Source organism: Ictidomys tridecemlineatus, chromosome 7, assembly GCF_052094955.1.
Source record: "Ictidomys tridecemlineatus isolate mIctTri1 chromosome 7, mIctTri1.hap1, whole genome shotgun sequence".
NCBI lineage: Eukaryota > Metazoa > Chordata > Mammalia > Rodentia > Sciuridae > Ictidomys > Ictidomys tridecemlineatus.
Window position 1 is genome coordinate 171,980,220 of NC_135483.1, and position 144,179 is coordinate 172,124,398.

The 144,179-nt window shown below is 36.6% G+C and overlaps 1 protein-coding gene, 1 long non-coding RNA gene and 1 pseudogene across 4 annotated transcripts; 1 reads left to right on the forward strand and 2 right to left on the reverse strand.

The window, feature by feature from the left end:
• The first annotated feature begins 754 nt into the window (after positions 1 to 754).
• Pth2r (parathyroid hormone 2 receptor) lies at positions 755 to 102,640 on the forward strand. 2 transcript variants are annotated; one of them, XM_040294814.2, is made up of 14 exons: positions 755 to 1,736; positions 25,891 to 25,993; positions 31,997 to 32,164; positions 35,194 to 35,304; positions 35,432 to 35,547; positions 52,449 to 52,546; positions 54,562 to 54,751; positions 55,860 to 56,013; positions 62,234 to 62,294; positions 70,504 to 70,567; positions 89,929 to 90,023; positions 97,147 to 97,285; positions 98,825 to 98,866; positions 101,259 to 102,640. In XM_040294814.2, exons 1-14 carry the CDS (start codon positions 1,662 to 1,664, stop codon positions 101,649 to 101,651), a joined length of 1,809 nt encoding a protein of 602 aa, XP_040150748.2. In that variant the 5' UTR covers positions 755 to 1,661; the 3' UTR covers positions 101,652 to 102,640. The 2 variants fall into 2 exon arrangements, with proteins under 2 accessions (XP_040150748.2, XP_021576947.3); XM_021721272.3 differs by lacking the exon at positions 31,997 to 32,164 and having other exon boundaries at positions 1,048 to 1,736.
• Positions 102,641 to 118,698: 16,058 nt separating this feature from the next.
• On the reverse strand, positions 118,699 to 123,974 carry LOC144365617 (thyroid receptor-interacting protein 11 pseudogene; annotated as a pseudogene).
• Positions 123,975 to 132,234: 8,260 nt separating this feature from the next.
• LOC144365618 (uncharacterized) lies at positions 132,235 to 139,127 on the reverse strand. Of its 2 annotated transcripts, none has more exons than XR_013424275.1 (3): positions 138,122 to 139,127; positions 136,442 to 136,549; positions 132,235 to 135,446 (listed from the first exon to the last, which is right to left on the reverse strand). It is a non-coding gene; the product is annotated as an uncharacterized LOC144365618 (long non-coding RNA). The 2 variants fall into 2 exon arrangements; XR_013424276.1 differs by lacking the exon at positions 138,122 to 139,127 and adding an exon at positions 137,178 to 137,324.
• Between the last annotated feature and the right edge of the window lie 5,052 nt (positions 139,128 to 144,179).

Sequence of the window (144,179 nt, forward strand, 5' to 3'; positions counted from 1 at the left end):
GTTAAGACATGATCTCATATAAGACCCTAGGGAGATCCCCTACCTCTTCTGCCACCTGAGGTACTGTGAGAGGATGGTGGCAGTTCAGTGGACCCTCATCAGGCAAGGGCTCTCTTATTTTCCCCATTTTGTAATTATAAATTGGAGATTAAAACAAAAAGAGGTCACCATCTAATTTGCCCAGCATTATGTGGTCAGGAAATGGCAGAGTTAGGATTCAGACTCAGAGTCTCCAGCTTCAGAGGGTGGGCCACTTCATTTCTTCCCTTAAGAGGCAAGAACAGAAGCCTTAAAAAAATAATCAATGGGCTAATAAATGTATAGATGTATGGTCAACCATACTGATAAACTAAAAATTAAAGCAATAATAAGATGTCATCTTTGCTAAATTATCAAGTTTCTGAAAAAAACAAACACACAAACTAGCAAACAAGGCAAGAGTGCAGGGAAATGCTTCACCAGAAATAGAATGGGTTCATGTTTTTAAAAGTTCACAATAAGCCTTCAGTTTAAGCATACCTTTTTTTACAGTTTTAATTTAAAAAATTTACTGCAGACAATATTCAGTGATTTACATAAAACTACATGTTCAAGGATAATCATTACAGCATGCAGTGAGCCTGAGGAAAAGCTCAGGAATATGTTTGATTATTTTTTTATGTGGTGCTGAGGATCAAACCCAGTGCCTCACACAAATGAGGCAAGTGCTCTACCACTGAGCCACAATCCCAGCCCAGGAATATGCATTTTGATATACTTGGCAGCTAACTCTGGTGTTGGAGGTCAGACTGTGACATAGTGGACCTGCAAAAGCCAAAAACAAACAAAAAACCTCCAAACAAAACAAAAACAAAACAAACCTACAAATAACAGCAACAAAACAAAACAAAACTTTGCCAGGCATACCGGATCATGTCCTTGGCATTGTGATGGTCTCAGGATTGAGTTCCTTTATTATCAAAATTCTGTTTCTCGTAGGTACTTGGGGATGATTATATCACGTGCCATACACATACTGTAGTATAGGGGTTAGGAGGAAATCAGAGAACTTTAGAGGGCTGCACATTGTTCAGAGCCAGATCCTGACCCGCCTGGCCTCAGAAGCCTTTAACTACACGGTTGGGAGGTCCCTTGGCTGATAGCTGGTTAGCGCGCGTTTGTGCAGGAGGGAACTTTTCGATCACTCCTCGGGGACCCAGGGCGCCCCTAGAGACGGCTCTAGGACACAGGACCTAGTGGAGGGAAACGGAGACGATGGCAGTGGACGGTGGCGGCAGCAGCATCTCTGGATCTGTCCCTCTCGAGGCTCCTGGGCTGCGGGACTGAGTGATTCGGAGGAGCGCGGGTAGCGGTGGGGCGCTGGGGCCGCCCCTTTCCCGCAGGGGGCGGCGCAGGACTTCGAGTGGAGGCCGGGACGCGAGCGGTTCTGTCTGGAGGACGCGACCTCCCGGAGCCGCGGGGCGGCAGGACCTGGGAAACGGATCTCTGAAACGCTCGGGGCGCTGGCGGTGCGATCCCGGGCATCCTGATCGGTGGCCCCAGGCTCCGCCGCCCCAGCTGCGTCTCTCTCCTGGCCAGAAGTTTGCCACGCGCCGGCCAAGTTGGAGAGTCTGGAAGCTCCAGGAAGAAGCTCCCCTCTTCTGGCTCCTGCGGTTCCAGGCATGGCCGGGCCGAGGGCTTCACCCTACTTGTGCTGGTGGCTGATTCTCAGCAGCTGTCTCCTCGCCCAAGCCCAGGTAAGCGCGGTACCCGCGGCACCTGCTTCCGGAGCCTCCCGCGTTACCAAGACCCAGAAGGCGCACGCGGGCTCCCACGCTCACACATCCACACGCCCGCACCCGGCAGGGTTGACAGGCAGGTTAGTGGAGCTGCAAGGCGAGTGCTGTCCAGGGGCGCGCACTGTTGGGATCAGCATCTTGGCATCTGCAAACTAAGGGGGTATCTTTGAACAGCGGAGTTCTGCATCAGAATGCGCAGCTGGAAGGTGAAGGAACTTTTCTTTCTCCTAGACCATGGTATTCGTTTAAATAATCCAAATGAGTTTTGGCTGCTGGAAATTTACCATCGCTTTTGAGAACTTAAAGCTTCTAGATCCGATTGTGCCACTGTCTGAAAGGATCACTAGCCCTGATACAGGATCACGTACCATTAAAGCAAAGAGACTAGGTAGAATAAAACTATAGTGTTAAATGTTAACAAGCAGCTGGATTTGTTCCTGTTAGGAGTAAGTGGTGGTTGTCATTTTCCTACTGTATTATTGTTTAGGGATTTGCTGAGTGATCTTTCACAACGGAGCCTCTTTAATGCACAAAGCACGATTCATCGGCACTTTTTTTCCCTTTTTGAGTCAAATCCAATGTAAGGTTTACAGCTTTTCAGATGAGCTAGAAAGAAATGCATGTGGTTGTGGGTGTTACGCAGTGTGAGACCTGTGAATTTAAACGGACTCAAGGTTATTTCTGTCCGATTCGGTAGAGGGCGCATTTGACCGTCAAATGAAGTCCCGAATTTTATTTAAAAAAATCTTTCGTTGTTAAAAAAGAAGGCGTTGAGGGGTCAATGTATGTTCTGGTATTTTTTAAACTTAAAACTATATTCTTGAATTTCAAATGACTGGTTTAAATTTTAATTATTCTAAATGGTAGTTAAAAAATCGACCCATCATAGTCAAAATCACATAAAGTAAAACTTAGGAGTTTCTAGGAAATAAATGTCTTGGGATTTACTGGGATTTACCTATCATGAACAGGATATTTCATGTAAATTTAGTTTGTTAAAAATAAAAAAATTTGTGTGTCATACAATGATTAATAATATTAGCAAAGGCTGCTTAAAAGTAGGATACATTCAAAAGTCATCAAGTTAACAGAAGGAATATGAATTATGGAAAAGGTCCCCAAGGATTTGGTGATACATTTTCATTACAGCTATTTAAACTCTGGTGATCTCTAATGTACTACATTTCCTCTCATATTTGGAAAATATGCTTGAAACCACCACCTCTTAGTATAAGGGGAAAATGAATTCTAACCATTTATTTATTTCAGAGTTCTAGATCATTTCTGAGGAAATGGGGAGATATTACAATTAAATATATTAAGACATATTAAAACACTATGGAACCCATATAGAATATTCCCTTTCTTTTTGCTTTCAATAAAACAGACACTGAACATCTTGTAATAACTTTAGATAATTTTCTCAACTTTGATACTATTGACATTTTGGTCCATGCAATTCCTTGTTTTGGGGTTTGGCTTGTATATTGTAGGATATTTAGTAGTATCCTTGTCCTCTATCCACTAAATGCTAGTGGCATCTCTCCCTCACCACCCAGTGACAACCAGAAGTGTTTGTAGATGTTGCCAAATGTCCTTGGGTAGCAAGATCACTCTTGGTTGAGAATCATTACCTTACACTGATTGGTATTTAATTATGTTTATAGGTAAAGAATTGTATAAAATGGCAATTTGTGATAATGTTTCATTCATCAATTTTGGGGGCTTTAAACAAAACTTGCAGACATGTTTATACATTTTCTGAGCTTCAGTTTCTTCATCTTCAAAAGAGTCACATTGGACTAAGATTCTTTTAATTCTATAACTTTTGGTTTATTACATTAAGTTAGTCATTATTTGCTTTGAAATTCAATAGCGACCAAACACATTCTGTGTATTATCTACTCCAAGATTTAGTTGCTGATTTTATTAACCCAAGTATGAGAGACAGGCATTTATGAAAATGTTTCAATTTGTTTTTAAAAGCACCTAGTTATTAATGAATATTCTCCTAGCTTAAATTATAATGATAGAACACCAAAGGGTTCTCACCAAAGCAGAATGAATCTGTGTAGAATAAATACTTAGTATAAGAGACATCAGATCATATAACAAAATAGATGATAGACTAGTGCTCATCAATTGTTTGCAAGACCTCTGTGGGTTTTGGGTGGTAAAGATGCTGCCTTTGCCTCAATGCCCAGTTCAAAACCCAAGTCTTCATTCGTTGTGTGTCAGTACAGAGCCTAGCAATGCATTTCCTGAAGTCAAGTTATCGCATGGGAATGAGGACCATTATATAAATGTGCTTGGTACTTTCATTATTGTGCAAGTGGGTCCCTCTGGTAACAGACATTGAGATGGAGTTGGGTGCAAGAAGTTTCTTGGGGGAGGGGATAATGCCCATGAAAGATAAAAGAGTGAGGAAGCGGGATGAAGCAGGTACAGCTAGCAAACTGGGACAGTTTCAGCCACCAGTGGTGAGTCCTGGGGGTAAAGGTTGCCCATGGGGAGTCCCAGGTTATGAAAAATGGCCAGGTTCTAGTTCTTGTGCTCAGTCATCAGCTGGAGTTTGTTTAAAAGATCAGAGACTTAGCTCAAAAGCTGAGACACATGCTTTAAAGCACCTCAGCTGGAGGCTGTCAGGGAACTGCTCTCTTTACAGATGAATGAGTTGTTCTTTCTGGAAGAACCATCCCTTCTTGACTGCCTCCATTACAAAATTATCAAGAAAAAACCTTGGTTTTGCTGGGTTTGAGAGTGGGATGGTTGCTGCATGACTTGGTTGCCTACTGTGGCTCTGAGACAGCGTGAGTGTTGGGAAATGAATGCAAATCATCACTACGTCTGGAAAAAAGCACCAGAAGCTCATGATGTAGAGTTGAAGTATGTGATTTTCTCATGGTACTTGGTGTGGGCAGATCCCAGTGGGCAGATTTTGGTTCCTAGTTCTTACTAATCTTTCCTGCATGGAGTCCCAGTGCTGCCATGAGCATTCTGGTGCAGGAGAAGGGGCATTGGACTGGAAATCCAGAAAGCTGCATTTAGATTCCTGCCCAGGTGATACCCAGCCTCCTCTTATGTGCAGCAAGGAGGGTGAGCTCTAATGACCTCTAGAAAGAAGATTCAGCATCTACTAGAAAGTTAAAAAAAAAATCTCTTACTGGGTAGAAAAAAAGGGCAATTCTTCATGCCATTTATTTACTTACCAAGTACCAAATGCTATACCAAGTACTTTATTCTCTTACTGGATTCTTGTAGAAGCTTTGTGAGGCATGTACTATAATTACTTATACTTTTAAAAATGAGATTACTGTGCTAAGAGACGTTAGTATACTCAACTCACATGCCTAACAGTAGTGTAGCCATGATTTATGCTCTTGGTTCTGTCTTCAGAGCCTAACCCCCCCCCCCATGTGTGCCCTTGCTGTGAGGTCAGTTTGGCACTGTTTAGCTTAAGTATGTATACACACATTCTATCACAGCAATACCCACCCCTGGGAATCTAGCCTTTGGAATTTCTCACACAGGCAATGATCATTGTGGCAATTCTATGATGTTAGAAAATTGGGCACAGTCTGAGTGTTTTAACAGTTTATTATGCAGCAATAAAAAGCAATGCATTAAATGTATGCAAACCAGCATGTTGAGATTGTAAGAACAAGATTAGATGTGACAGAGAAACAATGACATGTATAACACCATATCTATACCTTAAAATATATGCACACAAAACAGGAATACATGTTGTGTATACCCATATCAAAGATGTGTGTGTCTCACCTAAATGTCTGTAGAGAAGGAGGGGGATAGAGATAAAAGGGGGCAAATCAATCAACCAAATAAGCTTACACTCTGCACCTCTCTGAGTTTCTTGTGTTAATTGGAAAATGTGGTTATAGATGGAATTACCGACAGGTCATGACTGGTAGAATTAAGCATGAGGACAGTCACAGGACATGGGCATGTCCTCCATGGTTAGCTAAGCTGGGAGACCATCCTTAGCACAGTTAAATGGAAACGTGACTGCTGTCACTTTATTGTGCTTATTACTACCAGCACGGCTATAGCTGCACATCCCATACTTGGATTGTTCTTTTTCTTTCCTGTTGACAGCCAGACTGTTTCCATTTGTCCTCTAGTTACACAGCAGCATTCTCTTCCTGAAGGGGTGGACTTCTCAGTAGCTGCACTAATTGCCGGTAGTCTCTTCAGTCCCAGGAGCCCACAGGCAGTGGGATCAAAGGGAGCCAGATGTGGTTTTTTTCTTGGCAGTGCACACAAAGTAGACTTCATTTCTCCAGAATGTCCTCAATTCTTTGTGAGTAAAAATACGACTTTCCAACCAACATCCATGCATTCTGTGTATTTTCCATCTGGCCTCAGTTATCATCTGCCAGAACACATCCGTGTCCTTTTTTCTTCCCTGTGTTTTTTTTTTTTTTGTCTTTCTCTGAGCTATTCTTTAATTTTTTTTATATATACTGGGGATCAAATCCAGGGGTGCCTAACCACTTAGCCACATCTCCAGTCCTTTTTATTTTTTATTTAGAGACAGGGTTGTGCTAAATTGCTAAGGTCCTTGCTAAGTTGCTGAAGCTGGCTTTGAACTTGTGATCCTCTTGCCTCCAGACTGCTGGGATTACAGGCCTGCACCACTGCACCTGGCTTATTCTTTAAAATTTGTAATGCCTGTGTGATTTTAGAAAGTGCATTTCATCTCTTTACTCTTATTTCCTCCACTGTGAAACAGAGGCAATAAAAGCATCTGCCTATAAAATCTAAGAGTCTTGAATTTAAAAATATATACGAACAAGCAGAAGCCTTAAGCTTTTTGAGAATTAATATGCCAGTCCTTTCCTCTTTTCTTCCCCTAGCAGATTAGTCAAGATTTCATTTTAATTAGGTGATTCTTTAGAGAGTATTTCTAAATCTGATTGGGAGCTGCTGAAAGTTTTCAATGGAGGTGTATGTGTGAGAATTTTTTGAGGCTATTTCCTCTGCCCAGCTGTGCACTTTCTTTTATTCCTTATGGTTTCTCCTTCATAACTTCTTTTTGATAGCAATTGTACATTTTATTCATAAAGCAGATGACTTAGAATAGATCCATTAATACGAATACTTGATTGATAGCTCCCTCCCTCTTTCATTCTGAAGGTAGAGTAACTATCAGAAGCTCTTTGCCTTAGTCCTAATAATCCCTGGTGTAACCTTGTAGAAGCTGAGATGCAAGGAAGAAGATTGTTAGTAGATGTCTAGATGTTGGATTATAGAGTTTAAGAAAGAATGCAGAAAAGGTATTCAGCATCATTAGCCTGTAGAAAATCCCTGAGTCCACATGCACAATGACAATATACTGGAATTAAAAGGGCTGGCCAAGTTACTTAAAAGGGACATGTAATTGTTTTTTTTTCTTTTTTAAAAAATAAGATTCTTATTGGATTTGTAAACTCACAAGGGCAAAGGACTATATAATAAACCATTTGGAACTCCTTGTGACAATTACCATAGTGCTTTTGGATTACAGGTTCCCCCATAAGTGTTTGAATATGCTCATTTGTATTTCTTTAATTCCAAGAAAATTTCATCTTCTTTGATCTCATCTTGGAACTCAAATCTCTTAACTATTTGCTCCAGTTTAATTTCAGAAAGGGTCCCTCTCTTCTGGGGCAGAAGTGGGGTACTAATGATGCAACTGAACCTGCATCTGGCCACAATGACATACAGAGAGGTGAGTGCTGCTGGCCTGGTAATGCATGCCTCTTGGAGAGTTTGATGTTTCTGGAATCTTTTGCCTTAGTAACTGATAAGGAGCAGGCTGTCTCTAGCGAGATTGGTATTCTATGGATTGATGGAGTTTTATAGACTTTTGAAGAAAGAAAAGTTGTAGCTCTCTGGGGCGGAAGGGGACTATACAAAATAGAAAAAGTTAGGGACTGTGATATCAGAACTGAATCTGTAGTCTATGTTTTCTCCTCTCTAGCTGGTACTTAATATCTCAAAAAGACTTAGCTTCTTCATTTAAAAGTGGAGATGGCCTAATACCAAATTCATTGCTTCTCAGGATCAGCATTTAACGCACTGCCTATAACTGAGTTTGTTCTCTGTAAGTGCTGGCTATCAGGGTTGTCATTGTTGCCATAATCATTGTTGTCATAAATTCTATTATATTTTCTAGTCAATTATTGCTGGTAAATAAAATCTCTCGTTACTTTTATTGATTGATTTATTATATATGCCAAGTTTATTCCTGTACAGCAACACTTTTCTCCCATATCTGCACCAGTTATTTCTTTTTGTCATTTACCTTATCATATTGCATTAACTAGAACTCTCAGTACAACATTGAATGGTATTAATTACTGTGGGCACCTTATGCTTCCTCCTTCAATGGGATTGCTTCTAGAGATTTATCATTAAGCATGATATTTGCTGTGTTAATCAAAATGACATTAAGCATGTTATTTTTTAAAAAATAGGTCACATTAGCCAGGCATGGTGGTGCACGCCTATAATCCTAGTGACTTGGTTGGCTGAGGCAGAAGGATTACAAGTTTAGACCAGCCTTAGCAACTTAGTGAGGCCCTAAGGATTTAGTAAGACACTGTGTCAAAATAAAACATGAAAAAGGGCTGGGAATGTGGTTCAGGGGTTAAATGCCCCTGGGTTCAATCCCAGGTACCAAAAAACAAAGCACAGGTCATATTAGTTATACTGAGTGTCTGCCATGGATATTGAACTACTTGAGAGAAAACCAGATTCATAATCATTTTTCCACAGTGCATAGTACCCAGAAAATGCTCATTAAATATTGTTAAATATTTGCATGAGCATAGGAAGGTGGCCAATTGTGTATTACTACTTGAATTAGCAAATATGTAAAATACTTTTGTTATATAATAAGATACAGCTTGATAACAAATGAAAATATTCAGTAACCCCCAAATTGCCTAATACTTTCTAGCCAAATATAGGGGTGATAAGATTATACGTGTAATGTCCCTGAAGGTAAATTGATGCCCCTCCTTTATGAAACTGCTTGTATCTGATTGCAAATTGGCTGACATTTCCTGAATGAGAATAATTTATACTACTTGTTACTTTCTTTACTTGTGTAATGAGAATACCTCTGTTTTCTGAGATGACTGTTTTTTAATTTATGTCTTTAAATAGTTCTTTTCCTCTGAGAGCAGTGATTTCATAATGCATTTTAAACAATTTTGTGGGCATGAGCTAGGTCTACGTTTGCATCGCCCCCTGCCTAGACTGCTGGAGAAAATGCTTTCAGGAAGACACCGTGCACATAATGAATATCAAAGTGAACTCCACTCAACGTGTATTCTAGTGTCTTATTTTCTGGATGGATTAGCATGTGTAACATCATATCCAGAGTTTTCAGTAGTTATGTAAACAAAATGTAAGCACAGTTTTCATGTTGATTAATTGAGCTTGGAGTTCTGTAAAGGCTGAAAGAAACTTTGAGTAGACCCATGGGGCTTTTTTGCAGCCCTCAAAAAATATCTTTTAAAAATCAATCTTAGAGACAGCATCCTTCTATTTCCCATTATATTAGGAATATATCAGTAATGACTTTTTGTATGTGAGTATACTGAATTTTTATCACTCATGATAATTGTGTTGTAAAAGTCCAATGTCCATATAGCACTTCCTGGCCTAGTGAGGGCCAAATCCATAGCTTGGATTTCTTTATATCTATCTCCTAACATATGGTCAATAGATAGTGTTTTGCCCATGTTAGGTCTCAACAAATACTTGCAGAATAAATATGCTTACGATGCCTCACTACTAAACCAGACAATCAATGTAGAATAGGAAATGATCAGCTAAAATCGTGTGTGTGTTTGTGTGTGTGTGTGTGTGTGTGTGTAAATAAGGAGGTGCCCTTCAGTTAAAATTCTTCTTTTCTAGGTCTTTAAAATAAAATTGCACTGGACTGCTAAGTATTATATTTACTGTGCAGGCTCTTGGAGTGGGGAAGACATGTATCAATCCTCAAAGAATTTCCACTCCAGAGAAAGAGACAGACTTCCAATACTGTAAAGATGAGCTCTTTGCATCTGCTCTGGACTTCCATCTCCCTTCCTCAGTAGGAGGGAATTTTATTTTCCTGCTGTATTTGTTTGTCCATTACTTTCATATCTGTGCAGTGTGTGCGGTACCACCTCAACTAGAGCAAGAAAAACTGCCTGATCTCTGCCACAGCTTCCTCATGTTCAGCAATTTTTTTTCCATTTTTTCTCCATCATATTTATTTTGGTTAATTATAGTTAGGCAGTGATAAAAGTACAAATCTGATGATAATAGCAATAATAATAGGCCACATTTATGCAGCGTTTGCTATATAAAAAAGTACTTAAATAGGTGTTCTGTATGCCTTATTTTCTGTGACCCTCAAAAACAACCTATGAGGAAGGAAAATGTACCTTTTGATCTTTTTTTTTAAAATTTTTTTTGTATATTGATGGATCTTTATTTTATTCATTTATTTATATGTGGTGCTGAGAATCGAACCCAGTGCCTTGTACATGCTAAGGCAAGCACTCTACCACTGAGCCATGACCCCAGCCCCCCTTTTGATCTTTTGATTACCACATCCCACTACATCCTTCCATTCCTCACCAATTAATTGTTCAGTTAAAAAAAAAAAAGGTCTGGGGTTGTGGCTCAGCAGTAGAGCGCTTGCCTAGCATGTGCAAGGCCCTGGGTTCAATCCTCAGCACCACATGAAAATAAATAAAATAAAGGTAATGTGTTCAACTACAACTAAAATAAATAAATAAATAACAACAACAAAAGATAAGTGATAAAGTAAGGATTTATTGAAAAAACTGCAAAACTGAAAATCCCTGTCCCTCATTAAGTTTGCATTCTTTCCTTTTCTAGAAGCCTGTCCTACCTGTGAATTCAAATACATCTACCAAGAAATTTCTTAATAGATAAATGTATAATAGGGACAACTTTACATCAAAAGCAAATAAGTTTTGCTCTTTGTATGAGTTCTGGAAAACAAAGATCGCTTTCCCCAACAAACATGCAAACAACAACTCTTGGCCCTTCAACTCAGCCCAGGGCCTCTCCTGGGCCAGACGCTCTTGAGAGTCACTGGAAATGACAATACAATGAAACACATGCCTACATTTTCAAAAGCATCATGCAGTCGTTTTAGAAATGCTTCTAAATTGGAATTGATGTTTGAAATAAGCTTTGAGTGATAATGGTTTCTGTAGGAGAGGAAGTCAATCTAATCAGCTACTTCTTGTGTTTCTCCTCCTTGTCTGTCTAAAAGTTTGTCCCCAGATTACACTTAGATCTCATGATCTTGTCATATATAACTTCCCCCCCCCCCTTTCATTGGGTTTTACTTTGCTTCCAGTAACAACACACAAACTCTTAACTCTTTTAGAAACCCTTGATTGTTCCCAGATCTGTTATGTATGTGTGCATCCATGTTTGGTACCAGGGATTGAACCCAAGGATGCTCACCACTGAGCCACATCTCTAGCCCTTTTAATTTTTTTATTTTGAAAAAGGTCTGCCTAAGTGCTTAGGGCCTTGCTAAGTTACTAGGGCTGGTCTCCAATTTGCATTCCTCCTGCCTCAGTCTCCTGAGTTGCTGGAATTACAGGCATGTGCCACTGTTCCCAGATCTGTTATTTAAATTGCCTCAGGACATCTTCTTATTTTTTTTCCCAATATATTCACTCAACTGAGAATAATTTCTCTGGCTGTGGATGTGGCTCAGTGGTTGAGTCAAGTGCTTGCAGAGCACTAGTGCTTCTCCAGGGATGCAAAAAAAAAAATGTGCTTGTCTGTATGTATGTGATTCAATAAAGGTACTTTTAAAAAAATAAAGACATAGTTTCTCCTTGGCTTCCTCCCTTTCACCTGTAAATATGACTGTTGTCTGATGAATAACTATAACTTTACATCAAAATTTAGGGAAACTGAGGCTGAGTTCCAGTATAAGCCTTTTTATTTGAAAGACCACAGAAAATTGTTTAATTGATAAGGCCTCATAGTAAATTTCCTTTATGCTCCTAAGCTGTATGCATAGTTGTTAAAACATGGATGCACAGAGTTTCTACTGTGTATGAATTTATGTTATAGTTTGTTGACTTATTGTGAATGGTGATTTTTACCTCATTGCTTTTGCTCAAATATGGCCTTCTCATTGCTGATGGATATGAACCATATTACTTTTCCCAGTCCCTACTCTTCCCCAGGTTGGCAAAGCTGTGCTGTATGACAGATATGTTGCCTCGGGCGTGATGCTAATTACAAATGGGTATAACTTTGGCCACTGCTACTATTATGTAATGACCTGTAATTGGCTTAAAGCCTGATTTTGTATAATTTTGAATTCTAGTAACCAACTGCCTGAAGGAAATGATCTTCTTGATCATCTGTCATGTCCAAAAGCAGGTCCACACTGTGTGGATAGTGATAATCACTGCCTGCTTTCATTCTCCTTTACGGAACTGTGCTTCTGTAGAATTGTCTTGAATGACAAAAGGAGTGAATGAAAGTTCTACTGGGAGATAGGGAACCTGGCTTTTTGTTCATGTTTTAGTAAAAATTAACTGGACAGCCACAGATAAGGGGCCAAACTCTTCCCTTTTTTATTTTTTATTTTTTTAATGAAGAAAAAAAAACATTTTGAAGTCTAATATACAGAGGATTCAGATTTCTTTAGGTTATCAACACAGCATTAGCTTTAAAGAGAACTTTTCACATTATAATGTAATTATAATACATTATAACATAATTTTTTGCATATGAGATATTTTTTGGCATTATAATATAATATAATTATAAATATAAATATAATGGGAGTTCAAGAAAAAAAACACCCAAATCTCCCTTTAGTTCTTGGCTCTATGCATATTCAACATGCATACTTTTCATTGTATCATAAGTGAAATTTTATACATTACATTTTCCCATGATGCAATCAATTTTTTCATGTTCCTGCAACTACTGTCCTGTTTTATAGATTCATTTTCTTTCCCTCTCTTGCTGTTCCATCACCTCCCAGTTCCACTTAGATTGTAAGGTATGACCTTCTGTCCCTTTCTCTCTAGCTCATTTGAAAACAATATATAAAGTATAAGCCTTATTCTAGTCTTGCTTGTTTAAAAAGTTACCACCAAGCAAACATGTGTGCGCATATGTGTGCATATGTGCACACGCACACATGCACAATGTTTACAAAAATGTAAGACTGGTAATTAGAATTTTAAGTTTTGTTACAAAAGAGCAGAGAGCTGCCCTTTGGGATCTTGGTTGTATCTTCTCACATGCTCTCCTTGTGACACCAACATAACAATTTCAGACCCAGCCACAGAGCCAATGGGCACTATCCAGTGTTGCTGATGTGCAGAAAGAAAAAATTAGGCTTAAAGAAATGAGGGCATCCGAAAGATTCTGAGCTTGGGAATATTAAAGTGAGTCATTTCAGAATGGATTTGAGTTTTGTTATGATTTCAGTGGTGAAAGAAGTATACTTAAATATTCCTGCATTCAGCACATTTGACATGGGGAATGTAAGATATTGATGAAACTGGTCCTGTATTATTTTCACATTTCTAAAATGTTCTATTATTGAATAAAATCTTTTATTGATCAATAAAATCTTTTATTGATCCATATTACCTAATTAGCTACCTTGAGTAATTTCACAATTAAAACCAAAGTAATGTTCACTTCATAACCTACAAGCTTGATGTAGGTGGTGATAGTCATAGTTATTGATTTTTAAATTGAATCTTGTCTATATATAGATAAATATCCTGTATAGATACATCACTCATCAGATTTCTTTAAGTCCTCTGAAGCAACAGCCAGTAGACAGCTTCTTTTTCTGATTATCTTATGAATCTTTTGTCAGCTAATGGGGTGGAGCCTCATGTCTTTCAATTATTCTCATTAGAATAGGTAATTTTGAGTTGGTGCAAATTTTATTCCAGAAGTTTTACCCACTCAAACAAGAATTGGCAAACTATACTCTGTTATTTGAATCTGGCCCATCACCTATTTTTATAAGCCTTGTGAACTAAGAATGGTTCTCACATTTTTAAATGTTTGAATAAAAATCAGAAGAAGCAGGGCTGAAGATGTAGCTCAGTGGTAGAGCACTTGCCCAACAGCATGAGCCCCTGGGTTTCATCCCCAGCACTACCAAAAAAAAAAAAAAAGTAAATAAAAATAAACAAATTAATCAAAATCAAAAGAAGAACCTAGGTTAATATCAACACTGAGGTAATACTAGTTATATGAACTTTTGATATGACTTTTTTATGAGTGCTGCTTTACCTCTATGGTTTTCTTTCCTAAAGCATTACCCCATTTCAATTATAATAAAACCAGTATAATGTCCCGAAGAGGGACATTATAAAAAAATATCTGATAAGTGCTCCTTAGAACTCTCAAGATAATTAAAAACAAGGACATTTGGAGAAACTGTCTCAATCAAGAACTTGGGGACACATGGTGTCTTAACACAGTGGGGTATCCTGGTGGGGTCTCAGAACAAAAAATATTTTGGTTAAAGATAAGGAAATCCCAACAAAGTATAAGCTTTAGTTCACAATAATGTATCAACATTGGCTTATCATTTATAACAAATGTGCCACATTAACATGTTTTTTTTTGGGGGGGGGGATGCTGAGGATTGAACCCACTGAGCTAAATCCCTAACCCTTTTTATTTTCAGACAGGGTCTTGCTTAATTACTGAGGGTTTTGCTAAGTTGCTGAGGCTGGATTGGAACTTACGATCCTTCTGCCTCAGCTTCCTGTGTTGTGGGGATAAAGGTATGTGTACCACGTCCAGCTACATATGATATTAAGAGGGGAATAAGAATGGGGATATACGAGAATTCCCTGTACCATCTCCCATAATTTGCAATTTTTCTGTAAAGCAAAAACTGTTCTAAAATTTAAAAAAATTTAAGTTAAAAGTATATTTTATAGATGTGAAAATTGTATGAAATCAAAATTTCAGTGTTCCTAAAATGTTTTATATGAATACACATTAATTTGCTTACTTATTGTCTATAACTGCTTTAATGTGGCCTGGCAGAGTTGAGAAGTCACGACAGAACATTGTTTTCACGGCTGGTTGGTCCATTATGTTTTGCAGTCATGTGATTTTAAGCCAATATTTTTTCAGTGCTGCTGCATGCATCGCTGTACATTTTTGTTTTACTTTTACTTTTTCAAACATTACCAGTGCAAACCCATTAGGTCAATCAGAGGAGGAAAACAGAATTAATATTTTGCTTCTAAGACATAGTGTAATACAGATGCTTTTGTTATCAAATCAAATAAAAAAGTCTTGTTATTCAATGATACTATAGTTGTGCTAATAGAATGTAATATATGTTACACTAGACTAAGTAGTATTTACAATGTTCCCAACTCATAGTGTAGCACTGAGTCAGAAAAATTTGATGATTTAAGATGGGATATTGAATTGCAAAATTTCTTTAATAAATGAGGCTCCAATTGAAGTAAGCCAATCAAGGAAGGACATTTACCAAAGACGAACTATTTAAATCATGTTTGATTGTAGCAGCTAAAGAAAAGTATCCTGAGAAAGGAGCTGGTTTAAGACTGCTTATCTTTTGGAGAGAATAGTTGCTTAGAGTTGAATATGTTGTAACAATATTAATAGTCAATTAGAAAGCAAAGCAAATGATGTTAAGGGATTTTCCTGGGCTTTTGATGAGTTAACAAATGTTACTGATATTGGTTAGAGGTTTATTTGAGGAGTCAATGCTGAGTTTGGTGTTACTGAAGGATTTGCCTTTATGAATTGTCTCTCTGTGTGAACTTTTCCAAATAAGTTGAGAAAAAAAAACACTAATTTACTTCAATCTGAAGTAGAAGCTCCTAATATGTGTTATAAATGATGGTGTTAATAACTTCTGTGGAGTAGAAAGAAAGTTCTACTTGCTTAACCTCTTTTCTAAAACAAATTAGCTGGACAAATTCAAAGTTTGGGAAAATGTAAAGTGTTATTTGTTGTACGATTTATTGGCAAAGACTTTGTGGAAAGTATTTGAATCTATCATGTCATTGAACCAATAATGTTAATAGACAATTTTGTTCAATCTTGTGGACTTAACTATGGTTAAATTTTTGTCTGAGATAGAAGTTCAATACTTTGACTTCCCTGCCATGTCTTAGTCCTGGTAACATCTTACATTGATTTATCTGAGCTCAGGGTTAAAATGTTGAAAGTAGGTGAATTGCTTTTTCAAGGTATCTGACACATGTACCCCTCAGAACAAAGGTTGAGAAAGAAATAAAAAAAGGATAATGCGAAAAATGTTCAATTTTAACTATCTAACAAGAGATTCTTGAGTTTTTGGCACTTTTTTTTTTTTAAGAAAAGGCTTTTTAGTAATGACAAGTGACTCCCATATAAGTTTCAAGAAAATCGGGGACATTGTTAAAGTCTTTCCTAGATCTTTTTACTTAATTGTAAAATTAGTCCTTTTTTGATCTATCTTGGAAGTTGAGAACTAGGGATGTGCATAAGGAAGGCAGAAAGAGGAGCGTGATATGCCATATCAATCTGAAGTACAAGTTTGAAATTGGAGGGTAGTTATTTGTTTTCTGTCTTAAGTGATGTTGACAAGACACAGATTTATGTATTTAACCAAATTCCAGATCCATTTCTCTCAATAAATTTGTTCATTAAACACAAGTACTTGTTGAGAAAGAAGTACTATTCATGGTAGAAATCTATGGTCTAATAGGAATGGAAGGTTATTAGAATGAGCTGGATAAAGTAAGAGGAGTTGAATAGTAAATCCAGGAGTAACTAGGTAGGTCAGCCATTCTTGAAGGTAGAGAAGTCAAGTATCACAAAGATAGATCAGTCTTACCGTCTTGGCAAACGTGAAAAATCAATCCGAGCTCTATATGAATACACATTCCTAATGAACACTTTGGACTTTCTGTGGGTTCTCTCATTTTTAGACAAAAGCATTTACAGCATTTGGTAATTCTATTATGAAAAAACCATGAGAATTTATTAAAAACCATTGAACCTACAAGTACACCAATATGACCAGGAATGATATAAGAGTATAGTTTGGCTTGTAGTTCCAGAGGTTTAGTCCATGGTTGGCCAAGCCCATTGTTCTGGACCCAGAGTGAGGCAGGACATTATGGTGGAAGGTTCTGGGGGATGAGCACTGCTCCATTCATGGCATCAGGAGGCAGAGGAAAAGAAAGCATGAGAGGAAAGGGCTCATGATGAATCCTTCCAGGGAAGTTTCCTGGTGAGCTGACTCACCTCCTCTAGTCATGTCCCACCTGTCTACAGCTACCACCCAGTCAGTCCATTCAAACTAGGATGAACTAAATAGGCTACAGTTCTCACAATCTAATCATTTCACCTTTGAACATTCCTGAAGTAACACAAGAGCTTTGGGGGGACACCTCAGATCCTAACCATAACACTAGGAGACTACCTTGTGCTTAATTTAAAATGTGGTCCGATGTTTCTCTTGTTTATAGTTAAACTAAACAATTCATTAAAAACTTCATGAGTTTGAAAAAAGCTATTTCAAGAGAATTATAGATTCACATGCAAATAAGAAAGTGTATAGAGGTACTGAATTCATTTCACCTAATTTCTCTCTGTGGTCACCTCTTTCATAAGTGTAGTACAATATCTTATTCAGGAAATTGATATTGATAGGATCTACCTACCTAAATCAGATTCCAAAGGCTATACATGTATGTGTGTGCATGTGTGTGTTTAACTCTATGTAGTTTTATCACACGTGTAGTTGCATGTGATGGCCCATCTTGGTTCCAATACAGAGGCATTCTAGCACAGGAATGTCTACTACTATCTTTTTATAGCCATAACCACTTCCTTTCCCTCTCCCTTCCAACACATGGCAACTGCTGATTTATTCTCCATCTCTATAACCATTATATGACTCTTAGAAAATAACCATGCTTCATCTCTAACTGGTAATTGGAGCTCTACAAATATCTACAATAAATTCACATGTAGTTAAAATGAAAGAGAAAGGAATGAGTAATAGGTTGAAAGGGTGGCAGCTCAATGTGATCTCATATCTAATGTTGTCATTTAAGTCTTTCTGAGACACACTATAGATATCTATTTTAACTGGTTTTCAATTTATTTCTTGCATGAACAAAGCATTGGAATTTTTTGAAAAAACATCCAAGTGTATAAAACAATGTCATTTTGTGAAAGGATTAAAAAATTGGGAGCCCTGATATTTATAATATCTGTATGTGTGCATGTTTGTTTGTGCATTTGTGAACAAATTTATGCTGTATATTTCATCTGTTTGCTTGTTTTATGTTGAATTAAAAAGAAGGAAAAATGGAAATACTTTCATAGTGATTTAGTTAAAGATGGATGATTCAATAACGTCCCCAAAGCTCTCAGTTTATTAGAACATATTATTTTACTCTATTTTAATCCAATATTACAGACAACAAATTCAGAATAATTAAAAACTTATTTTCATTTTCAAATTCCTTTTGTTTGGCTATCCCGAAAGGAATCACATTCTTGACAGTGACATTAGCATTTAGGAAAGTAAAATCAAAATAATCCCAAGTCTATATGAATTCTTGAGGTCTATATGAAAGTGTGGAGTAGAGAGTTAATAAAACTGATTTATGATTTGGCCCATCAATCCTATTATGTATGAAAACCCCTGAATTCCATGCCAAATTTCTTACTATAGACCAGTTTACCTTTCTCATGGACTATGGAAAATAGTATGTCTAACAATATTACTTAGAACTCTTCAGAGTAACAGAACCAGTAGGAGATTAAATATGTGTATGTGTGTGTGTGTGTGTGTGTGTGTGTGTGTGTGTATATGTGTGTGTATATATATAATCACTACCTAACATATAATATGTATTATATGTATCAGCCACTTCCTCATAATATATGTAATATATAATATATATTATGTATAATATACACGGTATAATATATAATATATATTACAGAACATATTACATATATTATGAGGGAGTGACTGACACATTATGGAGGCTAAGTAGTACCAGGATCTGCTATCTGCAAACTCAGGGTATGGTCTCCCTTGGTATATGTTCTACGTGTACTTGGAATGAAAGTGCATTCTCCATTGCTGTGTGTTCTGTAAGTGTTTGTTAAATCCTGTTGGTTGTTCGATCCTATTGGTTGACAGCCTTGCTGAGTTCTGTATCCTTGCTGGTTATCTAAGTTGTTCTATTAACAGTTGAGAGAGGGCTGTTGAAGCTGTAATAGTGGATTTAGCTCTTTTTCAGTTCCATCAGTTTTTGCTTCACCTATTTTGTAGCTTTGTGGTGCATACAGATTTAGTATAGCTACGTCTTCCTGGTGGAGCGACCCCTTTATTATTACATAATGTTCCTCTTGGTCTCTGGTAATTTTGTTTGCTCTGAAGTCTGTCTTATCTGGTATTAAAATAGCTGTTGAAATGGGGGTGCCACATTGTTACTGCTCAATACACATGGACGTTTAGGTCCCCAGGCAGCACTCACTGGTACCAGATGGGTGGGGGAATGAGTTCTGCACCTAAGGTGGTCTCTCCTGACACACAATCAGGGTAGCCTTGTTCCTGCCAGGCTGACTCCCCACTGGGCTTTTTCTGGCCCCACCCTTGTTTCTGGCAGGTGGAGGTGGAAGTCCTGGCTCCCCACATGGTCTCTACCGACATGCAGGCTATGGTGTGGAAAGGCAGTGGGGATGGGGGGTAGGACAGTGTGGGTGAGTGTCCTGGTTTTCTACTTTCTCTCAAACCTTTCTGGGAGGTGGCAGGAGTGCCTCCTTGCAGCCTAACTGGGGTGGAAATCTAGGCTTTCTGCTTGGCCTTTGCCAGTGTGCGTTGTGTATAGGACTATAGTTTTTTTTTTTTTTTGTGTGTGTGTGTGGTATTTGGCTTGGGTCAACTATTAATGTTCAATTTTCTGTGCAGTCAGGCTGCCCTTTCCTTCCTTTCTGTAGAGAACAGGCTTCCCTTGAGGCTGGTTTTTCTGTACCTGTTACTGTTCAGAGTTTCCAATTACTTCAACTCTAGCTTAGTGATATTTGAGTTAAACAACAACAACAACCCAGGGAGCCTACTCCTGGGTCCTTCTTCAGGATCCGAGTTCCCCACCTGGTCTGCTTTCTCCTCTCCCCTTTCAGAATTATCCTGATGTTCATTTTGTATTGAATACCAAGGGCATTTTGCGTTATACTTTCTGGGAAGAATAGGGGAAATATGTCTACTCCATGGTGCCAGAAGTGGAAGTTCAGAATGCTTCCTTTTAAATTCATCTAATTTATGGATTCATGTTTGCTTGAAAATGGAATAAACATTATAATTATGATGATTTTCATATTCTGACATTAACAATTGGTATCTCTAATGACAACTTTAGAGATTTCCAATGACATACACATTATCAAATTAGGGCTTCTTTTAGCCATTAAATGTGTGATGTTGGAACTCAGTGTTTTTTATGTCAAATCATAAATGATCATTGTCCAGGACAAATGACTAACATCTGCTTTTCTAAATGTTGTGTTTTGTTTTGGATGCAGTTGTTGCTTTTGTCTTAATAGACATTGACTTGGAAAACTTCTTTTGTGTTTTAAGTACATTATCATTTTCATGTCACTCCATAGTAAGGAACACTGGTAACAAAGGAAGAAGAGAATACAATACCGAGGACATGAAGTATATTTGTGCTCTCAGTAGAAATGACTAAAGATGAATGTAATAGACTATGAATTAGACAATTCTAATCAAACTTACTACTGACTAAGCTATGGCATTTTTCAGAACAAAGTATCATTAGAAGCTGTATACTACAAAATGTTTATATTACTGAAATGCTTACCCCCACCAGAAAAGGCTGCATCTGCCCAAAGAGAAACAAAAATGAATACGTTCAAGTAAAAATGGTACAAGTGGGTGATCTGAAAGGTTCATGTTTGATAAATAAAGTCACATTTCTCTGAATCAAATTTATAGTTCTGAAACTTGGTTAGGGCTTACCCAATATTTCTAAGATTGAAGGAAAAGACATAATTATTCAACTGGATAAAAGGCAGAAAAACAAAACAAAAACTCAACTTGAATGCTTGAATGGTGCCCGACTATTCCTCAAGAACAAATGGTAAGGAGTCTTTTTTTTTTTCCTGTCATGCCCATTCAGATGACTCATCTGTTGTCATTTCATTCTCTCTTTTCGAAATCTGAGATTTTCTGATTCACTTTAGTGTAGTGACTTAGAAGATGTTGTATTACCCTGACAGCCAAAGACTCTGGTGTGTATTTTAACTCTCCAAATGAATTTTTGCTTATTCTCATCTTTCTGAAAACAATTAACATAAATGTAGATATTGTGCTATGAATATTATTCAGAACTAGATAATCCTCACACTAGATATCTGTTGACTGAGCTTCACTTTGTCCTATAATAGAAAATAACAAACTAATAATGTTCAGAAATAATGATAATTTGTTCATGCTCAAAATAATTCTCACCTTAGATTTTCTTTCTGTATTCTTCATGTTACCAGTATATCATTTTATGTATAATTTAAAATCATGATTATCAATAATCTCTATGTATACTTTGTATGGCCAATGACATGAGCATGTATTTCTGCTGTTCAGCTTATAATGTCTTATTGCACAATGTCAAAAGGCTTGTTTCCTCACTTCCCTTAAAGAATAGTTCTAGAGAATGAGTATATTTGCAGCTGAAATGAAAGATTTGGGATTTGTAAATTATTATGTTATTGCGAGTTGTTATTTAGGTAAATCTATTGGCTTTATAATCTCCTTTGATTCAAGAATCAGTAGACAGAGATGTAAAGCTTTGGATCCTATTTTTATTAATAAATTTAGAGCAAAGACTAACAGCATAAAATTGTGGTTGTTTAAAAATATATTTATGAAATTTTGGATACGTCCCATTAAGAGGTAGAGATAAATTCCCTCCTCTCAAATGAGCATTGATGAGTCACATTTTTTAAAAAAAACTTGTTCTTTTTAGTTGTACATGACAATAGAACATATTTTGACATATCACACATACATGGAGTATAACTTCCCATTTTTGTGGTGTACATGATGTGGAGTTACACTGGTCATTTATTTATATATGAACATAGGAATTTCATGTCTGATTCATTCTACTATCTTTCCCATTCTCATCCTCTCTCTCTTCTCCCAATTCCACTCTGTCCAATTTGGTGAAACTCCCTCCCTTCCCAGCCTATTGTGAGTTGGCATCCACATATCAGAGAGAACACTTAGCATGATAGTCTCCACTTGCATCCATTTACTGGCAAATGCCATAATTTCATTCTTCTTTATGGCTGAGTAATATTCCATGTGTATATATAACACATTTTCTTTACCCATTTGTCTGTTGAAGGGCACCTAGGTTGGTTCTATAGTTTAGCTAATGTAAACTGCACTACTGAAAACATTGATGTGGCTACATCACTGTAGTATGCTGATTTTGAGTCCTTTGAGTATAAACCTAGGAGTGGAATAGCTGGGTCAAATGGTAGTTCCATTCCATGTTTTCTGTGGACTCTCCGTACTGTTTTCCAGAGTGGCTGCACCAATTTGCAGTCCCACTGGCAATGTATGACTTTACCTTTTTCCTCACATCCTCACCAACATTTATTGTTCCTTGTATTCTTCATAATTGCCATTCTGACTGGAGTAAGGTGAAATCTTAGAGTAGTTTTGATTGCATTTCTCTAATTGCTAGAGATGTCAAACATTTTTGCATGTATTTGTTGATTGATTGTATATCTTCTTCTGTGGAGTATCTGTTTAGTTTTTTGGCCTATTTATTGATTGGGCTATTTATTTCTTTGGTGTTTAGTCTTTGGAGTTCTTTATAATCCTGGAGATTAATGCTCTATCTGAGGTACATGTGGTAAAGATTTTCTACCATCAGGTAGGCTCTCTCTTCACCATGTTGATCCTTTTCTTTGCTGTGAAGCTTTTTAATTTGATTCATCCCATTTATTGATTCTTGATTTTACCTCTTGTGCTTTAGGAGTCTTGTTGAGGAATTTGGTTCCTAAGATGACATGATGGAGAGTTGGGCCTACATTGCCTTCTTTTATGTGAAGGGTCTCTGGTCTAAAGCCTAGGTCCTTGATCCACTCTGAGTTGAGTTTTGTGCAGGGTGAGAGATAAAGGTTTAATTTCATTTTGTTACATAAGGATCTCCACTTTTCCCAGCACCATTTGTTAAGAGGCTATCCTTTCTCCAATGTATGTTTAGGGCACCTTTGTCTAGTATGAGATGACTTGTCTCTGTGTCTTCTGATCTGTTTTGTTGGTCTTTGTGTCTGTTTTTGAGCCAATACTATGCTGTTTTTGTTACTATAGCTCTGTAGTGTAATTTAAGGTCTGGTATTGTGATGCCTGCTGCTTCACTTTTCTCGATAAGGATTGTTTTGGTTATTCCGGGCCTCTTATTTTTCTAATTGAATTTCATGATTGCGTTTTCTATTTCTATAAAGAATGTCATTGGAAACTTAATAGAAATTGCATTAAATCTGTATAGCACTTTTAGCAATATGGCCATTTTGACAATATTAATTATGGTTATCTAAAAACTTGAGATATCTTTCCATCCTCTAAGGTCTTCTTCAGTTTCTTTCTTTAGGGTCCTGTAGTTTTTATTGTAGAGGTATTTCACTTCTTTATTAGGTTGATTACTAAATATTTTTTTTTTGAGGCTATTATGAATGGAATAGTTTTTCTAACTTCTCTTTCAACTGATCCCATCACTGATACATAGCAATGCAATTGATTTATTGGTGTTAATTTTATATCCTCCTACTTTGCTGAATCCTAGAAGTTTTCTAGTGGATTTTTTTGGGAGTCTTCTAAATATAGAATCATGTCATCAGCAAATAGGGATAGTTTGAGCTCTTCTTTTCCTATTCCTATCCCTTTAATTTCTTTCTCTAATTTCTGGCTAGAGTTTCCAGGACTATGTTGAATAGAATGGTGAAAGAAGGCATCTCTGTCTTGTTCCTGTTTGGAGAGAATGCTTCCATTTTTTCTTCATTTAGAATGATGTTGGCCTTGGGTTTAGCATGTGTAGCTTTTATAATGTTGAGATATGTACCTACTATCCCTAGTTTTTTTCTAGTGTTTTGAATATAATGGATGCTGAATTTGTTAAATGTTTTTTTCTGAATCTATTGAGATAATCATGTGATTCTTGTCTTTAAGTCTATTGATGTGGTGAATTACATTTATTGACTTCTATTTGTTGAATCAACTTTGTATCCATGGGATGAAATCCACTTGATCATGGTGCACTATCTTTTTAATATGTTTTTGTATGCAATTTGCCAGTATTTTATTATGAATTTTTATGTTTATGTTCATCAGGGACATTGGTCTGAAATTTTCTTTCCTTGATGTGCCTTTTGGTATTAGGGTGATACTAACTTCATAGAATGAGTTTGGAAGGGTTCCCTCCTTTTCTATTTCATGGAATAGCGGAGGATAGGTCTTCTTCTTTGAAGGTCTGGTAGAACTCAGCTGAGAATCTGTCTGGTCCTGGGCTTTTCTTTCTTGGTGGGCTTTTAATTGTGTCTTCAATTTCATTGCTTGAATTTGATCTGGTTAAATTTTCCATGTCCTTCTGATTCAATGTGGGTGGGTCATATGTCTGTAGAAATTTGTCAAAATCTTCAAGATTTTCTATTTTATTAGAATATAAATTTTCAAAATAGTTTCTGATTATTGCTTATATTTCAGTAGTGTCTTTTGTGATATTTCCTTTTTCATAGTGAATTTTATTAATTTGCACATTCTTACTCTATTTTTAGCATGGCTAAGGATTTGTTACTTTTATTTATTTTTTCAAAGAACCAACTTTTTGTTTTGTTGATTTTTTTGGATTATTTCCTTTGTTTCAATTTTTCAATTTCATTGATTTCAGCTCTAATTTTAAATATTTCCTGTCTTTACTTGCTTTTGGCATTGATTTGTTCTTCTTTTTCTGTGGATTTGAGATGTTATGTTATTCATTTGTTAACTATTTATTCTTTTAATGAATGAGCTCAATGCAATGAACTTTTTTTCTCTTAGCACTGCCTTCATGATTTTGATATGTTGTGTTGCTATTCTCCTTTACCTCTAAGTATTTTTTAAAAATTTCATTTCTGATTTCTTCTGGTATCCATTGGTCCATTGGTCATTCAAATTGTGTATTATTTATTCTCCAGATGTTACAGTAGCTTCTGTTTTTTTTTTTAACATTGATTTCTAATTTCATTCCATTAAAGTCTGAGAGAATACAAGGTATTCTCTCTCTCTCTCTCTCTCTCTCTCTCTCTCTCTCTCTCTCTCTCTCCCCCCTTTTTTTTTGTATTTGGTAAGAGTTGCTTTGTGGCCTAAGATGATGACTCACTTTTAACATACAGAATGTGGTGCAACTAACCAAAAGTAACATCTGAGAGTAGGTCATCAAAACATTGTGGCTTCTTCCTTGTCTTCTCTCTAGAACTAAATTCATGGGAAGAGACTCAACATTAAGGCAGAAGGATGACTGGAGGCCTTTTGGACTAACCCATTTAGTAGATAAATAATCCAAAGCTTAAAGATATTGAATGTTTTGTTTATATTTCACTTATGATTTTTTGGTAGAGCTAAATTTGGTCCTTAGTCCATTTCAATTTCTGACATATTGTGAAAAAAACAATAAAATATCAAGTCCCTTCATGACTTTCCAAGAAATTTTCATTTATTATTTTTTTCTAGTTATTTTTTCTGTTATATAATTATCTAATCATATTTAATCCATATTTTCTGTTATGACATTTTTTTCTTTAGGCCAATCAGGTAAAATTATCCTTAAATATTATACACTGATGGATTTTGAATTTTGTCTCTGATAAAGAACTGCTCCAGACAGCTTGATATTAAAATTAATTTCCAATTATATTAGAAGATGGAATAATGAAAGCTTGTATCATGGCTTTTTAAAAAGAGGTGATGGGAATGTTTGCATTTTGTTCATTTCCACAGCTGGATTCTGATGGCACCGTTACCATTGAGGAGCAGATCATCCTGGTTATGAAAGCGAAAGTGCAATGTGAGCTCAACATCACAGCCCAGCTCCAGGAGGGAGGTAAAGACCCTGACAGAACTGCATTCCTCTTGTGCCCCCACCCCAGTCCTCACAAAGATTGCAGGTTTGCCTTGGTATTTGGTGTTGGCAAGATCCTCAGTGTCATTGCCTATTTCCATGTGGCGGAGTTGGTAGCAGACTAACTCTTTTCTCCTTTCCACCCCACTTGCTCTTCATTCCCTGTGGAAGGAGTGGCTTGTCTGATTAGCAGGTTTGGGGAAAGCAGCTGGGCATGCGCACATCACCTCCCTTGGATCTGTCTGCCTGTAGGGAACAGGCACCAGATAGTGAGCTTGGAGGGGGAGGCTCTGTCCCTGGGATATTACCTGAAGTTTTAAAGGGCAAACTCAATTCAGATAAACTCAATTCAATAAACCAGCTCATTTATACACACCAAATCCATGTTCTCCAAAAAGCCTATTTTTGCTAATAAAATACCACTTTTATTTCCATCTGCCTGATTCTTTATTTAGTTCTAAATTCAAGTGAGAAGTGGGATGACATGTACCAAGCTCCCTAAATTAGAGTGTCCTTAAAGTTATGCCTCTCTAATAAAATGTACAGTTCAATATCTGCTTCATATTGGTCTTTAAATGTTTTTTAAAACATTGTGACTGATTTAAAAATTGGTTATGATCAAAGAATGCAGCTTTCAAGATATCTATTTTGAATAATATGTTGAGGCTTAATGGCTTACATTGTAGCCGCTTTTGATGAATGTTTCAAGTGATCTTCAAAAGAATATATGTTCTCAAGTTTTGTTTTAGAGTGTCCACTAGGTTAAGCTTTTTAGTTAATGTGGTTTATGAATTTTGTATCCATAATGATTTTTATATGCTTGATCTATTGTTTATTGAGATATGTATCTTAAATTATACTATTATGGTGAATTTTCAATGAAAAAGTTATTGACTTTTTTCTTTCATATATTTTGAAAGTGTGTTATTGGTATATACAAGTTTAAAAATGTATTTCCTGGTGAATTAAATTTTTTATCAATTTGAAAGTAGTCTTCTTTGTCACTAGGATATTTTTGCTTTAAGTTATTAAAATATAATTTAAATTATTTTATTAAAATAACAATATTAAACAAATGACATAGTTTCTTTGTCTCTTGGTTAGCATTTGCCTAGTATAACTTTACCAAAAAAGAAATGTGCTGTGATAAAATACACACAACTTTAAATTGACCATCTTAACCATTTTTAATGTTCAGCTATGTTAAGCATATTCGCAATATTGGGCAGCCAATCTCCACAAGCTTTTCATCTTACAAAATTGACACTCTAAGTCTACTAAACAGCATCTCCTTATATTTCTCCATTCTTTTATTAGATTTTCCATATACTTATGTTTTGAGAGTATCTTTTTAAAAATTTATTTATTTATTTTAGTTTGGTATATAGGACAGCAGAATGCATTTTGATTCATTGTACACAATTGCAGCACAACTTTTCATTTCTCTGGTTGTACATGATGTAGCAGTGCACCATAAGTGCAGTTACACACATACCTAGGGTAATGATGTCCATCTCATTCCACTATCTTTCCTGCCCCCTGATCGCCACCCAACCCTTCCTCCCCTTTGCCCCGTTAACTTTGATTGGAGTATCTTTTATAAATAGGATACATTTTCTTGTTGTTCTGATAACCTTTGTCTATTAAGTGAAGAGTTCACTCCACTTATATTAATTGTGAGAACTGATGTACAGTATTTGAATTTTACTCTGCCGTCTAATTTGGATTCTTTATTTCATCAGCTCTTCCTATGTATCCCTCCCATTCCCCCATTTTCAATCTGCTTTTGGACTGAAGATTTTTTTGCTTATTTTATTCTACCTTTGCCATAACTAGTTTGGAAGACGTTTATTGTATTTAATTCTCTTAGTGATCACCCTGGAGGCTTTTTCATAAGTTTTAATTGAAGAAAATTTTTTTATTGTTGCATATTTATTATACAGAATAGTGGATTTCATTGAGACATATTTATACAGGCACATAACATAATCTGATCAATTTCTTTCCCAGTACTTCCCCTTGCCTTCCTTCCTCCCTCCCCCGATCTCCTTCCCCTACACTACTGGTCTATTTTCTTTCTTTTCTCTCAAATCACTTAAATATATTTATTTTTTGCCTTTATGCATGTACTTTTTTTTGCATTACAATTCTTAATACACATATATACCACAATTTTTGTATCTCTGTTTTAAAGTATGCTGACACCTAATTCAAGTCTTCATACATGTACTTTGTATAATGATGTCCATCACATTCCACCATCCTTGCTAATCCCCTGCCCCCTTCCTTTCCCTTCCACCCCTCTGCCCTATCTAGAATTCATCTATTCCTCCCATGCTCTCCCTCCCTACCCCACTATGAGTCAACTTCCTTATATCAGAGAAAACATTCGGCACTTGTTTTTTTTGGGATTGGCTGACTTCACTTAGCATTATCTTCTCCAATGTCATCCATTTACCTGCAAATACCATGATTTTTTTTTAATGCTGAGTAGAATTCCATTGTGTATATATGCCACATTTTTTTTATCCATACATACACTGAAGGACATCAAGGTTGTCTCCACAGTTTAGCTATTGTGAACTTCCTTTTAATAAATAATATAAGCAGTTTAGGATATTTTATTTATTTCCAAAGTATATGCTGTTGTCATATAGGATTGTTGTTTTATGTTATTTTAATTTTTCTTCTTCCAGGAAATATCTTTTTTTTATTTCTTTTTTGAATTTTTTTACATGAGAATGTGCTCATTGTGCCTTCAGTCTTTGTCTGAAAATATCTTGAGTTGCAATCCTGAGCAATATTTTTTTCTGAATATGTAACATTTGTTATTGAAAATTATTTATTTTTAGTCCGTGAGGATATTATTTCATTTTCCACCCTAACTTCCATTACTGCTATTGACAGATCAGTTCTCAGTCTTTGTTGGCGATTGGCCTTTTCTCTCTGGCTCTTCTTAAGAGCTTCTCTTTGACTTTGATGTTCTATAGTTTTACTCTGAATTCATTGGATTTCCTGAATCTAAGGATCTGTCTTTATTTAGTTATTTTGTCCTTGAAATTTGCTGTCCTCCATTCTCTCTGTTATCTCCCTCAGGAACTTTTAAGTAGACAAATGTGATACCTTCTCATACTACCCTCAGGGTGTCCATGTCTTATATATTTTCGTTTTTTTTTTTGTTGTTGTTGTTGTTTTTCTACGACTGTTTTGGTAAATTCTTCAAATATGTTTCTAGTTTTTTAACGCTTTGTTCAGCTTTGTCTTACAGCTCTTTAATCTATTCATTAGTTAATTTTGTTTTTTACTTTCTGATATCTTCATTTTTGTTTTTTATGTTTTTGAACTGGAGCTTGAACCCAGAGGTGCTTTACTACTGAGCAACATACCCACCCTTTTTATTTTCATTTTGAAACAGTCTCACTAAATTGTTTAAGGCTTTGCTAAATTGCTGAGGCTGAGTTGGGAGTGTTGTGATTCTTCTGCCTCAGCCTCCTGAGTTGCTAGGATTACAGGTGTGAGCCACAGTGCCTGGGTTTCATATTTAATTTTGATGGTCTTTTGTACCTTCAGCAATCTTTCAATTTCTTTTTATTTTATTAGACATATATTTTATATTCTGCACTTGATAATTCTAATATCCACAGATTTTGCTGGTTCATGATGATTATCACACCTGATAGCTTATTTCCTTATGTGTCTAATGATTTATGATGAGGAACTTTTGGTTTAAAGCATCTTCCTCCAGGGAACACTTGTGTTTGCTTATGGAAGGTGCCTAGAGGATCTATTGATGTAAGTCTATCTTAACTGAGTTTAGATAATGTAGGAGTATGGATTTGATTAGAAGCTTCTAGAGAACAATATTTTTGGGGGGTCACTATTTCCTATTTTACCTCTAAATATAGCCAAAAACGAAATGAGTCAATCTGTTTCTGAAGGATGTGTTTGTCTCTTGTTCACCCACTAAGGAGGGGGGGGTGTCATCTTTGGGGGATACTGATTTTATAGAGGGGTCTCCCATCTAATTTTCCCAAGTTATTAGGGCTCAGGCTCAAATTTCATCACCTGACTTTATCAAAGCACAAGCCCGAAGCCAAAAGATTCGTAGCGATCTGTAAGGTAACCCCTAATTGTAGTACTTGTTGCCCCCATTGAATAATTTCTGGCTTTAGGTTTATTCCTTTACTTTACAACCTGCTAAATCATGTTTTCACAGAAGACTTTTCTATTCATCCAGCCTTAGTAGGTATCTTGTGCCAGGAGAGAGTTTTCTGAATGACCTGTCTAATAGTGTCCAAACAGGAAATCACTCATTTTACCTTTAAATAACACTGACACTCATCCTGGACATGTAAATCTACTGACAAGGATCAGCTTCATCATGAAGGAATTTGATAATTATCTATAAGGGCTGAAAAAACTATTTCCCATGACACCTCATGAACTTTTGAGCTGGAATATACTTGGCAATTACCTGGGCTAACAGTATCTTTGATGTTCCTTAAATAGTCAACACACATGTACCCACCGTGTGTTGCTTCTGTAGTAAGCACTGAAAAGCCTGAATAAGATTCTGTCCTTGCCCCATGGGCTTGATGGCTGCACAGGGAGGGTAGACATGTTTTAGGCTGGTGTGTAATTTTAACAACAAGGGTATTCACAACTATGCAGTCACTGCAAAACATGTAATCTGGGAGGGATTAGCAAAGATTTATTGGAAGAATAATCATCTCTTTACTTGAAGTCTTAAAACTTAGAGTGGCATTTTGAGTTCACTGATTAATTTAAGAAATTTTCATTTTAAAATGCTCTTAAAATTGAGTATTGCATATCAAAATGTTTAAGAATAAGCTCTTGTTCTGCCTATAATTTATTTTAAAATTATACCAAAAATAAATTAGATGAAATAAATATCAGAAACTATTAAAACTGTCAATTCTAAATTATGGGTATGTATTTTCTGTTATATTTCTGAAATTTTTTTGTAATAAACTGATCATAAAATTTTCCTAAAGTTTATGAAAGACAGAAATGGCAATGTAAACACGAATACCTCATTATAAAACTATTCACATATTTAAAAATAAAAAGTGAAATATTATTCATCCTGGTTCTTCTTCCAAGGGTGGTTGTATTTTGTTATGAGTAACTGAAGAACTAAAAAGAGAAAAAGCTAGAGTCTCCAAATTTTAGGCTGTTCTGTGTAAATATCACGGTTGAACAAGCTTCACTAATAATTAGTTTTTCCTGGCACACGCAAAGGATTATAGAGCTATAATTAATGGTGTTAATTTATAAAGAAAGATTGGTGACTCATTAGGCAATTAATTAGTTTCTTGCCAAATAATGAAAGTTATTTACTCACGTGATGATCAAGGAGAAGATGCTAATTACCATCTCTGTATTTTCTATGCTAGGTCATGGCTTTCTCAATCTTTTCATCTTTTTGTGACTATTTATCATTCTTGTTGTCAAAGAACCACAAAAAATTAACCTGATCTGAACATCCATTATTCTGGGGGAGGTTGGTTTTCTGAACTTTGGAGGGTGTATTTGAGTACATGTGTGGGTGGGCTGGTGTCTCACAGGGCACTAGAAAAATCTCCCTTAACGAGCGTGAGGAAAAATATTTTTCCATAGCTGTTTTAAAAACAAGTATTTATAGAATAAACTGGTCATTAGATTTTACTTTTATATGAAGACTGTATTCTATCATGGGACTAACTCTTGGCAGAAAATAATACATGACATCACAGTATGCATTTTAGAGGGACAGTTATAGAAAGGTAAGAACACATGTTAAGCTCCAGTTTATGTAGTTTGTGTAGTAGATATTGGGTACAATCTGTTGCACAGTTGTGAATTTTCCATTTCTGTAACAAATACCTGAGATATATTATCTTAGAGAAAAGATTTATTTTGGCTCACAGTTTTGGAGATTTTAATTTATGACTGATTGGGCCTCTTGCTTTGGGTTCATGGCAGCTCATCATGACAGAAGTATGTGGTGGAGCAAAGCTATTCAACTCACGGCTGGACATGAAAGGAAGAAAGAGGACAGGATGGAGATCCCACTCTCCTTCAAAGGCACATCCCCAATGACCCGAGGACTTCCCACTAGGCCCTGCCTCTTCACATTTCTCCCATTTTCCAGTAATGCCAAGTTGGTGCCTAAAGCTTTAATCCATGAGCCTGGGGCGGGGGGGGGGCATTAATTTCCAAACTAATAATAGTTAATAAGCAGTTGATAGAACAGATACATAAATGACAAAGTAAATGGATGGCAAGGTGCCTGGAATTCTATCCAGATATAGAAGACAATCTTGGGCAAAGTTGATGGATCAGATTGATTCATTCTACCCTGTATTAGCAAGAAGGAAAATCAACCAACAAAAAAGACCTGATAGTGCTGCAAAGAGAGGCAGGTGGTGCTGTGCTCCTGAAGCAGGAGCCTGTGGGATGAGCTCCTGGGTTGCCTGTGATACGCGAAGCCCAGGTTTTCATGGTGTGAACAAAGTGAGGCTGTTTCCAAGAAAATGTTCTTTTCTAACAACAGTGTGGGTGAGGAAGACGTTTTTCTTTTCTCTTCAGCAGTGCACAGAGCAAATAGATATTTGTTTCTGTGTGATAGGTGGACGCTAAGAAGTTAATTTCAGGTTTTTCTTTTTTTTTTTTTCACAGAAATGGGTGTTTGTGTGAGATTGTGTTAGGCTGATGATTCAAAACCCAACAAATAGTGTGATACCATGACACTGGCTAGAACAGAAATCTTCAACGGCAGTTAGTATAACAACACAGTGGTTACAACACATCTGGGAGAGTTAGAATGTATAGCATTTATGGTAGCAGAATAATGAACCCTGAAGACATCCACCACCTAGTACCTGCTGTTAAGCGTGCGTGCTACACACATGACCAACTGGAAGGTTATGGATCTCAAAGTGGGGAGATGATTCTGGATTATCTGGATGGGCCCAATGTAGTCAATCACCTGTGCCCTTAAAAGAGGAAGATAAGGCAAAAGAATGAGCTTGAATTGTGTCAGAAAAGGAGAGCAGAGGAGAGATCCAAAATGTGAGAAGAACTTAGTCTGTCTTGCTGATTTTGAAGATGGAGGAAGGAGTCCATGAGATAAAGGATGCTGACAGCTTCTAGAACTTGGCATGAATCTTTGATGACAGTGAACAATTAACCTCAGTTCTGCAACTTCAAGGAATTGAATTCTACCAACAGCTGACATGAACAAGGAGATGGATTTCCCTCAAGAGCCTCTGGAGAGTAATGCAGCCCTGCTCAGCCCTCGATTTTGGTCTTGCAAATCTATCAGCAGAGGTCCCTCTGAGCCTGCCAGACTTTTGACCTACAAAACTATTTTTAAAATCAAAAAATTTGATTTTAAGCTGCTAAATTTGTGGTAGTAAATTAATCTGGCACTTGTTGAAAGTATGTCTTTTTGCCTTGTTGGGATCTGACATGACTGACAGGCTCTATTCTTGGATGTTCAATATATAACTAGTAGAAAGAAGCCCAGCAGAGCACAGAGTATTGACACTGAATGTTCCTTGGCCCCACCAAGTGCCAGAGGCTATTCCAGGAAGGTAGTTAACACAGGAGACAAAACAGTCAAAAAATCTCCACCCTCACATTTTTTAAATCCTATGACTTTAGAAAGCAATAATTAAGAGAATGATACTGAAGGCAGTGAGAACTCAGGTGTTAGGGAAAGGAGAAAAGGGGATAGGGAGTTTTTTAGAATGCAGTTTTAAGTTGGAGAATTTACTAAGAAGTTGACCTTTGAGCAAAAATCTGGAGGAGGGGGGGCAATGTGGGGAAATGGCCCTGGAATCCAGGAAGAGCAAGTGGCATTGTGGAGGTGAGAGCTGAGGCAGGAGCTAAGGTCAGTGAGAGGGGAGGGCAGAGAGTAGGTCTGCAGGCCCTTCACACATTGCTTAGACCTAGGTTTTGCCTCTGAGTGAGATGGGGAGTTTTTGGAAGACTTGGGGCTATTGTGTTAAAGAGTGTGTGTCATTGGTTACCAACTTTTTTGAGTTGAGTAAGATAGAGCACTCATATGTATGTACAACAAGTTACAGGAAGTGGGTTCATTGCTTATAGACAGGCTGCAAAGATTAACAGCAGCCTAGGATTTATTCTGAGCCAGTTCTCCAGGCTCGGAAACCTGTCCTGGGTGGATGGAATCTCCATTGCTCTTATCCCACTTGCACTGCAGCTGAGTTGCTCAGGAAAACCACCCACAGTGGGTTGTATACCCCAGGGAACATCTGATGCTATTAGGCTCACGTGTTGGAAGACATCTTTTTTTTTTGGCGGGGGTGGGGGGGGTGGGGGGGGTGGGGGGGTGGGGGAGGTGGGGGGTGGGGGGGTGGGGGGGGTGGGGGCGTGGGAGACTGGTCTGTTCTAGCCAGTCCCCCTAGCACATTCTACATAGTTAATCTTGAGAACTGCAAGCAAAAGGGGGGTGGGGAAGGACTGGATGGCTCCAGTCTACCTAAAAGACTCCTGGAGAGAGAGAGAGGGAGGGAGGGAGGGAGGGAGAGAGAGAGAGAGAGAGAGAGAGAGAGAGAGAGAGAGAGAGAGAGAGAGAATATATGAATATCAGGGAGACCTGCCAAAGACTATCTCTGTAATTCTGGCTGGACATATGGTGGCTGTGGACTGTCATGGTGGCAGTGGAGGTTATAAGAAAGACAAGGCTCTGGATTCATCTTGAGAACCACAGAACTTATGAGAATTTTGAGATGAATATTAGACTCAAAGAAATTATAGGTAAAAAAGATAAACCTGAGCCTTAAATTTGTTTTGTGTGTCATTTCTTTAACAGCATTTAAAAAAAAATCTAGAGTAAAAATGTAGCTGGTATATATGACAGGTAGAAGAACTATACTATAGTTGTTCACAGTGGTTTCCAGTGTTTTCTATATACCAATTGCTATAACTACTATAGTGGATATACTGGAATAGTCTGAATATTTTAATTTTGCTAATCAAAGTTTCCTATTAATGGGTCTATGAAGAGACCAGGTAAGTGAATTTTCGGACATTTACATGTTAGTTACTAGTTTGTTTTACTTTTTGCCATAGGCAGTGATCTGAAATTTTGCATTTTGAATGCATTTGTTCTCTAATTTTAATTTATTTGCTTTCTATTTTTTTCCCATCAGAAGGTAATTGTTTCCCAGAATGGGATGGACTCATTTGTTGGCCCAGAGGAACAGTGGGGAAAATATCAGCTGTCCCATGCCCTCCTTATATTTATGACTTCAATCATAAAGGTATTGAGTTTTTCTGAAACTATTAATTTGAAAAAGAAATTTTCTTTCTCCTCCTCTGCCTCCTTTTTGGTAACAGACTCTATGGGAACTGAAACTGAGCATCTCAGTACCCTCCATGTCTTTACAGGAACCGCCTTCCGACACTGCACTCCCAACGGAACATGGGATTTTATTCACAGCTCAAATAAAACATGGGCTAATTATTCAGATTGCTTTCTACAACCAGATATCAGCATAGGAAAGGTAATCATGTTTTTGAATTTGTGAATCCCTAAGGAAAAGCAGAATAATGCTTTTATGTAATTCTTGATTGTCAACCATTACATATAAAAACCATTTTATTCTATGACACACATACCATCAAAGGTAAAAGCAATATTGGAATCCTTTTAGATGCATCTGAACCTTTGTGGTATTTTCCTTAAGTTAGAGGTTTCTAGCTGAGATACATACATATATACTTATAAATAACTGTGTGTATATGTTTTGTCACATTATTTTATATATAATATTATATATACAATATTATGTTGTATATAAAAATCTACATAGGTAGCCAGCAGCATGATTCATGATTTATTCTTAGTTACTTATGGATGACTACATCTCATTCCACTCTCTATATCCTGAAGGACCTTTGCATTTTAGAGAGGTATTTTCTGTCTCATAAGATTTGCCTGAAGGTGACTTCATTAGTAGATGAAAGGTTAGAGCAGTAGCATTCAAGAGGAACAAGAGCATCATCTGAGTTTTGCAGCACAATACCTTTATTTCACAGATGTGAGTCTACTGAGAACCAGAGATGCAGTGTTGGTTAAAGCTTGCTGATGGAAGGGTCTAGAGCAGAGCCCCGGGGTCCTAACTTCACATCAGCATTGTGTGCAGTATAGCAATCATATGTGAACTTCAAAAACTTCTAGAGTTACTTTTAAGTTATGTTAGAGAGTTTAAAAGTCATCCTCAAATTCCTATCCCTTTGACCTGTGAGTAGAGATATGGGATGAAAATGCTTGTGATGCTAGGAATGGATATGATAAACTGATGGATAAGTAATTTTTAAGAGGGCCCTAAGAACTGTCCATTGTACATAAACTCCCTCATATTTTACTTTTTTTTTTTTTTTTTTTTTTAGTGCCTATTGATTTTGGGAGGGAGTGGAGAGAGAACAGTAGAGAGAAGTGATGAGTTGAAGGCTTCTTTGTTCAATTTTACAAATAGGTTGAATTTTCTTAACTTTCTTTTCTGTCATCAAGTACTAATATCTTAATGCGCTCTTTGATAGCTTGTTTAAAGACCTTCAGTTTTGTACTTCAAGGTTTGAAATTTTTTATATAAAAATAGTCAATATGAGGAGATTCTTATACATTCCACGATGCAACTCAGGCTAACTTTGAGTTAATATAAATACTTCAGAATGATTGGAGTTTCACTGACCAAAACAAGCACTCCCCGGTATTTAGTGTACTCCGTGATGATCTTTAGCTGTGTGTTAAATGATGACAAAGATAGTTCTTCAACAGCTTTCAATTGGCTGTTAAATCATTGTTTTATTCACACAGAATTCTAATCTTATTTATTTATTTGTTTAGAACTGAGATTGAACCCAGGGGCACTTTACCACTGAGCTACATCCCCAGTCCTTTTTTTAAATTTTTTTTTTTTTTAATTTTGAAACAGGATCTTGCTAAGTGGTGATACTGGCCTCAACTTGTGATCCTCTTGCCTCAGCCTCTTGAGTTGCTAGGATAACAGGTGTGCACCAACCGCCCAACCAGAACTCGAATCTTACAACCATTTCTTTGTGATTAATGCATATTTTAAGTATCAAAATAATAAAAATGGTTAATAAACCTAAGATATATTCTGTTTCTATAAAAATGACTTAAAGGCTAACTAAAACTTTAAGAATTTTGTTAACATAAATTAATTTTATCTCCTTAGTGAAAACCATATTTTCAATTGTTTACCAACCTTAAGGTATAATTTAAGAAGACTCAAAAAAAGAAAAAAGCCACACCAAATATTCTCTAATAAGAAAACTAGGTGGCTCCCAAAGTTTAATGCTCGGTCAGGCAAAATGATGTTCCTTATTTATGAGATATAAATTATTAATGGTTAATATAAAAATTTTTGTAAGGAAGGAAATGTATAAAACTGAAAAAGTATGTATTGAGAATAAATGACCCATAATTTGATAGAAGAATAAGTGCCACATCACTATTGGGAAAATACTAAACTATTTTTAGCATGAATTTTTTTTTAATTCTAAATAATTTCCATATCACTTGTTGGCCAAATGAGGTAATTATTTTTAATAAAAGAAGAGAAGGAACTCTAATGATAGGCCACAGGTTACTAAATTTTTTAGAGTATGATATTTGAAACAATGGCATACTGTAGAAATTATCATATAATATATCTCATGTCTAAAGGCTGTATGTTCTTTTGAATGCAATTTAGCAATACATATTTAAAAACCTCAAAGGGATCATAACCTTTGATTTTATAATTTCACTTCTACGGTTAAGTATAAAGATTTGGGCTGGAGAAACTGAATGAAAAAAATGTTCATTGAATAATAAGTCATTACAGTGAATATTTTGAAGAACTTAAATTTCAAGAGAGGAACTGGCTAAGTATGCCCAAATATGTATTTTTATAAAGAGTTTGTGGCATTGGAAAATTCTTTTGTCATGTAATTATCTGGAAAAAACTTGAGTATAAGTTTAGGATTCAGATCCTTAAAAGGATAGGATAGGGTATATAGAAAAAGAATAACAAAAATACCTAAGGTGCTAGCAGTGTTTCTTTTATTTGGTGAGAACTTGGAAGGCTTTTTTGTCTTCATTATATATTTTACATATTATCTATAAACATGTTAATGTTTTATTAATAAAAATAATATGCAATGCATAATATTTTTTTTTTAAAAAAGGAATAAGAGGTAAAGTCCTTTGCTTCCAGCCAGAATATAGGCAGGTATAATGATAAGATTAAGTTGTATGAGATGCAAAATTAATAATCTGTAAAAATTCACCAGTAAAATGAGGATTTCAAAAAATCTAAAGGCTGGGTCCATAGCAAAAGAAGAGTAACCAGACCATAGATTGAGAAGACAAGAAAGGAGGAAAGCTTTTTAACCACATTTAACAGACAAGGGCTAGCATAAGGGTGTAGAATTCAAAGCAACAAGCTCTAGTCACAGTGAAGTCCCATGGAGCCTTCACAGAATGGCACTGTGCCTAAGGCTGGGACAACAGAGCAGAGTAAGATAAATCTCTCAAGATGTGCACAGGACCTTCACCGAGTGAAAGAGAGTCTAAGCTGAGGGTATGGCACAGAACAGAGGAGCTGGGAGACATCCCTTGAGGTGCATGGAACCCTCACTGAGTTCAGGACTGCTATACCCCAAGGGCCAGAAGAAGAGAAACCCAATTTTATCCCCCAAAATGTGCAGGTCTACAAGGCAGTAATCTGACAAAGGAACCTGAGGAAGACCCGCTAGGCACATAGGGACTTCATCTCAGGCAGGACAGTGTTGGCTGAAGACTGGCAGGGTGGCAGCTGGAACAAAATCTCCTGGACTCAGAAAACCAGCTGGCATGTTCACTGAAGCCACTTCTGTTTAACATGGTCCTAACCAAAAAGTTAGGTCTCCAAATTGGAAAGGAAGAAGCAAAGTTGCCTGTTTGCAGATGAGATGATCTTATATATAGAAAACCCTAAAGATGCCAACAAAAATTTATTAGAACTAATCAATGAATTCATTAAAGTTGCAGGAACAAAATCTCTATAAAAAAATCAGTTGTGTTTTCATAAACTGACAATAAACTATCAAGAAAAAAATAAATCAAGAAAAAATACTGTTTATAATAGTTAAATAAAATTCTTAAATAAATAAAAAATTTATTATTTAACAAAGCAAGTGAAAGACCTGGATACTGAAAACTATAAAACAATGATGAAAGAAACTGAAGAAACAAATAAGTGGAAATATCTTTTCTGTGTTCCCAGATTGGGAGAATTAATATTGATAAAATGTCTATACTACCTAAAATGATCTACAGATTCAATGAAGCCCTTATCAAAATTCTGATTTTTTTTTTACCAAAATAGAAAAATAATTTTGAAATATGTATTGAATCATGAAAGACCCTGAATAGCCAAAGCTATCTTGAGCAAAAAGCAACAAAGTTGGAGTGTTCATATTATCTGGTTTCAGAATGTGCTACAAAGCTGTAATATTCAAAACAGCATGGTACTAGCATAAAAACATACACATAAACCAATAAACAGTATAGAGAACCCAGAAATAAATCCATACATTAATGGCCAACTGATTTTCAACAAAGACGCCAAGAACACACAGTGAAGAAAGGGTAGTGTTTTCTGTAAAGAGTACTAGGAAAACTGGATATGTACAGATAGAAGAATGAAATTAGGCCCTTACGTACAAAGCTCAACTTGGAGTGGATAAATTTAAGACTTGACATTGTAATACAACAAGAGGAAAGTATAGGAGGAACTCTTGATGAAATTAGTCTGGGCAATGAGTTTTTTGGAAATGGCCTCCCCAAGCTCAGAAAATAAAAACAAATAGACAAATGGAATTTCCTTAAACTAAAGAGCTTCAAGAAAACCAGAAAAGCAATCAACAGAATGAAGAGAAAACCTATAGACTGGGTGCCAAGGCCAATGTCTCGGCTTGGCACCAGAATCACGAGGCACTCACAGCTTTGTAGGTTCAAACAGCAATTCTTTATTCCAGCTCTCACACCACCTCCACACAGGTCCAGGGGCAAACGCGTTCTCCTGTCTCCCGCACCAACCACCTACTCCACGAGGCTCTCTCCAAATCCCATTTTTTTCTCACGAGAACTCAACGGGAAGAAGCAGCAGGAACACCCTAATCCCAGCAATAATCTTCAACTTCCAACTTCCCTAAAACCCATTATCTTAAACTGGCAACGCCTTAAACTCAAGGAGCCGGTTACTTCCTCAAACCTGATCAGCTCTAAACCTGGATCCGCCTTGGTCCTTGAGCAAGGTCACCTTATTAAAGCATGCATGCAATGTTCCATCAAATGTCCTCTAAGCAGCATGGGGTACGCTTGGCAAGGAAATTTCGATGCGTCATTCCTACTTGGTAATGGCCCTCAGCATCTCCCCCCTTCTGATTAATTAAACAACAAGCAATGCGGCTTAGGACCGTGCCTGGTAGGTTGTCCAATTCAACATATGGTTCTTACCCGTCATCGGATGAACTGACCTCTAGGCGTCAGTCCCCTGTCTTAGGTTGAATCCACTGCAATCAGATCAACCCGTCGCTGACTACCGGTCCAGCATTCAGCCATGCTTGTGGATAGGCCTAAGCACCAGTGGGGGGGTGAGGTTCTTGCCTCACCTCTGTTGGCCCCCAAATTTAACCTTGGTGCCAGTGGGGGGGTGAGGTTCTTGCCTCACCTCTGTTGGCCCCCAAATTTTAGACCATCACTAGTAGAAGGGAGGAAGATACAGAAATGCCACGACACCAAGCCAATTGACGGCTCCTTTGGAAAAATTGCATCACTGGTGACACCATCAGCAAAGATGCCAGCATTACCACAATTAACATGGGGTGCGCTGGCAAGGAAATTGCATCACTGGTGACACCATCAGCAAAAATATGCCAGCAGTACCACAATTCGCTGCACCAGACGATAGTTCACAATGCATGCAACTGATATATAGTCCAGGCAAGTTCTGCAGGCAGTTCAAATCGGAGGAGTCTATCAATATGTCCATTTCCTCCCAAAGTAAATCAAGTCCTTGATTGAGCATTACTTGTTGAGTTATATTCATTGATGCATCAGTTTATACAGTTTACTGTGGTAGCTATCATAGAAGCTGTAGTTTGGTTTTCTTTGTCTTCACCGGCACTGGGATGGAGATGGGAATTCTGGCAATGATGTTAAAGAGACATTATCCTGAACAGAATTATTAAATATGATGAAAAGAAAAAGTGAAAGTAAACAAACAGATCTGTTAATCACCTTTAAAAACAATAGTAAGCAAACAGATCTGTTAATCACCTTTGAAAACAATCATTAACAGCTGTTTAACTAATTTAAATTAAACCACTTAAATCACGTGAATAAAAAAAAAATTCGGATCCATTTTTTCATGAGCGCTCCTCATATAAAAATATGGACATACACACATACTGACATGCAACACAAAACAGGGCACACATAACATACAACATATAAGACAATAATAACGGCCTTGTAGCTTTACCTAGGTAAAATCTCCATTGCAATGTTTAAAAACTCCACAGTCAAAAAATAAAAAACAGTCAAAAAATAAAACTGATCAGAAAAACATTAACCTAGGTTTGTATGAGCTCAAAAAATAAAATAGAACTTTATGATGTGGAAAAAATGCAATAATAAAATAGATATTGAAAAAAGCACCGTGGTTAATCACTGTCGCAGATGTAAGAATAGCCAAGCTGGAGCTCTGGATATCAGCTGTTATGGATTTCAGTCAAATCATCTTCTTTTTCTGTAGAAATTGTTTTGGTTAACCTCTCTGGAATCCAAATCGGCTGCTGTTCTCCCTGTGGGAACACACAAACGGAACCCCGACTCCAGACAATAACTGGGTCGGGACCTTTCCATTGTCCTGTTAGAATATCTTTCCAAAGTACCTTAGGCTTATGTACATTTTTCGGATACATATGTCTTTCCGCAGCACTAAGTCCTGATGAATCCAAATTTAGAAAGTTTAGAGTAAAAAGGGTTATTTTAAGTTTATCTTTGGGGGATATATACCCCTTTCCAATTCCCTCTTTTTGCTTTAATAGGTACGTTTTAATAGTTTGATGAGCTCTTTCAACTATGCCTTGTCCCTGTGGATTGTATGGGATTCCTGTTATATGAGTAATACCAAATGATGAGCAAAATTGTTTAAAAGATTTAGACGTATAACCAGGACCGTTATCAGTTTTTAACTGTTTAGGAACACCCACAGTGGCAAAATTTTGTAAGCAATGAGCTATAACATCTTTAGTTTTTTCTCCGGCATGAAGGGAGCCCATCAAAAATCCGGAAGAAGTATCAACTGTAACATGTAAATATTTTAATTTTCCAAATTCTGGCAAGTGTGTGACATCCATCTGCCAAATATGGTTAGGTATCAATCCTCTAGGATTGACTCCAAGATTAACTTGTGGTAAAAAGGTCACACAATTTTGACATTGTTTTATTATATGCCTGGCTTGTTCCTTAGTTATTTTAAAACGCTTTTGTAAAGTATTAGCATTAACATGAAACCTTTTATGAAAATTTGTAGCTTCTTCTACAGTAGAAAAAATATGTATATCATGTGTAGTTTTATCTGCTAAATCATTGCCCAAACTAAGGGCTCCAGGCAATCCTGTATGTGCCCTGATATGTCCTATAAAGAATGGATCTTTTCTATCCCAGATTAGACTTTGTATAGTGGAAAACAAAGAGAAAACAGTAGAGGAAGGGGAAATCCTACCAGCATCTTCAAGGGATATTATAGCATTAACTACATACTGGCTATCAGAGAATAAATTAAATACAGAATCTTTGAACATCACAAAAGCTTGTAGAACTGCATTAAGCTCTACCTTTTGAGCTGACTGTTTGGGAACTAAAAATGTAAAAGTTTGATCAGGGGTAACTACTGCAGCTGTACCATTATTAGACCCATCAGTGAATATATTTGGAGCATTCATGATAGGTGTTTTTCTTGTCATTTTAGGAAAAACTACAGGATGCTTAGACCAAAAAGACAACAAAGGATTAGATGGTAAATGATTATCAAATGAAACATTCGATTTACACATGATTATTGCCCAAGTATTTAATTCATTAGCTAACTCATCAATTTGCTCCATAGTATATGGAGTAATAATTTTATTGGGAGAAATTCCAAACACTGCCTTTGCTGCTCTTATACCTTTCAGTATTAATTGTCCTACAGCCTCAGGATACCTAGTAAGAATAGTGTTAGGAGAATAAGATAAATGTATCCACAATAATGGACCTTCCTGCCAAAATACTCCTGTAGGAATATTTCTTGTTGGTAGTACAATAAATAATAAAGGCAAACTTATATCAATTCTATCTAAATGCATATTTTCCATATATGTCTCAATAATTTTTAATGCCTTTCTAGCTTTAGGAGTTAACATTCGGGGTGAATTCGGATCTGATGGACCTTTTAGAATATCAAATAGAGGTCCCAACTCTCCTGTTGGTATGCCTAGATAAGGCCTTATCCAATTTATATCTCCCAACAACTTTTGAAAGTCATTAAGTGATTTGAGTTGATCTACTCGTATTTGAATTTTAGGTGGACGGACCATGGTTGAGGATAATAGAACTCCTAAATAATTAATTGGAAAATTTAATTGTACTTTGTCTATTCCTATCTCTAGATTATAATTTTTTAATAAGTTTGTAAGTGTGGCATAACATTCCAGCAATATGTTTTTATCTTTATGTGCCAATAATACATCATCCATATAGTGAAATATTTTTAGTTCAGGATTTTGATTTCTAAGTGGCTGGATTGCTTTATTAACATATATTTGACACATAGTTGGACTGTTAGCCATTCCTTGAGGGAGTACTTTCCATTCATATCTTTCATCAGGACCTTCATGATTTAATGCGGGGATAGTAAATGCAAAACGTGGACTATCCTCGGGATGAATTGGAATCGAAAAAAAGCAATCTTTAATGTCTATAGCTAAAACATGCCACGTTTTTGGTAAAGCAGACAATTGAGGAATCCCTGATTGAGCAGGTCCCATAATGACCATTTCATTATTAATTGCTCTTAAATCTTGTAATAATCTCCATTTACCCGATTTCTTTTTGATAACAAAAATGGGAGTATTATGGGGAGATACGGAAGGTTGTAAATGTCCTTCCGCTAATTGTTGTTTGACCAGATCATGGGCTACTTGTATCTTTTCTTTAGTCAGGGGCCACTGAGGAACCCACACTGGTCTTTCTGATTTCCAAGTAATTTTGATTGTCTCAGTGGCCCTTTCTGAAAATCCAACCCATGTCTGTCTGTTCCTTGATCTATTTGAATTGGCGCTGCTATACCTTGTTCTTGTTTTCCTAATCTTTTTTCTTTCCTGATACCTTGTCTAGCCCTAGTAGTGGGCACATTAGGATTGATGTTATTTGTTAACATCAAACCTAGTTGATCTAGGACATCTCGTCCCCATAAATTAATAGGAAGGTGATCCAAAACATATGGCTGTATAGTTCCTCACATCCTTCAGGATCCTTCCAATCTAATACCATAGCACTTCTATGGGGATTAGTCGCCACTCCTAGGCCTCGAAGCGTTTGAGTGGCTTGTTGTAATGGCCAATGTTTTGGCCATTCTTGAAGAGATATGATGCTAAGGTCAGCACCTGTGTCCAGCAGTCCATTAAAGTCACGACCCTGAATATTTAGTTTTAACATTGGGCGAGAATCTAAATTTAAAGACAACATAGCCCAATCTACACCTGTGGAGCCTAATCCCTTGGAACCTCTTTCTACATTAAGACTAGAGAACTTATTATGTAGGCTGGGTAGTATTAACAACTGTGCTATTCTATCTCCAGGTGAAATTACTGATATACCTCCTGGAGAACTAGCTATAATTTTTATTTCACCTACATAATCGGGATCAATTACCCCAGGACTTATCATAAGTCCTTTTAATGTAGATGAACTACGTCCCAACAATAAGCCTACTGTTCCTTGGGGAAGAGGTCCTTTTACTCCTGTAGGAATGATTTGAACTCCCATCTCTGGAGTTAATACTGCTCTGGCAGAGGCGCAGATGTCCAACCCTGCGCTCCCTCGGGTTTGTCTGATGAGGGATTTAATGGACAATGTGTCCTGGGCACCACCCTGATGGGGTTTCTGGGTTCCTCCACTGCCCCGTATATTTGTGGTTGTGGGCCCCGGAGCATTGGGCCCCCCGGTCCGTTTTTTGGCAATGAAGCCTGATGCCTTTCTCCACGATATCGTGGGTAAATACCTGATCCTTGTCCGTTTTTTGATAAGGGAGTACCTTCTATGGTGGTTTGAGAACGGCATTCATTAGCCCAATGTCTCCCTTTACGGCATCGTGGGCAAATACCCGGTATTCTATTCCTTTGATTTCTAGTTTTGTTAAACCCTCCTCTTATGGGGCAACTCCTTTTAAAATGTCCTGTTTGTTCACAATTATAGCATGTTTCTAGCCTGGCATCTAAAGCCTGTTGTACTGCAGCTGCCAAGACTTGCCCTTGTTCATTAACATCTCTACATAATTTAATATATGTGTTTAAATCTTCATGTCTCCATGGTCTAATAACCTCTCTGCAGCAACGATTTGCTTGGTCATAAGCCAGTTGTTTTATTAATGGCATTGCTTGTTCTGTGTCACCAAAAATTTTGGCAGCCGTTTGAATAAGCCTATCTACAAAGTCAGCGTAAGGTTCATTAGGTCTCTGTATTACCTTAGATAGCTGACCTTGTAAATCTCCATGTCCTTGTAAAGTCTTCCATGCCCTAACTGCGTCTGCAGCAATCTGTACATATACAGCAGGATCATATTCCATTTGTTGCCGCTGACCCTCATAAGGTCCCTTTCCTAATAACATTTCAAGACTTCTTTGAGGGTAACCGGCTGCTGCATTTCGCCTAGCTGTCTCCATGCAAAATTCCTCATTGGCAACCTTCCATAACAAATATTGTCCTCCATTTAGCACAGATTTACACATGCTAGCCCAATCTGCTGGCGTCATGTCCAAGTTAGTAATGGACTCCACCATGCTTACCGTGAAGGGGGCTTGAGGACCATAGGTTGTTACAGCCTCCTTTAACTGCTTCACTGTGTTAAATTCTAAAATACGGTGAATTCGCCGCCCTCCTGCCTGTTCAAATACAGGGCATGCTAATCTTTGAGGTCCTGTCTCAGGATCCCATCTATCAACTACGGGGTTTGAGGGCCACTCAGCTGTCTCCATCGGTGGGGCTGTTGGTTGAATTACACCCTCTGGTAAAACGGAGTTAGTGACAGCCTCTTGTTGTGGCCTTTTTTCTAATAACCCCTTTTCCTTTAAATTTTCTCCCTTTCTCTGACTAGCTCGAGAGACCTTCTCTTTTGCTTGACCTAAAATGTCTTCCTCCATGGTCTGAATCTCTAACAATTTACTTAACACTTTTTCGGCTTCTTTTTTAATAATTTCTAATCTTCTATAAAGATAACGCAATCCAATAAGATAACACAAAACAAAACCACAACTGAATGAAACAAAAACTGAATAAAAATTCACTGTATCAATTTTCTCTTTCTCGGGGCTAACAAACTTCAAACCTTGAGCCAACCATTTTTCCCAGTTTGCCTGAGAAATTTCTAGGGATAGGCAGCTTGAAACAAAAATGAAATAAATCAAAACAAGAACACATTGTTTTTTGAAATGGTCACCCATTCTCTCGCCTTCCCTCAGGGGGGAGCGATTTTACTCACCTCCAAATTTCAGACGTTCCGCGTACGGGCCACCAAAATGCCAAGGCCAATGTCTCGGCTTGGCACCAGAATCACGAGGCACTCACAGCTTTGTAGGTTCAAACAGCAATTCTTTATTCCAGCTCTCACACCACCTCCACACAGGTCCAGGGGCAAACGCGTTCTCCTGTCTCCCGCACCAACCACCTACTCCACGAGGCTCTCTCCAAATCCCATTTTTTTCTCACGAGAACTCAACGGGAAGAAGCAGCAGGAACACCCTAATCCCAGCAATAATCTTCAACTTCCAACTTCCCTAAAACCCATTATCTTAAACTGGCAACGCCTTAAACTCAAGGAGCCGGTTACTTCCTCAAACCTGATCAGCTCTAAACCTGGATCCGCCTTGGTCCTTGAGCAAGGTCACCTTATTAAAGCATGCATGCAATGTTCCATCAAATGTCCTCTAAGCAGCATGGGGTACGCTTGGCAAGGAAATTTCGATGCGTCATTCCTACTTGGTAATGGCCCTCAGCAACTGGGAGAAAATACTCACAAAGCATAAGCTAATAAGGGGCTAATCTCCAAAATATTTAAGGAACCCAGAAAACTCAAGAGCAATAAAACAACCCATTTATAAAACTGACAAAGGATATGAACAGACATTTCTCAAAAGAGGACATACATATGGTCAGTGGATATGAAAAAAATGCTCATCATCACCAATCATCAGAAAAATGTAGATTAAAGCCACAAAGAGAGATATCACCTCACACTTGCCAGAATGGCTTTATCAAAAAGACAAAAGATATCAAGTGATGGAGAGGCTTTAGAGAAAGGGAAGGTAAATGAGTATAACCATTACGGAAAACAGGGTGGAGATTCCTCAGACCATTAATAATTACCATATTATCCAGCAATCCCACTGCTGGAAATTTGTCAAAAGAAAAGAAATCTCATGTTGAAGACATTTGCACTCCTGTGATCATTGCAGTGTAGTTACGGTTGCCAAGATATGGAAACAGCCTCAGTGTTGTCAGAAAGGAAAACTAGTCTGAACTAAGAGGAGAAATAGTGAAATCTCAGCATGTAGGAGTTTTAAAACATTATTCTCATAGATCCATTAGACAAAAATTTCCATATCTTTCAAACAATGATTAAGTGGACATTTATAGAACATTATACCCAATAACTACAAAATTCACATTCTTTTAAAGTACACACCAAAGTTTCACCAATATTTGTTGGTTTACAGAGTAAGTTTCAGCGAATTTCAACATTGAAATCAGAGCGTAATTTCTGACTATAAAAGTGTTAATTAAAAATCAATTATAGTATTTATATAATTTATAAGTAGTTGGAAATTATATGGCTCATGCTACAAGTTCAAACTGAATAAACCAAACCAAAGCCCAAAATATGAAAAACTGTGGAAAATACCATAAGCAGAGCTTAGAAGTAAATGTATAATTTTGGGAACTTAATTAGGAAAGAAGAAAGGTAAGAATTTAATGATCAAATATTTCACATTAAACTATATAAAATAATTCCTAGAGGGCTGGAGTTGTAGCTCAGTGGTAGAATGCTTGCTTTGCACACATGAGGCCCTGGGTTCGATCCTTACACCATATAAAAGTAAATAAATACAAATAAAGACATTGTGCCCATCTACAACTAAAAACATATTTAAAAAAAGTAATTCCTAAAGTGACTGCTTAAAACTCTACCAAAATATACACCAACTGGAATTCTAAAAACTATTCAAGCAACACACAGGATTGCAAGAAAAATAAAACATAAATGAGAAATAGTACAACATAAAATAAAAAAAATAAAAGGATGGATTTAGCCTTAACATATCATTATTATACTAAAAATATATGGTATAAATACACTAATTAAAACATGACTAAACTACATATTATCTACAAGAAACTCATTAAAATGTAATGATTAATCTGATACAAAAACACATCAAAAAAATTGTGCACCATGATCAAGTAGGATTCATCCCTGGGATGCAAGGATGGTTCAATATACGTAAATCAATAAATGTTATTCACCACATCAGTAGACTTAAAGATAAGAACCATATAATCATCTCGATAGACGCAGAAAAAGCATTTGACAAAGTACAGCATCTCTTTATGTTCAAAACATTAGAAAAACTAGGGATAACAGGAACTTACCTCGACATTGTAAAAGCTATTGATGCTAAGCCTCAGGCTAGCATCATTCTGAATGGAGAAAAACTGAAGGCATTCCCTCTAAAATCTGGAACAAGACAGGGGTGCCCTCTATCACCACTTCTATTCAATATAGTTCTTGAAACACTGGCCAGAGCAATTAAAGTCATAAAAATAGGAAAAGAAGAACTTAAATTATCACTATTTGCAGACAACATGATTCTATACCTAGAAGACCCAAAAGGGTCTACAAAAAAACTACTAGAACTAATAAATGAATTCAGCAAAGTAGCAGGATATAAAATCAACACGCATAAATCAAAGGCATTTCTGTATATCAGTGACAAAACTTCTGAAATGGAAATGAGGAAAAACACTCCATTCACAATATCTTCAAAAAAAAAAAAAAAACTTGGGAATCAACCTAACAAAAGAGGTGAAAGATTTTTTTTTTTTTTTAGAGAGAATTTTTAATATTTATTTTTTAGTTCTCGGCAGACACAACATCTTTGTTGGTATGTGGTGCTGAAGATCGAACCTGGGCCGCACGCAAGGCAGGCGAGCGCGCTACCGCTTGAGCCACATCCCCAGCCCAAAAGAGGTGAAAGATTTATACAATGAAAACTACAGAACCCTAAAGAGAGAAATAGAAGAAGATCTTAGAAGATGGAAAAATATACCCTGTTCATGGATAGGCAGAACTAACATCATCAAAATGGCGATACTACCAAAAGTTCTCTATAGGTTTAATGCAATGCCAATCAAAATCCCAATGGCATTTCTTGTAGAAATAGAAAAATCAATCATGAAATTCATATGGAAAAATTAAAGACCCAGAATAGCAAAAGCAATTCTAAGCAGGAAGTGTGAATCAGGCGGTATAGTGATACCAGATTTCAAACTATATTACAGAGCAATAGTAACAAAAACATGGTACTGGTACCAAAACAGGCGGGTGGACCAATGGTATAGAATAGAGGATACAGAGACTAATCCACAAAGTTACAACTATTTTATATTTGATAAAGGGGCTAAAAGCATCCAATGGAGGAACGATAGCATCTTCAACAAATGGTGTTGGGAAAACTGGAAATCCATATGCAACAAAATGAAACTGAATCCCCTCCTCTTGCCATGCACAAAGGTTAACTCAAAATGGATCAAGGAGCTTGATATCAAATCAGAGACTCTGCATCTGATAGAAGAAAAAGTTGGTTCCGATCTACATATTGTGGGGTCGGGCTCCAAATTCCTTAATAGGACACCCATAGCACAAGAGTTAATAACAAGAATCAACAAATGGGACTTACTTAAACTAAAAATTTTTTTCTCAGCAAGAGAAACAATAAGCGAGGTAAATAGGGAGCCTACATCATGGGAACAAATTTTTACTCCTCACACTTCAGATAGAGCCCTAATATCCAGAGTATACAAAGAACTCAAAAAATTAGACAATAAGATAACAAATAACCCAATCAACAAATGGGCCAAAGACCTGAACAGACACTTCTCAGAGGAGGACATACAATCAATCAACAAGTACATGAAAAAATGCTCACCATCTCTAGCAGTCAGAGAAATGCAACTCAAAACCACCCTAAGATACCATCTCACTCCAGTGAGATTGGCAGCCATTCTGAAGTCAAACAACAAGTGCTGGCGAGGATGTGGGGAAAAGGGTACTCTTGTACATTGCTGGTAGGACTGCAAATTGGTGCGGCCAATTTGGAAAGCAGTATGGAGATTCCTGGGAAAGCTGGGAATGGAACCACCATTTGACTCAGCTATTGGCCTTCTCGGACTATTCCCTGAAGACCTTAAAGGAGCGTACTAGAGGGATACTGCCACATCGATGTTCATTGCAGCACAATTCACAATAGTTAGACTGTGGGACCAACCCAGATGCCCTTCAATAGATGAATGGATAAAAAATGTGGCATTTATACACCATAGAGTATTTTGCAGCACTAAAAAATGACAAAATCATGGAATTTGCAGGGAAATGGATGGCACTAGAGCAGATTATGCTAAGTGAAACTAGCCAATCCCTAAAAAACAAATGCCAAATATCTTCTTTGATATAATGAGAGCAACTAAGAACAGAGCAGGGAGGAAGAGCAGGAGGAAAAGATTAACATTAAAAGAGACATGAGGTGGGAATGAAAGGGAGAGAAAAGGAAAATTGCATGGAAATGGAGGGAGACCCTCATTGTTATACAAAATTACATATAAGAGGTTGTGAGGGGAATGGGAAAATAAACAAGGAGTGAAATGAATTACAGTAGATGGGGTAGAGAGAGAAGATGGGAGGGGAGGGGAGGGGGGATAGTAGAGGATAGGAAAGGTAGCAGAATACAACAGTTACTAATAGGGCATTATGTAAAAATGTGGATGTGTAACCGATGTGATTCTGCAATCTGTATTTGGGGTAAAAATGGGAGTTCATAACCCACTTGAATCTAATGTATGAAATATGATATGTCAAGATCTTTGTAATGTTTTGAACAACCAATAAAAAAATAAAATGTAATGATTATATACATACGGTGGAATTCTATTCAACAATAAAAAAGAGCAAACTATTTGATAGGGACAGCAACTTGGATGGATCTCAAGGACATTATGGCCAATTTCAAAAGGTCTCATATGATTCTACTTTTATATAACACTACAAAATGACAAAACTATGGAGATGGAAAACAAATCAATCATTGTCAGGTGTCTAGAACGGTGGGAGAAGAATGGTAGATATGATGTGTAGGACTATCACAAGGTATAACTTTGAGCTGATGGAGTATTTCTACAATTTAATTCCAGTGATGATTGCATACAAATATATATGTGATCAAATGACAGGGAACTACAAATAAGCATGTTGGACCACTGTCAAATTCCTTGTTCTGATATTTACTATAATTATGAATGATCTAAACCATTGCAGGACCTTCCTTAGTAAAATTTTCACTTCTTGTGCATCTATCATTCCTTTAAAATGAAAGAAAATTAAAAAGGAACGAAGTACTAACACACATAGCATTATTGGTGGTTATCAAAAGCAGCACATCAACACAAAGAATATATACTATATAATTCTAAGAAGTTTAAGAACAGTCCAGAAGTATATGAAGCATGTGAACAGAGAAAGCTCATTCATGGTGACAGAATTGGAGTCGTGGTATACTATAGTGATACAGCCATATCAGCGGGGTGTGGGGGGGGGTGTTAGGGGGCAGGTTTCTACTAGCAAGAGGCATAAATGAACTGGGTTTATCAAAACCCATCAAACTGCTCATTGAAGATCTGTATATTTTATTGTGTGTGAATTACAGCTCAGAAAAGCTAAAGAGAATTAGAAAGAACATCCCCCAAATGACATATTGTTCTTACCAGTGTTTTGGTAAAATGGCCCTATTACACATGTGACTGTCTCCTCCCCTGCAGCAGGAGTTCTTCAAAAGCCTCCACATCTTGTACACTGTGGGCTACTCCATTTCCTTGGGTTCCTTGGCTGTGGCCATCCTCATCATCGGTTACTTCAGGTGAGTTATTCTCAGCCACTTTCTCCATGAAGTGACGTGCTTTGATTCCTATCCACAGAAAACATGGGTCTCATAATCTGTGCCATCAAATATTTTACCAGAAGATTTTTAAATTAAACCTGATGTTAATTATATTATTTGATCCATTTTTGAGACAAATATAGAAAAAAATGTTCAACATCTCTAGCAATTAGAGAAGTGCAAATAAAAACTAAGATTTCATCTCATTCTAGTCAGAATGACAATTATTAAGAATACAAGCAACGTTAAAAGTTGGCAAGGATGTAGGGGAAAAAAGTACACAGATACATTGCTGATGGGACTGCAAGTTGGTGCAACCATTATGGAAAACAGTGTGGAGATCCCTCAGAAAACTTGGAATGGAACCATCATTTGACCCAGCTATCCCACTCCTCAGTTTATACTCAAAGGACTTAAAATCAGCATACCATAGTGATACAGCCATATCAGCATTTATAGCAGCTCAATTTATAATAGATAAACTATGGAACCAACTTAGGTGCCCATTAGCAGATGAATGGCTAAGGAAAATGTGTCATATATACACAATGGAATACTACTCAGCCTCAAAGAAGATTGAAATTATGGCGTTTGCCTGTAAATGGATGGAGCTGGAGAATATCATGCTAAGCGAAATAAGCCAATCTCAAAAAAATCAAAGACCAAGTGTTTTCTCTGATATGTGGATACTAATTCACAATAAGGGGGTGTGAGCTAGAGAAGAATAGAGGAACTTTGGATTAGACAGAGGGGAGTAAAGGGAGGGGAGGAGGTTTGAGTGTAGGAAAGACAGTAGAATGAATAGGATATTATTACCATATGTGCATATAGGACTACTGGACCAGTGTAATTCTACATCATGTACAACTAGAAGAGTGAGAAGTTATATTCAATTTAGTATGATGTGTTGATGTGTCAAAATGCTTTCGACTATCATGTATAACTAATTAGAAGAAGAAGAAGAAGAAGAGGAAGAAGAACAAAAAAAAAAAAGCAAAAACAAAATAATAGCAAACTGAATCTAATAGCATGTTAAAAAGATGACTTACCATGACAAAGTGGGATTGGTCCCAGGGAGGCAAGATTGTTTCAACATATGCAAATCAAGGAACAGATTCAACAGAAGGAAGGAGAAAAAAAGGTGATTTTTTTTTTTTTAAATTGGAAGGATCATATGATCAGACCTGTGGGATTATAAAGGGCTTCCTGAAAATGGTCTTGAGAATTTGGCCTGGCAGTTCTTGTTAAATTTTAAAGACCAAGAGTCATAGGTTGACCTGGAAATGGAAACTTTGTCTTTCGCCTCTTCATCCAGGGTTTGTTCCCCTACTCCAAGCTTGGCTCTGGTTGTTCAGAACAATGGACAAACTTTTGTGAAGAAAACAGATGACTAGAAATTCAGAAAGAATTTCTGAGAACTCAGCAACAGTCCTTTGATTTACATAATAACTCATTACAGTATTTAATTGTAGATTCTCTATAATTGGTAAACAATTATTTTCAATAGAATTGATATATTCTAAAATAAAAGGTTATGTACAATTTGTTTTGGTTCTATAAAATACTCCTTTATTAGTAGATAGTGTTGAATCTCTTGAAAGTCAAAACCTATTTATACATTGTAATAGCAATATGTACAAAAAAATAATTGCCGTACACACCTGATAATGCTCTCTGGCCAAATACTGATGTCCTGTGAAGACACTCCTGATGAGGAGCCAGGACATGAATAAATCCATGTCCACAATATGTTAATAGTATAATATTAATAATGTAATCACTTCCTAAGCATCTAAATTTAGCTCATTTTCATTTGAACTTTATCTTTTATATTATGAAATATAACCCAGAGCTATTCAATATTGTTTCTGTCTTTGAGTTCACCATGCTTTTTTGGGGGGGTGGGGGGAAAGGTTGGGATCCTTTGGGTATTTTATCTCCCTAGTTCTCTTTTTTTTTTTTCAATTCTAAATACTGGCTGTTTCTCTGCACAGACGATTGCATTGCACTAGGAACTATATCCACCTGCACTTATTTGTGTCTTTCATGCTGAGAGCTATAAGCATTTTTGTCAAGGACAGAGTGGCCCAGGCTCACCTGGGAGTAGAAGAGCTGCAGTCCCTGATAATGCAGGATGACCTACACAATTCCATTGGAGCACCTTCTGTGGACAAATCACAATATGTAAGTGCGTCAAATTTCACAGCCCACTAAATGTCAACTTGTTTGGTCTTATTTTATATGATCTCTAAAGTAATTAAATTAGACTTCCAGTATCTATTTCCTCAATTCTGTCCTCTCAAGTCTAATCACTTATTTTGAATTATCAAAAGTGGTTTTCTCCAAGACATTTTGGAATGGAAACTGCAAAAGCATGCGATTCGAATGGCATATGATGTATGGAGAATAGCAACGGCCATGGGTACTGGTTTTAAAAGTAAAGACTCATCAGCAAAACCAGAACCTTGGGATGTAAAAGCCCACGACATTTAGTTCCTTTATTATATACTTGGAGTCTCATTCCCATATAAAATTCCATGGTACTTGAGTCTCCTCTTAAGTTAGTAAGTAGTCACCCAATAAACCAGCAAATTTGATCACTGAAGCAGTGTATCTGGAAATAATTTATAGTAGATGGGTCATCTTGATGGTACAGATTAAAGCCCAATCTGCATCTCTGCCTTTATTGGTAAATTTATAGTCCCTGATAATCTGGTTCTTGACTGGCCTTGTGACTTGCTTTACCAACTAGCAGGAAAGCGGCAGTGTTAGTGAGGCAGATGGAGGTAGACTTCTGTGAGCCGAGTCTGGATGAGATGGGCAGAGATCATCCCAGATCAGCAGACCTACTCACCAAACCACAGACTTTAGAAAACATATTAAATGGTTATTGTTTTAGGTCATCCACTTTTGGGGCAGTTTGTTTTGTGGCATCAGAAAGACCAGAATAAAATTCCTAGTAGAAAGATGGATCATATTTTTTTCTATATACATTTTTATACTTCTCATTTTTTATGATGATCATATATTATTTTTCTTAAGAGAAAAAAAAATGAAAAAGTGATTTTTTTTCTAACTTTTAATAAAATTTTAATTTTAATAATAGAATCTAGCCTCATAGTCTTAAAAAATGCTGTGTTGACATAACTTTGTTCTGGTTTGTTTCAATGTTCTTGATTTTTCTATGCACAGAAAAATAATAGACGTTGAGAAAGCAACTGAAGTATTTTTTAGTAGTCTCATATACAATTGAGAGTTCTAATATGATGCCATTCTGGCTTATTTATAACAGATCGGGTGCAAGATTGCTGTTGTGATGTTTATTTACTTCTTGGCAACAAACTACTATTGGATCCTCGTGGAAGGTCTCTACCTGCATAATTTAATCTTTGTGTCTTTCTTTTCGGACACCAAATACCTGTGGGGCTTCATCTTGATTGGCTGGGGTAAGCATTTCTATCTCCTTTCCTTTAAACAGGTTATGGATTTATTAGCCCTTTTCCTGAAATATTCCCTCCTCATCTTGTCATTATCCCCTCTGCTTTTTCTTTCATGGTCCTAGTCTAAAATGAAAATTATTAAGATCAATTCTATAATCCTCCCAGCATTAACCAACTTTTCAAGCTTAATTTATGTTTAGTGTTCTTAGGCCAAGAATCTCATGAAAGTCCTTTGGAGGACATTTAAGAGAATGCATTGTTAGCCACGTGCACTTGGAACTGCTTGGCTCATGCCCTGTGTCGTGATGATCTGCGTTATCAATAATTTCTCCCTAAATTTTTTTATTTGTGAATTTCTAAGTGATAATAATATGTTTTTGATTTGTATTTCTAAGTCATATAATAAGATTGCCAGAAATGACCATAGGACCATCAGGACTGCATTTAACATACACAAATTACAAACTAATTATAAGAACTTACCATGTCTTTAGGAGATTTATTCAAATTACTTTTGGCAGAGTAAATTTTAAAAAAATTATATTCAGCTACCATCCCCCAAATGACTTAGTACTGGAGCAATTAGTGGGTTAGGCACTAATTCAGCATGACACAGAGAAAAAGATGTTGTTTGTTAAAATTTGAGGGAAATGAAAGTTCATATGTGGTGAAAATAGAGAAGGATCTGGAGGTTAACAACTGCAGATCTCAATTGCTATTTTAATGTTCATATTATGAGGTGCTCAGCATAAGGACAAAAAGTCACTAAGTGGCTCAAGATTAATTTGAAGGTGTTTCTTTCCCCTCCCTTCAAAATAGGAACATTCCTTTGCCTTAATATTATTTGAAAATGTGACATATATGAAATTTGCTGCTAAGCTTTAAAAAGACAAAGATCAATTCACAGCAACACTTCATTTATTACAAAATAATAAAATAAGAAGTTTTTATTTCTGAAGCTAGCCAGCTCATCTGATTAAGGCTCTTTTAGATAGAAGTTACTAAAAAAGAAAAAAAAAAGAGTCTCCTTTTTTAGAACACTTAGGAAATAATTTCTTGACAGTTTTTGATAGTTTGTCTTTGAATCAAAATTATCTGTGTATCCACATAATTACTAGATGTTGATAAAGGCTTTGGTAGAAAATTCAGTAATGAATGTGGAAGTTTATCTGAGTTATATTTTGTTTCTTGAATGTCTACATCAGTGGTCACATGTGTAATGAATATTTTTTTCCTCTATTACTGACCTGACAGCTAACTGGTGCAGACCTTTTACCAACTCTATTTGTGTAATATCCCTTAGAATCTCCCTTCTTAATTAAAGTGGGGATTTTGTCATAATGAAACTTAGGAAACTAGTTTTCCAATCTTTCTATTAAAAAAAAAGAATAAAAAATCGCTATGGTGCTGGTGAGTTTCTACGTAAGTATGGTCTTCTAACCCTTCTTTACAACTTTTATCAATTTGTCCACAAAAATTTTGGCATAGAAATGACAACTAAAATAGATAAGCGTTGTTATCTGAAATCTTCATTTTGTGGACTAGCTTAAGAATGCACACAAAAGCAAGTAAGATTTTCATGACAGCTCACTGTGAGAGCATTTTCCATGTTCTATTATGCTCATTTAATTAATCATAGTCTCAAAAGACTATGATACCCACTCTTCATAGAATTATAGTTCCATGGCTAGTTTATCTATATTCAGTTTCTCTCTTTGCAACTTCATCCTTTTAAAAATTAACAGTCTAGGTCATTTACAATCAAAAGAATAGTAATAGTAGTATTTCTCTCCAAATCATAGCTACCATTGAATGAAGGACATATCCAAATCTTTTTGATTAATAGATTATTTTTCTCCTACCTTAATATGAGTGCCTGATTTAAAAATATTTTCTTTGCTGGGTTCGGTGACGCACACCTTAATCCCAGTGGGTTGGGTGGCTGAGGCAGGAGGATCATGAGTTCAAAGCCAGTCTCAGCAAAAGCTAGGTGCTAAGCAAGTCAGTAAGACCCTGTCTCTAAATAAAACACAAAATTGGGCTGGGGATGTGGCTCAGTGGATGAGTGCCCGTGAGTTCAATCCCTGCGATCCCCTCTCACTCCAATTTTTTTTTTAACTTTACATCTGACTCATTTTTCCACATTTGTTTTCCACATGATCAAAACTATAGCTGCTTTGCAGGATTCTTTGTTGGAATAATTCAGAGTAAATCAAATTTCACACTTTTTCTCCAAAAGATATTTTCTTTTTATTGGTTTCACTAAAAAAGAGAACTTGCTTTGCTTTTTCTATTGCTCATTTGGACCCAATTATTATAGCTTCACATTCTCTTCATACTTAAATACTTAGAAACCTATTATTCACATTGTAGTGAGATGTGGTTACATTATTTATATTGATTTTGATGATTCTTAGTAATAAACTGGAAGAAAAGGAAAATTACAATCTGAAGAAGAGGACCCAAAGCTGACCTTTACTAAAATGAAGACAGATATTTAAAGTGACTTTTTTACACATTTTTTTATCACAAAGAAAATGTACAGAGGAATAAAGGCAAATATTGATTTTTTTTCCTCCAACCAAACATATACTTACTTTTCTCTCTCCCTTTCTCAGTTCTCTCACAAATAAGAGACTTTACTCTTGGTTCCATATCTTCTTTTATCTACATATTTTTTCTTTATTTTAATTCAGTATCTTAAAGTTTTAGGACTTATTTTTCATCTTTACTGAATACGGTGATTAACTTTTATATCAGCAGCCATCCTTAATTTTCAACTGTCAGATGAGACACCAGTATGTGAATATTATCATATAAAAGTATCTCTCCTGGTAATTCCATTCTGACTCTCTTTTTACAACTTCATTATTTTAAAAATAATTTAGTCTAGGGCTTACATAATAAAAAGAATAGTAATTTCCTTCAACACTCTCTCTGTTCCTAAATCATAGTCATGTCCCTGTTGCCAAGCTTTCATGTCCAATGTTTTCACGTTCTATGTTCTCTGAAAATAGTCAAGAAGGCACTTCCAGTTTTATTATCTCTGTGTAAATGTTCTTAACCTAGCAAACACTTTTTCATCATCATTTGTTAGTAAATATAATTTAAATACAGTCCCTTAGTCTATCTTGTGTTACTATAACAAAATACCAGAAGCTGGATAATTTGTTTAAGAAAGAAACTTAGTTAGCTCATTAGTTCCTGAGGTCCAAGAGCACGGGCTTCTGGTGAGGGCCTTGTGGTGGACAGGATCAGATGGCAGTTAGTACATGTAAGAGAGTTTATATGGTAAAGATGGAGCAAGAGACTGAGCCAGTAATGTCAGACTCATTTGATAGCTGCCCATTCTTTCAGTAACTCATTTATTCCTATGGATCCAACCAATTCCCATGAGATGGATGTTAATCTCTTTTAAGGTAGTTCCCCCAGTGACAAATTCACCATTTATTAGTCTCCACCTCCTAAAGATTCTATCATCTCTTAACACTGCCATGTTGTGAATCATAAACTTTTAGCACCTTTGGAGCCAATTCATATCCCATATAAGAAACATGCAGTTTGACATTTTAGGTTATATTGTTTATCCATTTGACTATTCTGATAGTATGTATTATATTCAAAAATTTAATTAATAAGTTCCATTATTTCAAAAGTTATTTTTACTTATTATGAAAATTAATCAATTTTAAGTAAATGCATATATTGATATTTAAATTTAACTTTAAAATGTTTATTTAAATTAACATTAAATTTAAATAAAGTTAAATTTAGAATAACACTTAAATTTCAAATTTATTTTCCTATATTTATGTGTTCTAAAATATGTAATAATGTGATATTGAAATTGGTGATCAAAAATCCTCAAAGAATACCAAAGCAGTTTTCTGTTCTTTATTCATCTGTGGTTATCTCTATACTAGTCTTATAAATATGGGTGTGCCGAGAGTGTGAGAAAAGAAACTTCATTAAGACATAGGGTCTGATATATTTGTTATAATTATCATCTAAGACACAATGGCCACCCAAACATCATTAACCAATATTGTGTAGGGCATCATTCAGGAAATTGCTTGACCAGGAGAATGTTGATGCATATCTGAGAATGAGAAGATGCAAACATTTGGACCAAAGATAGACACTTTAAAGGCAGCAAACAGTAGAACACCAAAGGAATCTGTCAGGGTTTCTAGCCATCCCATTAGAAACATCCATGCCTTTTCCATTGCATGGAATCATTGTTGTTTTTCTAAAATAAGCATTAATTGAGAACCAAGTTTGTTTTTATTAATTTTTTCTTTCATCAATATACATCTTTGAAGAAAACATGGATCATCTATTTGATCAATGTTTCTTCTTCAGAGACTAGAATAGTCTTTAACATATAAATGGGTACTTAGTAAGTGCTTCATGGATGAATAGTTGGATGGATGGATACACAGATGGTTGGATAGGAAGAAAGAATATGCAAGCTAAACCAAAGAAATAACAAAAATATCTTAAACCACAGCATTTGAGCAGATTAAAAAAGAATTATATGCAAACAATAAGTAAAATTTAAGTGTAGAATCATAAAATTCAATAGTCATATAGACAGGCTGAGGTTAAATTTAATTGGTTAGTTGGTCACTAAGGAGACCAAAGAAATTCTCTATAATGGGTATGAGCTTATTTTCAATTTGTGAAATATTTCTTTGTCTGAGGCTATTTCTATTTTCACTCAGTTGCTTATAAAGAAATCTTGAAAAATTACAAATATGTTCTTACAAGATAAAGAATTTAGTAGTATGCTTGATTTAAAAAGTTCATAGCTAGATTAAAAATTTTTTTCTTGCCTTGTATGGTACTTCCTAGCATCTGCAATCTTTTAATTATGTTCTCTTTATTTCCTTTACTTAAACCTCTTTCAAAGGCCATAAAATTAATACTCCCACATTAAAATTCTTATTTCCCTACTGACATGTTTGTAAAAGTTTTGGTTTAAGTTTTTTTTTTTTTTTTGATGTTGGAATTTAATTAGCTACAGCATGAACTGAAGGGTCATTCTCTACCAGGGAGCAAAGGACTCATGCAAAGTCATTATAATGGATTTGATATTGCAAGCTCATAGATGGTTATCATTTATGAAGAACAAATGTCACATGCTCAGAGCATCGAAATATCATAAGGGTCACCTTTGTTGAGCCATTAACACATGCAAATGCTTTGTCTTGAGACAATTTGGGAGTCAAAGAAAGGAAAAGGCCACAGTGGTTATGATTTCCTGATTTTATAACTTGCCGTGTTCATGCACTGCACTTTAAGAATAAAAAGAATGTTCTAATACTTAAAAAAAGAATTAGAGCTTTATAGTTATTCATAGCAGTTGGGTTCATCCTGACAAACATACACATGGAAATTGATTTCAGGTTATGAGTATCCTCTTCTCTCTCCCCATTTTACTTCCTGTCCCCCCTCCTCTCTTCCCTCTCCTCTCTCCACTCTATTAGACTTCCTTTCTCTTGTCTATTAATTTGCATTGGATTGATTCTTTGTGTTATCCTATTATTCCCTTCCCCTTTCCTTTATTTGACTCTAGCTTCTGCATGTAAGAGAAAACATTTGACCTTTGAGGTTCTGAGTTTGGCTTATTTCACTTGCATCATATTCTCCAATTCCACTGCTTTTGTTGTTGTTGTTGTTGTTGTTTTTACTCCATCTGCTATTATTTTTATTTATTTATTTTTATGTGGTGCTGAGGATCAAACCCAGTGCCTCACACATGCTAGGTGAGCTCTCTACCACTGAGCCATGACCCCAGCCCCTCCACTGCTTTTAAAACAGCAATTTATCTCAGCTTCTCATGAGTCTCTTTGGTTGCATCTCTTCTTAAAAGCAGGTGACTCTCAATGTGCCTGAAATCAAAGTGTTCAACCCTGCCTCCTTCTGACCCCAAGAACTTTAGTCCCCTCCAAATGTGTCTTGGTGCTAAGTCCCTCAAATGAAAACATGACTGACCATCATCTTCAGACTCCTCGGGATAAATAACGTCATTGTTCTCACTCATTTCTCAAATTGACAAGATGAAAATTAGGTGGACTTTTCTTATTCACATGTCAACATTTTCTTTGTGTCTTTTTTTTTCTTTTTCAACTGCTCATGGTATATTCCTGTGTGTGATGAATGTGAAAAAATATATCCTTAATCTTAAGAGAAATGTGGTCTCTGAATCCTTTTCTGGTTACAGGGTTTCCAGTGGCATTTGTTGTGGCCTGGGCTGTGGTGCGAGCAACTCTGGCTGATGCCAGGTGAGTGAAAAAAAAAATAAAATAAAAAGTTCCACAAGAATGGGAAGTTAGACTCCTTGTATGTATAATATGTCAAAATACATTCTACTGTCATACTGTCATGTATAACTAAAAAGGACAACAACCAAAAAAAAAAAAAAAAAAAGAAGAAGAAGAGGAGGAGGAGGAGGAGGACCACCTCAGGTTAGGAGGAGGAGGACCACCACTTCAGGTTTGGAGGAGGAGGACCACCTCAGGTTTCCTCCAGACTCAGATGTTCTGCTTAGAATCCACTAATGGTTGCTCTTCTTCATGCCATTGTCCTGTAGGGATGTCCTGTGGGAAGTTGCCTTGACCCAATGCTAGTCCCCAATACAGTACTCACAAACTGTCCATCCCCCGCAGCTCACAGATCAGATTAGGTGCTAAAACTCCATGGTTTATGAAGTCAGTTAAAACATACTGTGAGAAGCAAAGGGAAAGGAGGTTAAGGGGGACACACTTAGCATATGGGGTGAGCAGGTGGAGGGATCCCACTACCTGAGTTGTGGGAGAGGCAAGGTTCATGCTTCCTCGGCCTTCCTCACAGATGAGGTTGTTATGAGGACCAGAAACAAGGCGATGAGAGTGTGGCCAGGGCACCCGGAGAGAAAGTGCTCTGGGCCAGTGACACATACTTACAGTGTCAGAGACACGGGCCAAGGACATTGGCCATAGCTATCCCTTCCCAATTGACCTCTGCGCAGCTCTGGGATTTATTTTTATTTTGGGGGCAAAGGACATATGAGAGTGTTTTTCACCCATCAGTGGCTAAATTAAGACCTCAAGAATATTGAGTCCTTCCTGTCTACCAGGAATGGTTGGTGTCTCTTGTCTGTTTAATATCATGAACGTTGAGTGCCCTGTTGTCTCATATGTCCTTAGTACCTGACGGTGACACATAAGTGCTCTGTGTACTAATCACTTATCTATATTTAATGAAAATTATAGGTTTCATCCATCTCATTTGTTCTCTTCTAATAGTAGAAGCCTCGGTCACAGAATACAGTTTAACATCCAGGGATTGTACGTGTGGTATACCTTTCATGATAGCAGTTCCAGCTTCAGCTCTTTGGGAGCTTTTCTTTAATTTGAACCAATGTGTTTGTTTTGGATTGCCAGCTATTTTCTTCAGAAATTAGTTTATCTGCTGAGCACTGGAAAAAAAAAAAGTCACATTATGGGAGCACCTGAGCTTTTTAAAGAATGTGCCATGATCTGCTCCTGAAGATCTGAACACTCCTGGCCACTGTCTTAGGTGTAGCTTCTCTCAATTCCAAGACTTATTGGCTTCATTTCTCTTTTTGGTACTCGGGATTGAACTCAGGGGTGCTTAAACACTGAGCCACATCCTCAGCCTTGTTTTGTATTTTATTTAGAGACAGGATCTCACTGAATTGCTTAGGCCCTCACTAAGTTGTTGAGGCTGGCTTTGAACACATGATCCTCCTGCCTCCAGCTATCCAAGCTGCTGGGATTACAGGATACCTGGTCTCGTTATACTATTTGGATTTGTCTACCATGGGCAAATTGGATTAATATTTTCTATGTTATTATTATTATTGCTGTGTTTACACAGGGATGTGAGAGATCTCAAAGACAACTCGCAGCATCTGTTATTTGATTCTTAGGGGAGGGAGGTTGAGTCAGTAAGTAGGTACTATCGAGGCTACAGTAATCACATTCTGAGATGTGTAACTGTGTAATTGTGTTTTAGAGATGGTAGGATCCAAGGTATTTTCTGGTCCAACACTAATTTTAGACATAAATAAAATGAGACCCAGAGACATCGTGACACCTTCTCAGAGCACACCACCAGTTTTTAAGCAGAATTTTTCACTTATTCATTCATTTAACACGTATTCTAGGCCTTTACTACAGGGAAGCATGTATACTCACAATTCATTTTATATTGAATTAGATATTTAGCTTTCTTTTTTCTCATTTTCTTCCTTAAAGGTTACAAATTAATTTTGAAGCATTAAACTCACAAGTCTTTACTGAAAAAGAAGCAATATAAATTTATTTTTTTTGAGGTCACAATTCATTAAGCACATAAAATGTTACAAAATATAACTGATGCTAAATATTTCTTTAAAACAAGTGAATTAATGTGAATGTTAAATATAAGTTAGATCATGTGGCTCTGCTGTGCAGAATATTTCACTTTTCTTCTTTTTTACTCAGAATAAATCTTGAATTCTACAGTACTCTCATTTGAGAAATATGAGTGAAGGGATCATTTTATATTTTATTTTGCACATGAACTATATTACTACTTATTTCATGATTTCAAAAAGAAAAGAAAGCTTTTTAGTTTTCTTTGGGTGAAATTTGACTTACATAAAGAGCACGTCACAAAGCTCAGCTGAAGAGAACAGACTTGACAGCTCTCTGAAGAATGGATGGGTTCATCCTTGTGACTTGTGCATTTGAGACTCAACTTCTTCTGGCTTAGCTTTTCAAAGCTAGAACTTTGGTTTTGTCCACATTGTGGCCATTCAGAGATAAGCAGATTGAACCCAGTTCTAAAAGATATTAGAAATGCTATTGAATATATGTAGAAGTTCCTTCCCATTCTAAAATGCCATTGAGAGTGGGACCTAGCTGAGGGAGGCTGAGATTATTCAATAGCTTAGGCAGGATAATAAACTTAGAGTGAATAATTTGACTTTCTTTCTTTCTTTCTTTCTTTCTTTCTTTCTTTCTTTCTTTCTTTCTTTCTTTCTTTCTTTCTTTCTTTCTTTCTTTCTTTCTTTCTCTTTCTCTCTCTCTCTCTCTCTCTCTCTCTCTCTCTCTCTCTCTCTCTCTCTCTCTCTCTCTCTCTTCTTCTTATGAAAGCGGCAACACCATACAGATGCCTTATTCCCTTCTCCTTGCCTCCTTCAAAGGAGACAATAACACTAATGAATGGGGAACCTGGAGCTTCTTTGCCATGTTTTTGTTTTACCATTCAGAAAGAGAGGTTGCTGGTGACGAGTTCTGCTCCCTCACATGTTGAAGTATAGCATTAGAGCAGCATGCCAAGGCAAGCGTGTAAAGTAGGATTTACTTAAAAAGGGGTAACATAGACTTCTCCCAGGAGGGAGAAGGGGGTCATAGCTGTTATCCTGGTATTCCAAGAAGTGAGGGTGTTCTGCCTTTTTTTTATATGTCCTAGGCTTCCTTTGTTACCTGCTCTCTTCCCCTTATCTCTCTCCATCCTGCATAGATTCCCAGGAGATGCTCGGGGGTAGGATGGTCAAAAGGTGAGAAGCAGATGGACAGGGGGAACAGCCCAGGACACATTAACTAAAAATGTCCCTCTGGGAGGGACAATTCCTGAGACATGTTACCTTAGCAATGGATTGGACCAGAGGCAGGTTATCTTGGTAAGGGTGGTGGAAGGGCTCTGTCAATCCCTCAGGGATGGTCTCCAACTTCCTAGACCCAAATTGGCCTCCTTGATCCATTTAAACTGATTTCCCTGTTTATACTGACTGCCTATTTTAATTCTGGCTTCATGGTGGGGCTTCTGATGAGAAGATACTCTAACATCTGCATAGGCTCTGGGGTTGGGCTTCTTCTTAAAAATCTTTTATTTCTTTTAAATGTTTTTATTAGTGCATTGTAGTTATTCATAATAGTGGGATTCATTTTGACATTCATAAATGCATATAATCTAGTTTTCTCCAATTCTGTCCCTAGTACTTCTCTTGTTCTTCCCTTCTTTCCTCTCCCTTGATCCCTACCTCTATTCTAATGCTGTCTTTTCTATTTTCAAGATTTCATCTTTCGTTTCTTTCTCTCTAGCTTTACATGAGAGAAAACATTTTACCCTTGACTGCCTGAGTCTGGTTTATTTCACTTAGTGTCCTTGATGTTCTCCAGTTACATCCATTTACCAGCAGATAACATTATTTCATTCTTATTCATGACTGAGTAAAATTTCATTGTGTTTCTACACTACATTTTCTTTATCCATTGTCTGTTGATGGACACCTAGACTGGTTCCTTAACTTGCCTATTGTGAATTGTGCTGCTATAAACATTGGTATGCATGTATCATTATAGTATGCTGATTTTAGTTCTTTTGGATAGATTTCAAGGAGTAGGATAGCTGGACTGTAAGATGGTCCCACTTCTAGTCTTTTGAGGAATCTCCATACTACTTTCCAAAGTGGTTGTATTAATTTGTAGTCCCACCAACAATGTTAAGTGTACTTTCCACACATCCTTGTCAGGAATCATTTGTATTCTTGGGGTGATTGTCATTACAACTGGGGTGAGATGAAATCTGAGTGTAGTTTTGATTTGCATCTTCCTGATCACTTAGGATGTTGAACATTTTTTAACATATATTTGTTGGCAATTTGTATTTCTTCTTTTGAGAAATGCCAATTTAGACCTTTTGTCATTTATTGAGTGAGTTGTAAGGCTGTTCGTTCCTCCCTCCCTCCCTCCCTCCCTCCCTCCTTCCCTCCCTTTCTTCGTTCCTTTTTCTTCTTTCCTTCCTTTCTTTTCTTTTCTTTTCTTCTCCTCTCCTCTCCTCTCCTTTCTTCTTTTCTCTTCTCTTTTCTTTTCAACCAGGGATTTAGCCCAGGGGCACTTAACCTCTGAGCCACATCCCCAGCCCCACATTTTTTGGTATTATTTATTTAGAGACAGGATCTCACTGAGTTGCTTAGCGCTTTGCTAAGTTGCTAAGGCTGGCTTTGAATTTACAATCCTCCTCCCTCAGCCGCTGGAGCTGCTGGGATTACAGGTATGTGCCATTGCATCCGACCTGTGTGTGTGTGTGTGTGTGTGTGTGTGTGTGTGTGTGTGTGTGTGAGTGTGTGTGTTGATGTTAAGTTTTTTGAATTCTTTATACATTCCAGATATTAATCCTCTAGTGGCAAAGAATTTCTTCCATTCTGTAGGTTCTCTCTTCATGCTCTTGTTTTCTTTGCTGTACCAAAGCTTTTCAATTTGATGCCATCCCACTTGTTGATTCTTGGATTTATTTCTTGAGCTTTTGAAGTCTTATTAATTAAGGAAGTCCGTACGTGTGCCAATATATTGGAGTGTTGCACCTGTGTTTTCTTCTAGCAGTTTCACTGTGTCTGGTCTACTTCCTAGGTGTTTGATACACTGTAAGTTGGTTTTCATTCAAGGTAAGAGATAGGGAGCTAGTTTCATTCTTCTACAGTGGATATCCAGTTTGGGGTGCTGGACTCCTCTTGCCTTCTCTACTCTTACTGATTGTCAGTTGTGGAGAGAATGCAGCATTCAATTAAGGCAATTCACTGGGTTCCTCTGGCAGAATCAGTGCATCTATTTCCAACCCTGATGTAGAAAATTCTTTTTTTTTCTAGTCATACATTTGTACTTCGTACCCCATCCTTCAGAGTGGCATTTTCCAGCTAAAGTGTATTTTAAAAACTCTGAACAGAGATTTATGTAAATGAACATTGTGTGAGGTCGGGCATTGAAAAACTAATTAAAAATAAGGATTTGTAGCAGTTTCTTTAAAAGGTATAAAATCTCAGTTGCCTATGTTATATCAAAGGGTAAATTTGAAACGTTGACACTGAAAACCATCAAAATCAAGGTTTTCAAGGTAGCTGATTTTGACTTTCTAAATACAAGTTTTTTTAAGAACTAGAATTGCATAATTGAATCTCATTGTGTTCGGAGGCATCATTCTGAAGTGTCATCCAAGTGAAGAAAGGACTATGAAGTTATTATCAAATGTCAAGAAATGTATGGCATCCAAAAGCCTTGTAACTAGTAAATCAGTGTTTAGTTTATTATTCAGACAGTACATTTGCCACTTTCCTTATAGAAAAAAAGCTTTTTAGGGTAGTATGTTACATATTTTGCACAAGTCTAACAATATCTTTTGTCTTTTTGATCTGGTTGAGTAATGTGAAAAATAGATGTCTGTACAAATGGAAGGAAATGTTCAATAACGTGAAATTTCTGTTCCTCGGGTTTCCATGTCATTCAAACATTAACTTCATCCACTTGGCATATTTCCACTGGAGTGGACCAGAATTACACTTTGGGGTGGGGTCTGCTTGATTTCTATGGTACAGTATTGCAATGGAATATATGACTTATCTGACAAGTGTGCTGTATGACTGCTCTCTCTTGGCACTGATATAGAAATTTATATATAGGGGTGCTAGCTTGGGGTTACTATAGCAAAATACCTGAAATAATCAACTTTAAAAGAGGAGGAGTTTATTTTGACTCGTAGTTTCAGAGGTTTCAGTTGTGATTGCTCAGCCCTGTTGGTTTGGGCCTGTGGTGGCACAGTACACCATGGTGAGAACATGTGGAGAGGAGGCTGCTCATCTTGGAGCCTGGGAAGTAAAGAGAGAGAGAGAGAGAGAGAGAGAGAGAGAGAGAGAGAGAGAGAGAGAGAGAGAGAGAGGAGGGATTGGGGTCCTAATAGCTCATAAAGGACATGCCCCTAATAACCTAACTTCCTTCCATTTGGCCCTGCCTCCTGGGACAACCTTTTAAGACACAGGCCTTTGGGAGATAGTCAAGATCCAAACTACAGCAATAGAGGAAAATAAGAATGTAACTTCTGTATTTGTTTTATATTCATATAGTTTCTGTATTTGTTTTATATTAATATATTCATAAATACAAAAACTCAGCAATTCCATTTCACTAAACAAGCTAATTTTTGTTTCTATGGCAAGAATAGTCAGCATTTGGCTTTTTGTTGCATTTTCCTGGATAAGAATGATTTGCCTTCTTGTCAGAAACACTAGAAGCACATTCAATAAGGCAGTAGAAGATGTTGTCTATAAGAGGAAAGGACAAAGGAAGACAGCCACACGAGAGACCGAGACATCTCAATGTCTGCCTTTTTGCATATTTTGATTTTTGAAATGAGAACATATTAAATTAAACTTTAAGAAATTGTTAGGTTTGTATGGAAGAATATTCCTTTAAGACATAGTTGAAAAAGTTTTATTATTCATAACTTGTTCACAAATAAAATGTAACTTATTTATTAATTAACAAATTATCATTATATCCCCAGAATTTCTTGATATTATTTACTGTTCGTACAGTCACTGCTGTGTTTTCTCCAAGGAGAAATAAATAGAAAGGTGTTATTTATGTGTTTTTAATTAAAAAAAACTGTTTAAATCGATACATTAGAGTTTTAAGTGAAGCTAGATTTTTTTTTTTAAATTAAAACTACTCTGTGCTCTTCATTCCAGTGTGTAAGACCTTTCTTCAGTTCAATTTAGATGGGGTGAGACTGAGACAAACTTACCTCAGATTTCATTTATGTCAATGCAAGTCGATGAATATTTGTTGATTATCTACCTATTATGTACTTTTCTAGGCACTTGTAATACCTCACTACACAAAAGCAGTAACGATGCCTACCCATATAGAACTTGAATTTTAGTTAGTAATCATAAAGTAAGTATAAGAAATAGATAAATTATGTGGTATTTTTATTAAGTGCTGCTAAGACAATTTTTAAAAAATTCAATATAAAAATTATGGTTGATATACAAAATAAAGTAATCATTGTCAAAGCTTTTTAAAATCCTTATTAAATGAAGGAGCTCATAAGATGTCATAATTGGTTCAAAACAGAAATCAAAGAACAACATGTTCATATTCAGGAAAACAAATGCCGAAAAATTACAAATAAATACAAAAACTCATCAATTCCATTTCACTGAACAAGCTAATTTTTATTTCTATGGCAGGAATAGTCAGCATTCAGCTTTTTGTTGCATTTTCCTGGATAAGAGTGATTTGTTTTCTTGTCAGTCTCCTACAATTTATGAACTCACAAAATAAATAACATCTGATAGAATGAAAAATTTCTCAACAAGATGTAATATTATATTTCATTTCAATGGTAGTAAAAGCAAAGTATAAATTGTACCACATTTAGAAGACTGTACTTGATGTGGCTCACAAACAAGGTTTTGACTCTGGTCACTATGAAAGTAATATGTTAACATTTAGACTACCCTGCTTATATAAGGACCATTTAAAGCATGAAATCAGGACTGTTACACGTTCTTTCACTAGTTTGGATATTTCAAGATTTTTTTCATCTCTTTGTCTCCTTAATCAGAAGCTTAGGGCTAGAGATTTTGGTAAAACTGAAATGTTACTTAATTTTCATTACCTTTTGCTTTGCCAAATTTATTCATGAAAATCCCTTTTCATATTTCAGGTGCTGGGAACTTAGTGCAGGAGACAGGTGGATTTATCAAGCTCCAATCTTAGCAGCTATTGGGGTAAGTTGAAAAGCTTGTATAATTTTTTTTAAAGGTGAATAATTAAACTGCTGCTAAAACCCAGAGAAAGTTTGTCTGTCCTGATATCTATAATAGGTTTGGGAAACACTCTCATGTATAACAATAGCTTTTGGAAGAGTTGGCTTGGGGATCAGACCCTGATTTGTGGTTAACATTGAGACCCATACAGAAATCATGGGTCCTTTTAATCAGGTAGCATTTGGGAACAGTTCCAAGATTTCAAAATATTTATGAATATATATATATATATTCATATATGTGAATATATATATATATATATATATATATATATATATATATATATATATTTCAGAAGATTGTAATTCTCTTTCCCCTTTTTAGCTATTATATCTCCACTTCAAGTTTTCTGATGACTTAGTAATGATTTGGGATGATGGAGAAAGAAAGTTGGAATAGCAGGAGACCAAAGAAATTCCTGGGAGAGGACAATAATATGATCCATTATAAAGCATTACCTAAAAATTGTATTTTATTTTTTTCTGCTGAGGATCACACTCTGGCCTTCATACGTGCTAGGAACCTAAAACTTTTATTTGATGTATTTTTCCCAAGGAGTTCAGTGGATTTGGGGGTTTTATTTATTTATTTATTTATTTGGCATCAGGAATAAACCCAGGGGTGTTTAACCATTGAGCTACATCCCCAGCCCTTTTCTACTTTTTTATTTTGAGACAGGGTCTTGCAGAGTTGCTTAGGGCCTTGCTAAGTTGCTGAGGCTGACTTTGAACTTGCAATTCTCTTGCCTTAGCCTCTTGAGCTGCTGAGATTATAGACTGCCTTATCATGCCCATTGAGTTAAGTGGATTTTATACTAAGAAATATCCTGAAGAATCCTGCTAGTAGGTAATAGGGAAAATGATTAGAGTTGCCAATGCATCTTACACAGGACCTTATATACTTGTAAGATTTCTGCTGTCTATTGCATCTATGTTACTAAGGAAAACAAAACTGCACAATTTTTGCATCCAACAAACTCACCAAAACGTTTACTCTTGACCTTCCTTGAGACTTTATAGCATCAGTTTCGCTGTGGTTTGATGAAGAAGTTACACTGTTATGTGGTTTCCTGATGTTCATGGATGTAATGCAGGATTATGAGCCTCTTAAAAACAGGACTTTTGTTCCAGTCCTAAAACTTTAGTCATTAAAAAATAATTTAACAATCTGGTTATTAACTGATTTTGGGGGGGTATGTGTGTGTGTGTGGGGGGTCCTCATTCTTCACTTTCTTATTTTTCTTATTTTCTTTTTTTTTGGACAAAGTGTCACCTAGTTTATCAGCACATTGCAGGTGGAACCAAGATGGGTAGTGATTAATATAGCTGAGGTTTTGTAGGATTATCCAGGGAATTAGTTAAAAGCTTATTTGCTTCACAGGAAATATGCTAAAAGAAAAATAAAAGAAAACAAAAGAATCTGTATTTTATAGACCCATTGATATAATATTTAGAGGTAGAAATAAAATATAGAACATTTTTGGAGAAACCAGTTTGTATCTTTGCTAAATATCCTGTTACCAAATTAGATCCAATTCTGTTTAAGGAGAAGTTAAAAAATGGATTAGGGACAAAAGAATGACTTAAAATTATCAACTCTCTTCATTTTAATTTTTAATGTAATGACATGCTACTATGCTAATCTAGTGAAAAGCCATCCCAGAACTACAACTGTGTTCTAGAGAGAACATCAATAAATTTGAAAATTTAACTTTATAAAGTAGCGTCTGGTGTTTACCACTTCGATTTCCCTTTCATCCCCTGGAACTCTTCCTTATCCATATTTCCATGACTTTCATTTTCTTACTTTCTAGTTTCTCCTTTTTAGGGAGAAAACTTACATCTTATTTATTTATTTATTTATTTTTATATCTTCACTGCCCAGTACTGGTACTACTAAATGAGAGATGCTCATTTAATGCTCTTAAATTTACCTACATTCAAATGTAATGATTAATTTTGATTTTTTTTTCATTTGATGAAAAGGAAATACCTATTAAAATCCAAGATATCCTTACAACATTATTAGGAAAGAAAGCAAAGGCAGTGAAGAAAAGCCAATCACAGGACGTTTTCCACTGTAACAATCCATGTTTATCCAAAGCTGTGTTTATAGATATAAGTGACTCACATCATCAATATGAATGAAAAGTTTATTTGCTGAGGTTTCTAAATTGTCGTGAAGTTAGGTGATCCAAGAATGCTAAAAGCTTCACCATTGGTGAAGGGAACCAGATGTGGTGGTATACTTGGTATGTTTGAAGAAAACTTAAGTGGACGTCCATTTTCACCTTGAACTAAAGTTATAACAGCTCTAAAGCAGGAATTCCAAAATACATTCCAGTATTACAAAGTCCATTTTATCAACAATCACAGGGGCACCTTTCTGTTTACCTAGAGTTACCTTTTCTTCTCTTTATTATAATTCAGGGATGTAAGAATTCCCTTGAAGATTTTTAATTTACACACAGTCTGCTAATGTATCTGAAATGTCTCCTAAAATGTCAGAAATTGGGCTTGAAATCAATATCTCACTTGGTTTTACCAACAAGTTAGAAGAGGTTGAGTTATGAAAGAAAAATCAAAAAGGCAAGTGGAATCCTGAGGGAAATTAACAATAGAATTACAAAGAGAAGCACTAAGGTGGAGTTAGCAATAAAGTCAGGGAAACATCTCGAGAGACAAGAAGATACACCTGATCAACAGAGAGCTCCTGAGGCAGATTTGGCCTTTGGGAAGAAGGACGTGGAAGACTCCTGCGGGTGATGATATGCCAGGTAGTGAGACTGCCAGGGCAATGGCTCAGAGCATGCACAGAAGTCCCAGAGAGCCAGTAATTAGAGGACATGCAAGGACCCCCAGTGGGACTGTTTTTAAACCTGGATTCCAAGGACATTGGTGTGTTTACTAGGAATTCCAAAGGGCTTTATAAGCAAGAATGGCATTGAGAAAGAATAAGTTCACTTAGTATCTACTTGGGAAGAAAGTGGGCATTAGTAACGAACACAAAATCATGAGCAAAGAAAGTAGTGATTCATAGGGCAGATTTGTTAATTATTATTAGTTTTTGATCAGGAGAAGTCATAAGAGATTTTTGATGGGTCTGACCTAAGGCTGTGTGGAAGGAAGTGTCAAGAGATGAGGCTGCATTGAGAGCGGGGGCCAGACTCTGAAGGGGCTCATACACCTCACTAAAGAACTGAGACCTATGGAGGCCCTGGGTTCCACCCCCTACTTCTGCAAATGAAAGAATGAATGGATAAATATTAAAATAAAAAATAAAGTAAATGAAAAAAAAAAGGGATTAGATTTCTCATTCAGAAAGTACCAGAACTTGGTGGAGCCCAGTGGTGGGTGGTCAGGCAATAAAGGGTGCCTGCATAACTACCTATCTAGTGACCAGGATAGGGATAGGGATCTGAGAGCCGGGAGGCAAAGAAGACCAAGAACTGGGGTTTGGAGTTCTGGGTGCTTTGCTTTTACACTTGGACTTTATTTTCCTCATTTCCAGGACCCAGTCCCTTGTACCTCCCCTCACCCCCTGTCATGTCACCATCTGTTCGTGCTGCCTCAGCTCCATACAATGCTCCCCTGTAACTTCTGTGAACCTGCTGCACTGTTTCTCACCTCGGGGCCTTTGTCTGGGCTATGCTGTCTGCCTGGTACGCTGTTCCTCCTACATGTCACCTGCCTGCTGTCCTTCCTCCCTTCAGGTCCCAGCTTCAAGGTAACCTCCCCAGACAGGCCTTCTCTCCATCTGACTGATGAGTGTCACAGTCGTTAGGAGCACAGTCTCTGGGCCCGGCTGCCTTTGTTAAGAGTCCCAGGGCTGCCCTTTTGTAGGGTGTACAAGGTGGAAATGGTTGTGCAGGCTGGTCTTGGCCAAGTTCTTCAAACTCAGGGTCCACTTTGCAATTTGTAAAATAGGGAGAATAGTACAGGTGAGGTGAGTGAGTAATTGGACAGCCTTAGAACAGTGACTGGCACATGGAGCACCATGAGCATTTTAGGTTCCATTATTTTTATTTGTTATGTGTTAATCACTTGCTCATAGCCCAGGCAGATTCTCTTCACCCCATTATCATAAAAATGAAGTAATAGAAATAATGTCACTTTCTGGATAACAATAATGCTCCTACTTGTGCCTTGTATACATCTGTAGGTGTGTCTTAGAAATGACAGGTCTCCCAGGAACCATCTGGTTTCCTGACTCCACAGTCATGATGACACCATGAGCACTCTCTGGCCATCTGTCCTTCTGATTGGGAATGTCCTCTCTTTCTTATCCGTGAGGGCTAGCATGACATTTCTTTGACTATTATTTATAAGACCATTAAGACATTTGTTAAAAATAATGTATTTATCTCTTATAGGATTAAAGGGTTTTTTTTTACCGTTGTTATTAAAATTTTTAATATTATCTGTTTTTGCAACTGGAAGGTTTTCTTTTGAAAACAAATAGATATTTAGATTTTGATAAAGTCATTAAACTCTTAATTTTGTAACTTTTCAGGTAAATCATTCTATGATTCTCCTGTTCAAAAAAACATGAGGTGAGAAAAGTATAAAGCCATGATCTTATTTTCACTTTCACTTTCTTGCTTCCTATGTGAGGTCTTGTTATTGAATTCAATCAATATTTGATTAAAAAGAAACCATCCCATGGTCTTCCCAGTGACTTGCTGGCACACCAGGCAGACACCGCTGTGCTGAGCCTGCCTGGCACCCTGGGTCTGTTTTCTCTGGGTCTGCGTGGAGATGGAAAGCTGTATAACTCTGGTGCAGGACTGGTCTGGGCACCAATTTTTGTATATGCTCAGAAATCGCTCCTTAGTGCTCCACACTGCAGTCTGGTCTTTCTTGGGAGTGAAGCCAAATATGCCAGAAGTTTTGAGCCTGGACTCTTGGCCAGACACCCCTTATTAGGATTCCTCTTATTCATTTTTTATTTTGTTGGCTCTGTGTGTGTGTGTGTGGGGTGTGTGTGTATGTGTGTGTGTATGTTTTGGTCTCAAGTAAAAAAAAAATCATTTCCCAGACCAATGTCATAATATCAGGAAGCATTTCCACTGTGTTTTCTTCTAGTTGTTTTATAGTGCCAGGTCTTACATTGAAGTCCATTTTGAGTCAGTGTTGTATTTGGTGTGAGTTAAAGTTTCAATTTTACTCTTCTCTGTGTGATATCTAGTATCCCCAGCATCCCTAGAACTCTTTATTGAAGGGACTGTACTTTCCCATGTGTGTTCTTGGCTCCTTTTAGTTGACCATGGATGTGTTAGTTGACTTCTGGGCTCTCTATTCTGTTCCATTGGTCTATATGTCTATATGTCAGTACCATACTGTTTTGGTCTCTATAGCTTTGTAATATATTTGGAGTCAGGTAACGTGGTTCTACCAGCTTTGGTGTTGCTTAAGATTGCTTTGGCTATTCAGGGCCTTTTGTGGTTTCAAGTGAATTTTTGAATTGTTTTTTTTCCTACTCTTAAGAATGTAATTAGGATTTTGATAGGGATTGCACCACATCTATAAATCTTTTGGGGATCGTATGGACAAATTAATTCATCCAACCCATAAATGTAGGGCGTAGTCTCATTTATCTATGTCTTCTTTAATTCCCTTCATCAATATTTGTAATTTTTAGTTCATAAGTCTTTTACCTCTTTGGTTAATTTGATTCCTAAGGATCATATTTTCTTTGCTGTTGCTTTAAATTGGATTGTTTTCTTAATTTCCTTTTGGATAGTTTATTTTTTTGTGAAATTTTTTGAGTCTTTTGGCAGCTTTTAACATCTTCCCCAGGGAAGCAATCATTCATCCTTCATATCTTCTCTATGGTACCAGTCTTGGATTTCAGGTCAATTGGCTGTCCTGCAACTTTGCTTTCTGATGAATTTTTAAAAAGTTTAACTTTTTTTGTTGTTGTTTGTATTGCAGATTATCTAACATTTCTTTGTATAAGGATGGGAGCAAGGCTTCTTCTAGTTTTCTACTATCGGGGAAATGTAATTAAAAACAAAATCTTCCCCAATCCCTGAAATCCTTTCTACAAAGGTAGTAGAGAAAGAAAATGCTTTTAGTATTAAAAATGATTAAACCAGAATGAAACTTGCATCACAGGCAATCTGTTAAGATTGCAAAGACAAAGAAATCATATTCCTTTATTAAGTCAAGCAAAAACAACCCTTTGTATACTTGCTTTCAAGAGGAATGGGTAACTAGTTCTCAAGTAAGAGGACATGACAACACCATTTGTTACACATGATTCATACTAACTACCCGGTAATTGTGATAATTACCTGTGAGCTAATTGTCTTTATGTGGAAGAAAAATAAATTTGTCACCTCTTTGTGGCAAGAGGTAATTTTGCAATTTGAAGATAGGTCACTGTAGAAGTTGGCTCCTGTCATTCCCCCCAAAGCCAGGAGCTGGTGATATCTCCCTTAAAGTTTATATTTTAAGGAGGTGGTTCCAGGTTTTAGAGAAAGACATTCCTGAGTGGTAAGGCTGACGAAAAGCCTATCTAATCTACAAATCAGAGAGATACTCTGAGAAAAAGAAAAGGAGGGAAATATCTGTTTTCAACAGGGAGAGTGAAACTTCTGATTTTTGATTTATATTTGTCCGTACACTATCTCCCAATCAGAAGCTGTAGTCTCTGGGCTAATTTGAATGTGAAATTGTTTTGCAGTGATTTCCAGGGAAATTTTCTTATCTATTTTCTCTTGGGATTTCAGACCTTTAGGGGAGTTTAGAATCGTGAAGCCCATAACCCATAGTTTACTGTACAGCCAGTGTGTGAGAAAGAGCTCAATTTCTATAGTATGGTCCTCCTTCCTCTTGTTCCTCTGTGTTGTGAAGCCAGGAAGGATAGAGATCATAAATTACAGCCAATGCAAGATAATGCTCACCCTGTGCTAGGTACTGTTTTAAGCATCTTTTATTTATATTGATTTACCTAATTCCCAAACAACTCTAAATAAGGAAACTGATGAAGGCCATGTAGCTAATAATGGCGAGGTTGGGATCCTAACTTCAGGATCGGTGTCCCCACTACGGAGCTCCATGCACTCCTAAAAGCATTCTGATAATGCAGCAAACCCCTGCCCATAACTCCTGCTCACATCCCTATATACACTGCCCCAGTGCATTGTTCTCCTGCCAGTTCCTTGAACTCATCCACCTCTGCCAACTCAGGGCTGTTCCACTTATCTTGTAGTCACTCTGGAAGGCTGGGGTGTGCTTCCTTCTCTTTCTTGCTTTGAATACCATCTCTTCCTTGTGGCCTCTTTGATGCGCCTCAGTCTAAAAGTAATCACCTTTTTGGATTTTCAGAGCACATTGTGGTGTTTGTCCTTCTTGACGTTATCACTCTGTATAGCATTTCTGATTGCCTGTCGATATCCATCTTATCCACTAAACTGCAAGGTTTATATGAATGGGTTATGGTTTGGATGAGGTGTCCCCCCCCCCTCAGAGCTCCTGTGTTCATGCAGGAATGTTTGGAAATGAGATTATTGGATTTTGAGAGCTGTAACTTGATCAATCCATCCTCATTTGACTTGACTAACAGGGTGGTAACTGGAGGAGAAGAGCCGCTGGAAGGTTTCATCTTCCATTTCCCCTTACCCTTCCCATCCTCCTCTCCTTCCTGGTGCCATGAAGGAGCAGCACTCCTCCACCATGCCCTTCTGCCATAATGTGCTGCCTCGCTTTGGCCCCAGAATAATGGAGTTGGCCATCTATGGACAGAGGCCCCCAAAACTGTGGTCCCTAAGTAAACTTCTTTCTCTAGGTTGTTCTTGTTGAGTATTTTAGTCACAGAAAACAAACAAAAAACAAAACAAAAAAACAAAACAAAACAAAAAAAACAAAAAACAAACAAAATAAAACAAAAGCCTGACAGAATAGAAACCATGTTTCCCCCTAAACGTCTAAACCTCTACATTCCTAGTGTCTAGCAAGATTTTCGAGGCACATAGTGGCCACTCAATCAACCCTTGTTGAAAAAGTAAAATATGTGTGCAAAGAAGACATCCTAGGGAACTGGAACAGAGAAGAGATGAAACAAGAGCACAATGAAAGTAAAATCACAGAACTTCTGAGTCTGTTCTAGGCAACCTTTTCATTTTCTAGAGAAGTAAACTATAACCCAAGCAGATAAAGGTCACACAGCTAGTGTGACAAAATACAGACTACTATCTGCAGTTTTTAACTATGTTCTTTTCACTTGTATTTAAAAACATGCCAGACTGTTTCTTGAATTTATGGGAAAAAAGTCTATCCACTTATATGCCTATATTTATACTTTAAAATAATATATTAACTATAAGATAGAAAATTTGTTTGGTTTTTATTGTTATGTTTGCATATAACATGGTCTTATACAAATAGATAGGTTCTGTATCCCAATTTTTATTTTTATTTTTTTGCCTAGAATTTTAAATTTAAATTGTATCCCTTACTTACTTCTGGCTTTGGTTATTATAATAATGTAGATCTATTCATTGGATGTTTGTATATCTGAAAGTAAAATCTGATAAATTGTGGTCAGAATTTCTAAATGATGTGAGGCAAACTAAATTTAGGAGAGAAAAGGAAGTCTGAGCCATCAGAAGTCATATCAAGAGGATAAGTTTTTTTTATTAAGATAATTACATATGCCTAATACTGAAAATTTAACACAAAAAATCTAATGCTAAGATATTATCATTTAATTAAAATACATTTAAAGCAGCCAACATAATTATAAGTTTATCAGAAATCTTGAGTTCTGCAGTTACCTCGAGCTCATGGAACCTCTGACAGGTTGGGTAATGTATGATGATAATAAGAACACACCTTATTGGAAGCTTGCTGTGGGCACTGGGCCAAGCACTTCACCTAATAGTTCTTTTAATTCTCACAGCAGTTCTATAGGGCAAGCACTATTCCTCTTTTTTTTTAATGACTATAGTGATATTTTTATTTATTTATTTTTACTTAAAAATTTGTTATATATGACAATAGGATGCATTACAATTCATATTACATATAGAGCACATTTTTCATATTTCTGGTTGTATACAAAGTAGAGTCACATCCTTTGTGTCTTCATGCACATACTAAGGGTAATGATGACCTTGCATTCCACTGTCTTTTCTACCCCTGTGCCCCCTCTCTTCCCGTCCCTCCCCTTTGCCCTATCTAGAATTTATTTAATCCTCCCCACCACCCAGCATATTATGAATCAGCATCCTTAAATCAGAGAAATTTTTCACCATTTGGTTTTTTTGTGATTGGCTAATTTCACTTAGCATTATATTCTCCAGCTCTATCCATTTACCTGTGAATATCATGATTTTATTCTCTAATGCTGAATAATATTCCATTGTGTATATGTACCACATTTTTTATCCATTCATCTGATGAAGGGAATCTAGGTTGGTTCCACAGTTTAGCTATTGTGAATTATGCTGCTATGAACATTGATATGGCTGTGTCCCTGTAGTATGCTGTTTTTAAGTCCTTGGGGTATAGACTGAGGAGCGGGATAGCTGGGGCAAATGGTGGTTCCATTCCAAGTTTTCCAATGATTCTCCATACTGCTTTCTTTTTTTTTTTTTTTTTTTTTTTTTTTTATTTTTTTATTTTTTTATTGGTTGTTCACAACATTACAAAGCTCTTGACATATCATATTTCATACATTAGATTGAAGTGGGTTATGAACTCCCAATTTTACCCCAAATACAGATTGCAGAATCATGTCGGTTACACATCCACAATTTTACATAATGCCCAATTAGTAATTGTTGTATTCTGCTACCTTTCCTATCCCCTACTATCCCCCCTCCTCTCCCCTCCCATCTTCTCTCTCTACCCCATCTACTGTAATTCATTTCTCTCCTTGTTTATTTTCCCATTCCCCTCACAACCTCTTATATGTAATTTTGTATAGCAATGAGGGTCTCCCTTCATTTCCATGTCCATACTGCTTTCTATATTGGCTGCACCAATTTGCAGTCCCACCAGCAATGTATGAATGTGCCTTTCCCCCCACATCCTCGCCAACACTTGTTGTTGTTTGCATTCTTAATAGCTGTCATTCTGATTGGAGTGAGATGAAATCATAGAGTAGTTTTGATTTGCATTTCTCTAATTGCTAGAGATGTTGAACATTTTTAATGTATTTTTTGATTAATTGTATATCCTCTTCTGAGAAGGGTCTGTTCAGTTCCTTGGCCCATTTATTGATTGGGTTATTTGTTTTTTTGGTGTGACTTTTTTTATTTCTTTATGTATTCTAGAGATTAGTGTTCTAGTTGACGTGTGTGGTTAAGAATTTGTTCTCAATTAGTAGGTTTTCTATTCACCTCATTGATTGTTTCTTTTGCTGAGAAGCAGCTTTTTAGTTTGAATCTATCCCATTTATTGATTCTTGATATTAATTCTTGTGCTATAGGAGTCTTATTTAGGAAGTTGGGACCTAACATGACATGATGGATATTTAGGCCTACTTTTTCTTCTAATAGATACATTGTCTCTGGTTTAATTCCTATGTCCTTGATCCACTTTGAATTTTGAGTTTTGTGCATGGTGAGAGAGGGGGGTTTAATTTCATTTTGTTGCATATGAATTTCCAATTTTCCCAGCACCATTTGTTGAAGAGGCTATCTTTTCTCCAGTGCATGTTCTTGGCACCTTTGTCAAATATAAGTTAACTATAATTTTCTGAGTTAGTCTCTGTGTCCTCTATTCTGTAATATTGGTCTACCAGTCTATTTTGGTGCCAATATTATGCTGTTTTTGTTACTATTGCTCTGTAGTACAGTTTGAGGTCTGGTATAGTGATGCCACCCGCTTCACTCTCCTTGCTAAGGATTGCTTTAGCTATTCTGGGTCTCTTATTTTTCTAGATGAATTTCATGACTGCTTTTTTATTTCTATGAGGAATGTCACTGGGATTTTGATTGGAATTGGATTAAATCTGTATAGTGTTTTTGGTAGTATGGTCATTTTGACAATATTAATTCTGCCTGTCCAAGAACAAGGGAGATCTTTCCATCTTCTAAGGTCTTCTTTAATTTCTTTCTTTAGCGTTCTGTAGTTTTTGTTGTATAGGTCTTTCAACTCTTTTATTATGTTGATTGACAAATATTTTATTTCATTTTTTGAGGCTGTTATAAATGGGGTTGTTTTCCTTGTTTCCCTTTGAGAGGATTTGTCCCTGATATACAGAAATGCCTTTGATTTATGGGTTTGATTTTGTATACTGCTACTTTGCTGAATTCATTTACCAGTTCTAGAAGTTTTCTGGTGGAATTTTTTGGATCTTCTAAGTATAGAATCATATCATCAGCAAATAGTGCTGATTTCAGTTCTTCTTTACCTATCTATATCCTTTTAATTTCTTTCATCTGTCTGATTGCTCTGGCCAGTGTTTTAAGAACTATGTTAAATAGAAATGGTGAAAGAGGGCTTCCCTGTCTCATTCCAGATTTTAGAGGGAATGCTTTCAATTTTTCTACATTTAGAATGATGTTGGCCTGGGGCTTAGCATATATAGCTTTTATGATGTTGAGATATGTTCCTATATCTTTTTCAGGGGGATGGGGGCAGCAAGACCGGTAACATAATCTAGATAAAGTTCCACAAGACATTTTGTTTTCACTGTATTGATTTTACAGCTGTCTCTTCTTGCTTCTCCCCTATGTAGTTAATGGTATGGGATTTAAATTTTAATAATTTAATGCAAGTGAAAGGTATTTAGTAAATATTAGTGGGTGAATAATATTGATATGACAAAATCATAGTGGTGGTATCCTAAGTGATCCATTTGGAGAACACTGAACTAGATAAATTTATTCAACAACAAAACCTGAAATTTCTCTAAAAGATCTGACCATTGTAATCAGGAAGTGTCCATGGTGGTAGGATGTAGGTTGTGTTTTGTGGGATCAGGCTCCATCAAATTGAACTATATCACATTTTAGTTATTGCCTCTGTCTCCTCATGTGCTCTTCTAGGACAGGGACATCTCCTGGTTTTTTTTTTTTTAATTTTCCTAGAATGCCTGCTACTTGTTGGTGCCCAGAAACATTGAATAAATGAAAAACGCACAAATATATTTAACAAGGTTACTTCTAGTGGATCCTATGAAGTTATAGTTTGATCCTATGAAGTTATATTTTATAATCATGCCAAAAGTCTGAAACATTTGCCATTATAGAAGGTACTTACCTACTATCATTTAACATGTAGTTTCCTTCACAAAATGAATTTCCTTAACTAAAATGAGTATATCAATAATGTTACAGTTGTCACTATGACTGGAATACTCTTACACAGAGAAGTATTTGACTTAGAATCACAGGGCTTTGGAACTTTAGGAATGTTAGATTTTGTTGAGTTTCACTAAACTTATTAGTCTACAGCAATAAAATTTATGTCCAAGGTCATACAGTTTATTATTGAAAGAGGTACAGCTCATAATAGTTTGTGTAGACTGTTTCAAAGTGTGAGCAACTGTATGAATTCTAGTTCTAATTCTTAGAAGCTGACTTTGCTGTGATTTAGCCCTTCATAGCTTTTGCTTTCTAAAAAGGAAATTAGATATTCTAATGTTGACTTCAGAGGCTTATTATGGGGACTAAATAAGATAATGAAAGTGCTTAGTGTAGCCTATGAGAAGCATTCAATTAATAGAAGCCTGTAGCAGCAACAACTAATACCAGTAGAAGTAGCATGAGGATAGCAGGTTTGGTAATGACGGAAATGGGGGTGTATACAGTCTTGTTGAAGTCTGTCTATGTCAATCATAAAGTTACGAATAAGGGGAGGACTTCGAAAAGGAAACATCAAGTAGGTGAAATCTGAATGAAAAGTACAAAAGAAAAGTAGAAATCACCCAAGGGACAGAGTAGAGAAGGGTTTCCCAGCCTAGAGATTAATATCTGCCCAGGTATAAATAGAAGGGCCCTGTTTCCTGTGGAACGAGGTGCGTCTGCAGAAAATGTGGGAGATCTGACTGTAAGTTGGATGGAAGTGGAATCGTGATGGGATTTCTATTCCAGGCTAAGTACATTGGAGTTTTCCTTAAAATTATGGTGAGGCATGAAGATATTTAAAGCAGATTTGACTGGATTTGAGTTTTGAAAAGAAAATTCTGGTGGACAGATCAGATGAACTTGTTTGGAGAAGTGGTATCTGTTAAGAGAGAAAGTGATTACTCACCTTTAAGTGCATGGTCCTATCTGGTTGACTCTGACATCAATTATGATATTTTGATATTTCTATGTGAGGGATTGTACTCTTGATGCAGCCTTCTGGAGAAAGAGACAGGGCTTACAGAGTTTCATTAAAATGGAGACAACCACAAACCACTGTAATCTGCTAATGGGAGTAACTAAGAGGCACAAATACTGCAGTAGCTTGTGACCACAGTCCATGGATTTTACTGTTTTCATGGAGTTCAATCAGTTCATTAAAACTGTTCCTTTGGAGAAGACATGAAGCCTCAATTTCCTTGTGCCATGTGTTGCTTCATCTTAGCTGAATAGAAATGTGAATATGCAATAAGGAAAAAGATTTTTTAAGGAATCAAGAAAAGGTAAACATTACCATCAATAAAAATGTTTATGTATACTTAATTTAATAACATGTCTTTTATACCAGAAGGACAGAAAAGTCTTCCAGGATCATTTTTCTTATAGTTGATACAGTTAAGCAGTATTTATGGAATGGTAGTAACAAAATAGAAAATCTAAAATTCAAGTCTTTGAGCAACCCCCATCTGGCATTTAAAAAAGGAACCAAAAGCTGAAAATGGAACTCAGGGTCAGTTATTCACTGAGACATTTGAATTTAGATGCTTGTTTTTCTGCAGGCAGTAGTTTGTTTTCTGGTAACTGCTCAAAAACAAGTCATAGAATCAAAGAAGACTCGAGCTGGAGAACACTTGGGGATATTTTGCCTGATGTTAATCTGACAACATCATTGCCGATAGTTTTGACCTTTAACCCCACAGAGAATTGATGCAACCATGGAAACTGATAGTTGACATTATAGCAGTGAGTGTCGCGAAATTACAGATCGCTTTTCGGACAATCTCTCTTTCGAGCCACTTTTTAGTGGCATGTATTTGCATGATTTTAGATGTGTGCTTCACAAGCACCATTGTGAATCCAAGCTAAGAACTAATCTCTGTGTTCAACAAATAGTCCCTGGTATTTGTCACAGCCCTTGCTCAGTGTGTGAGCAATGATCTAGTTGGAATGACTAACCAAGCAGTGACTCTTGAGGAGGCTGCATAATACTTAGAGCACATTAAATAGACAGCGCCAGATTTTCTTTTCTTTTCCCTCTCAAAATATGTTTTGTTCCACACACCTGTCAAAGGATATCTCAGAGAATTCTGGCAGAAGGAATAAGATGGTACCTCTCATAAAAGCCTTTGGAAAAATTTGAAGTGATAAGTTTTAAAAATATCACATCCAGTGCTTTTTTTTTTTAAGATATGAAAAGAAGCAGACACAAAAGGTTCCAGCTCCTCTCTGTTGTTCATGATTCATTTTTCCCCAGTTGTGATTAAAGGAGGCTCACACTCCAAAAACAAGGGATAGGGAGGACAGGGATGATAGGTAGAGAAGAACTTTTAAGAACAATGGATAGAAATTAACCTCTAATCTTTGACAGAATTGCAAACACCAAATGATTTTTTTTTTTTTACCAAGAGAAAAATCTCCCTTCCAGAACCCTAAATGAGGCAGAAATAGAACTTCAAATGAAAGTTCTTAAGACTTACCATAGATGTCGTCCTAAGTTGTCATATGAATTCCAACTCGTATTTTGTTTTTATACCTGTCTCATAGATAATTAATTATAGTGCTTAATAAAGATCAGAGAATTTCTCACCTACATTTAAATGTTCAGTTCAATATTTAGTACTAATATGCATATAAACAAAGCAAAAACATTTCTTATGTTCATGATTTTGAAAAACTTGGAGGTGAATAGATGAGATGTATTCAGTGTCTCTGAGCGGCACTAACACATTGCATCTGTCTTTGCTGCCCTGATTTTAAACGAGTCTAGTTATACAGCAAAGGGGGAAAGGAGAACCAACACAAAACCCTCTTGCAGTTGGCGGCTGGGCTCCCCCTAATTCATGAGGATCACCCCCCAGGTACAGGATGCTGGGAGTGAGAGAGGCTCTGATCCTGGGAGATGCTGGAGTGGTCTCACTGCAAGCTCCCAAGACAGAAGGATGAGCTGCCTCAAACAAACTTAGTACCCCTTCCCACATTCACTCACCAAATGATTCAGTCCATCTTTTCTGCAGAAAGCAAGGGGGAGAGAAAGGAAATGCATATCAGTTGAATCTCCTCCCCTGAAGGGAAGAATCTGAACTGGGGAGACTTGGCCCTCCCCAGCATGTATCCAAAGACCCAGATGAAACTTTCAAATGTAGAGCAATGATTTTGTAGGCCTTTTGTAACAGTCAGCTCTTTTATACCTAAATTTTTATTTCTTTCTCTTAGAGATACCTACAGGTTAAAATCTACATGGAAGAGGACATGCTGATTTTCCCCAATATTAGAGTGTGCATATCTTGTTTACTCATTTATTCACTTGCTCATCTAACAAATCTTAATTAAATACCAAGAACACTGCAGGCACTCTGAGAGAGTGGAGATGAGAGGGTGGGGAGTTGGATGCCCATTTATCTTCACATAACTTAAACTTCGTCAGTAAAGTAGACATTTAAATGGGTGGCATGCTTTGCTGGGGCTGGAGTCTCGGGAATAGCTGCTGACACAGAGTGACATTCAGCAAGAGGCCTGGAATAAGCTGATCTGATGAATATGAGTGAGGGGAGGAGTGTGGAGGAGCCTAGGCGGGGAACTTGGGGCAAAGTCTCAGCAGAAGGATAGTTGGAGGAGCCAGAGATTTCGTGGCTGAAATTTTGCATTCTCTATTTTAATTCATTTGTGGTTCACTTGGAACAAATCTTTAAATTTATATAAATCTCTGAGAAAGAATCCCATTTCTATATTTGCATTATTTAAAAGCCCGATTTACAAAACACTCATTCTTTGTGTTACTGGCTTTAATGCTTATTAGCAGTCATTTTATTCTTTTTTGGTTTTGTTTTCTGTATCTGTACTTTGCTTGACATAGTTTGTCAAGCAAAATTTGACCTCTAAGAAGGTTTACATGAGATAGGCAAGGGCATTCCGAATGGTTTTCTCTTATAATAATGATAATAATAAATTTATCTATTATTGTAGATAATAATAGTAATAATAATAATAATAATACAACGAGTAGTCTCCTCCTCTTGGTCTTGTTTCCTATAAGTTCTCCTACTCCATATGTTACTTTTCCATATGCAGACTCTTGTCTTTCTTTAGAATTTCTCTTGTGTCTTTATTGATTGATTCTATTTTTCATGATCTTTTCTTAAGAAAGAGAATACTCTGCCTGTTGGCTCTCAGTTCCGTGTCCTCTCTTATCACTCAAGTCTGAGAGGACTCTCTGGGAATCTTCTTAATCGTGGGATCTATTTCCTGCTCTGTTGGGTCTACTGTTGTTCTAAATATGGATTTCAAACCTTGGCTACATTTCTTTACAATCTTTTGTTAATCTATTCTACTCTTAAAAAAATGTGTCTCTGTTTTAATACTCTATTAAGTCCACTCATTTGATGGGCAGAAAAATGTATAGTGGCTAAAAATACAGTCTGTGGATCCAGGCTGCAGGGACTGCACTAGGACTCTAGCTTTGTTGTTCTGTGTTATTTGTGTAACCAATCTGTGCCTCAGATACCTCATCTGTCAAACAAGGACAATAATATGCATGTCTTATAGAGCTGTGTGAAGAATAGTCAATTCATATAAAGCATTTAGAATATTAAGTAGTTAATAACTTAATTTATAATTACTCTACATTCTGTGTTTTACTAAATTATTCAGAATAATTTCATCTAAATAATTGTTACATGCATCAATATATCTGCGTTTTGTTTCCCAATCTTTTTTTTTTTTTTTTTTGCTGGGGGTGGTACTCGGGATTGAACTCAGGAGCACTCAACCACTAAGCCACATCCCCCAGCCCTATTTTGTATTTTATTTAGAGATAGAGTCTCACTGAGTTGCTTAGTGCCTCACTTTTGCTGAGGCTGGCTTTGAACTTTAGATCCTCCTGTCTCAGCCTCCTGAGCCACTGGGATTACAGGCTTGTTTCCCAATCTTTTGAGGCAGCAAGTTCTATTCAATCTTAGTTCTCCCTAATCCTTAATTCTTTCCATAATTCATTTGGATGTCCTTAAATGTATCTTCTCCGTTATTAAACGGATGGATGAGTTGGTGTGTATTTCTTCCAGTCAGCTTTCTTGTGGGTTGCAGTATTTATGTGTGGTTGACTCATCTGAGGACAGCGCCCTCTGTTCTGGGCATTTTAAATATGGGGGAGCTAACTAGAGACAAAAAAAAAAAAAAAGGAAAAAGAAAAAAAAAGTGGGAAGGGATCTCATGAAACAGACCAAAGACCAATAGAACAGAGAAAGGGGACTAGGGAAGGGAGGAGGGAAAAGAAAGAGGAAATACTGGGAAAAAATAATCAAATTATATCGTTATGTCATGTGCACATACAAGTATTTAACAACAAATCCCACCATTATGTATAATTATAAAGCACCAATATAAAAAATATGGTGGGGCTGAAGGTTGGCCTATTGAAGAAGCATTTATTATTCTTTCTTTTCAAGGAAGAGGGAATTACAGTCCATAGCTGGCATTGTTTTCACAGTTCTTCCAGCTTCAGTTCCTAACACTTAGTCCTGTACACACTTCCTCCTTAGCCCTTCCCAATGTCTTCACTCCAGCCATCCTGCACCAACAGGGAACTGTTTGTCTTGGGGAGAGAGAAATTAATGGTGCCTGTAATAAATTTAGTATTCATAAAGTAGCACCCATGTGATAAACAACTTCTTACCTTCTTTTTGATAAAGTTTGTGTCTGTGAACAGGTTGTGGTAGTGGGTGAAGATGGAAATCCTCAAGTCTCATGGTTTGCATCTTTTTATCCACCTGAAAAGGAAATAGGAGATTGTGGTTGAGAATTCACTGTTTGAACTCACACAGACCCGGTTCAAATTCCAGTTGGTAGCTGGGTAGCCCAGGTCAAATCAGCTCATCTCTTTGAACTGGAGTTTTTTCATCCATAATAAATGGACATAATGAAAGTGCTCCAGGTTCATGTGAAGTTTTAGAGAATTCAAGAAATGGCAGTTATGATTAATTTGGAAACATCCTTCCATTAACTCACCCCCCAACCCCCATCACCATTTGTATAGAAAGCTGAAATTATGGACAGGTGCCTACAGGGCTGTCAATGGTAGGGTGATAGCAAACAGGGTTGCAGGGGGCTCAGGGCTGATGCAGTCAGCTGACTTGGAGACTGAAGCATATGAATCACCCAATAGCCAAATTCTCCAAATTCCAGAAACAATTGAGAAATGTCTCTGCAACACGGCCTATCTCATGTATGCAGAACTTGATGGTCCTCTTTCCTGTCCCCTGCTCTGGTGTTGATGCAATGACTACTCTGGGCAAGCTACATTCTCATTATTCCTAAGACTAGCACTTTCTGGACATTAGCCACCTCCCTGAATGAAGGGACCCAAGGGGTTCAGGCTTCCATCTCTTTATGACCCTTGATGTGGAGACCTTTTCTTCTTCCTGTTGGATCTCTTCACCAATCTCAAAGCCCTGTTTCTCTTTTTTGAAGACAGAACTTGCTTGTTTCTATTAGTGCTCAGCACCCATAACATTTCAAATCTAATTTGTTTTTCTAGACCTGTGACCTTTCCTTCTTCTTCTTGTTTTAAACTTTAATATACATTCCCCATTGCTTTGCATACATTATAGGAGAGACAGTATCCTCAAAATAACCCTAGAGACAGAAGCTAAGTATTAATTCATTAAAAGGGGCAATCACATTTATAATAAAATAATTTGTTGTTGTTGTTTTTCTACCAATTTGCCACAGAACATAGTTTGAACTTTGGTTTAGGAATTAGAAATTGGATCCTGGCAGATTCCTTTCTGGAATTTGTGGTTTCTAGTACTGTTGAAACTTTTTATTTTTCTTTGTATTTTTCTTTGTGGTTTTATGAAGGCAAATCAAGAATCACTAACCTTCCAATGTCTTGTCGCAGGCTCATTTATGTTTATGGAATGGGTAAATTTTAGTCTTTGCATACAAAGAGGTTCAATTTTATGTACATTTCTATAAAAATGTTGATGACTAATTTAATAATTCTTCATAATGTTACTTTCTCTTTCAGCTTAATTTTATTCTGTTTCTGAACACTGTTAGAGTTCTGGCTACTAAAATTTGGGAGACCAATGCAGTCGGGCATGACATGAGAAAACAATACAGGTAACTCCAGAACAGGTCTCTATCAGAGGAAATATTTTAGTTACTATTTAAAAAAACAAATATCAATTGATTGGAAATGTATTTAAGGGATTAAATTTATCAATGTGTGTTTGTGTCTCATTTATGTAATTTTAGATATATGCATATTTTCAACATGTAAATAATCCCAAACCTTCCTTCATGCTTAAATTTTAAGTATATTTTTAATCAGTTTTTAGTAGGTTGGTATTTTTCTATAAATCACATGAACTCTTGGACAATCTCTTATTGATGATTTAGAGAATTTTGTCTGCATTTAAAAATGTGTCATAACTGGCAATAATCAAGAAAGAAGACTTCTTGTTTTGTGTCCAATCCTTTTATTGAATTGGCACCTACCAATATAAACTTTCAAGAACTTTCGAATGTCCTGATTAAAGGAGGTCCGTTGTTTAGCCTTTCATAAAAAAAAAAAAAAGAGAAAATTGAGGATTAATAAGAATCACGTCAAACTATCTTAGGAGTATGTCCATTTCTCCCAATGATCATTTTGGATATTCTGAGTAATAGTGACCTCTATCCAACTAAAAATGCACATAACCAGGTGGATGTGGATTAGTCTTTTCGATTCCTAAAAAGGTAACTATTTCTTTCTGCCTCAGGTTGTTATGGAGTGTTATCTCAGTTACAAAAAGGAATAAACCATGGTCAACATTTTGATTCTCTTTCACTTATGTTCTTTAAGCCCTTTGCTGATTATATTTAGGCAGCATTTGTTGCTGAGCAGCAATGACTGCAGGTATGACCTGGAGTCTAGACAGGATGCGTGGTTTGGACTAACCACCAGCTCCCAGCCCCAGATATTTACAGTGCTGCAAATGGTGGTATTGTAATATAAGTTGTGTATAAGAGTTTATAGCAAAGAACCTGGGCTATACTATTTTGTCATGTGTTAGGTTCCATTGGTGAAGGCAGGGGCTAAAGGATGCTAGAACAATGGAAGGTATTAATAGCCTTTCAATCTTCATAAACTAAAAATGTGCAATGGTATTTGGAAACTACTTATTTCTTTAGTTCTGAATATAAGCTGATAATTCTATAGTTCTGAATGTTGTGAGCTTGTGTTCTTAGGAAAAAAAATTACCCAAGCTATTTGAGAAACTGAAGGGAACAAAGATTGGCTTATCTTTAATATTAATTGAAAAGAAAATATTTAGAGTTAATTCATGGGAAAATTATTTCTCAGAATAATTGAGAAGAATAATTTAACTACTATTCAGAATTCAGAATAAGTTTTTAGTAATCTGGTGTTAAGAAGTTTTTAAAGTTTGAAGTTGTTAATGACTAATAGAAGTCAGGGAAAGTTTATTTTCAGCTATATAGATCTTTTTTTTCATAGCTGAAACATATTTAATAATCTTAATAATGTCCAGAGTTAAACCACATATAAAATGTAGTAGAAAAAGAAAACTTTCTTTTTTGAGGAAAAAATATGGAAAACTACTTGGCAGCAATTTGGAAAATCAATTCAGTATTCAGTTTCTGAGGCCTTAGATTGTCAAGTTTCACCTTTTAAGTAGATTTAAAAAAATGAAATTTGTGTCCCTGTCTCAATGAGGTTTTTTGGTATTTAAATTTATATCCACAGTTGTTGAGTATTTAAATTTATATTAATTCATTTTTGTACTTTAAAAACATATTTCATTTTGTTATTAGCTTTCTCTAACAAATGTTCAACTATTCTTGATAAAATAAAAAAATACAAAATATAAAGTGTCCAGTGATGACATGTAAAACAGCACATTTCAATGCATAATACTGTGAAAGACTAAAAAACACCTTAGAGCTAAGATCCTCTCCAGGTGAGGATGTGGTTACACACATCCTTTACACACATTCTTTTTAAAAAGACTTTTGAAAAGTACCTAAGACTCCTTTGTTGATAAAGTGGATTAAAATGGAAATGAATGAATACAATCAGTTTTTAAAATAACTTCATTTTAAGATAATCATAGATTCACATGTAGTTGCAGAAATAATTGAGAGAGGACTCATATATCTTTCTCTGAGTTCCCCCCCCCGTGATGACATACTGTGTATAGTTTACAGTTATTTAAAACAAGATTGACGTGAAGAAAATTAATCTCTCAGATTTAATGGCAAATTCTTACATTTTTTTTCCCTTTTTAAATCACAATTTGATTCCTTTGCAAAGTAAGAAAAGTTGCCCGGGATTGGAAAAACATTTGAACTATGAAATATTACATATGCAAGACTAATGAGAAAGAATATTTCAATATTTTGGTTAATTTGATTTTTCCACTCAATGACAAACAAAAATCATATTTCATGTTTATTGTTTTTAGAATAAATTCAACCAATACTTACATGCACAATGATAGTAAAGAGGACAGGTTTTAAGACTGAATCATCACTTACTGTACAATCTGGGTGAGTACTTCTCTCTGAACCTCTAACCTGTCCTGGAAAGGGGGTAATGATAGCTCTGTCACATGGATGCTGTCAGAATAACATGATGCAACCAGCGCCAGATGCAATAGGGACATGGTGTGACCTCCTTGAAACCACAACCTAGTGGGAGGGAGAAAAGGAGGGTAAGAAGGGAGAGAGAAAGGGAGACATTAATTTAATCTCCCTCTTAAAGGAGAAAGGTACCAGTAGGCATGTATCTATGAGATGCTATGTGCACAGAAAGAGAACAAAAATTAATTAAAAACCAGGAAGGATCAAGAAAATTAGTATTGTTCTCTTCCTTCCTTCCTTCTTTCCTTCCTTCCTTTCTTTCCTTCCTTCCTTCTTTCTTTCTTAAGGAAAATGTGATTGTCTAAAGACACGTAAAGATTTTTCCAGAGCACTTCATTGGGGAGACATCACTTAGGAATTGATAGCACAAAAAAAAGGGCATCTATTTTCTAGGCAGTACACTGAGTTCTCAAAAACCATTTGACTCCTTTGTTTTCTTCTTGTGTCTTTCCCTGTGGACACAGACCATAACCCATTTCCAGCAAGCCAGAAGACCACCATTAGTGAATCATCCCTAAATCATCTCATTAGACAGCTGTGCCTTTGCAGATAGCCAAGCCATGAAGATGTACAGTGTGCACGGGTGACCAGATGGACACTGAAAAAAAATATTAGTGTCCAGAATTGCTGGATGCCCGATCTTAATGTGAACAGACAGATGATGATGTGTGTACATTTGCTTGGCACATACCCCTGCTTTAATTCATTCATTTCCATTGCAGAATACATTCCAAAAGAGGATGTGATCACAGTTTACACAGAGATAAATAAACACACTTTAAATATTTAACTCATTCATCAATGAGGGAAGTGGTATAATATTGCAAATGGTTCAACAGAGAAGATAGAGTCAGATAATGGATGCTGAAATGAATTTACAAATGGATGCACACCAGAAAAACTTGTCAGTAACTACAGAGCTACACAGTTAGTGACCTTCTCAGGCATCCTTTGCATTTCTGTGGTAGACTGGTTTCTAAGGTGGCTCCTAAGATTCCTAGCCTCAGGTGTACATGCCTTGTAAAATTACTGTCCCTGAACTCACCTGGAGTTTGGGCAAGACTCTTGATGAGACAGTTGCTCTCCCCTTAGTTAGGTTACATTGTATGACAAAGGAGGTGGGCTAGTCACTTCTCTGATGTGTTATATAGATTCCACTCTGGAAGCCTGGAGAGATTCTCCTGTTGGCTTTAAAGAAGTAATCTGACATGCTGTGAGAGCCTGTGACCAGGACCTGAGGGCAGCCTGTAGGAATCGAGTGACCCTGTTTGCAGCCAGCAGACCTCTCTACCATTGTAATAAAAGAAGGTCTTCTAGAAATCTAAATGAGTGTACAAGAGAACCCTGAGGTCCAGAGGAGAGTGCAGCTCTGGATGACGCTGTGATTTCAACCTCGAGAGACCCTGAGCACAAGACTCAAGTATACCATGCCTGAACTCCCGGTACTACATAGAAACAGAGCAATAATAAATGGGTATTGCTTTAAGGCAGTAGTTTTGTGGTAATTTATTATATAGCAATAGAAAACAAATATAATTACTATCAATTTTCTGCATATCAACTTTTAGCTCTACACAGAGATTAAAAAAAAGTCAGACAAAGATGGAAAAATCCAGAGGATTCAGGTAAAAGGGTATTTCCTTTATTCTGTTGCCTAATGCAACTTTCCTAAACTTTGATGCTTGAGACCATTTCACAATCTATTGCTTTTCTCTATTTTTTGTTTTAATCTAGTTTTGGGCTCTTAGCCACACATAGTAAGAACAGAGTTAGCTTGATTTTGAGAACAATTCCCAGGGGGATTTACTCTTCCTCTTGAAGAGGGAAATATAATTTTCTTTTCCGAGTGATGTTAGACAAAACTTTTACGCTTCTGCAAGTAAATTTGATATTGTCACTTTGTATATGATTAGCTGGAGTTAAAATGGCTTGCAGGTATTCAAAGTGTCCTATAGTCTTGTCACGATGGGAAGACAGGGTTTATGGTTCAGGTTCAGGAAGACAAGCACATGCAAAGATCTCTGAAAGCTAAAGGTCAGAGAAACCCATTGCTTCTCAGGGATGTCTTGAATTAAATGGACTTAATGTAGAATTTTCAAATTGAATGGACTGTAGGTAATGCAAGGTATGAGGTATTTGCACTAGGAGCAGCAGAGGAAACCAGGGGCCTTAGGGACAGGTGGATGGCACTGAGCCTAGAGGAACATGTGGTCCATGCACTCCTGAGAGAGAAGACAGACGACAGAGAATGAGGTGGAGCAAATGTGCAACTCTAGACATCTCAATAGGTATTACTATATGATTTTGTGAGACTCTTCATCTTCTATAAGAGTGGTAAGAAGGATGTGATAGAAAAGTATACATGTGTGTGAATGATGATCCCTGGTAAAGCATCATAATATTAGAGCTCTGTGGACTTCTGTACCCTATTCTGTCATTGCAGAGATGAGGAAACTGTACCACTGTCAGCATGGGTATTTAGAAAGTCTAGAATCTGAATTCAGTTCTCTTTAGTCTTAGTCCAGTGTGGCCTCAACTTACCTAAATAATTTCTTTTTCCAAGAAGAAAATTAAATCAATAGATAAAGCAGCTGGACACAAGACTAGTGAGAACAGAGGAAGGTTGAGGTTATTAGGTATAAATGATTCACAGAGAAAGAGGGCAATATGAAAAACAAGTAAGAATGAAGACACATTTGGCAATTTCTTGGGTAAAAAGTGCAAACAAAACAAAACCAACCAACAACCAGAAAGTGGTACACTTGGATGTGCTAACTAGCTATGGCTGCATAATTAGTGACCACACAAAGTGGCTTAAAAAATATACTTGCCATTTCTGTTTCTGTAGCTCAGGAATCCAGGCCTAGGTCCTCCACTTCAGTCTCTTTCAAGGCTGCAGTTGAGAGGCCAGTTGGGGCTGTGTCAGGGTTGGACTGGGGACGTTCACATGACTGTTAGTAGGATTCAGTTACTTGCTGGATATTGTTAGATGCCACCTTTTATCACCACTTGGGCCTCCCGACAGCAATTCACAATGCGGCAGCATCCTTCACTGAGGAAGCAAGAGAGAGAGAGAGAGTCTGCTAGGAAGAGGAAAGTTAAGTCTTATGCAACATAATCACACATGTGGCATCCTCTTATCTTTGTTAAAGTCTGTTGGTTAGAAGCATGTTGCTGGTCCTGCCCACATCAGGAAGAAGGGACTGACAAGGACATAAATAACAAGAGGTAGGGTCATCAAGAGACATTTAGAGTAAGACCATCTGTATTTGTTGAGGATTCTCCAGGGAGACAGAACCCATAGGATAGATACAGATAGATAGGTAGGTGGTAGGTAGGTAGGTAGGTAGATAGATAGAGATATACTAGAGGGGGTTTTGGGGGGGGGAGTTGGCACACATGATAATGGAGGTTGAGAGATCCAATGACAAGGCTACTGAAAGCTGTAATACCAGGGACACCAGTAGCATGGTTCAGTTCAAGTCCAAAAGCTTTAGAACAAGGGGAGCAAATGATAGAACCCTCAGTCCAGGGCAAAGTCTGGAAAACCTAAGGGGCTGCTGGTTCAAGTGCCAGAGAACAACAGCTGGAGAAACTGGAGTTTCATGTCCAACTACTGGAGAAAAAGCTGTCCAGAAGAGAAAGGACAAATTCACCTTTCCTCTGCCTGTTTGTTCTATCTGCATCCCCAGCTGATAGGATGGGGCCTGCTCACATTCAGGGCAGGTCTTCCCCTCTCAGTTCACTGACACACAGCACTTCAAAGCCACAGAGAGGGGTGGAAGAGGAGGTTGCATGGGAGCAGGAAAGCAAGGATAAGACCCCAGTGACTAGATGGCCCCCTGCAGCCTCCCCTGCAAGCACCTTCATAAACACACCCTGGGGAATCCTCTGCCACTTCTCAGGGTTTCCCTTCATCCAAGCATGTCAAAACCTACAATCAACCACCACACCATCCTCCTGGAAAAACCCAGGAAGGATTCCTCTAAATACAGAAGAAAATGTGTATGACAAGCCCATTAAGGGAAATCATATCATGAAATCACCTAGTCTGAAGATAGAAAAAAAAAAAGTAGACAAATAGAACTATATAGGTAATAAAGTTTAAGATAGAGTAGTGTATGACAGAGAGTATTCTGAGGAGGCAGGTGGAAATAAGTGCATTCACTCATAAAGAAATACAAAATATCTTCAAGAGTAGTTGATTTTAAGATGAACAAAGCATCCAAATCCTGTCCAGGAAGATGAAGGCAGTTAAAGTGGATGGAGGAGATCTGCATCTTTAAATCTCAAACATAAGAGGACTGAGGACAGAAGCCAAGCACTTCACAACTTTGTAAAAATAGCCTCCTGTAATCAAGAAGAGTGAAATGAGTGGAGATATTTAGGAGATATTAATCATGGGAAGTGAGAATCAACTACCTGATTTAGTATAAAATTGACAGGAAGAGAAGGAAGGTGGTGGTGGGGGGCCTAGCAGGAGTGGTGGAATCCAAAGACAGGTGGCTTCTGTTAACAATGCTTAATTTTTTTCCAGCAAGCTGCCTCTGCTGAAAGAACGCTAGGCTGATGAATAAAAAGGCTTGCTGCTGTCTTTCAGGAAACTTGCCAAGTCCACGCTGGTCCTGGTGCTGGTCTTTGGAGTGCACTACATCGTGTTCATCTGCCAGCCCCACTCCTTCACAGGGCTCTGGTGGGAGATCCGCATGCACTGTGAGCTCTTCTTCAACTCCTTCCAGGTAAAGGGGGGCATCTAGTCACTTATCCTTCACTTTTCCTGCTCCCATGCAACCTCCTCCTCCACCCCTCTCTGTGAAGCTTTGAAGTGCTGTCTTCTGGGGCCTTCAGGGCGCAGTGTTCAATGGCACTTGTGGTTTTCCATCCTAGAGGTCTGGTTAATTCCCTGACCCCAGCAGAAGCAGCCCTGGAGCTGTTTCTCACAGGAACAAGCCTAGGCAGCAAGATCAGTAAGCATATTGTTGTAAAATATGTAACTCCTGCAGAGCTTTTGTGTGTGGAAGATAAAGGGAAGCCAAAGAAGGCTCTGGCAGGGAAGAGTGAAAAAAACGGGTGGGGAGGTTTAAAAGGTAAAAAAAGAGGAAGAGTCTGCCACTACATGTTTTATCTCCTTTGAAATAGGATGGCCATGATCCCTTGCGCTGATCACTTTTCACCTTGCCACCTCCTACCTCCTATTACGTCTAGTCTATACGTAATAGTCTGAAGAATCTTGAAATATATAAATTTGACCATGGTACTTAACTTGCCAGAAATATCCACATATTTAAAGTTGAAATGCAATTTTCTGGCATCCACAGTCCTGCCTGGATGGAGATGGTGTGAGGTAGCCCAGGATGTTGTAGGCACCCCAGTGTGCTATCATTGCCACTCTTCTGTTCCTCAAGAGGCTCACACTTGCTGTTCTTTGTGCCTGGAATGCTTCATACAGATGGTTTCTTGTTCTTATCATTCAAACAAACTTAGAGGTCACCTCTTCAGTTATATATTGGTTCCTCATCTGCTATACCTATTGGTCTCTCTAACACTATTTATCTTATCTGCAAATGCTTATCATCTTGTTTTCCTCATATGATTATTTGTTTGTGTTTTGTCCATCTTTCTTCTTTTCCGGAACTGTTTTGTTTATATTTGCATTGTCTTGCTGAGCCAATCCCAACACACTGTATAAGCTCAATAGAGATTTTTGAGTAAATGAATAGATTCTTTTTACTCTCATCATATTTTATTTTATGTCTCTGGTTTCTAGCATTCATAGTCTATACCTATCTTTTACCAGTCTGGGGATGGGAAGATGTAATCCTTGAGTGGCAACATAGATGAAACTAGTTAATAGCAATCAGTTATAGCTGGGTGTGGTGGTACATGCCTGTAATCCCAGTGGCTTGGGAGACTGAAGCAGGAGGATTGCAAGTTCAAAGCCAACCTCAGCAACTTATCGAGGCCTTAAGCAAATTAGCAAGCCCCTACCTCAAAATAAAAAAGAATAAGAATAAAAAATGGGCTGGGGAGCTGTAGCTCAGCAGTTAAGTACCTCTGGGTTAAATCCCAATACCAAAAATAAATAAATAAATAAATAAATAAAATAAAAGAAATCAGATTTTTGCTGTCTTGGAGCATTGTATTCAGTTAGTTATTCCATCTAGTTAATTAACACCAAGGAGAGAATTGTAATAAATTTAGTGTAAAAGTAAGGGTTTGGAAACATTAAGAAAAAGTAATTGAGTTGTCAGTGGGCTAACAGTGTCTTTGTTTTGCAGGGTTTCTTTGTGTCCATCATCTACTGCTACTGCAATGGAGAGGTAGGTCTGAAGGAACCCCCAAAAGTCAATAGAACTAGCCCCAGATAAGCTTGTAATTTAGTCCATTGTATGTTGCTATAACAGAATACCTGAGAGTGCATCATTTAAAAAGAACAGAAATTTCTTACAGTTCTAAAAGCTGGACAGTCCAAGTTGGGGTCCCCCTCTGGCAGAAGTGTTCTTGCTGTGTCGTTGCACAGTGCAAGGCAGTGAGACAAGAGATTGCACTGGGAAGGATCAAACTTAAAACCTCAATCTCTTTCCTAACTGGCATTCATCTATTCATGAGGGTGGAGCCCTCAGGACCTAAATGTCTCTATTAGGCCCCACCTAAGAAAACTGTTCTCTTGAAGATTAAGTGTGCAATCTAAGTACTTTGTGGGGGATACATTCAAACCAGAGCAGCCTAAAAATGGTTATCACAATGTGAGCTGAATCTCTTTGGAGGATTCCCAAGATTTATAAGACAGATGGATAGGGGGAATGAAGGTGATTTAATCATACATTGTTTCAAGAAGGTAAGCATTGATGTAAATTATTTCTAAGCATTTTGAAATGACAACTCAGTTGCAAGCCCTCATATTAGAAGCAACTTGTTGGAGTATAGGTTGATATTTGCATGACAGTGAACTTCAAATTCCAGTAAATACGGAAACATACTCCATTTCAAGTTCTATCAAAAATTCAAATGTAAGTTTCTTGGGCACATCCATTAAAATACTTCAATATTTTTTTAAAACTACAAGCTGGGAGTTGACCAGGGAGAGGTCAGCACATTGAATGATAGATTTTACCTTTTCACTTTTAACATGTTGGATGAGTTGCTACCTTCTTTCAAATTTGCAACTTGCTGCAAGTTTCAGAAGTGCAAAGATATTTCCAGTTGCTATAGATCAGCTAATGCTTCTGACCACATTTGGGGTTTGGACATTGTGGGATGCTAGGTCAGTCTCTTAAGTAACAATTCATTAATTCCCCAGATTTACTTCTGTACCATTTGTACCTCATTTTGCAGGAAGGGGGAGTAAATCAGGTGCTTATTTTTGGCCACGATGAACAGATAGGAGGTTGTTGATTTAGTTGATGTCAGCTTGCCACCTTTCTACTGCTTCCCTTAGAATTTGCAAATAAGCTCCTCTGGAAATGGGCAGTAGCAGGACAATTGAATCTTCAGTAGCAGAAATGGAAACAAAAGCCCTGCCTTCCTGGGAATGTGTTTGCAGTGACTGATTTTCCATGGAATGTCCTTCTTTCCTCATTTTTCTTTCTTCATTTTGCCTATAGATTGAGAGGGTGGCAGTCCCACTCCAAGCTGAGGATCTCCCTGCCATTCCTCAGTCGAGAGTCATTAAAGTGGTGGAAACAGATTTTACTCAGTAACTACTGAGAGTAGGGGAAAGATCCGAACTCCATCTAATTAGGGCGGGAGCATTTTAAAAGGAGAATGAGGAAAGGAGTGTTCAGAGGCTCAGTGGAGTCAGAGAATGAAAAAGTGTAAAATCGGCCAGTGTGGATGTGATAGGCCAGCTGTGCCTGCTGGTTGCAGTTCTCTAAGGCAGGGTTTTATCCTCCCACAGAGACTGGGAGACAGAGGCCTTATCCTTCTTGATGATTTCAACTTGAAGGAGTGGTTCTCAGGTCCTTCAGAGAGAGGCTTCTGAGAGGCCAGGACTACATATTTACAACTGTGAGCCCTTGTTAGTAAATGTTCTAAGAGGTCAGGGGACTGTTTTCTGGTGTATTTGCCAGGGCAGATCTTCTGGCAGCATTAAGCTTTTTCAGGCAGGCACTTTAAGCAGGGATGTGATCATCCACAGGGTCCTCCGACTCTGTGCTGCTAGAAGTTACAAGAGTTTGGTCAGGGGTTTGAATGGAGTAGCCATGTGCAAAGGGTTCTGCAGTCCTTCAGTGTCACTATTTGTAGCTTATTTGTCTTCCAGACAAAAGTCTGCTTTCCTCTCCAAATCAGATACTTCTATTAGCTGCATTGCAACTTCTAGTGAAATACTATTTTGGACAAGTCCTTTATTTCTCCCTATACCTCAGTTTGCTCATCTCCAAAAATAGCTCCTATTCTGAAGATTTTTTTAAAAATAGCATTGTATCTTTTAAATTTTTTTTAAAGTCGTAGATGGACACAATACCTCTATTTTTTTTAATGTGGTGCTGAGGATTGAACCCAGTGTCCCACACGCTAGGCAAGCGCCCTACCTGTGAGTTACAACACCAGCCCTCTTGAAGATTATTTTGTGGTTGAGAGGGAATGTATCTGTAAAGTCCCAGGTGCATAGAGGAAGCTCAATAATGATTATTATAATTGAAATCAAGTCATACATCCTTGTAACAAGACTGCAGGGTCTCTTGTTTCTGATACATGTTTCCTGTGGTTCAGGTTCAGGGTGAGGTGAAGAAGATGTGGAGTCGGTGGAATCTGTCCATGGACTGGAAAAGGACGCCACCATGTGGCAGCCACAGATACGGCTCCGTGCTCACCACTGTGACTCACAGCACCAGCAGCCATTCCCAGGTGGCTGCCAGCACTCGCCTGGTGCTCCTCTCTGGCAAAACCGCCAAGACAGCCAACCAACAGCCTGACAGCCATGTAACTTTACCTGGCTATGTGTGGAGTAACTCGGACCAGGACTGCCTGCCACACTGCATCCAAGAGGAGACTAAGGAAGGTATTGAGAGGCAGGCAGATGATATTCCAGCGGAGTCTTCCAGGCCAATGGAATTTAGTCTAGTCACGGAAGTACGCCAAGGAGAAACCAAGGATGTTTTCTGAGTCAACGATTGTGGCAGCTGGGCATGGTGGTGCATGCCTATAATCCCAGCAGCTCAGGAGGCTGATGCAGGAGGATCATGAGTTCAAGGTCAACCTCAAAAAAGTGAGGCTTGCTAAGCAACTCAGTGAGACCCTGTCGCTAAATAAAATACAAAATAGATCTGGGGATGTGGTTCAGTGGCCGAGTGGCCCTGAGTTAGATCCCTGGTACAACCCCCAACAAAATTCCTCTGCCTGAGCCTGAGCTGAAAAGTTCAGGTTAAGGTGTTACTTAATGCTTTCAGGCTCTGTAAGGTGTCTCCCATGGGCACAAAGAGGAAGTGCCAGGGAGGTAGTTACTTTGTTTTGCCATCAAATTCTTTTCTAAATTAATGTGTGGTACTTGCCCTGTAGTTGTTCATTTTTTCTGCTACATTTACATAGAAAAGGTTTCAATTGCTTGGCACTAGCTTTCTCTCATAAATATCACCCTAAATATGATAGAGATCATTTGATGTGTATCATTATTTTCCTTGTGAGAAATTAGTACTCTCTTTTCTCTTTCTCACTTTATTGTACTTCTGTCATTACATTTGTTCCGCCTGTGCATGGGAGCAGCTAGGATCTGAAAAACGCATGTTGAAAGATTAAAGATCTAAGAACATGTATGCACTGGAAATTTAGTTGGCTGGACATGGGCCAAATAATAAATTTATAACAGTTATGATGATTCTTTCCTAGAAACAAGGGAAGTTGTCCCAAAATGAATATTTCACATTCCCTTCTTTTGAATATGCTCCTCATGACCAGCCAAACCTCAGGCCTTCCCTCCTCTTTCTTTGTAAACCACAACATATCAAGGGTTTTGCTCATCTGTAAACTTGGGTCTGCAAACTGGTTTTGTTTGTACTTACTTATGTTAGTAAATTACACTGCATCTGTATCTTTTTATTTTTTCTTCTATTACAGGTGGCATTTTGGATAAATTAAAAGTTTGTTTTAAAAATGCATTTTGGGTCCCTTCAAAAAATTTCTTTTCATCCTCTCACAGCATTTTTGAGAACTAACCAAACTTTTCTTCTCCAGGTCTGCAGTCATTAGTATTTAGCTCTTGTGCTTTACCGAGCTTGAAATGTCAATAAGCATGGAAGTTATGAAAATGTTTTTTGGAGTGCATGCCATGAAGCAGACATCCTGTTAGGTTTTTACAACTTCAACCTGGTTGATCTTCACTACAAACTTAGGAATAAGTCTTACCACTGTCATCATTTCCACAGACGACTCCCAGAGTAGAGCAACTTGCTCAGAGTTACCTAACTAGTCAGTGACAGCTTCATTCACTCCAAGTCTCAGGTGCTTATAGCCATTGTACTATACTGTCACCAATATATATGTAGCTAATTGGCCAACCAAATAATTTAACATATGCCTTCTGGGTAGAGAGTGTTATAGGAACTTGTAATATATTTTAGCTTCCGTTCCCTCATGAAATTTCTGTCCCCTTATGAAACACATATAGGAAATGAAAAGGATCACAGCAACATATACCCAGGCAAAATGACACAGTTGCAGCAGAATGTCTCATCTGTTCTACGGAATGATTTAACCAATTTGCAATAGTGTCATAATAGTGCTCTGATGTCTACATACCTTTTTGAAAATACTCTACTTCTTTTCCATGCATTTTCCTTCTTCATTCTCTGTGCTATAGTATAGGTCATTTACTTCCCTTCCTGTTTATGAAGGTGCTATTGTGGGTATTTAATTCATCTGATTCAATTCTATGTTGTCACACCCTAGTCAGGAGGAAACCGTCCGTCATGAGCTGAGTCAGAGATTAAGTTCAGCTCTTTGATAATTTTCTGCAAGTTTTAATAAAACTGCTTAACTTCTTTTATAATTCAATTTCACCATTTTAAAAAAATGAAGATAGAGCTAGGTGCAGTGGAGCATGTCTGTAATCCCAGCAGCTTGAGAGGTTGAGTGAGACAGGAGGATTATGAGTTCAAAGCCAGCCTCAGCAACTGTGAGGCGTTAAGCAACTCAGTGAGACCCTGTCTCTAAATAAAATACAAAATAGGGGTGGGGATGTGGCTCAGTGGTTGGGTGCCCCTGAGTTCAATCCCCAGTATCCACAAAAATAAAAGAAGATAGTATTAGTCCACTTCCAAGAAATGTTCTGATGAATAAGAGAAGTCATATGTTAAAATATTTTCTAACATGAACATTTCGTATAGATAGTAAGATTAGGTAATTGTTTATTATTATTTCAAATTATTATTTTTTGTCTCCTTATACTATAAAAGTCCCCAATGGTCATTGTAGTATTATAAGGAATTGTTATAATAGAGACATTTTGATGATAAGGAAAATACCAAGTTATTGCTTCTGAGTCAACTCCAAATTCTAAAGCTAGATCACTACTTCTTTACATTTTTAACAGCTGTGCGTAGAACCTTCAGACTTTCCAAGGTTCTCTTCAATTTTACTTATTCACTGATTCAAGAAACACTTAGAATCTATGATGTGACAGATACTCTGCTCTGTGCTGAGGCTAAAATAGAGAATGAGGTACAACTTATTCCCTCTAGGAACAAAGAACCCCTGAATTGTGAGGACTCTTTGTCTCGTCTAAGTGTGCACTTATCTGTCCAGTTTTTCAAGGTGCTTGTATTCAAATAGTCAGCCTTTTCATCAGGTAAAATACTGGGCAGTTACAAATGAGTGGCTGATCTAGATGCAAAGTCACAAACTACTGGCTCATAAAGTAACTTTGCTTCATACCTATGCTTTATTTGCTCATCCAAGAAGTTTGAAAACATTATTTAGTTGCCAGCATCTAAAATTTGTATGATACCACATAATCTCTGAATAATTAAAGTGCCAGAGGATCTCCTGAGAGTGGAGGTTAGAATTGGCTAGCAGCCTCTTCAGACAGGGCAAGGCCGACATTGGCCCAGTGTTTACTTAGACTTGTCCATTTATTTCCATCACATTCCTGGGTTTTGGACACATTTGACATGTGTCTCTTAATGTAGGTGATGAACTTGCATAGAAATAAGCAATGGTTTTAAAAAATATTCTTGAGGAGTGGCAGCCTATGTAGTTTTTATTTTTTTCTAATAAAATCAAGTAACCAGATAGTTTTAGATGTAATGCTCTTGAATTGAAGCTTTAAATATCAATGCTCTGTTTAAATGAGCCCAGTAAAAGGAAAACCCATCACAATTTCTATATTCATACTTCAGATCCCAACCACACCATTTGAATCTTCACTTTCTAAGTCATCACGCCGAGGTACTTAATGCTAATGTGATAGATATTTTTCTCTTTGGAAATATAGCAAGTTCTAGATGCAAGAGATTTAAATGGTAGGATAGGTTACAGGAGTTTGTGATGATAATCTTGTATGACTTATTGACAGAGACATTAATACTATACACTAGAGATAACCAATTTTTACTGCCCATTGTATAAACAGAAAAAGTTTGGGTCATATAACTTTACTCTGGTTAAATAACATGGAAACACCTTTGGTCTGCATGTTTTAAGTTTGTCACAAACAAACAAACAAACAAACCCAACAGTCCTGTTTTCAAACTTTTGGAACAAAGTGAGTAAGAGTGAGATACATAATGTTACACTCAGGGATTAATATTACATAATCCAGAAATGATCTCTCTTAGATATTGTCATAGGCATCTTTGTGTGGCCCTTAAAGATGTCCACATCCTAATCCTAGAGGCTATGATTGTGTTAGGTTCTATGGCAAAGGCAGATAAAGTTTGCAAGTGGACTTAAGAATTGCTCATCAGTTGACTTTAGAATAAGGAGATTATCCTAGATTATGTGGGCAAGTCCAATTTAGTCACAAAAGTCCTTTCAAGTGGAAAGAAAGGCAGAAGAGGAAGCAGACTTAAGTGTTGTTAGAACTCTGACTCTTGTTGCTAGCTTGGAAGATGGAAGAAGGTAACCCAAGGAAGGAAAGACAGTAGCCTGTAGAAGCTGGACAAGATAAAGAAACAGATTCTCTCTTTGAGCCTTGAAAAAGGAAGACAGCCCTGTTGACATACTCCAGTGAGACTCCAGTGGACTTCTAGTCTATAGAACTTTAAAATCAAAATCTGTGTTGTTTCAAGGTACCAAGTTTGTGACATAGAAATCTATTACAGAGATTCATGTCAATTTCTAGTATAGAAAGAATTCCAGTGGTTTATTAGATTTAGGCTGTATTATTGTTATTTTCTGGGTTACTTCATGGATATCAATTATTTTGCCAGTCCTCGTGGTAAGTTATGTGCTGCATTTACAAGGAAAAAAGCTATCTAGTTTGTCATTTGTAACCTCTGTGTATTGACAATTGTTTTATCTTAGAAGTATAAATATTTATATTGTTGATTTTGTTCAAGATATGTAGAAGACATTCTCTTTTCCTCTAGAGTTTTAAACATCTTGTTTTATGGGTTGGATATTCATCTTTTCTCTCTTTTTTCTGCTCTGGCTGTTTCTCCAATCTTAGGCCTTCTAAGACATTGGTTTGCAGGGAATCAGGTTTTCAGGAAAGCTCTTCTCTTTGCATCTAGAGAAATTCTAGGCTACAAAGATGGCCTCATAAAGTTGCTTAGGAATAATGTAGATAAGCTATTGATGTACACCTGCTTCTTTGAAGAATCGAGCATAGTGTTTTTGGTATATTTTATCATACACAATGCTCCTCAATTTACAATGAGGTCACATTTTGGTATTCCTTTTACAAGTTGAAAATACATTTAATACACTTAACCCACTGGAAGAGCATAGCTTAGCCTAACATACCTTAAATATGTCCAGAATACTTACATTTTCCTGTAATTGGGCAAAATCTTCTAACACAAACCCTACTTTATTATAGACTCTTGAATACCTCATGGAATGTTTTGAATACTGTACTGAAAATGAAAAACAGCATAGTTATATACATTTGTTTTCCAACCATCACAGGGTCTAATGTATTGCTAGTTGAACCATCAAGTTAGGGATACTTATAATCATTGTGACACACTATGGTATTGTTATTCTCATTTTAAAGATGTAGAAACAATTAGGTGATTTGCTCCAGATCAAAGTGACTGAGTTAGGGTCTGAACCTATTTCTGTTTGACTCCAAGGCCCCTGATCTTTCATTCATGTGGTCTGTTTTACTATCTTTATCAATGCCTAATAGTAAGCCAGGTCAAAAAGGGAATAAATAAGAATTAGTTTAAACTATATTAATGGTAGGATTACCAATAATTATGGGAATGTGAAAAACAATAAAAACACAATGATAGTTTGGAATAAAAGCATTTTTACCTCCCAGTATTTTATTTCTATCAGAACAAAAAATAACTTTTGAATCTAAATTTTCCTTTTAATCACATCCAAAGTCTATAATTAGACATAAAGATCTATATTCTCTTCTTAAGTTGCCTCACAAGAACATGAGAAATTTGCCCACATATTTTTGCAAAATGACTGCACAGCCATCTTTACTCCCCTCTATTGCATTCAAACATAGCTGTTTTTGTTGATTTCCACTTATTCACTATTATCAAAACTACCCAGAGCAATGGAAGTATCTATAAATGGTGCAGAAGCCAGGTAAAAGGAATAAACATTCTTAACTCTCAATGAGTCTTAAATTAATGCAATTAACATTTAAATTCAGCTCCTCCTTAGAATTCTAATCTCTTTTAAAGCCACATTTTAGTTTAGTAGCTTATGTAGCTCATTTAATTAAGATTTAAATAGCTAAATAGGAAAACAAATTTGTACTTGAAACTATGAGTTTGCATTACCTTTATTCACATTATTAGAATGTATAGCAGGCTCACATTGAGCACCCCAAAGCATGGCAAAAAGAACTGTGCCCCAGAAAAATGCTAATCTGACCAGGAAAGTCACCCCAGTTTAGCTTAATTTAAGGGGCACTGGAGCTATTCCCTTTCAACTCCATTTTAATTGTCTATTAGGGCACTTAATGTTTTCAAAGCTGGAATAACTTGGAGAGAATGCTTCACCAACTCTAAGAACTCTTGAAAATCAGCACATGCACCATGTGACATAATCTTGCTGTATCTTTTTTTGGAGTCTGAACATGGCAGAATAAAACAAGAAGATTTTCACATTTCTTTCTTTCTTTCTTTCTTCACACATGGAAAATGACTACTTAAAATAGAACTATTTAATCAAGTGTTTTTTCCCTTTAAAAAGAAAACCTAGATTGAGGGACAGTTTACAGGATTCTTGGCCAGTGCTCCTCAAGACTGTCAAGGTTATGAAAAAAGAAGGAGACTGAGGAGCTTTCACAGGTCGGAGGAGACTGGGGAGATGTGATTACTAAATTCAGTGTGTACTAATGAGACAGAAAGAGATTAATGTTACAGCTGGTAAATCCAAATACAGTCTGGAGTTTAATTGGTAGCACTGTGCCATTGTTGGTATTTGAGCCCTGATATTGTAAGATGTTAACAGTGGGAGAAACCATATGTCAGATGTACAGAAATCCTGTATTATCCTTGGAACTTTTCTGTGAATCCAAAACTATTCCAAAATAAAAAGTCTATTTAAATTTTTAAAAGCAATTTAAGTATAAATTTAGGAAATAAATATGGGTGTAATAGTCTAATTGCAGGCCTGAGGCTTTGCTGTATCAACTGTAAAATCATCAGGCATCTAACACTCGCCTCTCTGAATATTTCCTTTTGGACACTTTCCTTTTGAGAAGGTATCAGTTTCTTTTCTTCTTCTTCTTCTTCTTTTTAATATCTTTATTTTTCAGTTGTAGATGGACAGTACCTTTATTTATCTTTATGTGGTGCAGAGGTTTAAACCAGTGCCTCACACATGCTAGGCGAGTGCTCTACCACTGAGCCACAGTCCCAGCCCCAAGAGGGTATCAGTTTCTATAGTGAAATCCCTATTATGTAATTCCCTTTGTGAAAGAATAGTCACAATCATTCCTTTGTTCTCCTTCTATTATAATTTTCATACACATATTCATCTATTGATTAAAGCTATCTGTCCATGTTTGGGACTATGGTTTGCCCTGTAACCTCACATCTCTTACAGATCTAAGAAAATTGTTGATTTTCAGGTCAGTGTTTTACTGATAACACAGAGTGGAAAAGCTTCTTACATGTGGGACTGGACACTGAAAGATGATATGCACTTTTTTTTTTTTTTTTTTTTTTAGTACCAGGGATTAAACCTAGGGGCACCTAATCACTAAACCACATCTCCAGCCCTTTTATTATTATTATTATTATTTAAAATTTTGAGTCAGGGTCTTGCTAAGTTGCTCAGAGCTTCATTAAATTGCTGAGGGTGGCTTTGAACTTGCAATCCTCCTGCCTCATCCTCCTGAGACGCTGAGATTACAGGTGTGCATGTCACTTCTGGTGTAAGATGCATTTTTGAATAACTCTCAAGCTGGCTAAGAATGAGCTAGAAAAGATTTAAATACAAGTGAGGAAAGCTGTTAGGATGCCACAGCAATTAGGATGACACAGGTGAGATGCTCTGAGATAGTCAATTACAAGAAAGGCAGTTGGAGTAGATAGGAGAAGGTGTTTGAAACGTGGAGGGAGGTAGAATAACTAAGGAAAAGCTGGTGATTTGGTTTGGGGCATGTTGAATTTGAGATGCCTGCAGAAAGTTCTGGTGTTCTGATCTTAAAGGTGTCTAGATATTCTAGAGGACAGGAGAGAGGTGGGTGCTGCCAGGATTTTGGTTTCAGTTCCTTTGTAAATGGTTATTACTTGTAGAGAGACATTTCCTCAGAGATCCGAAATGACAAAAGCCCTGATATGACTGTGAAGTTCTTCATTATAATCCTTCTTGGAGGGCATTTATCCATATTCCTATTAATATTGTGAATAAAATTCAGACAGGAGCCTTTTAGCTTATTTGACAATAAGTAAACATGAAGGTGTTACTTAGTTACTATCTTAATAAATATGGTGCTATGTCCATAGACACAGTACACATTCACTGTGTCCACACCCCTGCTTCGGCCCAGCAGACTACTCTTTATTGAAGAGAACAGCTCCACACTAACAAGAATTGAGACTTTACAAGACTGCTCAACTTTTCCACTTGGTTTTTCAGAATTTTGTCATAACTCAATAATAATGCTATTCAATAACTAAAGTTTCAGCCTAGACCCGATTATCTCTTGTGGGACAAATTTGCTAATTGAGTTTCTGGTATCTGGTATTATCAGATGATAAGCTCATTGGGTACAAAAACTATGATTTAGAAAGTCTATTTATTCACTTTAGAAGCAATAATAACTCTACTGAAACAATCTTTTGAATTACCAGTATTCACCATGTGTGAGCTGACTGGGAATCTTCCTTACTTTTGAAATGACCCATGCAAAAAACCAATTCCTATTTTCCTACAAAATGTCTGTGATGGCCTCTGTATGAATCAATCAGTTTGTGATACTAGTTAGCCCATACAGTGCATATTTTAATTTCATATACATTATTTGAGTATATATGTGTACACAAGACACTTAATTCTTGTTACAACTTTATGAGGTAAATATTATTATTATCCCTATTTTACAAATAAGAGAATTGAGGCAGAGAGATGTAAAGTAGTCTTTACAATAAAGATTTCCTTAATCAATAAGGCAAAACTCTCCAGCTGAGAAAATTTGGCTAGTAATGTTGTTTAAGTTAAGGCACCTGAAGATGGGAGATGACAGAGAGAACATTACCTTCGAGGGGAGACTCTCTGTCATAACTGGTCTGTTGATAACTCCAGTAGTGACCCTCCCTGCCCACTGAGCTGGCCTCCCTCCAGAGCTCTGCAGGCTATACAACTGAGACTTTCCTAAGTATTAGCTACTAGGTTTCAGTTTAAAGAAAAAAAGTCTGGTCTGAGGCTGTTAAAGACTAGAATGAGCCTGGGTTGGGGTGGTCCTGTCTCTGTCTTTGGAGGCATTCAGGAAGAATAGGAACCAGCCCTTAGAAGCTGTAGAAATATTCATAACAGTGAAGGAATATTAAATAACACAGCCTTATTCTGATCAGATATATTAGAATTTTGTAAATCTAAGAAGTGCTTTATCCTTAGCTCAGAAGCTAAGGATGGGTTTGGATCAAGCTGTGATTGATGGCGATTAAAGGATTAGAAGAAAGATACTGTAGAGGGCATCTTATGTTTACTCACAGCACCTGTCACTTCTCATGGTAACAATAGCCTAAATCTACTTTGGAAAATCATTTGTGCTCCTTTCTCAGCTGTGCAGTTTGGGTGGGATTGGGCCACTGGTAATTTGCAGGTGAAACCTGTTATGTATTAATCCTCCGACTTACTCTTTCTCTTCAGTTACTGGGCTAGTGGTGAGCGTATGATCACAGAACAATAGAGTAGCTCTCGCCTACTGGACTAATTGTCAGGATGTGTTCCTGGAGCTGTCACCAAACAGAGCTTGACAATGGAGCCATCCCTGAGGAGGCAGAGCTGATACATGCATCCGTTGACGTTGTTTGGGGTGTGAATCCTTCCATCTCATATATATATTGAAGCCAGTAAACTTTCTCTTATTAGTTGAAGTTTTCCTGATATTTGCAGCCAAACAGGTCTTGATATAAAAATACGTCACAGTTTGAGGAATTTATTTGTTCAACAGATATGTAACATGTGCCAGGCTGTGTTCAAGGAGCTGGGATTAAAGTAGTGAACAAGATAGGACTTTGTTCTCAGGTAGTTAGTTGTATTCTCTGAACAAAGACAGTGAGACAGTAAGCAAATGCAGTGTGACGCGATGAGGTAATTTCAGATGCAGTTTGCTGCTTTGAGGAAAATTAATAGGTTGATTCTCTAGAGGGTAAAGCTGGAGGAGATGCCCTCAGGGAAGGGCTCTTTCTGAGAATGTGGCTCAGATATAACAAAGTTCTTTTAATTCAGCCATTCAGAATGGCAAAACAAGTATTTCACATCAACCCTAACCATTGCCAAGTGGGAAAATGAATACATGCACTTAATTAACTACACTTTATTTCCCTCAAGTATTATTTAATTTTCCCTGGATACCTAAGAAAATGTCATCATGTAGCTATATATTTATGAATTTCATATGTAAGTAGATAGATGTATTTAATGCATCATTCTTTTATTTAAAATGCCACTTCCCTTATTCTTTATTCTAATAGAATAGCATGAACACATGAGGGGCACAGCATAAATACACATATCACAATGAAAAATTGTGGTATTCAGAAGAAATAGATAGCCTGCAGTTCTCCAAAAGGCAATTCAGCATGACATGTGACAAGTAAATCCAACTGTGTAAATTATGAAATATAGCTTAATATTTGATGTGAATGAACAGTCTAAACATAAAAATGTGTGTCAACACTGTTGAGTAGACATGGCAAGAGGAGACTGTTTGCCATATTCCCCAGTCTTACAAAATGATCATTATTTCACTGTGGACTATAGTGATAGCTATAGTTTTTTTTTAATAGATTCCTTTTTTTGAATTACAAAGTTACCTTCTAATATAGTTTGCTGAGTGCTTTTATCAGGAAGGGGAACTACATTTTATCAATTTTTTTCTGCATCTAGTGATGTGGAGATCTTAATACTTAACAAAATGGTGAATTATTGTTATTTGATCCCCTAATATTAAACCAACCTATTTTCTACATCTGCAAGAAAAGTTGTTGGTTGTGATGTGTTTTCATGTTTATATCTTGCTCTTAGAGACAGTTTCATTTAGATTCATGAGGATGACTCTTCTGTGGTTTTATTTTCTTGTAATATCTTTGTTTAGTTTTTGGTATCAGGGTAATACTGGTCTAATAAAATGAGTTAAGAAATTGTCCTTCTTTTCATTTTTTTTCTTTCAGCATAATTGGTACAGGGTTGGTATTATTTATTCCTTAAATGTTTGAAAGAATTCACTAAGGAATCATCTGTAAATGGAGTTTTCTCTGTAGAAATATTTTAAATTATAAATTCAGTTATTTAAAATTTTGATAGGATGTGATTTCACTTTTCTACTTTTTGATTCAGTTTTGATATTCTAGCTTTCAAAGTGTTTATCTAATGTGGCAAATCCACTGGCATACTGTGCTTCATTCATATTTACTTAATTGTTCTTTTAATATTTGTATTTTTGTCTCTTCATTTCTTATACTGCTATATTTGTGTTTTCTTCCTTTTTCTTAATTAGTACAGTTAGAAGTTTGTCAAAATTTTCATTTTTCTCAAGGAATCAGCTTCAAGTTTCCTCGATTTTTCTTTTTGACTATTTTTTAAAAATTCATAGATTTCTATATCTTTATTATTTTCTAAACTTTCTCCTCTTTTGTAGCCTCACTAATTAGAAACATAAATCATTCATTTTAGAACCTCATCCTTTTCTAAAATTTTTTAGAAGCACTGCATATTTTTTGGTATATTGGTTTTCATTTTTATTCTCAAAATATATTCTAATTTTTATTGTGATTTCTTTCTTTCACTGTCGACTATAGTGCAAGCTATAGTTTGTTTGTTACTCTTTGTATCTATAAAAAAAAGTGATTGTTACTTAAAAAAAATGGTGAAGTTGACCAGTGGGTTACTTAAAAGTACACTATTTGATTTCTAAGTACTTGAGGAATTTTTCAGATATATTTTTGTTATTTATTTCTAATTTTATTGTAATCAATGAATATAAACTCTGAACCACTTCAATCGTTTAAAATGTATTGAGACTTAATTTATGAAACACAGTCTATGCCAGTGTTCCATATCTACATAAAGAGAATGTAATTATATTCTTAAAGAGTTAGTTATAGTTAATATGGATCTATATTAATATTTGGATGTTAGCCATATAATATTCTAATATTAGTCATTGAGGTACATGTTATTAGTACTGTTGAGGGGACTTTTTAAAATCCAGCATAAGATGCCTTTAAATCCTAAGACATTTCATTCCTTTTTCAGTAATTCACGTAATTTTCAGCTGGAAATTTCCAAGATAGCAGGTATGGTAGAATTTATTAAGGGCAGTTGAGTCACAATCACACTCAATTTCACCCAGATTCCCACATCTACTTGTAGTGATTCAATTTCTAACTAAAATTTAATTTTCATTGGAAATACATTTACTTACCAGCCAGGAAAAAACAAGGACCACATGCTTGAAAATAGTGAGAGTGGTCTCTGTCTTAGGAATCAATAGGAGAATCTCAGGTGGTCTATGTATTAACATAGACTATTATGTCTATGTATTAATATGGAAAAAAGTTTAAACTGAACAATGCTCTGGGTAAGGGAAGGTTAAAAAGAAAAAGATATTGAGGGCATTTTCTGGGATGATCAAAATGTTTTATTTTATATTAAGGGTATAGATTACACAGGTGTATACATTTATTAAGATTATACATATAAGATTTAAAAAATCTATACTTCACTGTTAAAGCAAAAATAACATATTTATTCCACATGTAGAATTTTACTTGAGAGGATACCAGTAAAATGATCATATAGTATGTATTATTTTAAAGCCTTAGTGTGCACATTGACTAAATATTTGTTAAATATTTAGGATACTATATACCACAGCAGGGATTCTAATAAGTTGGGCCTGGAGAGACTTAGGAACTGGGATGCTAAGCAACCATTTCAGGTGCTTTTTATAATGATCATTTGGTGGGTGATTAATTCTTGAGAAGTAAATAGTCAAACAATTCCATGAAGTATATTAGGTTTCTATAGCTGGAAGACTTTGTGAAAGAAGTCAGACTTAGGATGTGCATTGATAAATAGGAAAACTCTGTGAATATTAAATAAACAGCAAGCAGCTGTACTCATTTTCTAGGGAAACATTCATTGCCTGAAATCCTGAGATATAAGGATCCATCCATTTTAGTAATTTCAGTCCTATCCTTATTTTATGTATAGAAAGTTAAAACTGGCTTCTGGCCTATGTATAACCATGATAATCTTTAAAAAACATTTTTTTTTGTGAAGAGAAAGTAGCAAAAGATGGCTCTATAAGCAATAAAACATCTCTTTGTAAATATCCAAAGAAGAGAGAAATTGAAAACAGTGAGTCAGTGAGGTAAGGGATTACAACCCAAGGAAATATATAATGACATGGTTTGTACTAATCTCTCACAGGTATAGTGGGCAAGATAAGGCATATTTTCTTTCTTCTTTTTTTTCAAAAAGTCACTGTCATGGTGATGAGTAAATTAGAAGGTGTCATAAGCTATTTTCAAGTGAAGAATTGAACTTTGTAGGATATATTTAGAATTTGACAATGAACAAGGATATAGAATGCATATGTAAATGGAATGTGATTCACATTGTAATAGACATATCATGTATGAAAACTGAATGGCAATTTCATATCAGTTAGGAGTTAGGAGCCTCCATAATTAGGAGGTTTTGGGAAGTGTCAAGGATCATTACCTTACTCTCCCTCTAATGAGGTTTCCTAGTCAAGGTCTATGCCTTAGTTTATGAGTAATATTAAAAAACCACAGTCATTATAGTCATGGAAAGAACTGTGATCCTAAATTAGTAAGACATAACGAGATACAAAGGAATAGGATAAGCCATATCCTCCTTCCTCATTGCTTACTGTGTTTGTGTTCCTGTGTGTGTGTGTGTGTGTGTGTGTGTGTGTATAGATGTAGGGAGTGTGTATGTGTGTCTGCTTATGAATAGGTCTTTAAAAGCAACAATTGGACCTCTTTCTCTTGCTCTAACAGGATAGGAAGGATACAGCACTATTTCCAACCAGTTCTCTAATTTAACTCCCTTCAGAGTTGTCCTTGTTTTTTTTTTTTTTCAAAGTACTTAACAAGCTGAATAAAGAAGATTACATAGTCTCAGCATCTCTAGGAAAACATCATAGGTTGAAAATGGAGTAAGAAGTGTTTTTTTTTTTTTTTTTTAGCCCCAAAACTGACTCATTAGGTTACTGGAATTCTTTATAGACCTGAAGATACATAAATCTATGCACATACACAGATGAAAGTCCACACATTCTTTGTTAGGACAGTCATTTTGGGCATGATTCATTCGCATTTATAACTCAAGTTCAAAGTCACTATGAATTTGTGCCACTGGTGACTTGAAGTAATAACTTCGTGATCAATCTCATTTGCTTAGGTTAAAAAAAAAGTTTGTTACATGATTTTTTGGTTGTTTTGGTATGGGAATTAAACCCAGGGATGCTTAACCACTGAGCCACATCCCCAGTTCTATGGATTTTATTTTGGGAAAGGGTCTCTCTAAATTGATGAGGATGGCTTCACACCGCTGCAATTAAAGGCATGTGTCACAAGACCCTGCTGGGTTTACAATTTTTTTTAAAAGAAATGCATGTACTCATAAAACAAAGCCTTGATGAACAGATAAAAAGTCTTATAGGTAAGCTCAAACTATTTTTAAAATGCTTTTCCTGAGGCTTCAGATTATTTTGAAGTTATAGAAATCATATTCTTTTTATAAGATCATTTTTTCGTGCATTTTATTTGCACTTAATAGTTGTCTTCATTGTTACACATCGGTGCATTCACATAACCTAATTTGGGTCAATTAGATTGCCCAGTACCTTCCCTTACCCCTCCTCTCCTCGCCTCTAGATATCACTCATTAGGATCCCTGAGAAGAACAAGAAAAAAGGAAATAAATTGTTTGTTGGATGACAGTTCTTCAATGCCAAGGATCATTCAAGGTATCATCTACAGAGCATTGCTCAAAACTTGGGGGCATAGAAGAGGAAGCTACTCTGGTTAACTGTTGCAGAGTTTGATCAGTTCCATGGATTTGGGACTAGGTATATTTTGCCTGTCCTCAATAAAAGTTTTTCAAATGGACAAGCTAACCAGCAAAGCTGCTGCAGCCCCTTCTGATCAGTCTAGTATTCCTTACTCTAAGCAAATCATCCTAATGTTCTTCCCCAGCAACTGAGGAAAAAAGGACTATCATAGACGTGAAAGAAAACTCCACTTTTGATATCATTCCATTCTCTCTCCATGTCCATATTCCTAAAGGTTTGCGATAAATTATCTCAAATAATATCTCATCTGTGATAGACATTAATAGCATATATCAAATATTTAATAAAAAGGCTAGCAAATTCAGAGTCTTTAATAAAACTTTAATAAATTTATGAGACAAGGAAACTGAAAGCACAATATTTCCTTAGGAACTGTTCTGTTTGGTTTTATCTTGTTTACAATATACAAGCTTTTTATAAGAATGCAGGGAGTATGAAATCTTCTAAGGCTATCTTGGTGTTTTCTCCATTAAGCCCCTTGTCTTAAAAAAATCTTGAATCTATATTAATCTTTGCAATTTTCTGAATACCTGTATAACATATTTTTCTCAAGTTTGTAGTAAGGTCACTGTTTCCAAGAGCTCTTCAATTCTGAAATAAAAGAAGTGTTTTTCCCAGCATTGAAACACAAAGGATCACCTAGACACAATGGGGTGAGCAGAACATATAAAAATCTCTCATGACAAATCTGAACTCTGCTTTTCCCAACCATAGGAGTCGTATTGGAAGAAGATTCCAAGCAATTTGGCAACTTGAAGCAAATATAGACTTTGATATTGCACCATTCTTCTTAGGAGTAAGCCATGTGATGTAGCAGGAAGGCAGATTTTAGTGCTGAATTTCTGATTATATTCCCCCCTAAAGTTATTCCATGCATATCAGGCCTGAATGACACCTCAAAAAATAAATTAAAAAAGAAACAAAGAAATTTGGACTTAATAAGGCTGGATCATAATTGCATGTTCATGCATTTTTACCACACATCATACCTCTTGTTTCTTCCTTGCTCTGATTGGAAGCATGTGCTTTCATTATTCATTTTGGGATAATAAGTAATTACTTAATAATGATTCAGTCAATTTACTTAGAACAAGAAATTCACCTAAGGACTCATGTCTTAGGGATGCTTTCAAAAAAAACAAAGTCCGTGTGCATTTTGAACCATTGAGTATTCCCAGAGTCTCTTAGAATTCTTGCAACTGATGATGGAAGCTTTGAAATAAAGCAGAAGGCAGAAGGTCTGTGGTTTGTGATCTTTCTCAAAGTAGATAAAAGTTGATGGTCATTGAATGCAAATAAACAACTCTGCCTCATTGAATTATTTCCTGTCACTAAAATGCTAATAGATCTCAAGGAATTGTGAGTCCCTTTTTCTATAATCCAGGAAAAATAAGAAATCTAAAGACTTATAATTTCAAGCACATATAATTTCTGATAAAGAACCGTAGTACTTCCAAGGCTCTCAACGTAAAAACACAAAAGGAGAAACGTCATCATTTTCCATAGCCTTTGGAAACTTTCCATAGGTTGGAAACTCTACTATCAGAGCTCATCCGTTCTCAGACATTTCTAGGTTTTTAATTCTTAGCCAATCTGAGATTGGGATGCCTCTTACAGTTGTTGCCTCGGTGATTTTGTTCCTGACTAACAACTGATGGCATCTTGATTTGGGTAAAATAATGTAAATGTTAGGGTGAAATAAAGAAAAAAGAAAGGAAAAGCTGATGGATACAGCTACTGGGTGTTTTGTCATCCCGTGTTTATTTTTGTAAATTAAGATAAAAGATAAATCAAAAGTTTCTAGCTTAAGTTAGGTAAAATCAGAGAGGAGAAGAAAGGAGCTAATACTTCTCTGACATCTGTAATTTCTAAAACCACTAAGAGCATTTTTATTAAAATTCATTTTATTAAAATTTATATTAAATTATATAATTAACATTAAATAATTTAATCTATATTAAATCTTATTTAAATTGACTTTATTAAAATGCAATAATTTAAATAAAATTTAATAAATTTTTAAATAAAATCATACTATAGTTAATATAAATTAATAAACAATATCAATAAAATAAATTTAAATCAAACAATACTATTAATAAATTTAAACAATATTACTTAACAAAATAAATTTAAATTAGATTAATTTATATTAAATTATAATATGATTTATATTAAAAATTTATTAAATTTTATTTAAGTGAATTTTAATAAAAGTGTTCTTCATGGTTTTAGAAACTACAGGTGTCAGAGAGGTATGTGCTATGCAATCTGCTTCTTCTCTACTCTGATTTCACCTACTTAAGCTAGAAACTTTTGATTCATCTTTTACCTTAATTTACAAAAAGGTTGCAACTACTCGTTCTTTAAAGCTTTTCATCTTTCAAAAATGTATGTTATCTTCTTTCTCTCCCCAAATGTTTTTGATCAAATGTCTTTATAAGCATTATTTTGGAGCCCCAAAAGTATGTAAATAAACAGTCCAGATATTGAATGATACATACTTACTAACTTTTCCATTGGCAATGGATCGTGTGATTCCACTTTGGGGTTGACTCATGAAAATACTCTTCCTTCTGGACATATTGAACATCTAGAAAACTGAATTAATGTGAAGTGACTTTTCTATAGAAGTGGAAATAAGTAACGTGGATAGGGGTCATAGTATTTGGATTCAAAGAATCTTAGAATTTATCCAAGAAACGTCAAGTTCAGGCTCTCCCCATTCTAATTTTCTTTTACTTGTTGTACAAGGTTCTCTTTGATCAACTAAAAATTCACAACGTTTTGCAATATCATATTTGGTTTTCATATACTCTAAATCTGAGACATATATCCTTTTCTTAAGGGTTGGATCTTTCTTCTTCCTTGTTAATTAACTGCATCATTTTTATTTAATGCCATTAAATTGATCAAATATAATCATAAAAAAAGAGGTTGGAGCTAATGGTTCACTAAAGCTGCTCTGTACATTTGCTCTCAAAAGTACATCAGAATTGAAGACTGGTGATGATTAGCTGCTACAGTGGAACAAAATTTTATAAAGAAAAACTGCTACAGCAAACAAAACAAATTTTTAAAAACTGTTATAACAAAAAAACACACAACAACGATAAAAATACCTATTAGCTATATACCTATATATGCCAGTGTTTTTCCTTTCGCTTTTTGTCTACAAATACATGAGTTCTTTTCCCAGAGGCCACTCTGTCAAAAAAGCACAAAGTGTTGATAAAGTCTTCTTTAGAGTGTTAAATCATCTCTGGATGAGATTGCCTTTACTTTAGAAGGTGCTCTAGTACGACTGTGGCGCTGTTGTCCGGGGACACTGGCAATGGTGTGAAGGTGGGCATGAAATCTGCGATGGGTTTAAAAAGAGGATGCCCAGGTCCACCAAGACCAACTCCAGCTAGGTTACTAAGAGGCACAGCTGCCGAACGGGGAACCAAGAATGGATTCCCGTTGGTGCTTCGACCACCTCTGAAGTTGGCTGCCTCTTTAACACTTCCTGGTACCTTGCCACCTCGCTCTCTCCTTCCTGGTGAGTCTGGACAGTCCATGGCATGAGCAGAGAGTTTGGGTGGTGGAACAGAGGGATGAGATTCCATTTCTAGAAATTTGACAAAGAGTTCTGAAAAAGAACTTTTAAGCACAGGTTGTTGATTTGGTGTCATAGGTATGTTGGGGACACTTTTGGATGCCCCTCCAAGCCAACTACTCATCCACTTGGTGACACCACCAGAATCTTCACTCAACAACTGTTCCATTTCCTGCTTTGGAATGTCCAGGATGCTTCCCATTAACTGTAAGGCTTCTCGGCGTTTACCTTTGGGTGTATGGAAATAACCAATAAACAGATTTCTCATGAGGACTTTGTCCACTTTTCCTTCTAGGCTGTCTGCCAAAGTCGACAGTTTCTTTTGTGCCTTGTCCAACATTTCTTTTCCGAGCTCGTTTTGTCTTTTAAGTTCTTGGATCTGTTGTTCCTTCCGATCTAACTCTTCTGTAAGTCTGGAAGCAGAATGCAACCTAGCATTTGTTTCCTCCAAATGTTCCTGCAGTGATGATACTTGTCCTTCCAGTTTTTCTGCCTTGTTCTTCCATTCTGCTATCGACTGTTTTTCTTTTGCTAACTCAGCAGAATGCATTGCTTTCTCTTCCTCTTGGAAATGTTCTAGGACCCTTTGAAGGTTGGTTGATGACAGGGCATACTGCCTTACTCGTGCCTGGGAGAGGGAAAGCTCCAGTGCATTCTCATCCCTCTGTTGAGAGACCAACCTCAACTGTTCTTGCAGTGACTCTATCTGAACGCTAGCTTGATGACTTGCCTCAGAAGATGACACTAGCTTTACCTCCAAAAGCCTGACTTCCTTTCTCAGTTTAATCTCTTGGTCTTCTGCAGCCAAAATGTCCTGGGTGTAAGACTCTTCGGATTCCAAGAGATGGCTGCGTAGCCTTTCTAGCTCCCGGTTCAAGCGTAGTTCTTTGTCACGGAACTCTTGAACCTCCTGCTGGAGAGTACTGTTTTCCATCTGTACTTGTTTTAGTGCTACGATGACGTGGTCTCGTTCTTGCTGAAATATAACTGTCTTCTCCTGCATTTTCGCAACTGCATTTGAAAGCTGACTTTTTTCTTGTAGCAGTTGCTCAAAAGCAAGAGCTTTCTCCTTCATTGACTCACACTCCAGTTCTTTTTCTCCCAGCCTCACAGAGAACTTCGAGTTTGTCTCTTGGAGTTCTCTGGATGCTACTCTCAATTTTTCATTTTCCCCTTTTAATTTAGAAAAGTCCACTTCGAAAATCAATATTCTGCCCTTTAGGTCTATTACTGTTTGCTTCAACAACTCCTTTTCGTTCCATAGGTCACATTGTTCACTTCCGCTTTCTCTATTGAGGCTTTTTACGTTTGTTTCTTGAAAAAAATCAGAATTCTCTGTTTGAGCATCGAGTCTTTCTCCAGGCACCTGGGATTTTATTTGTTCAATCGTTTTCTGCAAGTTCTTAATTTCCTCCTCTTTTTCTAAAAGTAACTGGATATGCGTAGCATTCAGCTGCTCATATTGGTGTTTCAGGTCATCCATTTCCTTCTTCTGCTCCTGTAAAGACTGAAGGAGTCGCATTTTACGCTTGTTTTGATTTGTAATTATCTTTTGATGGTGTTTAATTTCATCTTCCAGATGATTTTTGACTATTTTCAGTTGAGATACCTCCGATTCTACTTCTGGGATACCATCAAGGGTTTTAGGCTCAGCCACAGGTACAGCTCGATTCTGCTGTTCCTTAAGGCTCTCCAGTTCTTCTTGCAGATGGTTGTTTTCTGCTGTCATGGAGCCAAGACTTCTGTCCTTTTCTTCTATGGTTTGCCTTAAAGTTTCATTTTCTCTTAAGGCCTGAGAACACTCATCTAAATCCTTTTGTAGTTTTGAACATTTTTCTTCGAGTTTTTCAATAACAACTTCTTTCTCCTTTATAAGTTGTATCAATTGCTTCTGTTCTTCCACATGAGGTTCCAAAATTTCCTCAGTTTCTTTTGGATCAGTAGTCATTGGTTCAAAATTCTTTTTGAGTCCTGCTATTTCAAAGTCCTTCTCTTGCTTGAGTTGAACTACACAATCAGGTTTCAGCTGTAAGGCAGAGGTATTCAAATGACATGCATTGGAGAGTTCCTGAATAGTCTGCCTGTGATTCTTTGCTTCTTCCAACAGTCTTTTTTCTGCCTGGTGCAGTTCCGCTTCTATCTCTTCTTTGTCTCTTATTAGAGTCTCCTTGACAGTGTCTTTTTCTTGAGACACTTGATTGTTAGCAGCAATGGCTGCTTCCAACTTACGTCTTACATCTTTACATGGTAAAATCAACATTTCATTCTCCCTTTTGAGATCAACAGCAACTTTCTTTAAATTTTCATTGAGCTCTTCTACTTCTGAAAGATTTTGCCTTAAGTTGCTACCTTCAGCTTCCCGTTCTTGAAGCAAGTCATCCTTCACATTACTGCTAGAGTCTTCATTCAGAGAACTTCGGAACTTACTCTGACATCCAGACAGCTCACCTTCAGTTTTTCTAATATGTTCCTTAAGCTCAAGGTTTTCCTGCTGGAGGGTTAAGCTACTTTGTTGTGACTTATTTAGCTGAGCTACTAAATCTTCTACTTTATCTTCAAGCTTCTGCTTGGTTAAATGCAAATCACTGAGGCTCTGTGCACTCTGAGTTAACTTCTCCTTCTGCACATGCAACTCTTTGGATAGGTTCATTTTATCATCCTCAAGTTGATGAGCTCTCTTTTTTTCATCCTCTAGATCTTGTTTCAATTTCTGGATGACAAGGTCTCCTTCTTTTTCTTGTTTTGATAGCTCATCTTTTATCCAAATTATGTGCTTTGTAGCTTCCTCATTCTGATGGTCCAGTTCTTCTAACTCAGCTATCAGCATTTTCTTTTCATGGATACTCTGATTCAGTTCTTCCTCCTTGGCCTTCAAGTGAAGTTTTAAGTCATGTAATTGGACATTCACATTCATGTCTGTGGAAGCTGTGTTTTTAACGACTTGAGAGTCACAGCTCAGTTTTGACAGTGTTATCTGAAGTTCCTCCTTTTCTTGACTCAATGATGACTTCTCTTTCTAAAGCTTCCACATGCATTTTAAGTTTCAGATTGTCTTCAGCAAGACTCTGATCCTGGTTGAAATCATGTAGTCTCATTATTTCCTTTTCAGCATCAGACAGGGCTCGTTGTAGCCTCAACACTTCTTCCATTGATGAAGAATTTTGTGGAAGGACTGTTCCCTTTTCTGCCACAGTAGCACTCTGCTCCAAAACTGACACTTCAGGCTGATGATCATCTATGTCTGGACTTGGGTTTCGTTCAAGAGTCTTGATAGTATTTTGCAGTTTGAAGATTTCACTGGGCTCAGAATTCTGTGTTCCCTGAGCCTCAGCAATAGGCCTCGAATGGCCAACTTTAGATTCAAGTCCCGAAACTTCAATTGACAATTCGTTTGTTTCTTGGAAAGACAAAATTAGGTTACTAAAGTCCATGTCATCATCAGAAAAGGCTGAAAAATCACTACTGATCTGGGAACCCAATGGAGCCAGTGCAGTGGTTGTTGGTACACCACAAGCTCCTGAACCTACCCATTGAGCAGATGCCTGGAGGTTGAACACTTGATCTTGCAGTGCCATCTGTCTACCTTTCAGATGGCTGATCTCTACCTCCTCCTGTTGCAGTTGATTTCCGTCACTTGGACACTGAGGATTTACTTGCAGCTCTGATGCTTCATGGTTTTCCTCCAGATCAGTACAATACTTTTGAGGTCTCTCATTCTCCGATCTTAGTGGAGAATTACTAGCTTCCACTTCCTTTCTCCCACCATCAGGTAAACCTGCTGCTGTGTCTCCTGTGTCATCCGCAAGCATTCCCCTGGTTAAGCTGGATATGTGGTCGTTTAGGGAAGGCAAGCTGCTTCCCACCTGCCCCAAGAAGTTGCCCAAGCCTGAGCCCAGGCCTCCAAACCAGGAGGACATCTCCACCACTTTAGTGAGCCAGCGGACCAGCTCTGAAAACCGCGTCCAGCACCATCCCCGCTTCTCTCCTCACAACGTCCTCAAGCGTTGCTGGGGTCCTTTATGACTCCAGCAAGAGCTCAGAATTCTGAGAATCGCGGGGCTCCGCCAACACCAACCGTCTTGCTCTGCAGGTAAAAGGAGAGGCCTGTCGTGGTCTTTGACCAGGGACTGGCAGCCAGTGGCACAGTCACCCCTCACGCCCCACCCCCAGGGGCCTCTGCTTCTTCCCTGGACTTTCCTGTCAGCTATTGGCCCCCAGGATTGGGGAGGGCTGGCTGGGAGGAGCTAGAGATACAGGAAAGTGTTCTAGACTGAGTCCACAGGCAGTGTGCTCCGGAACCACCAAGAATCAATGTTGTAGAGGCAATCCGAAGGTGGTTCACTGGAGAGCTCCCTCTTGCCTGGGAGAGGTGGACTTTTTGTTGCATTCAGGCCAGTTGCATTCCCTTGACAAGGTGAGGTCTGGCTCCATTACAGAGTGCAATCTATTGAACTAAAAGTCCCCGATTCAATAGTAAATCTCACCCCATGACACCAGCACAGACGCACCCAGAATCATATTTGGCCAAATATCTGGGCATCATAGCCCAGACAAGTTAACATATAAAATTAACCACCACAAAGTCTTAACCATTCTCAGAATTCACATGATAATATTGATGAAATGTCACTAAAGAATAATTTTTACCCTTTCCAAAAATACATTTTTGCTCTTAATCTATAAGTTTTTGAGTTCACTTTAATGTTCGATGGTCCTTGTAAGTTTTTATTTAAGTTTATTTAATTGGGCAAAAATTCCACTTAAATTGCACTTAAGAAACTTTGTTTTTGAGCCAATAACTTGGTGTTCACTTCACCTGTTGTTGTTTATCAGTGCAAACCATAATCCAGGTCTAAACCGTACAGAGTGAAAGAAAAACTTGAAAACTTTTCTACTATGCAGTAACAATCCTAAATTGGAATCCCACCCCTAGAATTAAGGATCAGAAGGAGATAAGGTAAGACCCTGCTTTCCAAAGTGTTTAAATTCCAACAAGTTCATGGAGAGGCAGCTTTGTAGAGTTGGGGGACAAAGCAAAGAGATGAAGCACGTGGGCTGTAACAGACATACAAATTGGGACCAAAGCAATTTTGGAGCTGAATCGACATGATACACTTATGAAACTTCTCTCACAGGCTTGAGTTGAAGCGTAAATGAGAACATAATGTGTAGTTCTCACCCTATGGCTGACACAGAGAAAGTGGTCAACCAGTAGAGCTTGTTGCCACTTTGTTCATATTTGCTTTTGGTTTTGTCTACAATTATTTTTCTTATTACCCTTTAGAAGGGGTTTGGATTTGCTCCCATAACTCTCTTACCCAAAGCATATATTCAGGACACTCTTTTCCTTGAGCTGTTCTTTCTATATGTCTGTTCAGGGACCAAACACTCAAGCTGGGAAAAATAAAATGTACAACAAGCAAGAATTTGAGGAAAATTAATGGTTAAAGTGATTCTAAGGTTTATATAAAAAACCTCATAAAGTCTCTTCCATCAAGAAAAGAGCAAGGAGATAGAATTCCTCAGATTGCTATCAGAAACTACATTTGTGTCTTGTGCTAGAAAAGGAAATCTTCTTTGTCCTTCATATTCATCTCTAAGTCTGAGAGAAAATCAGGCCTGTATTATTCAATCTTTCCATAAAATACTAATATAAAACTTTAGACCCCTTATAGCATCTGCTGAAGTGGAGAATCCACTCTGTCCCCAAGCTATGTCTTTGTTGAAGAAGCCATCAACAATACCAAGTGTCCTTTTCTCCCTTTGGACCATTCCTCCTGTGTGTGTGTGTGTGTGTGTGTGTGTGTGTGTGTGTGTATGCACGCATTAGTAGGCTTTCATCACTTTGACAACATACCTGAGAAAATTAAATGAGTAAATATTTATTTTGGTTCAATTTCAGGCTCCGTTGCTATGGCCTGAAGTGAGGCAGAATACCATGGCAGAGAGCCTGGTCTCAATACAGAGCTGCTCATCTCCTGGAGATCAGGAAGATGGTGAGGGGAAGAAAGGACTGAGGAATACCATGTACCCTTCTAGGGAATCAACTCCAATGACCTACCCTCCAACTAGTCCCCACCGCATACAGTTTTTACCAACTCCCAATAATCCTGTCAAATAATGAACCCAGCAGTGCATTCATTCAAAATTGAGCTTAGAGCTCAGGATTCAATTCGCCTTTCTGTAGAGTCCATGCTGAAGGCCATTACATTGGGGTCCAAGCTTTCAACACGTGACCTTTGGGCAACATTCCAGATCCAAATTATAGCAGGGTGCCTCTTTCTCTTTGGTGTTTTGTATTTGCTTAAGTTTTGAATCACAAATAATGATCCAATTTCAGTGTAAGACCTATCACATGTGGCTTCAATCTGGTTATAGTGGTTGTTGTTCCTACTGCTAAAAGGCATTTCTGATCACTCAGATTCATGGTTCATTCTGAACACAGCTGTTTGTCTTTTTATATTTCTAGCTGTGAGATATACCTACCTACTGTATTCAAAACTGACCATCCAGATAAAAGCATTTCTCTTCTTCTAAGTATGTTTGGAATATTCCTGGAAACTATGGGGGATACAGAGGGAAAACCCTGCTTCATTCTTGAGCACACATGACAAAAAAGCACCCAAGAATCATACATGTATCTTTATACATATATTCAGTGCCTAAAAGGTATGAGGCATTGTGTTAGATGTTGTGAACAACATAAATCTGTGTTATATACATTTCCTGCTATTAAGAACAAAATTGAATAGAGTCAATCAATGGAGAAAATGTTACATACAGTGAATCTTGATATGATTCAAGGTCAATCATTGATGACAGGGGTGGTGATAATCTCATATCTGGGAAAAGACTAAGTAAGAAAGAATAAGCCAGAAGTAGAGAGCCCTTAATAATGTAGCTTTGTTTAAACACAGTTTGAAGATGTAAATCATCAAGGCTTTTTGAGTCTATAAACGTAGGGTGATCAATTCTATGCGAGATATTAAGTTTGAACTTAGCAGATTTGTATTTTTAAGAATTGGCATAATCAATGAAATATTCCACACATATTTGCAGGAAGATTAACATAATACTCTACTGACGATCAAGGATTGATCTCGACTGAGACGTTACTCAGTGAATGATATATTACCCATAAATTTGAATTATCATTATCTTGAGGAAGTGGGATGAAAATAAGAATTGAAAAGAGTCCATGAATGTTATGCAAGCTGTGAAAGTAGATGCTTTTGCATCAAGTGACTTTTGTAAGTAGGACAAAGAATTAAAGGTAGTTCTCATGTCTATAAAATGATCAAAATAAATTGCCAATCTCATAAAGAAATTTAAGTCTTGTCTATGTGGAAGCAATTGTGAAACTCATGAGCATCAATGATGTCATGTAGAAAACAATCAAAGGCTCAGGTAAAGGAAGCTTCAGTTTTTAGATGGCTTATTATATGTCAGACATTGGGCTTGTTGTTTCCTCGATGGTCTTTCATTTATTTAGAAATGAAAAGAATTCTTGGGGAATACCTAGGAGAAGACGTGGAAGAAAAAAAAAAGAGAAGGCATTGAAGAAGAAAGAGTGAGAGGAGAAATGGATAAAGAACAATCATTACATGGTTTTGTGATCTAAAGCAAAAGGAAAGAGGAGAGAGCAAAGGTTGGTGTCAGTGGTCAGATGCTGCGTGAGGAGCACATGGAGGATGAAGTCTGAGGAAGTTGGTTATTAATGATCTTTGTGGTTCATGAATAGAGCATGGGGAGTGAAAGTGGGATTTCAAGGTAGTCAGGAGGTGTTCAATATGTGGAAAAACACTAAGTTCAAGACAATTGCTAATTCTTACCTTGAGAGTTTTTTTGATGTATATTGAGAATGTCAGTAAATCAGATATGGTTGGGTTATCGCCTGTTATGCATTAATTTCATGATTTTATCATTGAACTTTTTCTTAGGCAGATATATTTTATATTGATGCATTAAATTAGCTTTGATTTTTCTTTCTAAATGTTTATCATCTAGTACATTCTAGGTTTTTATATCATTTCTTTATTCTTTGTTTTGCAAAACTACTTATTTAAAAACTGGCTAAATAAAAATCATGTTGTAATAAGAGTGGAATGAGTCTATTGTGTTTATGAAAATCTTTCCAAGTTGTTCTCTTCGTTTTTGTGTCAATATCCAGCCACAGAAACTAAACAAATGACACCCGGCTAGGGAAGTTAGAAATGTAACACACACAATGCTTATGTCCCTGTGAGACACATTTAGATTATTAGGCAGATGAAGAAAGGTCTTCAAGGGAAAGGTTGATTTTTACCATTTCTGTAAGGCAATGATAGCTGTTTGTATGATTTTATAGTGTACAAATGTTCCAGTGGATTAGTCACAAATTTAATCATTCATCCAAATGTTTGGTCAAACATCCAGATAGTTTTGTCAACTTTATGTGAAATAACTTAATGCCCCAAAGTGACTGGAATTGTTATTGTAATGTATAGCAGCATTGGACTGTGGAAAGTATTAAATAAAACCCATCCATACAACCTTAACAAAGAAAAATAGAAACTGACACTCACACACCCATCGGTTCTTATGGTCATGCTTATTTATAGTGATAATTGAAACTCAATAAAATTTGTTTTCTCCACAGAGTCTAAAGATTTAGTATAAGGTGATATCTTGAATATTTCTTCAGTTGTATAAATTGGAAAATAATGTGAATTTCTTGACTTCCCTAATCTGGAGTTAATTCATCTGCAAAGCTCAGTGTCATTGTAAAGATTAACTAGAGTGAATATAAAATGCCTGGCACTTTAGAGCTTGTAGCTCTTATGCTTTTTCTAAATTCTCAAAATAGGTACAGCTCTTTAAAATCATGGTGTTATGTTTATCTGGAATTTTAGCCTCCTAGTGTTCCTTTGCTCTCTTAACCTAGACATGGAATGTGCAACTATATAGGGCCAATATGATTACCTCACTCCAAGAGTATACTTTTTACACTGACAATGTTCTTCCTACTATCTTGGCAAATGACATAGTGAGGAACAAACAGATGTAATCTGTATCTGATTAGAAAACTAATTAAGAAGAAAGAATAAATACATGAATAACTAGATGAATACATATTATAAAGTATACTCTACTCAAAATGTACAATTATTGCAAGAAAGCGGAACTGAAATGCCTGGTTTGCAATAGATTGTCCAAAAAGAGTCTGAGTAAGTGAAACAGAATCTATTTCTACCAGGTAAATCATGAAGAAATTTGCAGTTCTAGGCACAGAAAACTGATGTGTGACCTGTGTCAGGAAAGAGCTTTCTGCATTGAGAAACTGAAACAAGACTGGGAGATTGAAATGGCAGAATAAGGGGAGGCAGATCTGAGATCAGAGTGGAGGCTGGGGGAATGGAGAAAGGCCATCAAAGGCATTTAGAGTAGTTCAAGTTTCATTTTGTTTTTTCTGGAATGAAGGATTGAACCCAGGGGCACTTAAACACTGAGTCACATTTGCAACCCTTTTTTAACTTTGTCTTTTGAGACAGGGGCTTACTAAGTTGACAGACTCACTGAATCGCTGAGGCTGGCTTTGAACTTGTGATCCTCCTGCCTCAGCTTCTGGAGCCACTGGAATTAGAGTCACTCACCATTGTGCCCAGCTCAGGTTTAATCTTTTAATTTTTTAACTTATTACTTACATCTTTTTAATAATTATTATTATTTTAATTTATATATGACAACAGAATGCATTACAATTCACATTACATACACACAGAACAATTTTTCATATCTCTGGTTGTATACAAACTATATTCACACCAATTTGTGTCTTCATACATTTACCTTGGATAATAATGACCATCACATTCCACCATCATTTCTAACCCCATGTCCCCTCCCTTCTCCTCCCACCCCTCTGCCCTATCTAGAGTTTGTCTATTCCTCCCATGCTTCCCCTCCCTACTCCAACAAGAATCACCCTCCTTATATCAGAGAAAACATTTGACATTTGGATCTTTGGGATTGGCTAACTTCACTTAGCATTATCTCCTCCCACTCCATCCATTTACCTACAGATGCCATAATTTGATTCTCATTTAATGCTAAGGAATATTCCATTGTGTATAAATGCCACTTTTTTATGCCTTCATCTACTAAAGGTCATCTAAGTTGGTTTCACTGTTTAGTTATTGTGAATTTTGCTGCTATAAACATTCATGTGGCTGTGTCCCTGTAGTATGCAGTTTTTAAGTCCTTTGGGTATAGACCGACGAGAGGGATAGCTGGGTCAAATGGTGATTCTATTCCCAATTTTCCAAGGAATCTCCAAACTGCTTTCCATATTGGCTGTGCCAATTTACAGTCCCACCAACAGTGTATGAGTGTACCTTTTACCCCACATCCTCCCCAATAATTATTGTTGTTTGTCTACATAATAGCTGCCATTCTGGCTGGAGTGAGATGAAATTAAACCCCTGTCTCTCACCATGCACAAAACTCAACTCATGTGAATCAAGGACCTAAGGATTAAACCAGAGACCTTGCATCTAATAGAAGAAAAACTAGGCCCTAATCTCCATCACGTGGGAGTTGGCCCCAACTTCCTTAATAAGAGCGCTATAGCACAAGAATTAAAATCAAGAATCAATATATGGGATGGATTCAAACTAAAAAAGTTTCTTCTCACAAAAGAAACAATCTGTGAGGTGAATAGAGAGCCTACATCTTGGGAGCAAATTTTTTTCCCCTCACACATCAGATAGACCACTAATCTCTAGGGTATATAAAGAACTCAAAAATCTAAATACACACACAGATACACACACACACACACACACACACAAAAACAACCAATAAATTGGGCCAAAGAACAGGATCAATACTATTTTGATAATATTGCTAACTTTCTTCTTTGCTTTAAGAAAATTTATGTAATATTTTTAGTTTATTTCAGAAAGCATATATTCACTGACCTGATGTATATTGTTTAAATGATAATAACATTTGAAATGGGACTGAGTTAGCAGTCCCATTATGAGACAAGGCCTGTTGGTCTTCACTGAAGTCAGGAAGACTGGTTTTCATCAAAAACCTACAGAATAAAATTTTGAATTGCTTTTCCACAATGGTAACAAACTTTGTATAGGGTAAGCAAGAGCAAACAGTACATTTTGAAAATATACTAAGAAGTGAAAAGAGTATTCTTCAATTAAAGAAACACACAGGTAAATCTGGTTCCTAGTAGCTGAGGTAAGAGCATACCTTGGATGTCTTAGGATGTGTTGAGATTATTGAAGCATTTTATATAACCATACACTGCCACTTTCTGTCCCTCATAAGTAAAAAGTCTCAGCTGAAACATAATCAAAAGAAGATATCAAGCCAGGCACAGTGGTGCATGGCTATAATCCCAGCAGCTCAGGAGGCTGAGTCAGAAGGATCACAAGTTCAAAGCCAGTCTCAGAAACATAGCAAGATTCTAATCAATTTAGTGAGTGAGACCTTGTCTCTAAATAAAATGCAAAGAGGGCTGGGGATGTGGCTCAGTAGTCAAGTTTCCCTGGGTTCAATTCCCAGTACAAAAAAAAAAAAAAAAAAAAAAAAAAAAGAAGTTCTCAAATCCCCTTTTGGATGAATGTAAAAAGTGGAATGAACTATGAATAGCTTTTTTGGACATGTTATTGATTAGAGTGTGGTTTAATCTTTTATAAAGCTAGTTGATTGCATACTCTACAACATTGGCTCTATTGGATATTTTAAATCAAGTTTTCTTTTATGAAGCCTCTCAAACCAAGTGGCCTCTCACCAGAGTATATTTTAAATCTATTTCTATTTTAGATTTGAGCCTATCAGAAGCAGTTTTATTTAATTTATGCCTGCTGTAAATTCTTCAGCAGGTATCAAGAGGATGATTTGCAGATGACTGATGAAGGGAATGCAGGAATTCTAGAAAGGAAAGGGGTAGAGATGACATCTCCAAATTCTAACCACCCATATCTCTGACTGACCCTCTGGACCACACTTGCAGAGTAGAATCAATGCAATTCCACCAAAGAAAAAAGCACTTTGAAATGAAACTCTAATTATTTACCAAGATAAAAAAAAAACAACAACAAACAAAAAAACTTTGGAGTTCAATCCAATTAAGATAATTACTTCAATTATACTCATCAAAGAAAAATTACAGAAATCAGTATCTCTACAATTTAGCATTCATGCTGTTCAGGGTACAATCTAAAATTATTCAATACATGAAACCTGTAAAAATGAAACACATTCTCAAAAGAAACAACAGAAAAATATACCTAACTTCAGCAAGGTTGGAACTAACAGAAAAGGATTAGAAGATGGCTATTATAATTATTCTCAATAAAACAAAGTATACTCACAATGAAGTGGAAAAAAGGAAATTTTGAACAGTTATTAAAATATAAACAGTAACCAAATGTAAATCCTGGAACTAAATATTACAATATCAGAAATTCGAATTCACCAGAAAGACTTATGAGCTAAATCGCAATGACAGGGCAAAAAGTAAAGTAGAAGACAGATTAACTAAAATGACCAAACGTGTAAAACAGAAAAAATAATTCAAAGAGTAAAGCCTTCGGGACTTCAAAATAATATTGAAAATACAACTGGAGTCTAAGAGAATGGGTTAAAAACAGAGTTTGCAGAAACAAGATTATACATGTCATGAATTTAATAAAAGATAGTAATACAAGATTCTCAACAAATAATAAGTGGAGGTGGAGCCCATAATGACTCTCTCATATTAAGGCTTACTATACGGCTATAGTAATCTAGATAATGTGGCAATACAAAGAAATAGACATATAAATCAATGAAATAGAATATATAGCCAAAAATAAATTCACACTAATATATCTAACTTATTTTTTTAAAATTGCAAAAAAATTTAATGAAGAGTTACTATTTTAACAAATGTATTAGAACAACTGGACATATATCCTGGTGGAGGAATGTTCTATATCTCTACTGTAATGGTGAATACACAGGAACCTACACAGGTGATAGAACTGTTAAAATAAAATAATTGTACACAAAAAATGAGGACAAATTAAACTAAAGAAATCTAAATAAAATCAATAAATTCTATCATTGGAAATATCCTGGCTACAATGTTGTACTATGGTTTTATAAAGAGTTACCATTGGGGAAAGTGAGGTTAGAGCACACGTGATCTCTCAGCATTATTTCTTACAGGTGCATGGGAATTTTATCTCAATACAAATTACAATTAATTAGGTGCAGTGATGCACACCTGTAGTACCAGAAACTTGGGAGTATGAGGCAGGAGGATCACAGGTTCAAGACCAGCCTGGGCAATTTACCAAAGCCCTAGACAACTTAGAGAGATTCTGTCAAAAAAAATATTAATAATAAGAGCTAGGGATATGGCTCAGTGGTAAAAGTGTCTCTAGGTTTAATCCCTAATAAAAAAAAAATCACAATTACAAACTTTTTTAAAGAGTTGCTAGAGTATTATTTACACAATAGTATGTTTTACTGTTACAAAGAACATTTAGTCATGTGGAACACTGTTATGTCTGTCATTTAACAACAGGATGAAATACATGAGTGTTAACATATAAACAAATATACAGTTATAAAGACATATTGAATACATAAGGTAAATATAGGTTAAAAATGCACTATAAATTGGGCATCATGGTCCATGCTTGTAATCCAAGCAAATTGGGAAACTGATTAGTTTCAGAAGTTTAAAATCAGGCTCAACAACTTAGTGTGGTTTCAAGCAACTTAGAAAGACAGTCTCAAAATTTGAAAAAGTGGAGAGAGGGCTTAGAAATGTGGCTCAGTGTTTAAAAATCCCTAAATAGAAATTGAAATACAAAAAAAATACAGTTTAAAATGTTACAATTCAGTATTAAACATAAAAAATAGATTTTATATAATTCTTTTCTCCAGTATTCAAAAATGAAAATAGTAATTTTTGATTTAGAAAACAAAAATTATATGCTTTCAAAGATGAGGTTTCTGCACTCTGCATGTATGATATTTTTGACTGATATTTCTACCAAATAACTTGATAATGCTTTAAAAATTTAAGCAAAAGTTAAAGACAACTACTTATTTTCTACATTTAAATGAGTAATGTCTTTTACTGATCCTCATATACATCAAGGTGTAATGTATAGATAATGGCTTTACTATACTCTCACAATTATCAAAGTGTTTATTATAAATGATTCATTTTTATATAAGGCATACAGTTTGGACAAAATCTGTTCAATGTATGAGTTGAACTGGGTATGAATTTTCAGATGTTCAATAAGTTTAAAATTTGAAAAAGTTTTCAAAATATTATTTAACTTTTTATGGTTACTGGGCACAATGAATTCTCCAAAATCCAATAGTGTTTAAAAAACATGTGGTTATGAAATTTTTTTCCATTTGTATTAAAAGTTTTGGCACTTATTTACATGTGTAGGGCTGTTCTCCAGTGTGAGTTCTTCTGTGGGGAATAAGGCCTGTTTTATGGCTAAAAGCTTTGCCACATTCCTTACATTTGTGGGGCTTTTCTCCAGTGTGAATTCTGTTGTGGCAAATAAGGGTTGACATTTGAGTAGAAACTTTGTTAAATACTTTGCATTTGTGAGGCTTCTCTCCAGTGTGAGATCTACTGTGGCAAATAAGGTGTGATTTTCAACTGAAAGCTTTGCTACATTCTTTACAATTATAGGGCTTCTCTCCAGTGTGAGTTCTGCTATGGTGAATAAGGTCTTTTTTTGGATTGAAAGCTTTTCCACATTCTTTGCATTTGTAGGGCTACTCTCCAGTGTGAGTTTTTCTGTGGCAAGTAAGGCCTTCTTTTCTACTGAAAGCCTTTCCACATTTTTTACATTTGTAGGGCATCTCTCCAGTTTGGGTTCTTCTGTGGTAAATAAGACCTATTTGTTTACTAAAAGCTTTGCCACATTGTTTATATTTGTAGGGCTTCTCCCCAGTATAAATTCTCTGGTGGTGAACAGGGTCTGAATTTTTATATGGTTTCTGGTGTTCACTCTCACTTGTAGTTTTCCATATTTTCTTTTGTTGTAAATAGTCAATATTACAATTTCTATATTTTCCACTTATCACTTTGTGAAATATATGTTTTATGCCCTTTTCTGGTGAATATTCTTGGGTATCTTGACGAGTCATGGCAAGGAAGGCAGTTTCTATAGTTCTCTAACATCACATCTTTATAAGTTTTTCTGAGCAGGCTGAAGGCATTCCCACTCCTCTTCAGTAAAATCAATGGCTATATCCCTGAATGTTAACAGTACCATTTCCTGGCTTTCAGGGTTCTCAGCATTCTCCCTGTGGTTTGTTTTCAGATTCTGCATAGCACAGACACCTGGGCTTCGGATCCAGGACAGAAAGCCTACAAAAAGATTGAAAAAAATGACAATTACAAACTTGTTATCTCCATTACTACCTTGATAATTTAAAAATAAGAGCGAATTAATCCCATTAACTAAAAAAAAAGAAGATAATAAATGCAACAGCAGATGTCAATGAATTAGAGAATGACAATAGAGAAAAACTGATGAAACTAAAAGTTGCTTCCTTAAAAATAATGATAAAATTGATAGGCCTCTAGTTAGATGGGTCAGGAAAAAAGTGAAGACACAAATTATTAATAACACAATAAGAGGGAACAATATAATATTGCCAATCCTAAAGAAATTTTCTTTAAAAGTAAGTAAAGAAATACAATAAAGATTTTGTGTTAATAAATTTGACACTGTAAATGAAATGGACAAATTTTTAAAGACCAAAATAATATGGAAGAAAAAAATAGATAAATTGAATGGCAATTTGAGTTTATTTATTAAATAACCAACCAAACAAAATACCTTTTCTCAAAAAAAAAACATCTCCCAACACAGGTATCTATTTTCATGATTTCTCCCAACATTTAAGGGATAAATCATACCAATATGATGGTTAAGAAATACACCACTGTTTATTAACTCTATGGTTAAGAAATACACCACTGTTTATTACAAACTCTTACAGCAAACAGAAGAACAGGGACACTGCTCTACTTATTTTATAACAAAGTCTGAAAAAAAGATCCCAAGAAAAAAATATATAAAAAATATATGGACATAAATAAAGGCTAAAATACTACAGGACAAAAATATGTACAAAAATCAAGGCCAAACATATGCTTAAAAATACTTTATATCCCACTGGAGCTTATACCTATAAAGGTTTGTTTAAGCTAATAGGTGTCAAAAAAGTATATGTTAAAATCCATTGTCTATTCATGGTAAAGTTGTTAGCAAATTAGGAACAGGATGGAATTTCCTCAATCATCTACAAAAGCTATGGTAACACCACCCTCATTGCAGACATACTCAGGCTTCTTACCTAAGACCAGTAACAAAGACGAGGCTACCTATTCTCATCATTTAACTTTATTACAGCCCTTAGGTCTCGATGGTGTAATAATGTAATAAAAGAAGAAAGTCACAAAAACTGCAAAGAAAACATAAAGCTGTCAGGCAGATGTCATGATGATTTATGTAGAAAATCCTAACAAATTCACAAGTGAGTTACCATAACTATGAAGTGATTTTAGCAACGTTACAAAATAAAAGATAAATACAGTTTCAAAACAATTGCATTTCTATGTACTTGCAACAAACAATAAGAAAATGAAAATTTTAAAATAACTCCATTCATAATAGCATCAAAAATCTCTTAGGAAAATATTTGTTTATTTTGTGCACTGGAATTTTTATTAATTCATTTCAGCTATGTATAAAATTAGGGTTCATTTTGATACAATAATACAATCTTGGAATATAATTTGCCATAATAATAATAATAATAATTTGCCCTTAGTCCCCAGTACTTCTCCTTTCCCTCCCCCCTTCATCTCCCTATTCTCTTTCCTCTACCCCACTGATCTTTCTTCTATTACTTATAGTTTTTTTTAATTATTTCCTAAATGTATATAAAAATACATAAAGGTGAGAATCACTGTGGTATATTTATATAAGCACATAGGAAAGTTTGGTTAGATTCTTTCCAATGTTCTTTCCTTTTCTCATCCCTTCTCCCTCCCACTCATTTCCCTTCCTCTCCTCCACTGATTTCTCACCCTTTTATTTTTTATTTTTTCCTATTTTGGTCTAACTTCCACATATGAAAGAAGACAGTTGAGTCTTGACCTTCTGAATCTGGCTTATTTCTCTTAGCATGATGTTCTTCAGTTCCATCCATTTACTGGCAAATTCCATAATTTCATTCTTCTCTATGGTTAAGAAATACACCACTGTTTATAGCTACCACATTTTATTTATCCATTCATCTGTTGATGAACACCTAGGTTGTGCCATAGCTTAGTTACTATTAATTGTGCTGCTATAAACATTGATGTGGCTGCATCTCTATGGTATGCTGATTTTAGATGCTTTGCACAAATATCAAGGAGTGGGATAGCTGGGTCATATTCCTAGTTTTTTGAAGAATCTTTACACTGCTTTTCAGAGTAATTGCACCAATTTGCAGTCCCACCAACAATGTATGAATTTACCTTTTCCCCCAAACTCACACTAATATTTATTATTATTTGTATTCTTGATAATTGCAGTTCTGACTGGACTAAAATGAACTCTCAAACTAGTTTTCATTTACAGTTTCCTGATTGCTAGAGGTGTTGAACATTTCTTACACATTTATTGGCCATTTGTCTTTCTTCTTTTGAGAAGTGTTTGTTTAGTTCTTTTGCCCATTTACTAATTGGGTTGTTTGTTTTTTGGGGGGGCTTGGTATTTGGGATGTTAAGGGTTTTTTTTGTTCTTTATATAGTCTGGATATTAATCCTCTATCAGAGGAGCAGGTGGTGCAAGGGCCAACAGTTGAGGGAGCCAATTCCTGACAAACCCAAGTTTGGCCTGAAATACAGTCCCAGTAAAAACACACTGCATGACATTGAGAATACTTAAGTGATCAGAAGAAAATCAAATGAGGAGAGAGGTATACCCAGGAAACAACTGGTCATGGAAACCCCCACTTGGCTCATTCCCTCCCTTTCCAATCTACCTGCTTGCAGAACTAGCTGGGAAGATGAGAATTCCTGTCCAGGAATTCGTAAGGGTGGTGTTGGAGAGACTGAGTTTGGAGACTGAACCCAAGGAAACATGGGGACCACAAGTGACATAGGGAACTAAGAATTTGGCTCCTCCAATAACACTGACACCCAAACCAGAAAAAGACAACATTAAGCAAAGAAAATTTCAAACCAATATCTCTGGTGAACATAAGTGTAAAAATTCCTAATAAAATACTGGCAAATTGCATAGAAAAATATATTTAAAAGATAATGCACCATGATCAGGTGGGGTTCATCTCAGGGGTGAAAGGTTGGTTCAACAAGTAGAAATCAATAAGTGTAATTCATCATATTAATAGACTTAATGACAAGAATCACATGATTATCTCAATAGATGAAGAAAAAGCATTTGACAAAATACAGAATCCATTCATGTTCAAAACACTAGAAAAACTAGGGATAGTAGGAATATACCTCAATATTGTAAAAAGTTATCTATGCTAAGACCAAGGCCAACATCATTCTAAATAAGAGAAAATTCAAAAGCATTTCCTCTGAAAAACAGGAATAAGGTAGGGATGCCCTCTTTCATACTTCTGTTCAACATAGTTCTAGAATCTCTAGATAGAGCAATTAGAAAAAAAGAAATCAAAGGGATAGGAATAGGAAAAGAAGAACTCAAACTATCCCTATTTTCTGGTGACATGATTCTATATTTAGAAGATCCAATAAAAATCCACTAGAAAACTTCTAGGAATGAATTTAGCAATGTAGAAGGATATAAAATTAACATCCATAAATCAATTGCATTGCTACACATCAGTGATGAAAGAGAAATTAGAAAAATATTCTATTTATAATAGCCTCAAAAATAAAATAAAATAAAATATTTGGGAATCAATCTAACAAAAGAGGTGGAATACCTCTACAATGAAAACTACAGAACTCTAAAGAAAGAAATTTAAGATCTTAGAAAGATTTTCAAAGAATGATCAAGGCTTGCCATCAGAGAAAATGCCCGTTTATTGAGGAACAACTCTGCATATTTATAGAGCGGGGAGTGGTTTGACAGTTATGACAGTTTAATATTTGAACGGTTTGACAGTTGGCTGAGGTGCTTTTTGATTGGTGGGTAAGGATCATGTGAGCCAGTAGGTCTCACCATTTGAAGGCTCTTCTTGGGGGATGGGGAAATTACTCTTTGGAGCCAGGGTGAATCCCAACAGATTTCATCTCACTCTAGTCAGAATGACAGCTATTAAGAATACAAACAACAATAAGTGTCAGCGAGGATGTGGGGGAAAAGGCATACTCATAACTTGCTGGTGGTATTGCAAATACAAGCAATATGGAAAGCAGTATAGAGATTTCTTGGAAAATTGGGAATGGAACCACCATTTGACCGAGCTATCCCACTCCTCAGTCTATACCCAAAAGACTTAAAAACAGCATACCACAGGGACTCAGCCACATCAATGTTTATAACAGCACAATTCAAAATACCTAAACTGTGGAACAAACCTAGATGCCCTTCAGTAAATGAATGAGTAAAAAAAATGTGGTATATATACACAATGGAATATTACTCAGCTTTAAAAGAGAATAAAACCATGGCATTTGCAGGTAAATGGATGGAGTTGGAGAATATAATGCTGAGTGAAGTTAGCCAATTCCCCAAACCCAAAGGCTGAATGTTTTCTCTGATATGCAATGCTAATCCATGATGGAGATGGGGGGAGCATAGGAGGAATGGAGGAACTTTGATTGAGCAAAGGGGAGGGAGGTGTAGGGAGAGGTTATGAAGGTAGGAAAGATAGTGGAATGAGACAGACATCAATACACTAAGTACATGTATGAAGACATGAATTATGTGACTCTACTCTGTGAACAAACAGAAACATGAAAAATTATACTCTATATGTATACTATAAATTGAAATGCATTCTGCTGTCATATATAACAAATTAGAGTAAATGAGTGAATTTTTAAAAAAAGATAATAGGAATTTTCCAAGATTTGTGTAAGACACAAGCAATGGATCCTACAAAATTATCAAAACCAAAGTATAATATTTATCTATATATATATTTGTATCTAATATCTATTCAGCTTGTGCATATACAGATTGAAAATATGTATATGCATATATATTTAAAAGGATGTTGCTGATTTAATATATATAAAACACTATAATCTAAGACCAATTATATGTAAAAATAATGTATACGACAAAAATACAAATGACAGGAAGATGGGAAAATATAATGCTACTGATGTAAAGTTCTCATATTTTCTGTGAAGCACTTTAAATATTACTTGAAAATATATCATGATAAGTTAAAGGTCCACATTTTATTACCAAAACTACTAAAATATATTTCATAATGTATGCTTTGGAAATATAACAAAATTCAGGCAAAACAAGTCCAAATCAAATATTGGTTAAGGTTCTGAGTCAGTCATCAGTCACAGAATTATATTAAAGCATATGAAATAAAGTCTAATATCTGTTGAAATTCAACAGATTGAATTTCAACAGGTATTAGACTTTATTTCATATGCTGGGATTTAACCAAATGTCTAAATATATTCTCTAATTTAATTTCCACAAATGATGAAAAGACTGAGTTACTAAGTTTACATAGCAAAATATTTGAGGAACACCAGAATTCAGACCTAGAGAGTTCATTTCAGCCCACAATAAAATTTTTTCTAAACCTATATGAAAAAGTAAACTGAGTAAGTAGAAACCTATTGTCTGTAAAAACTCACATTGTACTGTATGATTTTCATTATCTGCCTAATCAGGTACCAAACAAAGTTTGTTTACTACTTTAAAACTTGTATTTGAGTACATAACCCATACATAGGCCTCCTTAGCCTGAAGGAAATGTAATTATGTTGCCATTAAGAACATTTTGTCTCTTGCTCCTGCTCATTATTTCAAGCCCTCTAGCTCCTTCTGAAGTCTTTTTTGGTATCTCCAGGGTATGTCTCACATATGTTCACAGATGTAACATTGTAATTTTGTCCCTCCCCTGTGGGGATCTCCCTCCCCAGCCAGGTTGGCAACAGAAGATTCTGCTGTCTGGGATGCTATGTGAACCCTTTCCCTATGCCCACTGCACCCGCTACTTGCTGAAGTCTAGAGCCCAGAAAACCCATGCCAACGACATTGTCCTCCAACATCCCTAAAGTCACGCTGGTGTGCTATTCCTGGTATTGCCTGTCTCTGCAAAGCTGTGTGCATCTCTTACCTCAGTGCCTAGAAGGACCTTCTGTTCAAGCTCAGCTGAGCCTTGGATTCAGGTCATGTTATCCCAGTTCCTAGTGCACATTGGCTAGATGTTCTCCTTCCATGGAAATTATTCGGTGCCCAACTGCTCAACCTGCCTGGCATGAGAATCACTTGGAGCATATGGAAAAAAATATCAATGTTTGACCACCAATGCACAGGTCCCAGATGAGTCTAATGTGCAGCTGGATTTGAAGAACTTCTGAGTTATAAGTCTATCAAAAGTCTTTCACAATTCAAAATGGGATTTCAGTGAAAGACGTGTGTAAACCTCAAATCTCATAAATTTCTGTCTGAGTAGGAGGGCAACAACAAGGTATCACATTCATGGGGGACTACTTTGCTGTTTATTTATTATTCAGGATGTACCATTCAGCCAGTCACTAGTGATTATATTGTACTATCAATATACCATAAGCACAGTAGACCCAGGCCCCTTGCTAATGCTAAGTTATGTCATCAATAGATCTCTCTCTCTCTCTCTCTCTCTCTCTCTCTCTCTCTCTCTCTCTCTCACACACACACACACACACACACACACACACACACACACACACACCAGACTATAGAACCTGGATATGGGCCAATCTCCTGAGTCATGGGCTATTTGTGGGTAAACGTTGTAAATGCAGTCGATGCAAACAAAATACAAAGGAATGAGTTTGGAAGGGTGGAGTGGGGCGGCGGGCTGGTGTCTTACAAAAACTAATTTTCCTCATAGAAAAATCAAATCTTATATAAAATATTTGATCTGGCCTTTCAGTAAGACTTTTTGGGCAACTCACTAGATGTCACCTTTGTCGAAATCAAATTCCATAAAATCCTTTTTAACTGTAATACAAATAAGTGGTGTATTTTTGCTGTTCCTAATTTTAACAACAAAATTAATTCAGTGACCAATTAATGAAAAGAATAGCTTAGACCACATTCTTCACTCTGTTTCCACTATTGAAATATTGTGCTATGCAGAGCAGTCATTTGTGTCAGAATTCCCATCAATAGTCTTTCTAGCTGCCAGTGACTATCATTAACTAAAAACCTTACATAAAATATCAGTGAAACATTCGTTAGAGTTTGGCTAACACTTCCATTTTCATTTATTTCTAAAAATAAACCCTCTGTTCAAGATTGGATCTTCTCCAAAGTAAAAACTGAACAATTAGGAAGGGGACTGTTCTTTGATGACAGCCTCACATAAGAAGGAGAGATAATGAAGTCATAATTGGGAGTCAGAGAAAACATGCTGGGTAAATTGTGTCCTGTATTAGGGTAAGCCTAAATCAGGGTTAGCTCTTGACCATATAGCAAAACACACACACACACACACACACACACACACACACACACACACACCACTTAGACTCCCTCCCAGGAAAAAAACAGGTGCTATGAAAATCATCAGATAATTTATAAATCAGAAATTTTTCTTTGTATTAGTGATGCACAAAGGTCTATAGCAACAGAAGCATACAATAAGAATGGCTGATTTCTTCATTCCATAAGAGGTGCACATGAAACACTTTCTTAAACCAAATGTGTCAGGCTAAGAGGATGATGAGGTAATGCCAGTTCAACATCTGATGTCTTACTCACTTGGAAAATTAATGTGTCAATGGAATCAAAGACAGTGCTGTGACTGGTGACACCTTATAAATTACTTCATAATTCAGAGCCTAATTTAGGAAAAAGCAGTAATCCTCTTTCTGGAATTGGAATATTAACTGGTATTAAAGCAGAGAATGTCTTAAAACACTAGCAAGAATCCCAGAAATAATTTGAATAATTCCTCAGATATAAGGTTTAATCCAGCACAATTGGTTATAATTTAAGTCAGTTTCCTGTTAACTTCTTGTAGAGTAATGGATGTCAAAGACACCTCTGTGGCTCTAAAGTTCTGGGTATTCTTCTTCATAAACTGAATGGGTTAGTGAGTGAATGAGTGTGCTAAGTGAGCATGTGAGTGAGTGCAAGTGAGTTTGTGAGTAAGTGAGCATGTGGTCCTGTGGTTGTATGGTTGGACTTAGGAAGGAAGACAGGTTCTGACACACAGAGTCAAGATAATATTTACTTGGCTTTGTTCAGTTCAGAAGATCTCAGGAAAGACCAGACTTGTCCACCTACTGTCACAAGATGGAATAGAGTTGAGATAAGTAGGGTGTTCTATTAGATGACTGAATTGATAAAATCTTTATATTGGGAGTAATGATGCACACTTGTAACCCCAGCAACTCAGGAGGCTGAGGCAGGAGAATCACAAGTTCAAGGCCACCCTCAGCAACTTAACAAGAGTCCATCTCAAAACAAAAAATAAAAAGGTAAAAGGTCTGCAGTTGTAGCTCAACACACACACACACACACACACACACACACACACACACACCTTTATAGTGTCTAGGATTTCCCCAATTTTAAGCTAACAACAAAGATCTTTTCATGAAATGGCAAAAATATCTACAATTAAGAGTAACTGACCACTTGATAGGTAAAATGCTTCCCTATCCCTGACTCTCTTATGATCAATATCAGGGAATCTGGGCAGGAAAAATTAAATGTTTCTAGGATTAACTAAATTTAGATATTTAAAGTACTTTAAAAGGCAACTTTCAGACATTCATCTGTGATGAATCAGAGTCTTTAGAATTTTGAAAATTCTGAAAGATTGCAGTTCTAATTAATTGCTATATTCTTTTTAAAATTTCATTATTAGTCTTTGGTATTTAAGAGCATTGCATTAAAAGAAGCAAAGGCATACA

Bases quoted from the DNA above. Each gene is read 5' to 3' on its own strand.
- Pth2r (XM_040294814.2), top strand. From the start codon at position 1,662: ATGGCCGGGCCGAGGGCTTCACCCTACTTGTGCTGGTGGCTGATTCTC. The intron at 25,994-31,996 runs GTAAAGACCCTG...GGTTCATGGCAG, and splicing joins AGCCCAGCTCCAGGAGGGAG to CTCATCATGACAGAAGTATG. The intron at 70,568-89,928 runs GTAAGTTGAAAA...TTTCTCTTTCAG, and splicing joins CAATCTTAGCAGCTATTGGG to CTTAATTTTATTCTGTTTCT.